The sequence below is a fragment of the Eulemur rufifrons genome, chromosome 4 (genome assembly GCF_041146395.1).
Source record: "Eulemur rufifrons isolate Redbay chromosome 4, OSU_ERuf_1, whole genome shotgun sequence".
Taxonomy (NCBI): Eukaryota; Metazoa; Chordata; class Mammalia; order Primates; family Lemuridae; genus Eulemur; species Eulemur rufifrons.
In genome coordinates, this window is record NC_090986.1 from 767,757 (window position 1) to 909,624 (window position 141,868).

Sequence of the window (141,868 nt, forward strand, 5' to 3'; positions counted from 1 at the left end):
GCAAGGGCTGGAAAATCTATTTTTTGGAATAATGGAGGAAAACCTACCTGGTCTTGCCAGAAATCTAGATATTCAGGTACAAGAAGCACGCAGAACTCCTGGGAGACTCAGTGTGCAAAGGCAATCACCATGACACATAGTTATTGGGCTGGCCAAAGTAAACACGAAAGAGCCAATTCCTCTAGCAGTAAGAAAGAAACAGCTGATAATCTATGAAAGAAAATCTATCAGACTAACTGCAGATTTCTCAGCTGAAACCATATAAGCCAAAAGGAACTGGGGACCCATCCCCAATCTTCTAAAACAGAATAATTGCCAACTTAGAATTCTTTACTCAGCAAAACTAAGCTTCATCCATGAGGGAGAAATAAAGACTTCTCCAGAAAACCAATCACTGATGGAATTTGCAAAGGCCAGACCTGCCCTGCAGGAAGTGCTAAGACCTGCATTATACACTGAACAGTGCAATAGACACCCACAAATGTAAAATCACTAAAAAGTTAAAGTCCAGAGCACTGATTCCACAATGGCTTGAGAGGTAAAACAAAACAATAAGAATTTATCCAACAGTATGAACAGAAATCTGCCCCAAATATCAATTCTCTCAATCAATATGAATGGCTCGAATTGTCCACTGAAGAGACATAGACTGGCTGAGTGCATAAAAACCACAAGCCAAGTATCTGCTGTCTCCAGGAAACTCAGCTAACCCACAAAGAAACTTTCAGATTCAAGGTCAAGTGTTGGAAAACAATCGTCCAGGCAAATGGAAACCAAAAGAAAGCTGGGGTAGCCATTCTTATATCAGATAACATAAATTTTAAAACAGCAAAAGTTCAGAAAGACAAAGATGGTCGCTATATAGTGGTGGAGGGAAAAATCCAACACGAAGACTTCACAATTCTTATTATTTATACACTCAACACAGGAGTGCCCAGATACATAAAGCAAACCCTGCTAAATAATATGATAAACAGTAATGCCATAATAACTGGGATTTCAACACCCCACTGACTCAACTAGACAAGCAGAAAATAAGCAAAGAAACAATGGATTTAAACAGAGCTCTAGAAGAAATGGGTCTAACAGACATCTACAGAATATTCTACCCAAATAAAGCTGAATATACAGTCTTCTCAACAGCTCATGGAACTTTCTTCAAAATCGAACACATCCTAGGCCACAAATCAGATCTCAAGAAATTTAAAAAAATATAAATTATACCATGTATCTTCTCAGACTACAGTGAAATAAAATTAAAGATCAATTCCAAGAGGAACACTTGCCACTTCACAAAGTCATGGAAATTAAACAATCTATTGCTGAATACTGAGTCAAGGAGGAGATCCAGATGAAAATAAAAAGATTCTTTGAACTAAATTATAACAGGGACACAAGTTATCAAAATCCGTGGGATACAGCAAAAGCATTCCTGAGGAAACTCATACCATTAAATACTCACATCCAAAAGACAGAAAGTTCACAAATCAACAAACGAATAAACTGTCTCAAGGAACTGGAAAAAGAAGAGCAAATCAATCCTAAACCTAGCAGAAGTGAAGAAATAACTAAGATCAGAGCAGAACTAGATGAAATCAAGAATAAAAGAACTATATAGAAGATTAATAAAACCAAAAGGTGGTTTTTCAAAAAGATAAACAAAATTAACAGCCCTCTTGCTAGATTGACAAGAACTAGAAAGGAAAGGACTCTAATAAGCTCAATTAGAAATGAAAAAGGAGAGGTCACTATATACATCACAAAAATACAGAACATTATATTTGAATACTATAAAAATCTATATGCCCCAAAACTACAAAATGTGGAGGAAATGGACAAATTCTTGGAAACAGACAACCTTCCTAGGCTCAATCAGGAAGACATGGAGTTCCTGAACAGACCAAGGTCAAGCAGAGAAATTGAAGCAGCAATTAAAAATCTTCCAACAAAAAAAGGTCCTGGACCAGATGGGTTCACACCTGAATTTTACCAAACCTAAAAAGAAGAACTTGTACCTATACTGCTGAAATTATTCCACAATATTGAAAAGGATGGAATCCTCTCCAACTCATTCTACAAAGCCAATATCACCTTGATACCAAAGCCAGGAAAGGAGAGAACAGCAACAGCAACAAACACAAACAAATATCCCTCATGACTGTAGATGCAAAAATCCTCAACAATATCTTAGCAAACCAAATTCAACAGCACACCAAAAAAATAATTCATCATGACCAGATGGGCTTTATCCCAGAGATGCAAGGATGGTTCAACATATGTAAATCTATAAATGCAATTCACCACATAAATAAAAGCAAGAACAAAGACCATATGATTCTCTCAATAGATGCAGAAAAGGCATTTGACAAAATTCAGCAGACTTTTATAATAAAAAATCTTAACAAAATAGGCATAGATGGGTCATACCCTAAAATTATTAAAGCTATATATGATAAGCCCACAGCCAATATCATACTGAATGGGGAAAAATGGAAAGCATTCCCACTTAGAACTGGAACCAGATAAGGTTGCCCACTATCTTCACTTCTATTCAACATAGTGCTGGAAATCCTTACCAGAGCAGTCAGACAATAGAGGGGAATTAAGGGTGTCCAAATGGGGGCAGAAGAGGTCAAACTCTCTTTCTTTGCTGACGATATGCTATTATATCTAGAAAATCCCAAGGATTTGACAAAGAGACTCCTGGAATTGATAAATGAATTCAGTAAAGTCTCAGGATACAAAATCAATGCACACAAATCAGTGGCATTCCTATATGCCCGTAACAGTCAAGCCGATATTCAAATCAAAGACACAACACTTTTCACAATAGCATCAAAGAAAATTAAATATTTAGGAATATATTTAATGCAGGAGGATAGAGACCTATATAGGAAGAACGATGAAATACTGAGAAAAGAAACTGCAGAAGATGAAAACAGATGGAAATCCCTACCATGCTCATGGATTCGCAGAATCAGTATTGTTAAAATGTTCATACTACCTAAAGTGATCTACAGAATTAATGCAATCCCTATTGAAATATCATCATCATTCTTTACCGATCTAGAAAAAATAATTCTATGCTTCATATGGAACCAGAGAAGACCTCGTATAGCCAAAGCAATCTTAAGCAAAAAGAGTAAATTGGAAGGCATCAGTCTACCAGACTTCAAGCTTTACTACAAGGCTATAGTAACCAAAACAGTGTGGTACTGGCACAGGAACAGAGATATAGACCTTTGGAACAGGACTGAGAATCCAGATATAAAACCATCCTCATATTGTCATCTAATCTTTGACAAAGCCAACAAAAGTATACACTGGGGAAAAGAATCTCTATTCAATAAATGGGTGCTGGAAAAACTGGATATCCACATGCAGAAGAATGAAACTGGATCCCCACCTTTCACCTCTCACCTCTCACAAAAATCAATTCGTGATGGATAAGAGGCTTAAACCTAAGGCGTGCAACTTAAGAATTCTAAAAGAAAATGTTGGGAAAACTCTTATAGACATTGGCCTAGGCACAGAATTTATGAAGAAGACCCCAAAACAATCAGAGTGGAAAGAGAAATAAATAAATGGGACCTGATCAAATTAAAAAGCTTCTGCACAGCCAAGGACATTATTATTAGAGCAAATAGATAACCTAGAGAGTAGGAGAAAACATTTGCATGCTACACATCCAATAAAGGGCAAATAACTAGAATCTACAAAGAACTTAAGAAAATAAACAAGAAAAAAAGCAAACAACCCCATCAAAAAGTGGACAAAGGGCATGAACGGAAACTTTTCAAAAGAAGACAGAATAATGGCCAGGAAACATATAAAAAAGTGCTCAACATCTCTAATCATTAGGGAACTGCAAATCAAAACCATAATGAAATATCACCTAACTCTAGTGAGAATTACCTTTATCAAAAAGTCCCAAAACAACAAATGCTGTCATGGAAGAGGAGAGACAGGAACACTTTTACACTGATGGTGGGACTGCAAATTAGTACAACCCCTGTGGAAAGTATTTGCAGAGACCTCAAAGAGCTAAAAATAGAAATACCATTAGATCCAGCAATCCCACTACTAGGCATCTACCCAAAGGACAAAAAAGACATTCTGTAATAAAGAAATCTGCACTCAAATGTTTATAGCAGCACAATTCACAACTGCAAAGATGTGGAAACAACCCATGTGCCCATCAGTACATGAGTGGATTAGTAAAATGTGGTATATGTATACCATGGGGTACTACTCAATTACAAAAAACAATGGTGATCTAGCACCTCTTATATTATCCTGGATAGAGCTTGAGCCCATTCTTTGAAGTGAAGTAACGCAAGAAAGGAAGAATAGGCTCCACATGTACTCGCCATCAAATTGGCACTAACTCATCAACACTAAGGTGCTCACATGGAAGTAATATTCATTGGGCTCCAGTCAGGTGGGAGGGGGTGGTGGGGGTGGGTAAACTCACACCTAATGGGTGCAGAGCACGCTGTATGGGGGAAGGGCATGCTTGTATCCCTGGTTTGGGCAAGGCAAAGGAATTATGGGTAAACAAAATGTTTGTGTCCCCATAATGTTCTGAAATTTTAAAAAATGTAAGTAAAGTGTTTCTCTGAGTTCTGTGATCCATTCTAACCAAGTATTGAACCTGAGGAGGAGGTTATGGGAACCTCCTATTTATAATCACTTGGTCAGAAGTCAGAAGGGAGGCCCAGAGTTGCAATTGGCATCTGTAGTGGGGGCAGTCTTGTGGGACTGAGCCCTTCACTTGCAGGACCTGATGGTAACTCCAGGTAGATAGTGTCAGAATTTAATTAAATTGTAGGACACCCAGTTGGTGTCCTCGGAAAACTGGAGAATTGCTCAGTGTGGAAATAAAACCATATATTTGGTGTGGGAGTGGTGTGAGAATATAGAAAAATAGTGCTTCATTTAGGACCTCAGCAAGCGTCTTGCCTGGGTTTTCCAGACCTGAAAGCTAACACTGACCCATAAGCCCCAAACCTTCTCTAGCAGAGGTACAAAGAGTGAGGAAGCAGGCAGGAGAGTGTGGGGAGGACGTGCACAAGCCCTGCGTGCCACTGAGGAACAGCCCCTGGCATACAGTGGCAAAACAGCCCCTCCTGCCTGAGGCCTGGAGGTGAACAGCACTAGCCAAAAAAGAAATCAGCAAAGCTACAAAAAGGACCAGCCAAAAACACACAGTGGCCAGAAATGTTCAGGGTTCTGTTGCTGAAGACTCATGGGTAAGTAGGTTGGTGCTCCCACTCTGCCTTTCTGAGTCCTTTGCGCCCTCACCCCTTGTTCCTTCGGAACCAAGGGGATCCCAGAGACCTCCTGACTGACAACCCTCACCCTAAAGTGTTAGCTCCCCCAAACCTTGCATTCAGGCAGTGTTAAGCTTTTTTCTGCCCAACTGTGGAAAGGTTGTGTCTGGGAAAAGCAAATGTACAGGACATGTGGGGACACCACGCCTGCACGGCCAGTGGGGCGCTCTGGCACTCTGACCGGCCCTGGCTCCTGGACCCTCACACATGGCCACTGCATTGCTGCTGAGACCCAAAATTACACACAGAACAGTCAGGAGCCTGGACTCTGCTTTCGCCACCATTTCCAGCTGTGTGGTATGACCTCAGAGGTTACTTAGCATCTCTGAGCCTTGCTCTTATCATCTGTAAAATGGGGACAATAGAGTTGTGCTATTAAACGAATTACAATGTGTAAGGTACAGAGAGCCCGGCTCAGAAGGAGTGCTTAACCACAGTGACTGTTCTGTCCTGGGGAAAGCATGGTCGTGGCTACCAGAGCTGGGAAGTGACCCAGTTCACTTGCTTTTTGCATAGGTGTGAGCCAGCCCCACCCCGCTCTGAGCCAGGCCAGGCCCTGCCGCCTTCTCTCCCCATCCCAACTACCCGGCACCACCCTCACCAGGACAGCCAAGCCTGCTGCTGCAGCTTCAGCCCCCTGGAGTCCCTGACTACACACACGACGCACTGGGCTTAACCAAGGGGAAGACTGGAGGGCTGAGAGGTGTTATGGACCAAATGTTTGTGTCCCTTACAAGTTCAAATGTTGAAGCCCTAATTTCCAATGTGTTATTTGGAGGTGGAACATTTAGGAGGCAATTAGATTGAAATGAGCCATGAAGGTGGAGCCCTCATGTTGAGATTAGTGTCTTGTAAGAAGAGGAAGAGGCTACAGCTTGCTCAGTCTCTGCCAGGAAGAGGGCCCTTGCTAGATATTGAGTCCGCTGGCACCTTGGTCCTGGACTTCCCACCCCCCCAGAACTGAAAGAAATAAATGTCTGTTAAGCTCACCTCACCCAGCCTACGGTATTTTGTTACAGCAGCCCAAACTCACTAAGACAGACATTTTGCACTATGGGGACTGGGCTGGTAACCAGGAAGGGAAAGAGCCTCACATACAGAAGCTGAAAGTTTGGGGAAGTTGGCTCTCCGTGTTTGATGCAAATTGACCATCTTGAGGACACCTCGAAACTCAGCAGGGAGTGGGGTGCGTGTGGTCCTCCCATGGCGGATGCTGGCAGCAGTGACTTGGACACCCTGCCCCTTGTTCCTCTTGGCTCTGAGCCTGGGTCTTATTAGGGAAAAAAATTATTCGTGACACTTGTTGAAGACAGAAAAGCAGACTTAGTTCAGGGGAACTACTACGACAGGGTTTTGTGGTAGAGGAGAGATAGGGCTCAATTCCAAATACAATAAGCGAAGATTTATAGCCAAAGAGCAAGGGCAGGGGTTAGTGGATGGGAAGCCACTAAAAGGAAACATAAAGGCTGGGGGAATTCTTAACAAGGTTTTTGCTGAAGGCAGGCCAGGGTGATAAGACATTGAGAGTTGAGGATGAGGAATTTGATCAGATATCAAGAGTGGGGGATTTTTCTAAACTGACCTCGCAGTTTAGCAAAACTGCTACAACTGGACTAAATGGGCCAAGGACAGAGCTCAAAGACAGAGACTCGCCAGAAAGATGATTCAGAGGAGCCTGACTCAAGTTCGATCAAAAGAGAGGGTCTTTGCAGTCTCCCCTTTTGTTTGAGGAAAGAAGAGATATTCTTCTTTCCTTTGAACAAGGCGAGCCCATGTCTCGTTTGCTGGACAGTGCTGCTGGATGGCACCAGCAGTCAGGCATTTAATGAGGGGAGTTTCTACGAAACGAAAATCAAAGGAAACAAACCACAGTTCTCAAGTCCAGAGAGCAACCAACTGAGAAGACTGCAATCCGGCCGATGCTGGCTGGAAGCATCCGCTTAGGTGGCGAGGTGAGGACAGCAGCGGCGAGCCAGTGGCTCTCCTGGTTTGCAGTGTGCGTGTCTTTGGAGATGGCACTGGGTATTCCAGTGAACTTTCTGAGTGGCCCAGATAGCAGTAGGCACAAAGGTTGTCCATCCATGGTCTGTGGGGTGGTGTCTCTGACGTTTGTATCTAGTCACCCAGCTTCAGCCTTCAGGGCTTCGGGAAAAAGGCAGTTTTAGTCCTCAGGGACTTAAAGTTAGAAGGGTGGGAAAAAAATTGGAAACGTCAGTGTGGAGAGCAGCAGCCACATATTGGAGCAAGCTAGATGGACTGAGAACCCACGGGAAGTGCTGTAGATTTCCATTCAAACATAAAATTTCTCTCTATAGTCACTCCTCCATCTTTTTGATGAAAGGTAACCAAAGTAAGGTTATTCTCGTTTACAAAATAAGTCTGGTCTCAGCCTGAGCAAGAGTGAGACCCTGTCTCTACTAAAAATAGAAAGAAATTAGCTGGACAACTAAAAATACATACAGAAAGAAAATTAAACGAGCATGGTGGCGCATGCCTGTAGTCCCAGCTACTCGGGAGGCTGAGGCAGGAGGATCGCTTGAGCCCAGGAGTTTGAGGTTGCTGTGAGCTAGGCTGATGCCACGGGACTCTAGCCTGGGCTACAGAGCCAGACTATGTTTCAAAAAAAAAAAAGTCTGGTCTCATTAGATTTGGTCTTCCTATTGACATAAGTGCAGGAAGAATAGTGGTTGATAGGACTTTGAAAGTAGATTTGCTGGAACTTTTTCATTAAGGAATCCCAGATCAGACTTTCTAAAACCTCCTGAGGCTGGAAAGCCAAGCCAAGAACTCACCAGATTTTATCTGTAACACCTACAGATTTGGATGAATTTCTTTCTTCTCAGAGTCTCCAAGGTAACCTGAGGTTCCTGGGCCTGCCATACTTTTGTGGTAAAATATACATAACTTAATATTTACCATTTTCAGTGTACAGTTAGTGGCACTAAGTACATTTGCATTGGTGCGCAATCATCACTATTATCTTCTCCATAACTTTTTCATCTTTCCAACTTAAAACTCTGTACCCGTTAAACAACTCCCCATTTTCTCCTCCCCACTAGCCCCTCACAATGGCCATTATCCTTTCTGTCTCTGTGATTTGGACTATTCTAAGTACCTCATATAAGTGGAATCATGCAGTATTGGACTTCTTGTGAATTTCTTATTTTTCTATATAATGTCCTCAAGGTTCATCCATGTTATAGTCTATGGCAGAATTTCCTTTTTAAAGTTGAATAATTTTCATTGTATTATATGTATATGCCACATTTTGTTTATTCATTTGCTTGTTGATAAACATTTAAATTCTACTTTGGATTAGTAAATCAGCAAAATTATTGATGGCAGACCCCGGAAGTGAGAGTGAACAAGTGAGAGGGAGGGAGGGGGGACAGGGTTATCACTCTCCTTGAAGTGGGGGCCAGAGCTGCATCTGAGGACGGTGGGAGAGGCACACTTCCCCCCCTCCCCCCACCGCCCCAGGTTGCCTGGTCCTGCTGGGCCACTGATCGGCACACTCTCTGGCACAATGTCTCCCTGGATGTTATGCAAACGTATTAGCATTTGGTTTGGGTGAACAGCTTAATCCAAATCCCACCCTCTTCCCTTCTCCTCCCTGAACTCCTCCGACAGGGCCTGTCAGTAGAGACCTGGAAATCAGGTAAAAAGGAGGCCAGGAAGCCCAACTGCATGGGCACCTTGGCCATGGGTTCATGCCAGAGGAGCACGGTGAGCACATCCTTGTCCAGAACTCTGCCCTCCACCCACCTTCCAGAGACGGACGACTCAGCCCAAGCCCCGGGCGTGTGGACATGGGTGCTATAGGACCCAGGCAGGGTCCCAGGTTTGCGATTCCTTACCTTTCGTCACAGCACAGCCCTTTCGGATGAACTTGGCAGACTCTAAGTGAGCCCTCCTCTAACCTGCCTGCCATCCCAGAAAGGGGCATATTCACCTCCCCTGGCCCAAAGCCACGTCCTCTTCCACCTGGGCCAGGACCCTTCCCTGGCCACATCTTCCCGGGTTGGGGGGGTGCTTCTTGGTGAGCAGCCAGTCAGGGTGCCAGTGAGAGGGGATTTTGTGGGGTGGGCCCCACTGCTCTGACCCAAGGAGGATCCCTTCTCCCTGCCTCCTATCATTTCCTCTTCTCATAAGGGTGGGATGGTCCTGGGGTGGCCACAGGGAGGAGGATGTGGGTGTATGTTGGGGGGGGTGGTCTTGGGTAAGGGGTCTAGACCTATACAAAGTCAGGCTGTGTTCTATGTGTCCCCTTTGCCTGAGTTTTATGGGCAGCTCTCCATTCTCCTGGGTCCCTGTCCTCTCTCCCCTCCCCTGTCCTGCATTCCCCACCCCCACGCTCGCCCCCATGAAGTTTCGGAGGCTCCATATTATGCTTGCAGTAGAGAGTAGGGGGAGGCCTCAACTGAAGGGACGGAGGCAGTGCTGGTATGGCTGGCGCCCCTGCCTTCGTCCTCAACTCCCCACAGCTCACACGGCACCCCCACTGTGACGCATTCAGGTCTATTTGACACCTGCGCCAAGGGCAGGGCAGGGCAGCAGTGCCAAAGGAGAGACCCAGGGCACTGCTCAGGGATGACCTCCTCCTTTGTGTGAGATGGGGGCAAGCGTGAGCACACTGGGCTCTAGGGGGCTCTCAAACACGCGGAGGGGTGTGTGGAGGGGAGGGACAGATGCAGCACAAACAGAAGAGGGCCAGGGCCAGCGACAGGCCCCAAAAGGCTGCTGGGCAGGGCCCTAACTTAGGGTGTCACCCGTCACTGGCTCAACGTCTTGCTCCTTCTAGCTCCTGGATTCTTCCTGTCTTATTCTCATTCGCTTCCCACCTCCACCAGTCCTACCTTCTGTGAACAGGCTCTGTCCTGGGAGACTATGAGGACAAGTCATCATCGCCCCAAGCTTTGTAGATAGTCCCCTTCCTTGAGCTCTGTCCCCTCCCAGCAGATGGCAAGCAGGACAGGATCCACTAGGACAGTCCTCCCCCCAGGAGAGGCTACCCTAGGACAGACTCCCCCAAGACAGGCTCTGCGGGACAGGTCTCCCCAGGACAGGCCCCCAGAATAGACTCCCCCGGGACAGACTCACCCAGCCCAGTCTCCCCCGGGACAGTCTCCCCCCTCCTCTAGGACAGGCCCCCCCAGGACAGACTCCTATAAGTTCCTCCAGTATAGGCGCCCCAAGACAGTCTCCCCCAAGACAGACTCCCCCAGGACAGTCTACCCCCGGGACAGTCTCCCCCCAGGACAGTCTCCCCCGGGACAGACTCCCCCGGGACAGACTCCTCCAGGACAGTTTCCCTCAGGGCAGGCCCCCATACACACAGCGCCCCCCCAAAACTGTACCCCCTGAGGACACCTCCCAGGAGGGGACCCCCACAGGACAGGCTCCCAAGAACATGGATGTGACCTTGCCAGGTCCTCCCTTGGAGGCATCCGGGGCAGCCTGAGGGACCGCTGTCTCCTGCCTCTGAGCAGACCGGGGCACAGGTCCAGAAGGCCCCCAGCAGGCCCAGGTGGCTGGGAGGCTGGCAGCCCCTCCTGCACTGGAAGGCATGCCCCTGCACGAGCCTGCCTCACAGGCCTGGGCGCCCTGGGGCGACCCCACCACTCACCTGTGAGAGCTGACCTGCTCACTGGCCCCTGCGTGGTGTCTGTGTGCACACCTGTGCTGTCAACTCAGCACCGGGTTAATCCAGACGTTCACTTGTTTCTGACTTCTTCTGGCCCTGTGGCGTGCCAGCATTGTCCCCAGGGGGAAGAGCTTGGCAGGTCTTCGGGAGCCAGGCAGAGCGGGACTGGCCCTGGGCTCAGGCACCTATGTGTCCTGTTTCTGCAGAGGAGCCCAGTAGTGAGAGGCCCTGCTTCCAGGCGTGCGGTGGGAGTGAGTGAAATAATTAGAACTGGAAGGGCAGGGGTGAGGCCAACCCCACAGCGGGGCCCTGGCAACACGAGGGCATCTCCCAAAAAACGATGAGGTTTCCCTGGATATTTTTTTCAAACATGAACAAAAATCAGAACTTTGTTGGGCTTTCTTCTATTGGACTTTGACAATGTTTTGCTTAGAATTTCGCATGTCCCTTAGAGCCTCTCAGGCCTCCATAAGGTCCTAGAGGCAGCGCGGGCGAGACATGGCACGAAACAGCTCTTGGCAGATATGAGCCCAAGTCCCCCACAGCCTCCCACGTGGCCTCCTGCTCCCCCTTGTTCCGGGAGCGCCGACCCCGCCCAGCTTTCCTGTGCCCAGTGCTCATTCTCCTTTCTCCAGAGAGCTTTGCATCGTTTGACATACTCCGTAGTTACGGTTTTTAATTTTCCCTCTCCTCCACTGTTCTCTCTCCCTCTCCTTTTTATTTTTCTTTTTAACCTGGAAAAAAGCAATTCTAATTGCATGGGTACATTTTTATGGTCAGAATTTTTTAAATTTTTATAGAAGTATAATTTCTATATAGTATAGTGCAGACATCTTTACTGATGACGTCAGGTGTTTATACACTTATGTGACCACCACCCAGATGAGGACATAAAACATTCTCATCGCCCCCGGAAGGTACTCCTGGAGTCTATTTTAGGTGATACCTCCAAGATATAATACCCATTAACATTTTTATCCCGATTGGCTAGTTCTGCCTGTTTTTAAACATCACATAAATGGAATAATACAGTATTATCATTTGTTTGGTTTCTTTTGCTGAACATTATGCTTGGGGACCTTTGGGCATCAGCCAGTGATAAGGGTCAGCCCAGACACCTCTTACTCTGATGGACTTCATTTATTCATTCTCTCATTCACTCATCATATTTTTATTGAACACCCTATATGTATACCCTATAATCTGGAAATTCCGCTCCTGGGTATGCACCTACAAACGAGTGCATATGTCCACAGAAGACATAGACGAGAATGTTCATAATGGCCCCAAACTCGAACCCACATACATAAACAAACTGAAGTATATTGTACACATCCCATGTCAGAGCTGAGAGCGAGTCCAGCTCTGCTTGGCTTCTGAGGACGTGCCCATCTGTGCCCCCTGTGGGGAGCGCTGGCAGGGCCACAGAATCAAAAGAAATGAAAGTGACATCTGGTGCATTCAAGTCATGGTGCATATCAACAGTTTGTTCTGTTTCGTTTGACTGCTTTTTTTCTGCTGGGTACCAATATGTGAATATCCTTCAGTTTTTCCATGTGGTTTTGAGTTTGGGGCCCTTACGAGCATCTTTTGTCCATGTCTTTGATGACCATATGCATTCATTCGTGGACACACTCAGGAGTAGAATTTCCAGATCATAGCATTTACATATATATAGCATTGGGAGATAGTGACAAACAGTTTTCCAAAGTGATTGTACCAAGTTATACACCCGCCAACACTGTGTGCAAGTTCCAGTTGCCCCACACGCTGGCCAGTACTTCCTGCTGTCAGTCTTTTAATCGTAGCCATTCTGTAATGGCTCGTGGGTAGGAAGAGGAATCTCATCGCAGTTTTAGTCTGCATCTCCTTGATGACTAATGATGATGCCTATTCACGTGCTATTGGCCGTTTGCATATCCACTTGTGGAAGTGTGAAAACTTCTTGTGGAATTTCTGTGTGTTTTATTCCCTAAGGGGTCCCAAGCATCTGGAGTAGTGCCTGGTTCACACAGGGGGTTCAATAAAAATGTGCTGAATGAGTGAAGTCCATTAGAATAAGAAGTGGAATGGCTTTTTTGGAAAGGAAGGCGGAAAAAAAGAGAATAAGAGGTGGTTGGGCCGACCCTCACCCCGAGCTGGCACTCTGCCTGTCTCTGAAGATCCCCAGCACTTTGAAGATCTGACTGGTCTGGTTACTGTGCATGAGAGGGTAGAGTTCGGAGCACTTTGGGAGGAGATTGGAAAGGGCCCGCTGAACAGCTTGGCCGGCACGTTGCTAAATACTGCCCAGCTCGAGGAACCCCTTCCTGCCGCTGGATCTCGGAGGGCAGAAAGCAGGGCTGTGTGCGAGAAGCGAGAAGCGGCTGCTTAGGCATTAGTGCATTTGCTCCCGTCACTAGCCTCCACTTTCTACCCTGGCAAGCTCTACCTCTTCTCTCCAGCCCAGCCTCGGTTGGAGTCTGTGCCACCTCACCACACCCCGGGCAACCATAAACCCTCACCACCCCGCAAAGCGTGGGACAGAGCAGGCTGACACTTCCCAGGGAGGCTACAGGAGCACAGGTCAGGGTCCTGGAAACTGGATGTGTGCGTGGAGAGCAAAATGTGCCGGGGAGTGGGAAGAGCAGGAAGCGTGGGGGTCACGTTCCAAGTCAAAGCCCAGGTGGGGAAATCTCCGTCCTGAACATCCTGATGCGCAGGAGGAAGGAGTAACAAGGACCCTTTGTGGGCAGCACAGTCTAAGAAGAGGTGAAGGAGAGAGCAAGAAGCTGCCTGAATTGGGAAAAGGAGGGGGGTGGCCCTCTGGAGGACCACGGTGGGTGCACAGTCCCACACCTCATTTTGCATTCGTCGAGGAGGCATACATTGCGCACCACTCCACGCCCATCACCCCACTAGCCATCCTAGGGAGAGAAACAAGTTCTCTGAAGTCATGCAGTTCACAGGCTGGCAGAACAGTAAAGGCATAATTTCATAACAGCAGACCTTTAGCAGAGAAGATGGCAAAGGAGACCTCCAGGAGCAGAGGGGGTTTAAAGCAAGGAGCTGCCATAGCCCAGCTTGCGTTCAGAGCCCTCACTCTAGGGCTGCCACGGCAAAGGAGGGGCCGGCGGCCGGGTGGGGAGAGCAGAGAGCCTCTCAGCTCTGCAGGTCAGGGAGGGAGGCTTAGCGACGACCCTGGGGGCTGACGTGAGAGGCCCTGGGAAAGCAGAGCTGAGGGAGCTGGGAAGCCTGGACAAGGGAACTCAGGGAAGGAGACCTCAAATCTACTCCAGGGTTTCGAGCCAAGGAAACCGGCCAAGTAAGGGCCCACTCGCCCAGGTAGGGGAGGCCAGGTGGGCGAGTCTGGCAGGTGAACAGAAGAGCACTAGATTGTGTCTGCTCCCCCCCAGAACCCAGGTGTCCCCTCTCTAGGGCCTTCTCCCTACCTGGCCCCCACTATCGAGGAGAGGGAGCTGGAAAGTTCAGAGGCAGAAGAGAGTCAGAAATACGTCTCCTTGACTCTGCCTGCATCTCTCAGACAGACTTCAGAGTCCCAGCAGGACCCGGAGCTCTGCCCTGGGGACCCCAGGGCCATGCTGAGCTTCTGTAAGTCCCCAGAGGGAGCCCGCCAGGCCAGGGCTCCCGGCTGGACTGCGCCCACTGCTCCTGCCCTCCCTCTCTCGTTTCCTGCTCCTCTGCCCCCGGCACAGGGTAACCCTGCCTTCCAAACCAATGATGGAGACATATTGCCTGACGAGTGCGTTTTGGAGAAGGTACAGGGACAGAATGTCTTGAAGTTGAAGATCTAAGTTGTGTGATTTCCACATCTATGCCTCATTCCCATTTATGCGCACATCCAACAATGGTTTCACCAAGTGTCTGCGATGGGCTGTGACTATACCAGACGGGGCCTGATCAGGGTGGGCAGGACAGACCTGGCTCCTGGCTCACAGAGCAGGTGTCTGGGCTGCTCGGCCGGCCCCTCCCCCCCAGAGACAGGAGGCAGCAGCCCTTTAAAGGGGGAGTTGATGAGCTCACGAGGGTACAGGGTAAAGGGAGGGATACCAGGGCGGTGGGTCTGGGTTGACTTCACTTGCAAATGGTAAGTGTCAGTACCTGCGTGCGCCAGGGCCACCGCGGGCATCCTAGGTTTGGTTTCTTCCATGTGAGACCAGGGCCTGCACTGGGTTGTTGTGACAGCTCCTTGAGCTCCAAAGTGCTTCTTTCTGCTGTCCTGTGCAGCGAGGGAGGGCTCTGCCCTAATGGGCCGTCTCTCCAGGGCAGAGTAGCTCCCTACAACTGCCTCCTGCTCCCAGGAACACAGTTCCAAGCACTTTTGTTTCCCAGGCGCCCCAGCTACGCATCTTCCGGTTTCTTTAGGGGACGGAACTGCTCGTGCTCTCAAATTCCGTTTTCTAGCGATACAGCTCTGCAGTTCTTAAACCCCAACCGTCACAAGGGAGCAAAAAGGAAAGAACCGAACGACTTCAGGGTGGGTCAGAATCCACCTCCCTGATTCATGGCAGGAGAGAGGGGATAAGCCCTCACTCCCATTCCTTGAAGAAAGAAGAGATGGATGAATGTGGAGAGTGGGGAAAGGCTAAATTCTGTGGTGTGTGTGTGTGTGTGTGTGTGTGTAGTAAAAGGCATCAGAGAGCCAGACACAGGTTCTCGGAAGGAGGCTAGAAAAGCAGAGGAGGCCCTCGGAGAGTGGCCCGAGACAGAGCAAAGGCAGACCGAAGGGCCAGAGAGGAGGAGCTTGGGTTGGGCGCTGCCCCCAGGCCTGGATCCTTGTGAAATGCAGAGGTTGAAGGGAAACATCACAGGAACCCCCAGAGCATCCGCCCATGCATCCCTCTGTCTGTCTGCCCACTCACTCACTTATGTGACCACCCACCTCCCCACCCATCTGTCCGTCCCCCACCCTTGTGATCCGCAGACCTGCTGAGTGCTCGCTATGAGCCAGACTCTGTGCAGAAGGGATGGATTTCTGGCTCAAGACGGAGAAGACAGCAGACTGCGGCCGTCTCACACATTCCGTGCCAGAACTGAAGGGACGAAAGCACGCTGTCGATGGTGACGGTGGCATGGGTAGGAGAGTGAGCAGCTGTACCTAAGAGGCAGGAGGGGAACAAATGATCGGTCCCCTGTGCTTTCATTTTCTGTAATGCCACTATACCATTTCTATCATAAACAAAGAGAGAAAGGTAGCCCAAATTAAATATAAATCTTGAGACTGGAGACAAGAGCACCTTCATTCACGCATTGCCTGTGTGGATACACATGAAAAATGAATACTCATTTTTTTAAAAGGGTATGGAGGTGACTCTGACCTGAAAGAGTTGAGTGAGGACCAGCCCACTCTTCCTCCCGACCGGGGACAAGCTGTAGGGGAACAGACTGTGCTAGCCAGGCAGGGCTGTCGTAGCAACGTGCTGCAGACCGGGTGGCTTACACAGCAGAAGCTGTTCTGGAGGCTGGATCCCAGACCAAGGTGTCAGTAGGTTTGGTTTCCTCCCGAGGCCTCTCGCTGAGGCCTGCAGACAGTCGCCGTCCTGCTGTGTCTCCCTCGGTCTTTGCTGTGTGCACGCACATCCAGCGCTCTGCTGTGTGTTCAGATCTCCCTTTAGAAGGACACCAGTCAGACGGGATTCGTGCCCACCCTGATGACCTCATTTTAACTTCGTTATCTCTTTAAAGGCCCTGTCTCCAGATACAGTCGCACTCTGAGATCCTGGAGGTTAAGGCTTCAACATGAATGTTGGGGAGACACAATTCAGCCCGTAGCACAGATGATAGCTTTAAAAGCAACAATAAGATCACAGCAAAACACGCTCCTTTGACAGGCTCCTAGAGGGAAGGTGTGGTGCGTCTGTCCCAGGAGCTAAGCCGAAAGACAACAGAAGCACTTCAGGAGCCAGGGGTGGAAATGCAGGCTCACAGCCCGGCAAACTCTTTAACCTTGAGGAACCTGGGCCACCTCTGGGCAATGGCTCCATGACATCTCTCTGGGGTGCGGAAACCTGGTAGCCTGCCACGCACATCTCAGAGACTGTCGACATTGTTAAATAACGTCTTACCACTCTCTCTCTGCACCCTATCCTCCCGGGCTGCGGCCAGTCGGGCACTTCTCACTGCAACATTCTGCCAAGCCCAGGGGTCTCAGGGCATCCAACGTGGGGCAGGCCCACCAGCCCGGCCCGCGTCCGGCGGAGGCGAGGGCAGGGCTTGGAGTCGACGTGCAGCCTGCGCCCGCCCTGAGTTCGGGCACTGACCCCTCAAGGGGCCTCACCGGCCAGCAGTGGGCGGGGGCAGGGGGGTGCGAGCGTGGAAGGCCCGTGGCCAATGCACCCCTAGTGGGGTGGAAGCAAACAGGCGTGCCAGGGTGCTGCACCACGGGTGCAGTGACACAGCCGCCCCGTGATAAAGCGTTAAGACCAGCCTTCCTCAGACCCCAGGCTTTTGCCCGACTGCTGTCTCCACAGCCGTGTGCCCAGGCTGGCTGGCGCTCGCCCTCCTGTTCACGCTGAACCCCGGCACCGAGGCTCAGCCAGCTCGTCGAGTGCTTCGAGGACCCGCAGTAGGAAGAGCTGCTGCAGCTCACCGGAAACCGGCTGGGGCAGGCCGCGGAAAGGAAACGGATAGCGGTGATCGGCGGGGCGTGGCCGGGCTCACCGCTGCCAGGACCCTGCGGGATGCCGGGCACCAGGTACGAGATGGGGACTTGGGCTCTAAGCAGGGAGGTGGGAGAGGGGGAGTGGATGGCACCAGAAAGCTGGGGCCGGAGACGAGGTCTGGGGCTCCAGGCTGGGTCAGAAGGGTCAGGAGAGCCGGCTGGTCTGAGGCCTTAATGGAGGAAGACCTCGGGAAGAGGCAGGAAGGGTCGGTAGAACTGGGCCTGCCAGGAGGGAAGAGGAGGGTGTGGTGTGGAGGGACGGTGGCTGGCCTCATTGAGGCCAGGAAAGGCTTATCTTTCTAGGTGACGGTCCTAGAGGCCTCCGGGCGGGCAGGTGGCAGAATAGAGACCCACAGGCTGCCTGGAGCAAAGTGGTACACGGAGCTGGGTGCCATGAGGACCCCTGTCAACCACAGGTATGGCTGAGAGAAGTGGGGGCAGGGAGGGAAGGCTGGGCGTGGGCAGTCGGCCGAGGCCGAGCAGGACAGCTGTGGGTGCCATCCTTTCCTGAAAGCCAGAGCGTCAGGATCCGTCCCAGCTCATTCTGCGGCCCGAGGCCTATCCAGGACCCTCTCCCCAGCGCTTCAGTCTACCTGACGGACGTTACCGCGCCTGCTGTGCCTGAGGATCGCAGTAGATTGTTGGGCGGGAAAGCACCTCAGAAAGTCAGAAGCAGGCTGCTAGGTTTGCTAACTGACGGGAAGATGAGTGTCCTTCCAGGGCAGGGTGGTGTCTTGTGGGAGCCCTGGGACCCAGGAAGACCACCCCAAAGGTGCGATCAGGGTTTCCGAGGATGCAGCCTGGAGGCTCAGAAATGGTGCACACAAACGTCAGGGAGGAGGAGCTGGAGGACCCTCCCCACGCACCCTTCACACCACCTCCAGGACCCGGAGTGGCAACACGTGAAGGCTTGAAGGCCACAGGGCTCGGCCAAGTGAGAGGGATCTTGGCCAGCACAGAGAGCCAGCCTGGTCTTGCATGACAAGAATGGTGGCCCGGTTCCCTCCCGGCCACACCATTGTCTGGCAGAGTGAGCAGGAGGCCTGGTGTCCCTTCTGTGGAGGGCAGCCAGAGCGGCCCCTGTGAATGGTGGGGGCAGGAAGGGACACAGAGAGCAGTCAGGGTGGCAGCTTCCCTGTCCCAGCCTAAGTAGCCTCTGACTCACCCCACAGGCTCTCCCGTGAGTTCATCAGGAAGGTTGGGCTGAACCTCCAGGAATTCTGCCCCTACAACAACCAGACTTGGGTGCTTGTCAACGGAGTACGGCAGCGCCTGGGGGCCGTGCAGGCCAACCCGGCCTGCTGGGCTACCCAGTCCGGGAGCGTGAGGTGGGGAAGACGGCAGAACAGCTCTTTGATAAGTCACTGCGGAAGGTAAGCGGAGGTAGGGAGCAGGGGGACTCTGATGTGGGCTGCCACGCTCTTTGGTGCCATCTCGGGAAAACTTCCTCAAGTTCCTCTCTGATTCCCTAAGTGGCATGGGAGGACCTCTGCCATAGAGCACAGGCCCACGCGCAGGAGGGCTCCCCAGCCCGGGCTTTGTCTGCCTCGCCCCCTCTCACGAGCCCCTCCGGCCCAGCCGCAGCTCTGCGGCCGCCTGTGCTCTCCCTCCCGCAGGTTTCCACGAGCTGCCTCTGGCATCGTCACGGCAGGTGCGGGTTTAAGGCAGAGAGTCCTGCAAACTGGACTCTGGATTCGAACGTGCTATGTGACCGTGGGCAAGATATTCACCATCTCTGTGCTCCCATTTGTATAAAATGAGCATAGTGCTGGAACCTCTCTTCCAGGTCAGTTGTAAGGATTAAGTAAGTAGATGTGTGTGGAGTCACGAGAACAATGCTACAATTATAATCACTGTCACTATAGATATCTAGTCGAGGAGGAGAAACAATGCTGGGCCCTGCCTGGAATGCCTGCCCACCTTTTTCTGTCTGGATAATGTTTACTTAGCTAGGACAGTGCCTTTATTTTCCCTGACCTCTGGCCCGGGGGCATCTCAGTGTGACCTCCAGACTCCCTGAGACAGGGGGTCCCGTGGGCGGCCCCGCCCCGCCGCCCTGCCTTCGCTGGAGAGCTGTCCTGCTGCACTCGGGCCGCCTCGCCCAGCCCTCTGTAGCCTCACTCAACAGCTCACCAGGGCCAGTCCCTCTGGCACCCACACCACTCACGATGGCCTCGGGGCCTACAGAAAGTCCCCAACGCAGGACGAGGAGGTGGATTTCCACCTCTAGGACCTCCGAGGCTTCCACTGCACATGCCCAGTATGTCCAAGAGTCGAGGGGAAGCTGCCACCACGGAGACACACCAGGCTAGTTGCAGGACAGTCTTGGAACCCAGGACTCGTATAAAGCAAGCCTGGGACACACACACAAGTAGAAGTGAGAAAATAAGGGGGCGTGAGGCATGGGGGCTGGACGGGGCAGGGCAGAGGGCACGTGCAGGCAGACAGTCACCAGCACACCCTCCCTGCCTCCTTCCTCCACGCCTAGGTGGTGGAGGAGCTGAAGAGGAGTAGCTGCAGCCAGGTGCCGGAGAAGTACGACTCCTTTTCCACCAAGGTCAGTCCTGAGACCCTGCTTCCTGCCGCTCAGGTCCCACCCTGCCACAGCCCCCCAGAAACCACAGTGGGAGTGCCCACACTACGCCACTGAACCTCAATTCCACTCGTTCAACTTATTCACGGTCTGTCTCCCTGCTGGAATATAAATCTCCCTTAGGACAGGAGATGACAGAGAGGGAGGGACAGAGGGAGGGAGGAAGAGAAGGGAGGGAGGAAGTGAAGGAAGGGAAGGAAATAAACAAAGACCGCCCAAGTCAGAGGCTATTTATGCAGAACTTGCTGTATCAAGGGGGTCAGCCACCACCACTGCATTTTGGCAGAGACTCAAAGGCAGGAAGAGGTGTGGGAAAGCCTTATGGCGGAAAACAGGGAAGGTTTCAGGCACGCCCTGATTGGAGGCTGTTGGTATGAGGAAGCTGGAGGCAGCTAACCAGAACGGGGACACCAGTGTGGTTGGTTAGAAGAGGACAGTTGTCTCTCTCTGCTTGGTCCTAAGATGGAAGCTGGGCAGAGGGCAGGTGGTGCAAACACAGGGAAGCCGATAGTCAGTCATCAGCAAAATCCTGACCACTCGAGGCTGAGTGCTGCAGAGGCTATGGTTTGGCTTCCTGGGCTTGTTGCTTTAGAGGCTGTGGGTCAAAGTCATATGTGGTCTGGCCACCATATACTCAATGTCCAGAAGGAAAGGAGGGGAAAGGAGTCATAGGAATTGGAGACCAAAATGAGCCAGAGAAGATGTCCAGTGCCCATCCCTTCCCCACCCCCACCCTTCCCACAGCACACCCTACTCGGGAGCCGCTGGACCTCTCTGAGTCCTGACTGTTCACATTAGAGGTCTTGTAGGCCAGCATGTCTCCCACACTTTCTGCTGTTCCTGTTCCTTGGACGGTGGGCCCTGTGGTCTCATCAGTCTCATCTCTGGTTTAAATAAGAATGTTTGGGCAGGCGCGGTGGCTCACACCTGTAATCCCAGCACTTTAGGAGGCCAAGGTGGGAGGTTTGCTTGAAGCCAAGAGTTTGAGACCAGCCTGGGCAACATAGCAAGACCCCATCTCTACTTAAAAAAAAAAAAAAGGAGCAAGTATGTTTGATGAAGGCCTTTTGCCCAGCCTGGTGCTGGGCCTGAGTGCCCAGCCATCCTGGTGGCCCTTTTCGGGTCTGCTTCCCAGGTGCCCGCCTCCAGGGCTGCCTGTATTGGTGACAAGGGGACCCATTGGTCCTGGACACTCCTTAGCTCCGAGTGAACCACACGGAAGCTCTCCCAGCCATCTCTGTTGTGTCCGTCCTGGTCTTGCCTGGGAGAAGGGAGCAGGAGCACAGCGCAGGCTGCAGCCATCGCCGGTGGGTGCACCAGAAGCAGAGCCTCACTGTCACTTGCTGGTGGGGTGGCCAGGACAGTAAAGTAATGGTGGGGGTTGCGGCAGGCTGAGAAGAAACCCCTGGTGCCCGGATTCCTCCCGGCTTGGCGTCACAAGGCAGATCGGAGAAGCCAGGCTGGGCCCCACACTTGCAGGTGGACATGAAGACTGGGCCTCAGTTTCCCCATCTGTAAAACAAGGGTTCTGTTATACAAGAGGAGGGCTCAGAAGAGTGCCTATAGGTGGGGAGTATAGCTGTTTTCCCCATTATTAGGACTGGGGAGAGCATTTTGAGCACTGTCTTCAGAGTCCTGTGTGCAAAGCAGCCCCCTGAAGCCCCTAGGGGCCCAGCTTAGTGGTCATCTGCCATTCCACATTGTCCCATTCTGTTCCTTGCTGTCCCCAGGTGGGAAGCAAGGGCTCTCATGTTGGCTCCCCGGACATTCTTTTTTTTATTATTTCAATAGATTGAAGGGTACAAGTATTTTTGTTACATGGATGAATTGTATAACGCTGTAGTCAGGGCTTTCAGTGTACTTTCACCTGAATAGTGTACACTGTACCTGATCGGTAGATTTTTATTCCTCCCCCCTCCCCCCTCCCCCTCTCCCGCCTTCTTGGTTTTCAGTGTGCATGCACTTCTTTATGATCACTCAGGAATGGAAGAACAAATACCACGTGTTCTCGCTTATAAGTGGGAGGTAAACGAGGGCTCCCTGGACATTCTAACCTGCCTGCTTTTTGTCCCGGCACACGGGCCCAGGAGTACCTGATCAAGGTGGGGACCTGAGCCTCGGGCGGTGCAGATGGCTGGGGACCGACTGAACACGGACGCCGGCTACCACGAGGCCTTCACTGAAACCCTGCATGGCATCATCTCCTTCCTCCAGGAGCCCTGGTGGGAAATGCAGTGGGGACGGTGGGCATGGTCGGCCAGTTGCCAGTGAGGACAGGGGTAGAAGGATGGACTAGATAAATCAGGTGAAGATCCCAAAAGCGATGGGAGTGAGGGAAGGACGAGGCGGGGATTTCAAACTCCAGTGAGCTTCGGAATCACTGGGGAAGGAGGAGTACGTGTTAAACATATATGGCTGGATCTCGCCCCCAGAGGCAGGAGATCTGGGCTGGGGCATGTCAGAAACGTGCATTTCTGACATGTTCCTGGTGATGCTGCTGCTGCCTGCCTGGGATCCCACTCTGAGAACTTCTGGCCGAGGGGTCATCCGGAAGCTGCAGATCTGCTTTGCTCTGGGCCTCGCTCGCTCTCGGTAACACACGCTGTGGCCTCAGCTCTGCTGCAGGGGTCCGTGCATGGAGCACTTTCTGTCTAATCAGTCCAGGAAGATGTCAGGGCTGCTAACCCCAGCCCCCAACCACTGAAGCCCCAACCACTGACCATGCAATCTGTGGCTGCCAAGATAAAATAAACTGGGATTTACTCTCCCTTGAGGTTCTGTGACCCGACTCAGACAGGACAGGCCACAGACATTTACAAGAGGACATGTGGGCCTGTAAGCTCTAAGAGATTTAGTTATCGGGCTGCCCAGGCCTCTTCTTCCCCTCGTTGTACCCTCCCACTTCTCCTCAGCCTTTGTGTTGGGGGCTATTCAGTTTAAATCCAAGCCAAAGGCTAAAAACATAGAGGAAGAATGGAAGGCAAGAGGCACTTAAAACAGGGTGGAGGATCTTAATGGTGCTAAGACTGCATTCTTTGAGGGTCACCCTGTCCCGGGCTCTCCCCCAGGGCATTATGGAAGGGGCTGAACATGCCCCTGAGGACGCTTTAGGTCTTTGCCAGCCCAGCGCCAGGCATCCCACGTGGAGGTGGCCACGGAGACAAGCAGGAAGGAAGGAGCTGAGATGAAGGGTCTGTACCTGACCTGAGGGGGTGCATGTTTTTGATTGTCAGCCCAATCGGCCCCCTTCCCTATCTCCGGGAGTTTCAGCCGCCCTGCCTGGTGTGCCTTCCTTTTGCCGAGTGCTTGTCGCCCTGGCACACACCGCCAGAGCAAGCCCGTTAGAGCACTCGCCTCTGTAAGGCTTGCCCGTCAACCTGCTTCGTGCTCTCTCCTTTGCCCGTTTGCTCTCAGGCTCGAGGAAATCATAGGGGGCTTTGACCCTGGGCCCGGCACGGCTCCCTCTTGCCAGGGACGGTCCAGCTCCACTCGCCAGCAGAGGAGGTGGAAACATCTGGAGACCAAGTCCACATCACCTACGGAGCGCCGACCGTCTGCAGCCCAGGGCGAGTCTGACCGCTGATTATGTGGTGGTGACCAGCACAGCCAAGGCTGCCCGGCTCCTGGTTTCCGGCCGCCCCCCTCCCCAGGCAAGAAGGATGCACTGCGTTCGGTCCACTACAGCAGTGCCACCAAAGTGATCCTGGCCTCCTACACTGTGGATGACGATGCCATGTTCTTTGCTGTCATGGACCACGCCCAGGTGGTGGTGTCATCCTGGAGGACTTGGCCGCGGTTCATGACCGCTCCAAAGAGGAACTCCGGGCCCTGTGCCCCTACTCCACGATCGAGCGCTGGAGCCAGGACCCCTGTTCCATGGGTGGCTTTGCTTTCTTCACGCCCTACCGATACGTGGACTACGCCCAGGAGCTCTGCAGGCCAGAAGGGCGGGTCCACTTTGCTGGCCAGCACACGGCCCTGCCCCACGGTTGGATTGACACGGCCGTCAAATCAGGGCTCAGGGCCGCGAGGAGCATCCAAGAGGCTATGAGCTTGGCTTTGACAAAGGATTCCAGAGACCCAAAAGCGTCTCACTCCAAAAGTGAGCTATGAGCAATTTCATGACACCTAGGAACTGGGGGGATTCCCGTCGCCTTGGTCCACCAGCAATATTGGAAACCCACTATCTCCCTTTACCTCCACCTTTGCCCAGTGATGCCAGACCAAGAGGTGCCACCTGAGGCCAAGGCATGGAGTCCCTGGAATATTTGTCCACCTTGGATTCATTAGCAATATCTCGATAACAAGAATATGCAGATAGAGTGATTAAAATAATAAAGCATTCCTTGAATTTAAGCCTATCACTAAATGTCTTGGCTGGCATCTGCCAAATTTCAGAGTTGAGTGCTGAGGACTTGGGAGGCCCTTGCCTTCCAAGGCCCTCGTCTGGAGTCTTTCACTCTCCTGTTACTCCTCGCATCTGGCCCAGCCCTGGCTGTCTTCCCCATCTCCACTCCCCCACCTCCCATGACTAGGAATTTTAGAGAAGTTGGGGACTGACTTACTTGAATGTTTTGTTCAACATCCTTTTGTTATAATGTTGGTGAGGAAAAAAAAAAATAGATTCCCAGTAGGTGTCACTGTCTGCATGGGTTTTTTTTCTGGGTACTCCAGGTTCCTCCCTCATCCCAAAGACACGCACTCTAAGGGAACTGGCCTGTCCACAGTGCCCCAGTCTGGGTGTGGTGTGTGTGTGAGTGTGCCCTGAACCAAAATTGTGGCCAGCCCGGGGCTGGTCCCCGCCTGCACCCTGAGCTGTCAGGACAGGCTCCAGCCACCCAAGACCCCGAATAAACAGGTGAATAATTATCTTACTTCGTTTTTTTAAATAATTTTTCTTAAATGTACAGGTCACATTTATTTTAATGTTTAATATTAGAAGTATGTTGGGTGTTCATTTAGAAGTTTGGTGATGTTTTTGTGAACAGCAATATGCTATAGAAAATTAACTCTTGTTTATATCAATGAGCCTATGGTAAAATTGGTTTTGTTACATGTGGTGTCACTCAAAGTCGCAGCTTCAGAGAACCTATCACCAACATTAGGTGCGGACCGACTCTTCGCAGACGGAGGCGTCTGTGTGGCAGCCACATGCTCAACGCTTCTCCACGTGCTCACAGCAGCCGCCTGTGTGTACACTGTGAAATCACTGTGTTGGGGTGAACTGATTCTCAAAGAGATCAAATAACTTGCCTGAGGTCACAAATGCTGCTCCAAAGTGGTCAAAATCTAAGCCTAACTTCAAATTCCTTTGTGTCGTCTCAGCTTAGGTGCTCTCTGTCTTATTCCTTTTTGTGTTCTGAAAGAAATAGTGATTCATTGTGGAGACATTCAGCAATGGCTATGTTGACTGTTTGAGTGTATGAAAGTTCTCAGGATGCACAGTTCAAGGGCGTGTGGTCTGCCCGCATCCCGTTGCCCAGAGCCCTGGATCTTCCTGACCTGGCGGCCTGACGGGGTGAGGAGTCAGACCGTCGGAGTCCGTACTGATGAGACCTTTCAAGCAGACAGACAATGAGATGACTGGGCAGATGGAGAGGTCTACAGAGGCCCATCATCTGACAGTGATCAGCCTGAACTCTGGCCCTAAGGGACCACTCGAGGGTGTGAGTTAATCACCCAGAGAGCCACAGGAAGAGGCCAGGTGGCTATGAAGTGAGGGGACAGTTCATCACCAAAGTCAACAAAGTGCCTTGAGGAATGCCTTCAGAACCAGCTGAGATAGTGCCATTCTCTTTAGAGCCTGAGGCTGGGATGGAGCGACAGCTGCCCGGGAGCCCTGCTCCGGCAGGGTCTGGGCTTTTGTCCTACTTGCAAGCTAAAACTGGGCCTGCCACAGTTTCATGGATACTGACAAAGAACACGAGACTTGTGAATCAGAGACAAAGGACTTATTACTCACGGCACAGCAAGGAGCATGAGCACCCCGTGCCCCCAAGTCCCAAGAGGACAACGCAGAGGGGGCCCAGGTGGACACTGGACCTGTGCCGGGCTTGCCCCGCAGCTGAAGAACACCGAGCTTAGAGAACTCACCAATTGCAGAGCAGGCAGTAGGCAAGCCTGCTTTTGTTCCAGGGGAAAGACATTACTGTATCCCTCAAGGTTGCTCGTTAAAGCACAACCCTGAGAAATGGCCCAAGCAAAGAGCAGCCAGGGCCTTGCCTTCAGGGCATAACCAGAAGAAATGCGTAGGGATATTCAGGCCACATGGGAAATTGCCTCTCCTAGCGCTGACTCACCCAGACCCCAACTATTTCCCTACAGAGGATGTTTTCTGTCCCCTTCCAACTTGCAGCCCAGCCCCACAGAGGCCAGCGTCACCCCCAGCCTGGCCCACCTCTACTCCATCTCACTGCACATATGATGTTCACATGAATTAAACAACCACCCTGACAGCGGTTCTGAAATCCGGTGAATAAGGCCCAAATCCTGCCCTTGGTGAACTTGGGTACAGGCTTCAGGACTAGGACATATGTCCAAATAAGTGTGACAAGTGACAGATGATTATGTGTGTTGGGAGTAAAATAGGAAGAATCTTGGGATACCAGAGGCGTGCTTCTTCCTGGAGTAAACCTACTGGGGTTAATGTCGCCCATCATGTAGGGAGCAGGTAATTTCTTTGAAAAAATAATCATAGGCCAGGCATGGTGGCTCACACCTGTAATCCCAGAAATTTGGGAGGCCAAAGCAGGAGGATCGCTTGAGGTCAGGAGTTTGAGACCAGCCTGGGCAACACAGTGAGATCCCTGTTGCTACAAAAAGTTTTTAAAAATTAGCCAAGCATGGTGACAGGTGTCTATAGTCCTAGCTATTCCAGAGGCTGAGGTGGGAAGATCCCTTAAGTCCAGGAGTTAAAGGCTGCCGTGAGCTATGATCATGCCAATGAACTCCAGTCTGGGCGACAGAGCAAGACCCAGTCTCTTAAAAAAAAAAAAATTACAGATTCACTGGAAGTTGCAAAGAGCGTACATGTGGGTCCCAGTGTACCCTTTGCCCAATTTCTGGCAATAGTAACATTTTACATAATTATAGTATGATAACAAAACCCAAAATGTGACACTGGTGCAGTGTTTGTGTGCAGTTCTATGTCATTTTCTCACACATGTGGATTCAGGATACAGAACTAGTCCACCAACACAGAGATCTACTCATGCCACCTGTCCCTTTATACTCCCCCACAGTCCACACCCTCAATATTCCCAAGCCCTGGCAACCACTAATACGTTTTTCATCATCATAATTTTGTCATTTATAGAATGTTATATAAGTGGAATCATACAGTATAAGACCTTTTGAGACTGACTTTCTCACTCAATATGAATACACCCTGAGGTTTATTCAAGCTGTTTTTACTGCTGAGTAGCATTCTATGGTACCGTGGTGCCACAGTTTATTTAGCCATTCGGCCATCGAGGGCCTTTGGGATGTTTCCAGGTTTTGGCTGTTACAAATATTAAATAACAGTGCTGTGAACATTTGTGTATTGGTTTTTATGTGAACATAAGTTTTCATTTCTCTGGGATAAATGCCTAGGAGTATAATTATTGGATCGTATGGTAAGTATGTGTTTAGATTTGTAAAAAATTATCATTCTCTTTCTAGAATGGCTGTGCCATTTTACATTCCCACCAGAAATGTACAAGTGATCCAGTTTCTCAGTATCCTCACCAGCATTTGACGTTATCAGTATTTTCTTATTTTAGCCATCCTTATAAGTATGTACTGATATCTCATTGTAGTTTTAATTTGTATTTCAACAATATTGAATGTCTTTTCATGTATTTCTTTGATGAAATGTCTTTGGTTCATTTTCCAGGTGGATTGTTTGATTTTTAATGTTGAACTTTGAAATTTCTCAGTGTATCCTAGATATGAGTCTTTTGTCAGATACGTGGTCTGCCCTTTCCATTCACTGAGAGAAAACAGTGTATGGTGAATCTTTAAGAAAGTATGTTTACATTTGCCTTTTATCGCTGCCTGTGTAAACCCATGTGATAGGAATCAATGGAGAAAGAACCAGGTTCCAATAAAATATTAATATTTTCGGTTTGCTTACCAAAAAAATGTGGTTTGTGAATCATTTCTGTCTATAGTTTGTCTTTTCATCCTCTTAACAATGTCTTTCACAGAACAAATTTTTAATTTTGGTGAGATCCAATTTAACAATGTTTTCTCTTATGGATCATGCTTTTGGTGACATGTCTAAGAACTCTTCACTAAGCTCAAGGTCCTGAAGATCTATCCTATGTTTTCTTTTGAAAGTTTTATAGTTTTATGTGTTACATTTAAATCTGTGATTTATTTTGAGTTAATTTCTGTGTAATCTGTGAGTAGTTTTTCAAATAAAGTGTATTATTTTTTACTAATATAAGTTTTATATACTTGTGGTAGAAAATTCAGTATATGCATGAAATTACAGGAAAGAAAATTAAAATTTTGTATAGTCCTACCACTATAGGAAATCACACAGTATGTTGATGTGTTTCCTTGCAGCTTTTCTTTTTTTCTCCTTTTATTCTTACATATGTGTAGATACTTTTCAATTCAGTTTGAAGATCAGGAAAAATTTTAAACTGAAACTTAGAAGTTAGATAAAGTTTTATTCTTTCTTCTTCTTCCTTTGGCCAGTTTTAAGGATGAAAAAACTGAGGCTTAGAAAAGATGAACAGCTTACCTGCAGCTAGAAAGGCAGCGGCAGGATAGGAACTCAGCTCCACCGGACCCTAAGCTCGCTGCTGTACTGCACGCGACGCCAGCTTGCCACTGGTTGCTTGGACACAGCGCACAGAGACAAAAACGCTTTGACCTCCCGCCTTCCCTCATTCTGGGAAGCTGGTTATAACTATTCATAACAGAGAGGGAGAGTATATGACAACACAGCCCTGGCCTGCAGGTCTAGAAAAGGTGCCCAGGGAGAAATGAATAATTTGGAAAACAACAAAAAATTAGGCTTATAGCCTCGGAATATTGCAAACATATTAGAAGGCAGAACTTAAATGTTATTTAAATGTTTTTAATTATTAAAGTAAATTAGTAATTGTTTTCCACAGCCTTCCCAATTTTAAAAAATGGGCAATGAAAATCTCTAGAATAAAAACAAAACGCAGCTATAAAAGACATTTTAGGAACAATTGGGGGAAATTTGAATGTGTACTGGCATATGATAGTGGCAATTTTCTTAGGTGTGACGTGGACTAATGTCATATCTGCAACTTTGAAATGGGTGGGGCAGGAGAATCTATACCTGTCTGTATCTATCACTTTCTTTTTTTTTTTTTTTTTCTTTTTTTTTTTATTATATATATTTTTTTCAATTTAGTTTTACAGAATCAAAGAGTCTAACAGTATATCTTGTTAGATACAGTATGTCCTCATAATGTATACATTATTTCTTGTACAATGATATGAAATAATATGGGAAATATTCATGATAAATTATTAAGTGAACAGTGCAAGTTAAAAACAATAGTTTCATATTTTTTTCCCCACCCCCCCTTTCCCGAGTCAGCACCTTCAAGTGTTACCACTCCCCAAACGGTGCGCAATGCACTCATTGTGTAGGCATACCCCCATCCCCTCCCCCACCCCCACCTCAGTCTGATGTCCAATTGGTGTCATTCCCAGATTTGTATTTAGGTGATGATCAGGGAAACCAATTTTCTGGTGAGTACATGTGATGCTTGTTTTTCCATTCTTGGGATACTTCACTTAATATAATGGGTTCCAACTCTCTCCAGGAGAACCATAGAGATGTCGTATCTTCATCATTCCTTATAGCTGAGTAATATTCCATGGTATACATATACCACAGCTTACTAATCCAATCATGTATTGATGGGCATTTGGGTTGTTTCCACATCTTTGCTATTGTGAATTGTATCTATCACTTTCGAGAGAGAGAGAGAGAGAGAGAGAGAATGGGAACAAATATTAACCAATGTTGAATCCATTGAATCTAGGTGCAGAAAACACTGGAGTTCATAGTGGCACTATTTCAATTATTTCTATTTATTTTCAAACTAAAAACGTAGATGTTGGGGTGAGGAAAAAGTACCTGACTTCCTTCCATAACAATTACCCGAGCCATTGTGAAGAGAGAAGACCCTTCCTTCCCCGCCCCTCTAGGCAACAGGCGCCATTCTGATGGCATTGGGATACCTAGGGAGACTTGAAATTCTGCGCCATAATTTTGAGACCAGGCACTTCCGGCAGCCCCAGGGCGATCTTTTGGGATCGTTTTGCGCTGCCTGCGTCGTTTTTCTTTCTTAATTAAAATATCGTGGGTAAAGGTCACTGCCTGGCACACAGCTGGCGCTCATAAGCCATTGTGAGGTTCATTTCTGGTAAGTACTCTCTGCTTTCACTGTTTTTTTTTAGTTTTCTTTTCACTTTGTTTTTATGAATTACATTGTTTCTTTAATTCACTTTTTAAAAATTTTCTTAAAATTTAGGATATTATGGGGGTACAAACATTTTGTTGACATGTAATGCGTTTGCCTCGCCCAAGCCAGGGCTATATTCTTTCTAAGTGAAAGAGAGTCATTCTGACTTTTGTATAAAAGTTTTGAAGGGACAGAAAAGTGAAAATTTTCCTTCCCTGACCGGGAATCGAACCCGGGCCGCGGCGGTGAGAGCGCCGAATCCTAACCACTAGACCACCAGGGAGGGCACAGCAACGATCCTGGCGACATGCTATAGTAAATTAGTGTCTGTGACGCATACCTCATGCGAGAACGCTATTGGACGGCTCTTCCCTGCGATGTTCGTGAGGCCGCTCTAAGCGTCTGCCTCTCCCAGTTAGGCAGCCATGACCTGTCGCAGGTAGACAAACGCAGGGCAGAGAACAGCGGCGTCAGGCAGAACCTCGTTGTGGTCGTCTTCCTGGAGAAGGGAAGAAAATACCAGCGGCCTCTGGCAAAGTTCTGGAGTTTCTTAAAAGATGGGAAATAAAAGGGACGTGTCAGAAGTGGGATTCGAACCCACGCCTCCATCTGGAGACCAGAACACCCGCAGGTAAGGAACAGTCCTTGAGTCTGGCGCCTTAGACCACTCGGCCATCCTGACACCCGGGAACCAGCTCTGCTCCCTGGCCCTGGTGCTTGCGCCCGCCCGGCCACCCGCCCGGCCACCCGCCCTTGGCAGAACCTCGCTGCCGCGTCCGGCCGCAGCCCCGGCGGCGCCGCGCCGCTCTCCCGGCCCAGGGACCGCGGGCGGGAGACAGCAAGCGCCGGCGCACAGCCGGCCGCGGCGGGGACGGGCAGGTTGAGTCGCTGGGAAGCAGCTGAGAAAAGCAGTTGAGTCGCTGGGAAGCAGATGGAGAAGCGCCTGCCGCGGAGAGAGTGGCAATGATCATTGTTGTTGTCGTTTTCCCCCCAGGAACACTTTCTTAGAAATGTCTTGCTTCATTCTCGTCATTGTTACAGGGGCCCTTCCCTCCAGGTCCACCCCGCGTGCTCCGCCAGCCGCGCCAACGCCGTCGGTCGGGGACCTGCGGGACGAGGGCGGCGGCGGCCTGTCCCGCCGCAGGGCCTGACGCGGACCTGGAGGCCGGGAGCGAAGTCCGGGCCGCGGCCCCGCGGCGGCTAACTCGGGCGCGGGGACACCGGGACTTGGTCCTGCCGAGCGCGCCGGGGCCTCCCGGGTGGCCTGTGCGTCCCCGAGGCCAGATGCCGCTCCTTCCTTCCTTCAGTCGTGGAATCGCGACCGAGTGTCCGCTGCGAACGCACGGCCAGGAGACAGAGCCGCTGCCCTGCTGAGCTGACTTGCTCGTGAGGGGACGACCGACCAGCACAAAGAAATACACAGACGGTGAGGAAAAAACAAAAGCAAGGCCATAAAACGGTGGAGGAGTTCTATTTTTTTTTTTTTTTTTTTTTGACTAGGCAGCTAAGTAAGGCCGCACTAAGGTGACTTATGCTAAAATATTTTTCAAAATCGGAAAGATATGACTCTTGCAAATATAAAATGCACATGTCTCTGGATTGTGTTCAATGATGATTAAACAAAATTATTCTGACACTTGTTAAAACAGCAAGGGAGAATTTTATTCAAACTATCTTAATGGGAGTATCGCAAAAGGGGAGAGAGAGATTGGGTTCAACTTCGACTACAACAAAGACAGCTAGGGATTTAAAGCCAAGGAGAGGGGTGTGGGTCATGGATGGAAAATTACTAAGAGGACACATCAAGGGTAGGGGATTCTTGCTAAAAGGACGCCAAGGACTTGGACAGCAAAGGTGAGAAATGAGGAACTTGATCAGACGTCAAGTGTGAAGGGATTCACACTAAACTGACCTAGCAGGACTTTTTGCTAAGACTAGGCTGGACAGGCCAGTCTGGCGGCCAAGGTGGAGGCCTCGTTAAAACAGGGATCAGAGGAGACTGACTAAAGTTTGGGCAAGGAGAGAGTCTTTGTCAATGAGTGACCTGAATGATGCGAAGGAGAATTTGAAGAGATTTTTTAAATGATCATTCGACCAAAGGAACGCTGAAAAGAGGTTGTTAACAGGTGAAAGGTTACTATCCCAGTGGTAATAAATGGTGATGTTTGAAGTTACGGTTTCTACTTTGGGGTTATCTTTTCCTTACTACAAAGAAATCAGTTGCATCCCTTGACAAATTTTATTTGTATTGCTATGAACAGAAATCCTTGGCCTTTTTCTCCAACCTGCGGGGAGTTAGCTATGATCCCTGCAAAGAGGTTTTTCTTCCGTCGGGTCTCTCAGGCAGGGGTCGTCGCAAAGGATGAAAAAATAGTAGGAAACAGAAATAAAAAAAATAATACGCAGAGCCAAAGATATAGTTTATAAAGTAAAGGTTTATGAAGATAGACAAAGGAGGGGTCTGGATGATTATATCCCTCCCGTGGAGATATAAAAAAGACTGAACTTTTTACATGGGTACTTATAGGGCAGATACTTGCTGGGGTTGCCAAGGGCAACAGGATTTACATAATAACAGGCAGTTTGGTTTAGGGTCAAAGTGTTCTAAAAGGCTACTACAGATCCTTTAACTAACTCTATCTAGGTGAACAATGAGTTACAAAATCTTCTTAGGGCAAACTTCTAAGTTTTATGATAAGGCTATTACTTTAGCAAAAAACAGAGACATCTTGGCTCCGGTGATTGTGTTCTTGGAGACAGAGACGATCTCAGAAGTCAACATGAGCTGTGCCTTGTGCTAATTACTTTAACCGCATGGTTCCGTCTGGGCCCGGCTTGAGCATTAGCGTATCTATTTGATCAGCTCTCATCTATGGTGGCCTTTGATCAGCTTCTGGCAACCTATGGCCCTAGGTGAAGCCTGTCTTATCTTTCAAAACAGGTGAGAACCAGAGGCCCAGCTTACAGCTGTCTCTTTGAAATGCAGCTGTCACTGACCAATGAGACGCCCTCCTGAAGCGAGGCAGCTTTTGAACTAACACATTTATTTTTTCTTTAAGGCAAAGCCTTATTTGACTTCTGAAATCAAATTTTGTCTCCAAAAATACAGGGGGCATTTCTATAACTCTTAGGCTCAACACCAACAGAAACCATTTCATTACTATCAGTTTTCTACAAGTTAACCTCTACCCCTACAGAGTTGTAAAATAGCCAGGTCAATAAAAGTCAGTCAAAAGTACACAGGCTGGCCAGGCATGGTGGCTCATGCCTGTAATCCTAGCACTCTGGGAGGCCAAGGCGGGTGGATCACTCGAGGTCAGGAGTTCGAGACCAGCCTGAGCAAGAGCGAGACCCTTGTCTCTACAAAAAATAAAAGAAATTATCTGGCCAACTAAAAATATGTATAGAAAAAATTAGCTGGGCATGGCGGCACATGCCTGTAGTCCCAGCAACTCGAGAGGCTGAGGCAGGAGGATCACTTAAGTCCCAGAGTTTGAGGTTGCTGTGAGCTAGGCTGATGCTACGGCACTCTAGCCCGGGCACCAGAGTGAGACTCTGTCTCCAAAAAAAAAAAGTGCACATGCCAATGGAAATAGATAATCTCTCAAAGGTCTGCTAGACAATGCCAACCACTCCACAGAAAGGACACCTAGTAATAATCTCTTTTGTCAATTTCCAAGTTTTACATTATTTTTTCTTTAATAAAATATTTTTACGCCTGTAATCCTAGCACTCTGGGAGGCTGAGGGGGGAGGATCACTCAAGGTCAGGAGTTCGAGACCACCCTGGGCAAGAGCGAGACTCCCCCTCCCCCCCATCTTTACTAAAGTAGAAAGAAATAAGCTGGACAACTAAAAATATATAGAAAAAATTAGCTGGGCATGGTGGCGCATGCCTGTGGTCCCAGCTACTGGAGAGGCTGAGGCAGAAAGATTGCTTGAGCCCAGGAGTTTGAGGCTGCTGTGAGCTAGGCTGACGCCACAGCACTCTAGCCAGGCAACAGAGCGAGACTCTGTTTCCAAAAAAAAAAAAAAAAAGAAAAGAAAAAAATCATTTTTAATTGACAAGTAATAATTGTATATATATAAATAAGGGGTACCATGTGATGTTTCAATACATATGTACATTGTGGAATGATCAAATAAGGCTAACTAACACATCCATCACATCACATACTTATTTCGTTCTGGAGAGAACACTTAAAATCCACTTGTGTATGTTCACAATCTCAGGTTAAATTACTAAAAATGGTAAGAAAAAAATAACATTTTAAGATAATACAAAAGCAATAGAAAAAAATCCACTTCTGTAGCAATTTTGAAATATATTAATACATTATTATTAACCATAGTCACCAGGCTGTGACCAGACACCAGAAATCATTCCTCCTGTCGAACAGAAATTTTATGCCCTTTGAGCAACATCTGCCCTTTCCCATCCACACCTCCCGGCTCCCAGCCTCTGATAACACCCATTCTACTCTCTATGTCTATCAGTTTGACTTTCTTAGATTCTACATATAAGTAAAATCACAAAGTATTTGTCTCTCTGTGACTGGCTTACTTCGTGTAGCATAAGGTCCTCTAGATTCATCCATGTTGTCACAAATAACAGAATTTTATTCTTTTCTAAGGCTGAATAGTATTCCATTGCATATATATGCCACATTTTTTAACCAATCATCCTTGATGGGCATTTTGGTTGTTTCTATATCTTGCTTATTGTGAATAATGCTGCAATAAACATGGGAGTGCAGACCTCTCTTTGACATACTGATTTCACTTGCTTTGGATATACACCCAGTAGTGGGATTGCTGGATCATATGGTAATTATATTTTTAGTTTTTTGAGGAATCGTCATACTGTTTTCCGTAATAGCTGTGCTAACTTACATTCTCATCAGCAGTGTGGAAGGGTTCCCTTTTCTCTGCATGCTCACCTACACTTGCTATCGTTCATTTTTTTGATCATAGCCATTCTAACAGATGGAAGGTAATATCTCATTGTGATTTTAATTTACATTTCCTTGATGATCAGTGATATTAAGTGTTTTTTTCATATATTCGTTGGCCATTGTATGTCTTCTTTTTAGAACTGTCTATTCAGGTCCTTTGCCCATTATTTAATTGGGCTATTTGTTTTCTTGTCATTGAATACTTTGAGTTCCTTTATATATTTTGGATATTAAACCCTTATCCAACATATCATTAGCAAATATTTTCTCCCAGTCTTTGAGTTGTCTCTTTTCTCTGTTATAATTGTTTCCTTGGCTGTGCAGAAGCTTCTTAGTTTGATGCAATCCTTTTTCTCTATTTTTGCTTGTAGAGTCATATCCAAGAAATTGTTACCCAGACCAATGTCCTGGAGCTTTTCCCTTATATTTTCTTATTGTAGTTTTACAGTTTCAGGTCTTAAATTTAAGTGTTTAATCAAATTTGAGTTGATTTTTGTATATAGTATGAAATAAGGGACTGATTTCACTTTTCTGCATGTGAATATACAGTTTTCCCACCACTATTTGTTGAAGAGACTGTCTTTTCCTCATTGTGTATACTTGGCACCTTTGTGGTAAATCCGTTGGCTGTAAATGTGTGGATCTATTTCTGGACTCTCTATTCTGTTCCATTGGCTGTTTGTTTTGAAGAGTGTGATTCCTCCAGCTTTATTCTTTTTGCTCAGGATTTCTTTGGCTATTCTGGGTCTTTTCAGTTCTGTACAAATTTTAGGATTGTTTATTTCTGTGAAAAATGTTATTGAAATTTTGATAGGGATTGCATTAATCTGTAGATTGCTTTGGGTAGGATGGCCATTTTAATAATAGTAATTCTTCCAATCCACGAACGTGGAATATCTCTCCATTTCCTTGTGTCGTCTTCAGTTTCTTTTATCAATGTTTTGTAGTTTTCAGGGTAGAGATCTTTCACCTGCTTGGTTAAATTTATTCCTAAGTATTTTATTTTTCTGTAGCTATTGTAAATTAGATTGTTTTCTTGATTTGTTTTCCAGATAGTTCACTGTTACTGTATAGCAATGCTACTGATTTTGTTTTTTTGTACTTCTAAGCGGTACATTTTATCATTGTAGGATTTATTTTAAAGACATTCTCAATGGTTTTTGTTTTTTATTGCAAGACAACCTCTCAGTTTTTATTTAAGTTTCATTGATTTCAACAAGTAAAAAATACAGACCCATTTGAATTCCATCAATAGGATGCAATCAGTAAGAAAAGCTCAGAGCCTTTCAAGTCCTAATGGAGAAATATGAAACTAAAAAAATTAGCATTAACAGAATCACCAAGGGGTGCTACTGATTTTTGTATGTTGATTTTGTATCCTCTAATTTTATTGAATTTGTTTATTAGTTTTTTGTTGTAGTCCTTAGTGTTTTCTGTATATAAGATCATGTCATCTGCAAACAGGGACAATTTAACTTCTTCCTTTCCAATTTGGATGCCTTTTGCTTCCTTCACGTACTAGGACTTCCAGTACTATGTTGAATAGAAGTGATGGGAATGGGTGTCTGTGTGTTGTTCCTATCTTAGGGGAAAAGCTATCAACTTTTCACTGTGAGTATGCTGATGGATTCGCCATATAACCTTTATTGTGTCAAGGTACATTCTTTCTATGCCTAATTTGGTGAGAGTGCTTATCATGAAAGGTGGTTGAATTTTTTCAAATGCTTTTTCTGTATCTGTTGAGACTATTATATGGTTTTTGTCCTTCATTCTGTTAATGTGGTGTAGCACATTTATATATGGGTGTATGTTAAATCATCCTTGCATTCCAGGGATAAATCCTACTTGAATATGATGAATGATCTATTTAATGTGCTTTGAGTTCTGTTTGCTAGTATTTTGTTGAGGATTTTTGCATCTATGATAACAGGGATATTGGCCTGGGATTTCCTTTTTTTGTAGTGTCTTTTTCTGAATTTTGTATAATTATGGCTTCATAAAATGAATTTCGGGCCAGGTGCAGTGGCTCATGCCTTTAATCCTAGCACTTTGGGAGGCTGAGGTGGAAGGATTGCTTGAGGCCAGGAGTTTTGAGATCAGCCTGAGCAAGAGTAAGACCCCATCTCTACAAAAGATTGAAAATTCAGCTGGGTGTGGTGGCACATGCCTGTAGTCCCAGCTACTTGACAGGTTGAGGCAAGAGGATCACTCGAGCCCAGGAGTTTGAGGTTGCTGTGAGCTATGATGATGCCACCACACTCCAGCCCAGGAGAAAGAGCAAAACCCTATCTCAAAAAATAAATAAATAAAATAAAAAATAAAATAAATTTGGAAGTATTTCCTATTCAATTTTTGGGAAGAGTTTGAGAAGCAGTGGTATTCTTTAAATGTTTGGTAGAGGCTGGGTATGGTAGTTTACACTTGTAATCCCAGAAATTTGGGAGGCTGAGGCGGGAAGATCACTTCAGGCCAGGAGTTCAAGACCCGCCTGGGCAACACAGCAAAACATCATCTCTACAAAAGATTTTTAAAAATAAATAAATATTTGGTAGAATTCAGCAACGAGGCCCTTGGGCCCTGGGCTTTTCTTTGATTAATTTCTTTTTATTATTGATTCAATCTTATTCATTATTGTCTATTTAGATTTTTTTCCCCCTGAGGCACCTGATATCAGATGTTTAGATTTTCTCTTTCTTCATGATTCAGTGTTGGTAGGTTGTATGTGTGTAGGAATTTGTCAACTTCTAGGTTACCAATTTGTTGGTGTATAATTGTTCATAGCACTCTAATATGATCCTTTGTATTTCTGTGGTATCAGTTGTATTTCTTTTTCATTTCTGATTTAATTTATTTGCATTTTGGTTTTTTTTTCCCTTATTGTAGTTAAAGGTTTGTCAATTTTGTTAATCTATTCAAAACATCTCAGTTTTTTTTATCTTTATTGTTTTTCTAGTCTCTATTTCATTTATCTCTCCTCTAATCTTTGTTATTTCTTTCTTTTTACTAACTTTGGGCTTAGGTTGTTGTTCTTCTTCTAGTTCACTGAAGTTTACATTAGATTGTTTAAGATCTTTCTTCTGTTTTGATGTAGGTATCCATTGCTATACGATTCCTTCTTACAACTGCTTTTGCTGCATCCCCAAAGTTATTATTATTATTTTTTTAATAAACTTAGGGTAGTAGGATAGTGGGACAAAATTCTTTTGTTGTTTCGTTTTTGAGACAGGGCCTCACTCTGTTGCCAGGGCTAGAGTGCCAGGGCGTCACCATAGGTCACTGCAACCTCCAATTCCTGGGCTCAAGCAATTGTCCTGCCTCAGCCTCCTAAGTAGCTGGCACTACAGATGTGCACCACCATAGCCAGGTAATTTTTAAATTTTTTGTAGAGATGGGATCTTGCTATGTTGCCCAATCTGGTCTTGAACTCCTGGCCGCAAGCAATCCTCCCCTCTCATCCTCCCAAAGTGCTGGGATTATAGCTATGAGCCACCATGCCTAGCTATTCCCAAAGTTGTGTTTCCATTTTCTTTTGTCTCCAGATATTTTTAAATTTTCTTTATTGACTCATTATTTGTTTAGGAGCATGTTGTTTAATTTCCATGTATTTGTGAATTTTCTGAAGTTCCTCCTGGTATGGATTTCTGCTTTTATACCATTGTCATCAGAGAAGATACTGGATATGATTTCAATGGTTTTTTTTTTTTTTTTTTTTTTGAGACAGAGTCTCACTTTGTTGCCCAGGCTAGAGTGAGTGCCGTGGCGTCAGCCTAGCTCACAGCAACCTCAAACTCCTGGGCTCAAGCGATCCTCCTGCCTCAGCCTCCCGAGTAGCTGGGACTACTATGCCCGGCCACTATGCCCGGCTAATTTTTTTTCTATATATATTTTTAGTTGTCCATATAATTTCTTTCTATTTTTAGTAGAGACGGGGTCTCGCTCTTGCTCAGGCTGGTCTCGAACTCCTGACCTTGAGCGATCCACCCGCCTCGGCCTCCCAGAGTACTAGGATTACAGGCGTGAGCCACCGCGCCCGGCCTTTTTTTTTTTTTTGAGACAAGGTCTCACTCTGTTGCTGAGGCTGGATTGCAGTGGCATGATCATAGCTCACTGCAGCCTTGCTTTATTTTTTAAATTTCTTTGTAGAGGCAGGGCCTCACTATGTTGCCCAGGCTGGTCTCCAACTCCTGGCCTCAAGTGATCCTCCTGCCTCAGCCTCTCAAAGTGCTGGGAGTACAGGCATGAGCTACTGCACCCAGCCTTATTTTGTGGCCTAACGTGATCTATCTTGGAGAATATTCCATGTGCATTTAAGAAGTATTAACATGTATTCTACTGCTGTTGGGTGGAATACTCTATATATGTCTATTAGGTCCATTTGGTCTAGAATTTAGTTTAAGTCTAATGTTTCCTTATTGATTTTATGTTTGGATGATCTTTCCATTGCTTAAAGTGGGGTATTGAAGTCCCGTACTATTATTGTATTGCACCCTATCTCTCCCTTCAGATCTATTAATATTTGCTTTATACATTTAGGTTTTCCAAAGTTGGGTGATATATGTACAATTATTATATCCTCTTGCTGAATTGACCCCTTATCATTATATCGTTATATATCTTATCTTTTTTTACAATTTTGACTTAAAGTTCATTTTATCTGATATAAAGTATGGCCACTTCTGCTCTTCTTTGGTTTCTACTTGCATGGAATATTTTTCTATCCTTTTACTTTTGGTCTATGTGTGTCCTTACAGGTGAAGTGAGTCCCTTGTTGGCAATATATAGGTGAGTCTTTTTTAAAAAAATCCATTTAGCCACTCACGTCTTTTGATTGGAAAATTTAATCTATTCACATTCAAGGTAATTATTGGTAGGTAAGGACTGACTACTGCCATGTTGTTAATTGTTTTCAGGTTGTTCTGTAGATCCTTTGATTCTTCTTTCCTCTGTTTCTTTCTTCCTTTGTGATTGATATGCTTTGATTTTTTTACTTTTAATTTTTTGTATACCCACTATAGGTTTTTGCTTTGTGGTTATCATGAAGCTTACAAAAACATCTTATAACATGCCATTTTAAGCTGATAACAACTTAACTTTGATCACAAAACAAAAAAAAATTTACACTCTTATTCTAATACATGGCAACTGCACATTGGAAGAAGCAGGTACTTAGTCCAGTCTTTGCAGACTGGCTTTGTCTAGAAATGCCCTTCACCAATCAGCCCATCCAGGAATTATAGTATGGTCCATGGGCGGGCTTGTTGCTGGAGTCCTTGGGCTGGCTGATCTGATGCCTAGGTGAACAGGTGGGCTGGTCTCGAGACTAGATCCATTGGAGTGGAGCTATTGATTGGTTCTGCTGGGCTGACCCAATCACATGTCTATCTTTATGCCAGTACCCTCTCTTCTGATGACTTTTGTTGTAGCTTTGTTGTAAGTTTTGAAATCAGGAAGTGTATGCCCTCCAACTTTGTTCTTTTTCTTCAGGATTATTCCAGCTATTCAGGGGCCCTTATGAATTTGATTAATTTGAGGACTGACTTTTCCATTTCTGAAAAAAAAGGTGGGGGGGGGCATTGGAATTTTGATAAAGATTACATTGAATCTGTACATCACTTTGGGTACTAGTGATTGACTCTTAACAATATTAAGCCTTCCAGTCCATGAACATGGAAATACATCTTTAATTTCTTTCAGCAATGTTTTACAGTTTTCAATGCATAAGGCTTTCAGTTTCTTGGTTAAGTTTATGCCCAGGTATTTTATTATTCTTTGGAGTACTATTGTAAATGGAACTGTTTCCTTAATTTCCTTTTTGGATTGTTCATTGCTGTTATATAGAAACAACTGAATTTTGTGTGTAGATATTATACCCTGAAATTTTGCTAAACTCATTTATTAGCTTTAGTAATAAATGTGTGTGCAATCTTTGGGATTTTTCTACATGTAGGATTATGTCATCTGTGAACAGAGTTTTAATTCTTCCTTTCCAGTTGGATGACTTTTATTTCTTTTTCTTGACTATCTTATTTGTTTTGGCTAGCATTTCCAGTAAAATTTTGAATAGCCGTACTGAAAGTGAGCAGCCTTGTCTTGTTCCTGATCTTAGAGGGAAAGCTTTCACTGTTTCCCCACGGAGTATGATGTTAGCTGTGGGCTTTTCATGAATGCCCTTTATCATGTTGAGGAAAGTTCACTCATAATGTTTTAAATATATAAGAGAAAATACACAGGATTACAAAGGAAACTATGTTGAAAATTATCAAAATATTAAAAGAATAGGTGATATAGTAATATGTAAACTTATTTATTAACATATTAAATAAGATATAGAAGCAGTTCTAATAACCATTTTGAATTAGCAATGAATACAAATGACATTCTGAAATATCTGCAACAACTGTAATGTGATAAGAAAATATCTGTGATTTTTATTCATGACTGTAGGTTGGTCTTGCTAATGCTACTATGGGTTGCTGCCTTAATGGAAGGAAATACTCAATTTCAGCTAGAGATTAGTGAAGAAAAAGACAAATTATTTCTCAACCAAATTCATGGGTCCCTGAATTCTATCCACTGGGATCCTGGATTAAGAACCCCTGAAGACCAGAGAAAATTGATGATAGAGAACATGGATGTGGCTGGGGTGGGGCAGGGGACAGTTGTGTCCAGCGAAGAGTTGGCCTTAGACGGGAGACAGTGCGTCCACAAGGACAGCAGCAAGAGCTTCTTGGAGGGAGCAAGGAGAATGAGGGTATGTGCTAAGGGGTGACTTCAACGATGGAGCTTGGATTGGAAGCTGGGTAAGAGGTGGGGAGGACAGAGGTGGAGTAGATCAGTGACAAGGTGACAGACTGGAATCCCAGTGGGATCAAAAGTGGACCAGAGGAAGTGAACTAGAAAGACAAGCAATGTTAGTCAGAAAGCAAAAACCTTGAAACAACTAGAATACTCTGAGAGGTGCTGAAATGTTGCCAGGTAGCAAGAAGACACAGTTTTTAGGATTGCCTGGGCAGGACTCCCTGGGCAAAACTGGACAAAACTTTAAACTGCTGACGTGATGTTTTATATTCCAGATTCATTCTTTAGTTTTAAAAAATATTTTAACTTTTAAATTTAAAAAGCTTTTAAATCCAGTAAAATAGTTCATGCATATAGTAAAATTTGCACTTAGCAGTTCACTCTTTGTTTCACTGCTTTGGTTTTCAAGCAAGTGGCTATGGGGAATTTGTAGAATGACATAATTTAACTAACTCAAATTGATTCTCCATCTTTACAATCACTGTGCTATCATTTATTTTGAATCTACTGTTTAAACACCAGCATATGTGGTACCTTAGGCTATGGAAATGTGAACTGTCTCTAAAGTGAGCACACATATGGAGTGAGTTGACTTCCAGAGTGAACATGTGTAGCTGAGTGGGCCTGTGTCCAAGGCTGACTCAGTACAGGGAGTTCTCCAAATTGACTTCCATGGAGAATATGCTATTTATTAAAGGATAAATAATTAAGGCTGTGCTAATTGAAGCATATAGATATTGAGATGACTCAGCATAACTCTACAATTGTTTAAAACTTAGACCAATTGTACACATCTTGTTGATTTGTGAAAAATCATCTTCATTATCCTACTTCCATCTTGGCCATCTCTCAGGAGGCTAGCAGGCCTTCTAGAACTTCAGCTCCAGAGGCTCTGCCCCCACCGTTGCTCGTAGGCAGGTTGTATCTAGTTGTGATATGGTTCTGCAGGGTCTGCCTGTCCTGTCCTAATTGCTTCTCACCCTGGCTCTGGTCCTAGTGCCACTGGCCTGCCTTCTTGGTGTTTCACCTCCTGGAAGTAGTTGTGTATATATGGGCTAAAAATGCTCTTGGACTTGTATTAGGGGATCTTCTGACTGCATTGTAGGGAGTTGGGTTGCGCGGAGAGGATAGCCTGGGCAGGACAAGAAGTAGGGGTGGGCTGAGGAGGAAGTGGTACCAGGATAGGACAGGCCAGGAGTCATGGGGTAAAGGAGGGAACAATGATGAGGAGGAAGACTTGGAACAGGGTCATCTGACTTGAATTTAGAGGGGTATTTTCTTGTTGCTCTTGGACCTTTTCCCCTGTCTCTTCAGTGCCACGGGAACCTTCCCTTAAGCCTCCTAGTGGTTTCTCCACTCTGCTTCGCCTTTCCCCTCTCCTGCCCTCCAGAAATATACTCTCCCCAGGGCAGTGAGAAACCTCCAAGATAAACTTACAGAGCTTTGATAGGTCAGCAAGGCCCAGACCCCCAGCTAGTGGCAGCCTTGGAGAGCCTGGGGGACTCACAAACCGTCACATCGGCCACTTTCCTAGGCCCAAATATATAATATGATGCTGGTTAGGGAGGACTCAGGAGGTGTAGATGCTCTGGTTAGAGAAAGAGAGGAGTCTAAAAGCCTCCCACAGTGCTCTGCCATCCCTCCTTCTCTCTCCATCTTGAATTGTAGTGGTGCACGTGGCAGGGTAAGCGGCATTTCCTCTAAGCCTGCGGTCCCCAGCCACCCTGGCCATCCGCAGACAACCCGCACGGAACCAGGGCCGCACAGCAGGAGGTGGGCGGCAGGCCAGTGCGTGAAGCCCACCTGCACCCACAGCCGCTCTCCACTGCTCCTGTCACCGCCTGAGCCCCGCCCCCACCAGGTCAGCGGGCGTCAGACCCTCACAGGAGCGCGAACCCCACCGCAAACTGCGCATGGGGCCGGGGCGCAGTGGCTCATGCCTGTAATCCTAGCACTCTGGGAGGCCGAGGTGGGCGGATCGTTTGAGCTCAGGAGTTCAAGACCAGCCTGAGCAAGAGCGAGACCCCACCTCTACTAAAAAAATAGAAAGAAATTATATGGACAGCTAAAAATATATATAGAAAAAATTAGCCGGGCATGGTGGCGCATGCCTGTAGTCCCAGCTACTCGGGAGGCTGAGACAGGAGGATCGCTTGAGCCCAGGAGTTTGAGGTTGCTGTGAGCTAGGCTGACGCCACGGCACTCACTCTAGCCTGGGCAACAGAGTGAGACTCTGTCTCAAAAAAAAAAAAAAAAAAAAAAAAAAACTGCGCATGGGAGGGATCCAGGTTCCGGCTCCCATGAGAATCCAATGCCTGATGATCCCAGAAGGAGCGGAGGCAGCGAGTGGCCCCCCGCCCCCGCCCCAGTCCCTGTCCCTGGAAAAACTGTCTTCCATGAAACCTGTCCCTGCTGTCAAAAAGGCTGGAGACCACCCCTCTAAGCCACTCCCCATGACCACCCCCATTTCACTGTTCATTCTGCTGTCATCCCCTTAAAGCCCTCCAAAGTAATATAACTTTATAAAAGTCTCGGTGAAAATGTGAAACACTTCACTTCTCTCCAACAAATTCATCATATGCCCCTCACTTAAACACAATCCATTCCTCTCTTGCCACCAAGCAGCTTTCGGATCTTCTTTTTCCCAGCGTCTACCCAGACGCCAGTTTTCTGTTTTCTAGTCTGAAATCACTGTCTTCAGAAACCAAGACATCAGTTAATAAACTTGAAATGCTGGGTGTTGTAGTCATCTTAATTCTGAGGGCTCATCTTCACCTCAACAGGCGCAGTAGCAGACTTGGGTTTTCCCATGGAGAGGGCCGAGGGGCAGGCACGTGCGGGTATCACGTTGAGTGTTTTCACAGCCCGGGGAGAAGGCCGGCATACCCAGAGGCAGGCCATACAACAAAAGCTCTACCCAGCTCATGTCTTCAGCAATCAAATACTTTTCTCAATTTATTTTGCTGCTGGTGCTGTTAGAAGGCTACTCTTTTCCTTGCGTCCCAGGCCTTCTAGATAAACAGGGCCATGATAGAGAGACTGATGGGGACCATTTTTACACACAGCTATAGCAAGCTCCAAGGTTCTCAGAGGAGATGCTTTGTGATCAAATCCTGTCCATTTAGCTCTCAGGGTAGAGTATCTTTCCTTAGTGTTTGACCTGAGAGAAAAGGGGTGGTGTGGCGAGCCTCTGCAGGAGCTCCTGGAAAGCCAGACTGGAAGCCCCAGGGCTGCCATGCTGAGGCTTCAACTCGAGACCCGAATGTAGCAGACTGAATCTCTGCTCAGGGCTCCAGATGGACTGTTTTTTTTTTTTTTTTTTTTTTTTGAGACAGAGTCTCACTCTGTTGCCCAGGCTAGAGTGAGTGCCGTGGCGTCAGCCTAGCTCACAGCAACCTCAAACTCCTGAGCTCAAGGGATCCTCCTGTCTCAGCCTCCCGAGTAGCTGGGACTACAGGCATCCACCACCATGCCCGGCTAATTTTTTCTATATATATTTTTAGCTGTCCATATAATTTCTTTCTATTTTTTTTTTAGTAGAGATGGGGTCTCGCTCTTGCTCAGGCTGGTCTTGAACTCCTGAGCTCAAACGATCCGCCCACCTCGGCCTCCCAGAGTGCTAGGATTACAGGCGCGAGCCACTGCGCCCGGCCCAGATGGACTGTTTAGCCACAAACTGTTTTCAGTGCTCCTGGAGAGAGTGAACTGAAGACAGACAATGGGGAAGAGGAGGGGAAAAATTCTCTAGTTCCAACCAGGTTTCCCAGTTCTCATTGGCGGAAGGAGCTTCCCTTCTCGCCAGCTGAATGAGCCGTCTGGGGAGGGCAAGATCTAGCAGGTCCTGGTAGGTAAAAGCAAGAGAGAACTTGAGAACAACCCAAATGTAATCTGGCGAATTGACTAAACAGACCAGAAGGGGAATGCAACAATAAGGAAAATGGTCTTTAGAATGTTGGCAGCTCACAAATTCTTTTGCGTTAGAAGCTCGGTGATAGAAAATGGCAGAAGAGGAACAGCTGGATCCATTTTGGGCCCACATGTAAATCTTTCTAGGTACGGAGGAGAGGAGAGGAGAGGGGAGGGGAGGGGAGGGGAAGGGAAGGGAGGGGAGGAGAGAGGAGAGGAGGCAAGGGAGAGGGAAGATGAAAAATGAAGGAGAGAAAAAGGGAGCAAGAATATGCAATGAGAGAGCCACAGAGAAGGGAAGACAGAAATAAAACAGAGAGAAGAAACAAGTAGTAAACGGAGAGAGTAAGAAATAAGAACAGAGATGAGAGCAAAGAATAAACACAGAAAGCAGAGCAGAATTAGGCGCGTGCAGAGGGAGGATTTTCTTACCCTGGCAAGACGCTGCCGCCGCAACACTGTCGACTGCACGTCTCTCGGCTGCCGGTTCCCTCCTCCTCCCCAGCCGGCGGCTGCGGGACAGAGCGCGACCCGCAGCCCACGCCTGCCCGCCCGCAGCCCACGCCTCCCCGCCCGCGCGGCCGCTGGGCACAGGCCCTGCCCGCTAGACTAGACGGGAGGACTCACGCCAATACTTGGGGCCTAGACTGAAGGTGTCTGGTGGGGGAGGGGTCTGGGAACTTGGGGCACAAACTGCTGGGGCGCTGCCCCTTCTCCCGCTGGGAATACATCTCAGGATCCGGCATCAGTGGCTGGTTCAAACTCTAGCAATTTGCCTCCTCCCTCCTTTTGCCAGCGGAGTGCAGGTGGGTTTTCCCTTGGGTGTGATTAAATTTGGCTATGCCAAACTAGATTCGGCAGGAGATTTAGGGTGCCATGTGTAGTCCAGGAAAAATGTTATGGAGGTAAATATAATGTCCTCCACGTGGACCCCTACGCCTGCCTAGTTATTCGAGTTCATGATAGGGAGACTTGGGAACTTGACGTGTGAAAAGAAATAGCAATTTCCGTAGGCTGCTGCGCAGCTTAACAGTGCCAAAGGCTCCAGATTGCGCTTGAGCTACAGATAGCTCAAATTTAATCTCAGCCTTTGTAAGGGGATGCTAAAATGGAATTCAAGGTCTCAGATTGCACTGAGGTCACTAAGGGAAGAGAACAAAGTATTTATGGAGAACTGCTCACATGCCAAACAAGTTAGCACTCCTCTGCAGGACTTACAAAGGAGGGGGCTAGTGACTGTTTTTCAGATTTGGCTCATTCCCACAATGATGCAAGAAATTGAAGAGAGCAAAAGAAGATTTTTTTATTTTTTTTTTTGAAAAGCATTATTGAGGAGCTGGCCATTGGAAGTAATTTAATTGTATTATTTTGAACAGGACCAAACTTCAAGAACTAAGAATGTTCTTGGCTCTCAAAGTGAGTAAACGATTTTTTGTTATCTAAGAGTAACCAAGAACTATGGGACCTACTTGTGATTTCATGGAAGGGACAGAGGAACTAGGATTTTCCAGCAGTCCCCAATGTTTTTGGCACCAGGGACTGGTTTCATGGAAGACAATTTTTCCACAGATGGGGGTGGTGGTGGGTGTGGGTGTGGTAGTGGAGCTCTGTGGCCCAGACCCTAACAATCCTGCTTTTTTTTGGTTTTAGTATTGGTGTTGGCTATAAAACACATTGGTGGTGCTTTAGACAAAAGTTTTAATGGGTCTATCGATTAGACAGAGTATCAATGTTAATTTTATTTTGATGGTTGCAGTGTGAATATGTAAGAGTGTTTTGTTTTGTTTGTTTGGCTTCTGTTTTTTGAGACAGGGTCTAGCTCTCTAGCCCAGGCTGGAGTGCAGTGGCTCATGATAGTGCACTCACTGCAAGCTTGAACTCCTGGGCTCAAATGATCCTCCCACCTCAGCCTCCTGAGTAGCTACGTGGGACTATAGGCGCACACCAGTATGCCCAGCTAGGTTTTTTGTTTTTTTTTTTTAATAGACATGGGGTCTTGCTATGTTGCCCAGGCTGGTCTCAAACTGGCCCCAAGCTATCCTCCCACCTTGCCCTCCCAAAGTGCTGAGATTGCAAGCATAATCCATCATGTTCAGCCAAGAGCATTTTTTTTTTAAATGAAAATAGACATTGAGATATTTAGGTGTAATGAAGCATCATTTCTGCAATTTACTCTCAAATGACTCAGAAAAACAATACATATATAGAGTATAAGTATTAGAGTGGGAAAACGATAAGGCAGATGGAGTAAACTGTTAACATTTAGGTAATGTGGCTGAAGGTTATTCATGTATATTTGTGCTATCCTAACTTTTCTTTAAATATGAAACTATTTCAAAATAATTCTATTTTTTTTCTTGAGACAGCATCTCATTCTGTTGCCCAGGCTACTAGAGTGCAGTAGCATCAACATAGCTCACAGCAACCTTAAACTCTGGGCTAAAACGATCCTCCTGCCTCAGCCTCAGGAGTAGCTGGGACTACAGGTACACACCACCGCTAGGCTAATTTTTCTTTTTTTTTGTAGAGATGGGGTCTCACTCTTGCTCAGGATGGTCTCAAACTCCTGACCTCAAGTGATCCTCCTGCCTCTGCCTCCCAAAGTTTTAGGATTACAGGAGTAAGCCACCCTGCCTGGCCTTAAAATAATTTTAAAAAAGAAAAGAAAATAGGAACAAGTCCATGGTTGCTTGGAAAATCACTGGGATTCCAAGTTATTCTTATCTTCTTGCAAAATCTGTACTGTATTCACTCCAGCCCACTAACTGGGGGTGGGACAATATTGATTCTCAGCTTTTGGTTCTCTATGCCGTCATCATATTTATTCAACCTATATTTATGGTACACATATTGTGCAAGTAACAGCAATGAATGGAAAAGCAACATCCCTTTTTTTTTTTTTTTTTGAGATAGAGTCTCACTCTGTTGCCTGGGCTAGAGTGCCGTGGGGTCAGCTTAGCTCACAGCAACCTCACACTCCGGGGCTTAAACATCCTCCCACCTGGGCCTCCTTAAGTACTAGGATTACAGGCATGAGCCACCGAGGCCGGCCTGAACATCCCTATTCTTATAAGCTTCCACTCCAGTTGTAGAAGCAAAGAAAAACAAACAAACAAACAAAAACCCCATAAAAAATAAAAACAAAATGACAGGAATAACAAAGAAAAACATGGCAAGAAGATAGAGATGTCATAGGCGGCTATTAGTCTAACTGGGGTTCAAAAAAAGCATCTCAAAAGGTGATGCTTAAACTGAATCCTAATTGACAAATAAGCCAATTGAGGGAAAGTCTGGACAAACTTCCCCTTCCAGCCAGAGCAGCAGCAAGTCCACAGGCCTTGTGACAGAACCAAGCTTGGCTACACTTAGAGCAGACAGGCCCCTGTGGCTTGAGTGGATGAAGGTGAGGCAGGATAGGCAGGTACAAGACACATCACACTGGGCCTTGTAGAGTTCTTCTGGCAGAGTTAGGAAGCAAGTGGAAAACTTCAAGCAGGGGAGCAACATGATCTGAATTGATTTTTTAAAAATCACTCTGAATGCTCTGTATAGAATACAGTCCAATACCCTGATTAATTCCTTGTTCATCTCTGAGATTCAGTTTCTGCATCTCGAGAATGAAAGGGTTGGAGGAGCTGGAGCCTCCTCTCCCTGACAGTACCAACATGACAGAATGTTATAATTACTTTGAATCTGAAGGAGTCCTCCCTGGGTACTGGCCCCATTTATTCCCTGCTGTGCCCATACTCCTCTGCTCTTTAGATAATTTGATCTCCCTGGTTGGGCTCCCCTTCAGGTCCAATGAGGAAGTAGGTGCAGGCTGCCCAGGATCTGCCACTGGCTAGTGTTTGGGATAAAGGAAGGCAGTAATCGATGGAAGTTCAAAGTGCAGCTGGCTTCCTGACCCACAGGCAGCTTTATTCCAAGTCATCTGGAGCAGAGTCCCTCCATCGTTCACTGCAAGCTTAATCGGGAAATTCCTCGTGATTCCCGCATAAAAAAAACGATGTCTTGGTAATGTTAGCCAATTATACAAGAAGAGGAAAAATTAGGAAAACCAGAGTCTCAATATAGGCAGATGCGCTGTCTCAAGGAACAGGGAAAAGAAGTACTAAGTTCTTGTGATGAGATTATTCAGTATACGAAGAGAGAGAATTCTCCCAACAAATTAACAACAAATCCTGCTTTATATGCTACCTAACTCTAGTGATACTTCTCAAAGAGTAGTTACCACCAAATCATAATGATACCCCCTCTTTTCTTTACATTCGAAACTATTTCAAAGTAATTTTTTAAAAAGAAAAGAAAATAGGGACAAGTCCACAGTTGCTTGGAAAATCACTGGGATTTCAAGTCATTCTTATCTTCTTGCAAAATATGTACTGTATTTACTCCAACCCAGTAACTGAGGTGCGATAATATTGGTTCTCAGCTTTTGCTGCCTTCATTATATTTAAACAACATACGTGTCCCATGGTTCAATTCGCTAGCCTCTTTTCTATCTATACTTAGTCCCTAGATGAACTCATTCAAGAGATGGTTTAGAAATAATTATAAATATTACACTATAAAACTTCCACTTCTAGAAAGACGAAATAGACATATTTTGCTCTTCTCTATAAGTACAACTAAAAACCCTATGCATATATGTTAAAAAAAAAAAAGCAAACAAAAAAAAATCTCATATTTTCACCTCTGAGAGGTGGAGAGAAGGTAGACTGGCCAAGGACAGCAGGACCCAAGGAACAATATGGTGGTTAGGTTAGTCCCATGGGTTTTCTTTTTGCCTCAAATATTCCAGATTTGGAGCTGAAGAAGCCAGCAAATGCGAAATTCCAATGAGCACAGACAGTAAATAAATAATCAAAAAAATAACAGCCACCTCTCTATATAAAGTACGAGGAAAGTGTCAACCTACCAAGACAGAAAACTTTTAGACAACAAACACTCTACTATAGTCAAATATAACAGGAAAAGCAAAACAAAACTATGGTCTCACCCACTCACACAAGGAAATGTTAAGTGGAAATCTTAGACTTGTACCCTCATAAGTCTTTAATGAGGTATCTCAGAACTTCTGCTGTGGTAGTGTTACCTACTGGGGTTCTTAAGCTCCCAAGCAACAGAAATCTACATGAAGCCAAGAATTTTCCCAGACAAGGTTTTATTGGGGCTTATGCTATAGCACAAAGGAGACCATGCAGGAGTTAAAAGAGCATCATTACAAGTGCGGGCTGGCACAGTAAGAAATCATGTTAGCACATACATCCCATGATCAAAAAAAGGCAGATAAGCCCATCCTGGGGCAAGGAGTTTAGTAGTATAATGAAGCAAGTGGTCATAATCAGTTATTTTCCTGGTCTTGTGTGCATGTGGATGGTATGGTTGACTGCCTTAGGTAAGATTTATGATGAAAAGTTGCTTATCTTAGCTTCTTCAAATAGCTTAGCTTCTTGCTGGGTGGTGCAAGGTCTTGTGGTTAGCAGGCATGAAAATATGTTAGTGGAGTTGGGGCCAAGTCCTGTCCCTACTCTGTCTCGGTAGAGTCAGAGAAGGCCAAGTATGGTCCAATATTGTTGGAATAGTAACGTCAAACCTTGCTGCTAATTCACACATAGGTTGAGATGGATTCACTTCCACTACAGCTTTAAGCTCATCATCATCCACCTTGGTCTCAGGTAGCCCACGTGGCTCATTTTCAAGATTAAAATCACCAGAACTTATCAAACCACCGAAGTACTGTGCAGTTCATTAGCCACATCCTTCCCAAACACTTCGTTGATATTTCCAGTTGTCTGTGCAGCATTGGTTCTATGACAGAACTCATATACGAAAATAACATGAATTTTTTGACTTATCCACGTTTCACAAAAATTGCTCTAAAAAAATGTGAAAGATAATCACAAGCCAAAACATGCATTTGAAAGACTGAGGATGTACCTTCACAATAAAAATAAAACAAAAAGTGTCAAAGTGAAATGTCAGAGATATCAACCATCAAACTTAATACTTAAGGAAATCAGACATTTCAGACTTAATAACCTCTATATTCCTGAGCCTTCATCTGTGCTGGCTGGTGATAAGTCACCTATCCTCAACCATTCCTACGGTCTCAGTGGAAACCATGTGGGAAGACCTGACTTCCACCCCCACCTGGCAGTAATGAACTGTCCCTCCCACCCCTGTTTAGTGGTGTCTGTGGATGCCTAGTGTGAAGATTTTCACCCTGGTAGAGTGGTGTCAAAGAAGCCAGTTCAATCACAACATGTAAATAAGATCCAGAGATTCCTAACACAATACAATATAACAAATATCCAGGTTTAAACAGAAAATCACTTGTTATACAAAGATCATGGAAGACCTCAAACCGAATGAAAAAAGACAATTGATAGGCGCCAAAACCAAGATAACAGAGATGTTAGCATTAGCTGACAAAGACTTTAAAGCAGCCAAGGCCAAATGCTTCAATGAGCAATTACTTCCATAAACAAACAGTAGCCACAGCAAAGTCAGATAAGGAATATAAAGTCTCAGCAAAAATAACAGATATAAAGAAGGACCAAATGGAATCTTAGAACTGAAAAATATAGTAACTATAACACCATCAAAAAACTTTTAAGATAGGCCAAATAGCTCCTGCCCTACTAGGTTTCTTTGGTCCTAAAGCACCAGCTGCCTTTGCCATGACATCAACTCTTACCATCCCGTCACCTCAGCCTCCCCCAGCGTAATGACCAGGTCCCATATGGCTACTGTTGCACCCCTGTCAGAGAGCCACTGCAGCTACAATTCCAAGTCCTCCCTGAGAAGCCCAGAGTCTTGCTGGTTGCCCTCAAAGCTAACCCAAGGGCTGAGTAACCTTGAGTTCTGCTCTTTTGATGTAAAAGTTATACCTTCGTTAATGAGTAAGGTATGTGGAACAAGGTGGAGGATCTTCCTTCCTACCTTACACTAGTCAGACAAGTACCTTGAGTACTTGGTACCACAAATAAAGAGGAACATGGACAGGACATGCTGGGCTCATCCTAATGGTGGTTCATGTTTGGACACCATGTCGTTTGGGATGTTTAGGCTGCAGAGGAGAAGGCTGGGCAAGTCAACAATTATCATATACCAACAACACACAAATAGCTCCCTAAAATGATTTCAGGGAATAATGAGCGCTATGAAGAAAACATAATAGGGCACAGTGGGTAGAAAATGGCTGAGGAAAGGGACCTTTCTGTGTGGGTGATCTTAGAGCTGAGGTTTACATGATGAGAAGGAAGCAACCAAGGGAAAAGCTGGGGGGGGGGGGTGAGTGCTCCAGAGAGAAAGGAACTCCCTCCAGCATGCCTGACACACAGAGGAAATAGCAAAAAGGTGGGAAGGGCTACGACAGAGTAGACAAAGGAGGGAAAGGTAGGGGAAGATGCCAGAGAAGCAGCCAAGGGCCAGATCACATAGGGCCTTGAGGCCATGGTAAGGGTTTTGAATTGCACTAGAGACCACCAAAAGGTTTTAAGCAAGAAATTTGTTCTTTGCGGTCACTTTCCCTACTTTGTGAGGGTAGAAGGTAAAGTAGGAGGCAGATCTTTTAGGAAGATGTGGCCACAGACCAGGTGAGACATGATGGTATGCCAGGCTAAAACAAGGTCCTGGAAAAGAATCCATGCCCTAAACCCTGGAGCCTGTGAAGAAGATTACCTCATACAGCAAACACTTTGCAGATGTAATTGTTTTAGGATGTTGAGATGAGGAAATTATTTGGATTATTCGAGTGGACTCTTAGATGTAGTCAATAGCATCCTCGTAAGAGAAGCAAGGGGAGATCTGACACAGAAGAGAAGGAGGCAATGTGACCACAGAGACAAAGATTGAAGTGATGTGGCCACAAGGCAGGGAATGCCAGCAACCACTAGAAGCAGCCAGAAGAAACAAGAAAAGGATTCTTCCCTAGAACACTTACAGGGCGTGTGGCCCTGCCCACACCTTGATACTGGACTTCTGGCTTCTAGAACTGTGAGAGAATAAATTTTTCCTGTTTTCAGCCACCAAGTTTGTGGTGATTTGTTACGCCAACCACTGAAAATAAATACAGGTGGCTTTGAGTAGGGTTTTAGCTGTGGAAGGGTCAGAAGTGAATGGAGTCAAGATATATTTTTGGAGATAACACCAACAGCACTTACTGATGTATGTGGTTTGGGTGTCACAAAAGGAAAAGAGTTAAGGCTGATTCCCAGGATTTTGTTCTGAGCAAATGGGTGGACGATGACATTGTTTTCTGAGATGGGAGAGGGGGCAGGCATTATTAAGCGTTATATGTTTGCCATAGTCATGTTTGAAAAAATATCACCTAGCATGTGTCAGTGCTGTCTATATGCCACGCACTATCAGTTCTGTACATGTATTAAGTGTATTAACTCAGTTAACCATGGAAATATAGCCGAGCGGTTTTATGTGTGTGTGTGTGTGTGTGTGTGTGTATCTGGAGCTGAAAGAGGGCTAGGCTGGAAATATAAAGCTGGGAGCCGTAAGTGTACTTAAAGCCATGGAACTCGATTAGACCACCCAAGAAGAGAACATATGCAGAAGAGAGATACTTGGTCCAGATCCTGAGCCAGAGTACACTTCATCCTTTGGTCCTGCATCCTCCTGTCCGGAACGGGAGGATTCAAAAAACGAAAGAAGCCAGCGAGGAGGGAGGAAAACCAGGAGCTAGTGAAGTCACAGAAGTCAGACTGGGGGGAAAATGTGTGTCGAGCCATAAGGATGAGGAGGAAGAGATCTACATACTCACAAGCTGTTTAGGGAAGAGAAGCAGGGAGAACCAACCACTGCATTTAGCAACATCGCGGTCGCAAGCGCCATTGCAGCAGCCTGGGGAAGAGGAAAGCTCCATCGCAGCCATTTGAAGAGAAGAGAATGAGAAGAGAGAAGGGGCCCACAGAGAACCTAGGCAACTTTTCGGAGGAATTTTGATGCCCATAGAGACTAAAGGCCACAGCAGGTGGGGCCTGTGCGGCACACCGAAGGCTCTGGCCGGCTTTTGAGGAGGCTGACGCTGCGGTACGTTTGCTTGCAAGTGAGGGGGAGTCAAAAGTGAGTGCAAACTGGGAACTGAGGAGGGAACGTCCCTGGACAGGCTGGAGGGGCTGGGGTGGGCGCACGGGATGGCCGGCTTGACCTTGCCTTCCCTCCAGGCCTCCGGTTTCAAAAACAATCCAACCACAACTCCCCGCGGCGCCGCGACACCCGTGGGCACCACGCGCGGAGGAACCACGCTTCCCGGCAGGCGTTGCGCGCCCGGCCACTGCGCAAGCGCGAGCCTTCGGCGCCAACTCCCCCTCCCCTGGGCCCGGGCCCCAGTTCCGGGCTGGAGCTACCGACGCGGAAGGGGACGGTTTCTTCTTAAAAGAGAAACGGCGGAGGCGCGCGCGAGGTGGGCCCGGTCCTCCCGCCGCTCTCCGGGCCTGTGCGCGAGCCCGGGGAGGCGCAGGCGCAGTCAGGGCGAGGGCGGGTGGGGGCGCGCAGGTAAGGCCGTGGCAGTGTAGGCCGGGGCTGGGGGTGTGTCGGGGCCGGGCGTCTGGACGGCTTGAGAGCTGCCGTGGGGATTGGTCGGTTCTGTGCATTGTGAGTGTTACGTGGGTCGGCCCAAGATGGGGTGGCGGGCACCCTGAGACCTCTGCCCCGACCCCACCCCCGCAGGACCCAACTATGAAGAGCACCCCCAGTTGCACGCCGGGGACACGTTCCCTCCTTTCCCTATAAACCGGTGAAGGCCGATGCCCTCTTCAAGATGAAGTGTCTGTGTCCCCACCCCAGTTGAAATTTCCCCACGAAAGTCTCACACCCCTTCCTTGGGCTGGAGGGCCCAGGCCTTTGTTCTGACTTTGATTCTTTCCACCTGCCTCCCACCTGACGACCTGTGTACGCGCTGAGCTTACACACCTTGTAATATGAGGAGGGGCGGTTTGGCCCCGTACTTACTGCTGCTATTAAAATAGTTTAGTCCTGCCCCAATTCACTGATGAGAAAACTGAGGCCCTAGAGGCGGGTGGAGCCCAGGTCTCGGACCCCACAGTTCTGGGGGTTCTGATGACATGCATGTCTCTCCCACCTTCCAGGCCCTGATGCACATGGCTTCCTCCCCGGCAGCAGACTTGTCCCTTAGGCGGAGGGAGAAGCGGCGGCAGCTGGATGCGCGCCGCAGCAAGTGCCGCATCCGCCTGGGCGGCCATATGGAGCAGTGGTGCCTTCTCAAGGAGCGGCTGGGCTTCTCCCTGCACTCGCAGCTGGCCAAGTTCCTGTTGGACCGGTTAGGGGTCCGGGAGGGGGCGCTGGGGAGGGCACCCAGGCGGCAGCCCTTAGGTCCCTCTCCAGGGCCAAGTGCTGCTGCAGCTCCTTTCTCACTTCAGCAGGAGGGAGGGCCTATGTGGTTTGTGGCCTCCCAGGGTCCTACTCCCCTTTTCGTGGTCCAAGCGAATAGGGTGCTATTAGGGCTGGCCCTTCACATGTGTGAGTGCCCAGGGCAGAGGGTGGTGGCCACCTGGGCCCTGACCTGACCTGCCTCTTCTTCTGCTGGCAGATACACTTCTTCAGGCTGCATCCTCTGTGCAGGTAGGCAGGGGATGGCTGAGGCTAGGAGCCTCGGAGTGGGTTGGATCAAGGGGCGCCCTGAGTGAGTTTGGGAATGGAGGGGTGAGTTGGGGAGCCCAGAGTAGTTTTATGAGGGCAGCCTGTAGGGAAGGAAGCAATATATCAGGACCTCGGGCGGGGGTCTGGGCTTTTAAGAATAATAAAGGACTAGGGCTAAATTGCCCAGGAGTTTGGAGGGTCAGGGCTGTTGGGTATGGTTTTTCAGGGTGAGAGGAGGAGGCCTCCCAGGTCAGCCTGAGTGCTTCCCCCACCCTTCCAGGTCCTGAGCCTTTGCCCCCCAACGGTCTGCAGTATCTGGTGCTCTTGTCTCATGCCCACAGCCGAGAGTGCAGCCGGGTACCTGGACTTCGGGGGCCTGGGGGCGAAGATGGGGGGCTTGTGTGGGAGTGCTCAGCAGGCCACACCTTCTCCTGGGGACCCTCTTTGAGCCCTACACCTACAGAGGCACCCAAGCCAGCCCCCCTTCCACATACTGCTGGGAGAAGTTGGTACCCAGAGGCCAGGAATGGCCAGGAGCCTGCAGGTAGGCTGGGGAAAAGAAGGTTGTGGGAAAAAGGGAGGAAAAAGATTTCCTATTTTCTGTAGCTCAGAGCCGTGCTCTCTAAAAATGATCCTTTCTCAATGGAAAAACTCTATGTTGACAAGGAAATATATCCTCAAATACATTGTTACGTCTAAAAAACAAAACAGAATAGGGTGTATGGTATGCTATCATTGGTGGAAAATGAAAATAAGAGGGAAAAGAATATATATTTGTATGTACTTGTGAATGTATCTAAAAGATCTCTGAAAGGGCACATAGGAAACCAGGTTGCCTGTGGGAAGAACTCGGTGGTAGGGGGACAGTATTAGAAAGGAGACTTTTCACTGTATACTTTTTATACTTCTATTTTTTGAACCATTCGACTGTATCATCTCTGAAATAAAACACCCTCTTCCATTCCAGTAGCCTTTGCTCCCCTCCCCCCCTCCTTTTTAAGAGCGTCCTATCACTGTAGACCTTAGAACTCTACCTGTCCTCATCCCTTGAGCCCAGAGTTCCTTCCCCTTTGACCCTGCCTGTGCCAACAGGTTTGGAATCTGAGCATAATGAGAGGACTCAAGAGGCCAGGTTGCCCAGGTGAGGATGCAGGTAGGAGGGACAGGGTGGACCTGCATGGATAGTGGGGGTGAGGGAGTAGGACCTCAGGCTTGGCTTCTTTGGGCCTGCAGGGGGGTGGGACCCCCACCAGAGACCTTCCCACCCCCAGGAGAGGAAGAGGGTGAGGAAGAAGAGGACGATGAGGATGAAGAGGAGATGCTCAGTGATGCCAGCTTATGGACCTACAGCTCCTCTCCAGATGAGCAAGTTGGGGTTGAGGGAGGGTGCTGAGCAGAGCCAGAGAGGGAGGAGGTGGCTGGCCTGGCAGTTCAGAGCTTTGCAGACTGGAGGGATGGGTTAGTTGGTGGGGAAGGCAGGGTTGGTTTGGGGGAAGGTGGAAAGAACTGCATGCAGGCTTTGAACTGAGGGGGCGGCAGGGGTGAGGTGGGGGGGGCGGGGGGCGGAGACTGAAGGCTGAAAGCAGGTATGAGTGCAGAGATGGGTGGGGGTGGGGTTGTTCCAAGTTTGGGATCTTTTCAGGTTAGCAGCTGCGGTTGCGCTGGGGGCTGGCTGGGTGCCCGGAGAGATAATGCCCTCCTCCTCTTTGTTTTCCTTTCAGCAGTGAACCAGATGTCCCTAGACCACCCCCTTCCCCTGTCACCCACACACCTAAGGAGGGGGAGACACCGCCAGCCCCTGCAGCTCTCTCCACTCCTCTTGCTGGGCCGTCCTTGTCAGCATCCTCACTGGGCTCCAGGGCTCTTCTGGCTGTGGCAGTGGAGGGACAGCCGGAGCTCATGGGGACGTCTCGAGCAGCCCAGCAGACTGAGCTCTTGGCCAGGTAACCTGAGGCTGAGCCAGAGGGGGCTGGCGCTCCCTGGGATGTGGCCCTCCCTCAAGGCCCTCTGCTCCCTCTTTGCTGCCTGTAGCACTGGGAGTCAGGCCCAGTCTGCTCCAACTGCAGCCTGGGATGAGGACACTGCACAGATCGGCTCCAAGAGAATTAGGTAGGACTTGGGGACATGGGACTCCGGGGGGCGGGGCAAGAGGAGAGAGGCAGAGGAGCATAGACCAGAGTCATTCTGCTCCTCTCCATTGTTGTCCCCAGGAAAGCTGCCAAGAGAGAGCTGATGCCCTGTGACTTCCCTGGCTGTGGAAGGATCTTCTCCAACCGGCAGTATTTGAATGTGAGGGGCACAGGGTGGGGCCTGCGTAGCTGCTGGGGTAGGGGAGGGGGCCGACAGAGAAGCTGAGGAAAAGGAGCCTAAGGCATGGCGGGGGCTCAGAGCCAGGCAGAGGAGTTAGGGTGGACGTGCAGAGCTTTCCTGTAATAAATAACCATTAAACCAGACGACTGGTAGTTGAGGCAGGGAAACAAGCCTCAGGCGCACAGAGCCACTGCCTGCTACTGCTTGTTGCATGGACCCTCTGAGGACCACACAGAGATGATAGTGGCGTTCATCAGGCTCCCATGGGGTGCTAATGACAATTCTAGGCACTCAACATGTATTAAGTCTCTTGATCCTCACAGCACCCCTATGGAGTAGGTGCTGATACCATTCCCACTTTGCAGATAGGGAAACTTAGGCACACAGAAAGGTTAAGTGTTGCCCAAGGCTCCTCAGCTAGTGTGTGGCAGTGCTAGGGTTCTGAACCTGGTGGCCTGGCTCCAGAGTCCGCGCTCGGGCCGCCTCACCATGCCCGCTTGAGTGGGTAGTCTAAGAGCAGGAAGGCCTGGGAGACGGTCCAGTCCCCAGCCTCACTGCATGAGACATTGGAGGCATAGAGCGGGAAGGGCCCAAGCCTCCCAGTCAGCCGGAGCCCTTGGCAGGGCAAGTCCTGAGGCTGGGCAGGGCCACAGACCAGAGGGATGGGGAGGTGCGAGGGGACAGCACAGGGGCAGGGCCTCTGCAGAAAGTGACATAGAAAGGGATCAAGTCCTGGAAGCTCTGGGCTGAGAAGAGCATTTGGCAGGGGCAAATCGAACATACTGGAGGAGACTGAAGCAGCCCCCCCGAGATCTAACTATGGACAAACGGGATTATGAAAAAGGGGACAGCCCATGCAATTGAGTGAACCAGGATAGCAAATTAAGTTAAATAAAAAGAAATAAATACTTCTGCATTAGGGAATTAAGATTAAAGAACCTGTTACCTTAAAAAAAAAATGTATTCCAGGTTGAGAGCCTGTGTGTGTGTGTGTGTGTGTGTGTGTGTGTGTTTTTCCAAAGCAGATTGAAAAGAATCATATATGTATATGTGTGTGTGTATATATATAAATGGTACCCATAGTGAGCTATTAGTAAAAAGTAGATAGTCTGGGAGGTACTGTTGTATATTAATACTGACACCAAAAAGGATAATCACAGACACCCAAACTACTTTCCCCTCTCGGGCAGACAGTTAATCCTTGGGCACGTGAACCAGGAGTGTCACCCAGAGTGGCACTCTGCACAGGGAACACTGTGGGACATGGCAGGGTGAGGGTGTGACAGGGAGGTGAGATGATGGAAGTCCAGAGCAGAAAAGGGTGAGGGCAGAGCTCAGCGGTCAGGACGGGCTGGGCGTGGTGCCCCCGGTGTAGGTGAGGACCTGGGCCAGGGCGACATGAGTGGGCCGTGGCAGGGAGAACTGCTGGGGCCCCGGGGACAGGGTGGGGGCAGAGGAGCCTGCCTGCCGGGTCAGCTTCGTCGGTCTCCGGGGGAGGCAGCTATGCTTTTGCCTCTTCTCTCCCTGCCACCCATTTCCCCCACTAGCACCACAAGAAGTACCAGCACATCCACCAGAAGTCCTTCTCTTGCCCAGAGCCGGGCTGCGGGAAATCTTTCAACTTTAAGAAACACTTGAAGGAGCACACGAAGCTGCACAGTGGTGAGTGGCAGAATTCCCCCTCCCTCCGAGGGGCTCAGCACCTCCTCCTCCGTGGATTTCTTCACATTTCCCTCCGTGGGATTCTTCGCCGCCTCCTCTCTGGGGCCCTTCACTCTCCCTGTGTGGGTCCTGCCACCTCCCCCTCTGTGGGTTCCATCACCTCCTCCTCTCTGGGGCCCCTCACCTCCCTCTGAGGGATGACTCACTCACTCGTCCGACATTCCCTGCGTTTTGAGCCCTGCCCCTGAGACCGTTGTAGCAGCTGGCTGCAGCGGTGAACAAAGCAGGCAGCCTAACCCTTGTGCGACGTCCACTCTGGCGATACAGGGCTGGGAAGAGGTGTGGAGTCGGGACAGGAAGCGAGCGTGAGGGCGGAGTTGCTGCTGTAGACAGAGGAGACGGTTTGAGCAAAGACCCAAGTGAAGTGAGGGACGGAGACCTGTACCCTACAGTTTTCGGGCAGCACATGTGGGAGAGCCCTGAGGTGGCATCTGCGTAGCGTGTTCCAGGAACAGGCCAGGAGGTGAGGAAGGAAGGAAGAGAGGTGACACAGGTGGTGGGGACCTCCGAGACCACTGGCAGGATGGCTTGGCTCCTGCTCCGAGTGAGATGGGCATCACCACAGGGTCCTGAGCAGCAGAGGGACGTGGCTGCTGTGAAAGAACAGGGCGATCGCAGACGGACAGAGCCAGGGGCTCAGCTGCGAGGAGACTGCAGAGATGCGCACGCAGGCGGTGACGGCAGCCTGGATTTGCTGGGAGCAGTCGGGTCAGGGAGAAGCGGCTGGAGGCTTCCATGTGTGCAAATGGAGCCAGGAGGCCGGCATCTGGCCACGCACGCTGGGGTGGGCAGGGAGGAGTCGGGGGACCCGGAGGATTCTAGCCTGAGCAGCTGGGCAGAGGATGATGGGGTTTCCTGAAAATAAGGGGGAAGCGGGCTTGGGAAGAGGGAAATTTGATTTGAGACATGCTAATTAGAAATCCCAGGAGGTTGGAATCTGGAATCGGAGCAGGGGAGATGTCAGGCAAAAATGTAAATGTGTGTGTCGTGAGCATACGGGTGTTACTTGGCGCCATGGGGCTGGAGTGTCCCTAGCAGAGGGAGTGAGGGCAGGTAGAGAAGAGGTCTGAGTGCAGCACACCCACCATTGAGGGCAGCCCAGGTGGGCGGTGAGGAAGGCAAAGAGTAGCTGAGGAACAAAGGGCGGAAGGTACTCCAGGGGGAGGGAGGAACCGTGCCAGTACCATAGGCCAATTAAGGTGAGAATGAGAACAGGCCACCAAATGTGGCAGTGGGGAAGCCATCTATGACCTGATGACAGGATGGCACAGACGAGGTACAGTCGAACCATGGGGGTGACAGCCAGAAATGGAGTGAGTTCAAGACAGAGTGGAGCTGAGGAAATGGAGACAGTAAGTCTGGACAGTTCTTTGTGGGGTTTTGCTGTGAAGATGAGCAGAGAAATGGGGTCTTGGCTGGAAGCCTGTGGGTTTGGGGCACAGAGGTGGGACTGATTCCGTACAGAGGGAAGGCTTGCTGATGCCGGGGTGGGACGGGGCACCTCAATTGAAATGGGGTGGTTCTTAAGGGGCATGGTGGAGGGCAGCCCCAGGAGAGCAGTTTGAGTATTTACGTGTGTAGGCGCAGATGCAAGTTGCCTAGTGGATTTGGTGGGCACAGGATGTGGGTGTTCTCTTCTGGTTTGTTCTGTCTTCTTGGTGACTTAAAAATGAGAGCGTTGCTGAGTGAGGATGGTGGGCTGGGGTTGTTGGAGGCCAGTGAAAAGGGAAGGTGGTATGCAATGTCTTCTGGATTCTAGAAAGTCGAAGAATGAACTGACCGTGAAAACGCAGATGCAGAGGAAGCCGTTGAAACTTGTGGTTGTAGATGAAAGGAGAGGCCAGGGGCAGTTTGTACCCCTCCAGCACACGGGCAGGCCTGGAGCAAGACCAAGGGTTGTGTTTATCCCGAGTTGGGCTTTAACCAAGCAGCTGCAACTGAGGGAGAGAGAGGGGCAGGCAGACGGGTAGTGTGCGTGAAGGAAAGCCACAGAGACAGCCTTGGAAATGGAGCCGAGTGGGGACGGCGGGCAGGGAAAGCAGTGGGACCAGTGGACTGGCCCTGGGATTATCATAGCAGGACAAGGTAGGACGCCCTGGCTGGAACCAGAATCCTTGAACTTGCAGTTTCCGAGGTGGTGCTGTGCTTGGGTGTGACCTGGGAGTGGTGGCTGAGGGTGGTGGGGATGAGGTCAGCGAAGCCAGGGAACAAAGGGCCGGAGGGCTGAGCGACCACAGGAGTGGCAGACAGGAGTGGAGGGCCTGGGGCCAGAGCTGTGTGGATGGACGGGAGTAATGGGGACCAAGGGACGAGAGGCTGCAGGTGTGAGAGTGTGTGTGGGGGGGGCGCCTGCTGGCAGGGTCTTCAGAGAGGTGGTGGCGGCGGAGGTATGAAGGGCACCATGAGAAGCGAAGACACCCTCTCTACTGCAGGCCCTGAGGTGTGCTGGTGTAGGAGAAACACCACAGCAGCCGTAAGAGCTGCTGGTGCTGCAGTGACCGCAGGCAACAGGCTGTTGCTGCTGTTGGAACTGGTAGAGGGGGCAGGTTCAGGGGAAGAGGAGAGGGCATTGGCTGCCTGCAGACAGAGAGTTCCAGAGGCCACCGATGGGGGCTGGGACGGTGGAATAGGCAGGACGGAATGGGTGCTGATTCCAGGTGCCAGGGACTGTCCTTGGGCTTCATTCTTAATTCCTGTCCCTGACTTCTGCGCGGCTGTGCCCGGTGCCTTCGGTCCACACATAAGGACCCAGCTCTCCATTCCTTGTGTCTCCCACGGCAGAGAAGCAGCCTAGAGACTCAGATGCGGGAGGTGTCCCTCCACTGGGAGTTCAGTGGTTTGGCCGGGGTTGGGGGTGACGATAATGAAGTCTTTTGGCTGGGTATCACATTCTGCGTTCACATCCCAACTGTCATGACCCTGTCAGGTGAAGGAAGTCCAGACAGGCTCCATGATTTGGACAACGACTAATTAGAACCCGGGCCTCCCGACAGCTAGTACCGGTGCACTCCTGTGGCGGAGAGTGGGTGGGTGGGCGGAGGAGGGCCACAGGCTGGGGATGGGTACAGGAGTGTCCTTCATGTGCCTGCAGACACCCGGGACTACATCTGTGAGTTCTGCGCCCGGTCTTTCCGCACTAGCAGCAACCTTGTCATCCACAGGCGCATCCACACTGGAGAGAAACCCCTGCAGTGAGTGTGGGAGAGGGGGCGAGGGCCAGGGGCCAGGGGCCAGGGGCCAGAGGCCAGAGGGGAGGTAGTGGGGTGTGGCAGCCAGGCAGGCAGGACACCCAGGCAGTGGGAAGCAGAAGGAACTCCTGGGGAGGTCAAGATGGGCCGAGGCCTCTTCCTTCCCTCCTCTGTCCCTGGCTCCAGGTGTGAAATATGCGGGTTCACCTGCCGCCAGAAGGCCTCCCTGAACTGGCACCGGCGCAAGCATGCAGAGACCGTGGCTGCCTTGCGCTTCCCCTGTGAGTTCTGCGGCAAGCGCTTTGAGAAGCCAGACAGTGTTGCAGCCCACCGTAGCAAAAGTCACCCGGCCCTGCTCCCAGCCCCACAAGAGTCACCCAGTGGCGGCCCTCTGGAGCCTTGTCCCAGCATCTCTGCCCCGGAGCCCAAGGGGTCCAGGCCCTCTCTATCTCCTCAGGCTGCAACCCTGCTCCCTCAGCAATGAGCTCTTCTGTGGCTTTGGCTTTGGGGAGCCAGACCCCAGGGACAGAAAAGGAGCAAGGAGAGAGCCCAGATGCCTGGTCCCCTGGAACTAGGGTGATGGGGAGTACAGGCTGGGGGCAAGACTGGGATCTAGGGGAGCTGGGCTACTTTAGTCTTCCCAAAGGACAGAATAAACAGAGTATTTCACGTGGGCATGTGTGGGCAGAGCAAGTATTTTGGCACCTGAAGTGCAGGAATCTTGGATCTCTTTGAAAGCAGGCTCCGCTAGAATGTGCTAGAATGCAGCATAGGTGCAGGCCCTGTTCCTCTCTGGAGGCCCTCACCTGCTCTGACCCTGAGGGCCCAATTTCTTTCCAGGCTCACTTAGGTACTTCACAGCCCTTTCCTGTGGAGTAGGACTCCCCCCCCCCCACATTCAAGTAGAGCAGGCTGTGACAGTCTGGAGAGTCCTGGGTCACCCAGGCAGACAGGCTGGAGCAGGAATGCTTACCCTAAGCCATCTTGTACTTGGCCATTAATTGAAGAAACCAAACGTGTCAGCCCTGAAGTCTTGCCTTCTAGTATAGAATCTAGAGGTCCTACATGCGAGATCACTGAGCTACCTTGGGAAGGGACGAGAGACCTTGGAACTGTGACAGGATCTGGCTCTTGAATCCCTCCCAAAGTCTGTGGAGACAGCAGCCTTAGACTTGACAAAGGGAGTTCTTAGCATCCAGAACCCAAACAACTCTTTATTTCACCAGCCTTAAGCAAAAAGGTGGTTGGCCAGTTCCAGGGGGATTTTCCATCCTGCCCACTCCCCCGTGTGGAATCTGTTTCCCAAGGGCTCCAAGCTAGGTTTGGAGACATTCTGATGCTCCATTTGGTAGTGCCTAGCTCTGTGGACATGTGGTTTTGGCCTGGGTCTCAGGGCAAATGTCCCCAACCTGGCTGCAGAACAGTGTCCTGAGAGGCCCCCTGATCTGCCCTGGGGACAGATGAATGGCCGTGCTGAGGGAGCTGTCCACCTTCACATGGGCAGGCCCCCTCTGCCAGGAGCAGGCAGCTCCCTGCCTGATAACCTCCCACCCCTACACCTACGTCCCTCAGAAGCAGAGGGAGAAGGCAGCAGAAAGGTTGCCGGTGGAACCAGGAGGCAAGATGACCACAGGACCAGCCGACCTGTGACTGGCCAAATCAGTGATCGTTATCTTAGGGGACAGGACAGTGAAAGTACTGGGGAAGAAGCACAGGAGAGGTGCAGGCTGGGATAAGGAGATGGGACAAGAGAACACAGAACACAGGCAGGGAAACAGCAAAGAAAACACTAGAGATGGCGTAGCAGTGACGGGACATACCAATACCTGGGCTGTCTCGCACACAGGGAGTCTGAGGGGTCCCCAACTACCTGCACCTACACTCGGGAGGGAGAGAAGCCAGGCCGGACGATGCAAGCACTGAGGATGGGACAAGGGCTGACAGGGAAGGTGTAGAGGCAGGGCAGGTGAAGGGCTAGCAACAGAAGCTGGAAAAGCAGCAGGTCACAACTGTCCTTTCCCAAACTTCCATCTGCGAGTTGCGCCCCCCACCCCCGTCCCTGTGGCACGATGTGGGTGTTTGCCTGACCCCCTTCAGAGAAGCCCCTCAGCAAGTCTCTCTCAACTGGGACATAAAGAGCCCTGGCTTTTCCTGTACAGCCGGCCCGGCGAAGACGAGGGCAGCCCCTGCTGCGGCCCGGGTGGCGGCGGCAGCGGTGCGGGCGCGTGTGTGGGCCCGCTGATGTTGCGACAGCGAGCGGCTGTGGCTGAAGCACTTGCCGCACTCGGCACACTCCGCCGGCCGCTCGCCCAGGTGCGTCTTGCGATGTAGTGCGAGCTTGGAGGCGACGCTGAAGGCCTTGCCACACTCGGGGCATTTGTGTGGCTTGTGGCCAGCATGGTTGCGCCGATGCACGTTGAGGTTGGACACGCACGTGAACCGCTTGCCGCACAGTTCGCAGCGGTAGGGCTTCTCGCCCGTGTGCGTGCGCCGGTGCTTGGTGAGGTCCGAGCGGTCGCTGAAGCGGCGGCCGCACTCGGGGCACGGGAAGGGCTTCTCCCCAGTGTGGATGCGCTGGTGCACCACCAGGTCGGAGCGCTGCCCGAAGCCCTTGCCACAGGTGGCGCACGCATGCGGCCGCTCGCCCTGGTGGCTGCGCCGGTGGCGCAGTAATGTGGAACTCTCGCTGAAGCAGCGCCCGCAGTCGCCGCATGCATAGGGCTTCTCTCCCGTGTGCGTACGCTGGTGGCGCACCAGCGTGGCACTCTCCAAGAAGCCCTTGCCGCACTCTGGACACTTGAAGGGCTTCTCCCCCGAGTGCGTCTGCAGATGTCGCGTTAGCGTAGAGCTCTTGCCGAAGCTCTTGCCGCACACGCCACACTGGTGCGTGTCCGGGGCACGGGGTAGCCGGGGCGCGGGGCTGTGGGCCCCGTGGACGCGTGCGTGACTCCGCAGCCCCGCGCCGCTGCGGAAGGCCCGGGGGCAGTGCGTGCCGCGGTGGGGCGGGCCGGCGGGGGCGGGGGCCGTCCCCGGCGCGTGCGCCCGCGCCTGGTGGAAGGCCAGCGCGCTCTGTCGGAAGGCACGGGCGCACAGCGGGCAGCGGCGGGGCCGTTCGGGCGGGTGGCGGTGGCGCCGGTGCACTAGCAGTGCCGGGAGGTGCGGGAAGCGGCGGCCGCAGACGCGGCAGGGGCGGGCGCGGCTGCGCCGGTGGGCGCCCACGTGCAGGTCCAGGCGGCCGCTGTGGCGGAAGCTCTGGCCGCACTCGCCGCAGATGTAGAGGGTCTGGCCTGCGTGCGTGCGCCTGTGCGCCTGGAGGTCGGCAGCCCGCGCGCAGCGCTCGCCGCACTCCAGGCAGTGGACGCCGCCGTCGCTGCCGTGGGCACGCTCGTGCCGCAGCAGCACCGAGCTGTAGCGGAAACTCTTGCCACACTCGCTGCACGCGTAAGGCCTCCCTGACGTAACCGCGCCCGGTGCGGAGAACATGGTGACGGCTCACAGGGAAGGGTGCCACTCACACTTGGGGGTCCACCTCCTCCCACTGCGGCTAATTTTTACTTTTCTTAAAGCCTGGAAAGGGAAAGGTAACAGACAAAAGGGAGAGGCCCTGAAAACTGGTGTGTGGTTTCCAGGATTTCTTCTCTCTGAGGCAGGCGTTACAGCTGTTCCAGAGGCGGCTGTGGCCCGGTTCACCCTGCCCCGCGAGCCTGTGGGGAGAAGGTCGCCGTGAGCCCCAGCAACAGCTGCACAGCTCTGTCTGAGGGAAGGAAGGGGAAGTGAGTTCCCTATTTCCTGTAACTAACTCAAGTAGTCCATCTCTGGATTCCCTTCTCCAAGACGAAGCAAACGATAGGAGTCCCAGAAATAGACAGCGGGTGTCCTTGTACTTACTACCTGGAAGGGCAGGGGCACGGACTGCAGGGGTCCTGGAGAACAGGCAGAATGGATCCAGAAGGCGAGCTTACATGCAGCCTGGCAAACATCAACACTGCTGGGGAGGGAAGGGAGTGCCCAGCCTGGTTTCTGGCCTTGGACTGGGGATCCCACCTGGGGATACATTAGGAAATGACCAAGGAGGGATGGGCCAATGAGAAGACGCCTCTGGGCTTAGACCATACAGATGCCACCTTCTGACTCCCAAGTTTCCTGAGTCGTCATTGCAAACCCAGCCAGGCTTGGGCTAGATGATGAAAAGGGTGATGCGATGAAGCACAGCCAGGCCGAGGAGCAGCAGTCTGGGCAAAAGGCTCAGACCATGGTGTTACCAAAGGGCCGGGGCCCCGGCAAACGAAGATATCTGAAAAACCCCAAAATACTGTTCCTTGGCTTTGGACAACACCCGATAAACGACTACCCCACACCAGACCCCACACCAGTACACAGCCCCAAGGTTGAGAAAGCAACTCAAGACCCATTTGATGAATTATCAAAAGCCGTTCAACTTTACATAATGCACAAAAAAAATATTATCTAAAGTTGCTAGCAATATCCAAGAATTGCTTTTCACACGTTTGGGAAAGGCTAGGGATAAGGAAGGGGCATCCTTTCTAATTCTCAGGGTATCCAAATTGTGAACATTCTGCATATTTTCTTCACTGCTCCAGCCCCAAGGATCTGAGTATCTGGACTAGCAGAGAAACTCCTTTATGAAGACCAGACCTACTCTGCTATCTTGTTTATCTCAAGTAGCATCCTTGAATCCTTCTGACCAGTGACTCCAGGCAGCTGACTGGGAGCAGGGTCAGCCTTTGTAGTATGTGCATAGAACCTCGAATGCCCTCTAGTTAAGAGTAAAAATATCGCTGCCCTCCTCATCTGTCTGGCCTCACCAGTGACTACTTCCCTCAAGGCCCATGGATCTGTCCCCAGCCCAATTCAGTGAGTGGGACAGTGGAGATCAGATGCAGTTTTAGTTCAGTAGAGCCCCTGTCAACTAACAGATCGGGGAGAGGAAGCAAGCAAAATGGTCAGCAGTCATTTTCTTATTAGCAGATGAATATTCATCATAAATACTCAAAACTTTAGTTATAAAATACCCCGTAGTTGGGCTCCTCATCTTTTGGATGCAAATGGGGACGAGTGGAAAAAGCCCTGAAAACAGCCAACCTGTGGGAGTGGGCTCCGGAGCTCCCGCCGTCCTCCGCGCTGGGCAAGCAGGGCCTGCGCAGGGTCCTTCCCCTGTGCCTCTGTGACAGGATGCGCTGTGTCCTGGAGGATGAAGGAAGAGGGCAACTGTGAATTTCTTTATTTTATTTTTTTCTAGAGACAGTCTCACTTTCTTGCCCAGGCTGGAGTGCAATAGTGTGAATCACAGCTCACTGCAGCCTCAAAATCCTGGGCTCCTCCTGCATCAGCTTCCTAAAGTGCTGAGATTACAGGTGTGAGCCACTCTGCCCGGCCAGAAAATGGGAATTTCAGCTGAGTAGGACAGAAATAGGGAGAGAGAGAGAGAAGTATTTCCTGGAGGAGGGTGTCTCTTAAGGGACATTTTCAAATGTAAAAAAAACTAAACTAGGGAGTATAGTATCATAAATCACTCACTCACTATTTTGCCATTCGTGTTTCATCTGTGATACCACTCCATTTTTTTTTTTTTTGTCTAGAGTATTTTAAATCGCAGACATCTTATTCAAAGAGGATGATTTTTAAACAAGATCTGCAAGCAGGGGCAGGAGCCCTTCTGCAGACTCAAGAGCAGATTTTAGAGGGAGTGCCTTGGTTCCTCCAGATGGAACCTTCAACCCAGACACTCGGGCTGCTGATTCCAGCTGGACATCAGTTCACAAGAGTGCTTGTCCTTATGAGAACAAAACCTTTCCTGGAGACTCAGTGGCTGATCCCAACTGCCAGAGAAAGTAAAGCTTAGTCCCCAGTGAGTGTTCCACCTCCTCTGGGGGTGCCTGGAGACCATGTTTCTGGGCGCTCACCCTCCCACAGGCCACTGTGTCCCAGGGCATATGCCCAAGGAAGGTAAGACAAATGCACAAACACCAGCATACACACACAAATGGCACATAAACGAAGATACCATTTCCTCCCATTATGGATGGGGTAAGCGAGACAGACTTAGGATGCAGGTTTGGTGCTTGAATGGCAGGCTGGGCCCTTCAAGTCTCTCTTCTCTACCTCACCCCATGCTGGAGCTTGCCCTGGAGGCAAAAAGGTTCTGTGCTTGAGGTGGACACATGAAAGAAAAAGTATTACGGGCCAAAAAACAATGATTTCTAGGCTGTCTTAACCACTCTCCTGATTTAATGTGAGTTTTGAAGTTGTTGTACCACCAACTTTATTTTACTTTGGAAGAAATAAAAAGTGCAGTTAAAGCTTGGAAAGAATGAAGGCAACAATGATGTGAATTAGCGAAAATCCTAACCGTTGAAGTACCTTTCACACACTTAATGCTTACAAATACTGTATATATATCTAATAAAAACAAGTACTAAGTAAGGTAAGCTAATGGGAAAATTAACATTTAAAATAGATTCAAGATAAACTTCTGAGTTTCATATATCACTTTATTTCATACCATATCTAATTGGTCACAAATTATAAATCAGGAGTGTTAGAATTAATCAGGATTTAGAACACTTATTAACAATCTACTGTGAGAGATTTTTCTTCTGAGTTGCATTCTTGAGTCAGAATAAAGATTTTTCTTCCCTGGTAATCTATTCTGCCATGCCAGCATTTCTGGGGTGGGATGAGAGACCCCGGAAAGTCGTGATTCACGAGAAGCAAGTGGTCGTCTTACAATTCCTCCGTCCTGAAGCCAGAGTCTGGGCAGCGGGGAATGGTGCCACAGGGAACGCTCAGAACTGTGCTGTCTACTGCGGCAGCCGAGACCCACAAGTGGCAACTGAACCCTTGAAACCTGGCTGGTCCTGGCTGGTCCAAATTAAGATGTGTTGTGAGGGTTAATACACTCCCCATTTCAAAGACTTAGTATTAAAAAAGAATGTAAAATATCTCATTAATATTTACTGTTGATTATATGTTGAAATGATAATATTTTGGATATATTAGGTTAAATAAAATATTAAAATAAATATTACCCACTTTTTAAGAAAATTTTAAGATTACAAATGTGGTTCATATTTTATTTCTATTGGATAGTGCTTGTCCAAATAGCCTTTCCAAATTCTGGAATAATATACAGAGGGAGGCTGGCCCACCTGACAGCCCCTGGAGGGCTTTGGTTGGGAAAAGGTCGCTCACCCTCCCTGACCCTTTGAGCCTTAGTAAACAGGCAGGAGACCCTTCCTTGCATTTCCCAAGACCCCAGCCCCTAGCCACCCCCTCCAGAGGAGTCTACCTGCTCTTTTGGAAAGTGGATGTCTGTACGGCCCATCTGCACCTGGTTGGGACTTGGGGTTGTGACTTATGCCACACCTTCTCTCACTGCTACTCTGTGGGTGGAACCGTCCCAGTTGTTACTCGCATCAACACGTGACAATTCTGACATGTTTGTATGTGCATCCCCCTTTCATCCTCCTAGTGGTCCTTTAAGGGGGGGTGTTATCGTTTACCCCCACGTGACCTGAGTTTCCTGGGCAGGTTGTCCAGAGTCATCCAGCACAAGCGCGCAGCTGGGTCTGAGGACAGGAGGAGGCAGCAAGCTGGTGGCCTATGTCTCACTCCCCCAGGGCAGCCCCCACCCCTTCCCAGAGGCCCGAGCTGGCCTGCAGCAGCTCACTGGGCAACAGGGGCAGGCCTGGCTGTGTGGCTCGGTGGGAAGTGTTGAGCAGCCAGGGTCCAAGGGGGACGAATGCTGGCCCCAGGGACCACTGCTTGGGGCCCCATGGATTAGTCTGTGTGCACTGTGTCAATCTTGGGGCCCTGGCCCAGGAAATGGAACTATCTCCATTAGAAGAGTGGGCAGGAACTGGGGGTAGCTGTACCAGGAGGGGTGATTCTTCTGCTGCCTTCTCCTTGAATCCTTACCCCTTGAGAGCTGAGTGATGCTCTTGTCTCCAGAATTCTGTGTCACCCCAAGACACCCTGAAATCCAGACCAGATAGAAACAAGTTATCTACTCCCCACTCTGGGCGGGTGTGGAGTAGAAAAGTTTCCCTGGCCCTCAGGAGCCTGCTCTGGGGCCTTTCCCCTTCCAAGTCCTTCCCCCGAGAAAGCTCTTCCCCCTTCACTCAGGACTCTTCTCAAATAATGGTGTCTCTAAAAGGCTCCCCCTACCACCCTCCATGTCCCCCTCTCACCCCATTACTCAGCTTTATTCTGAATCAATCCGTGAAAGTAACAGGAAATAGGCCAGATGTGGTGGCTCACCCCTGTAATCTGAGCACTCTGGGAGGCCAAGGCAGGAGGATCTCAGGAATTCAGGACCAGCCTGAGCAGGAGTGAGATCCCTTCTATACTAAAAGTAGAAAAAATTAGCTGGGCACGGTGGTACGCACTTACAGTCCCAGCCACTCAGGAGGCTGAGGCAGGAGGATCGCTTGAGCCCAGAGTTTGATGTTGCAGTGAGCTATGATGACACCACTGTACTCTAGCCCAGGCAATAGAGCGAGATTCTGTCTTAAAAAAGACAGAATCTAAAAAAAAAAAAAAAAAGTAACAGGAAACACTGATTCCCATGTACTCCGGAAAGATTTAAGCCCTATTCTAGGAGGTAAGGATGGGGAATGGAATTCAAAGCACCAGAATAAACACTCCTTGCTTTCTTCTCCCCAATAGCAGAAACAAGGTCCAGTACTTCAAAAGAAGTTGCTTCCTCCAGCTTCAGATCCAGTCTGACATGTTTAAGGAGCTGGTGGAAATAGGCCAGCTCGCTCCCACCCCATGGGCCCAAGTCTGATCATGATTCAAATACATTCTTTTGGAAGTTTTGGTTTCACAAGTATTTTCCTGTGAAGTATGGAAAAGGCATGGATGTAGGCAGGGAGAGAACATACATGGAGCTTATCCTCTGTCCTTTTGACACATGGGTAAAACTGAGTGGCTAGAGCATTCCAGATCAGGGATAAAAGGGACGTTAGGGTCTTTTGCACCCTCCCTGGGCCTAGCAAGGAGTTGGACACACATAGGTACTCAATGCCTTTTTTTCCTAACTGACCACTCATTCATCAGTCATACACAATGCATTTCTAAAATGGCATATTAAGTCTGGAATCCAATTCTCCCAAACGTAAGGTTCCTGGAAGAGGGGCCACTCTCTATAGTCACCTTATCTTCCATAGCTCTACCTACTGCATAAACTGCAAATACTCTGCTTTGCTTTACAGAGTCAAACTGCCATCTGTTTAGAGGAACCAGAGAGGCAAGCATCCAAATTCTGGTTCCTCCCATCACTAGCTGTCTGACCTTGGACAGGAGACTGAGGGTGTCCTGTTGCCTGGGAAAACTCTAGTAAAGGAAGCTGTTACATAATATATATGTTTCATATGAAAAGAGAGAAGGTCAAAATATTGGTAAGTCTAAGAACTGCGGTTGTGCAGTGCTTCAGATTTACTCTCCTCAGGACAATCCTTCTTTAGGGCGACTCAGGGGCCTCACTCCTGTCCCCAACTCCCAGCATACTATACTGTCTGCAAGCCCTTTTCCCTCCTTACGCGGCACGGGTCTTCCGCAGCCCCACTTCCACGACTGCGAGCTGTGAGAGTCAGGGGAAGTCGAGTACTCGTTGTAATACTTGGTGCCTGGTACCGACTCCTCGCGGATGCCTAACATCGCACCTGGACAGGTCGACCTCCAGGCGCGCTTCCCCCGCAGCGCAGCCAATCCTGGAGCGCCTCGGCCAGCGAGCGGGAGGAGCTGCCGGGCAGACTCCCGTGGGCTACCCCTTCTCCCGCCGGGGGCCCACCCCGTCCTTCGCCCGTGGCGCCAGCCACCTAGCGGGCAAGCAGGACACCAAAACCGTGGTGGGAAGTGGGGGACATGGAACGCCGACGAAGCCCAGTGCCTGGCGCTGCCTTTGTATCCGGCCCAGCGTCTTGGAGCTGCCAGCCCCGAAGGTCACCCGGGGAGGACCAGCGAGGACAGGCGGAGGGCAAGGCCTGGGAGGAGCGCGCCGCGCGGCCGCCGCCGCGTCCCGGCCAATCGCTCGCTCCGCCGCGTCTTCCCGTCACGCGCTGTCCGGGCTGCGTTCCCGACCGCAGCAGACGGTCGCCAGCGGCGCGGGGACAGCCTGGCCCCAGTTCAGGACCGCTGTCCTACGCCACCCTGGCCCTCCCGGCCCTTCGGTCCCCTCACCGGTCGCCGACTGGCTCCTCTGATACTTCGCGGTTGCCGCTCAGCGGCCCGCCGACCCCGCCTCCGGGCCGCGGGACTGCGGCGGGGAAGGAGGAAAGAGCTGGAGGCGCGCGCGTATCCTCGGGCGGCGGGTCCCGCTCCCGTGCCGCTCGCCCCGCGCGCTGCGGGCAGGCTGGGCGGCGCGGCAGCACGCCACCCGCCCCGCCCTCAGGCCGCGGCTGGAATTCCGGAAAGGGGGAGAGGCCAGCAGCGAGGGCCAGGGAGCCTGCAGTCCCGCCTCTTGCCCGAGCCAGGGCCCCGCCCTCCTCGCAGGGTTAGCCAATCCCTGGCTGCTCCTTCGTCCGCTGCCCACCCCTGAGCCTCGTCCTGCCCAATCAGAGGGAAGGGCGCCGAGCCCGCCGGCCACCTCGCCGCCAGCCCCGGGATCTGCGGAGGGCGGTTTATGGCCTGATCCCCGCTGCTCGCGCGCGCCGCGGGATCGCGGACCGACGCACGCTCGAGCGCTGCCTGCGCGGTCAGTGGTGTCCAGCGCGCAGCGGGCCGCGGGGGCCAGCTCCCAACCGCTCCCAGTTGTAAGCTAGTGACTTCTTACGGTGAGGCCAGACTTATACCTATTATCTACCTTAATCCTCACCAGAACCCTGCCAGGGGACATTTTTTCCAAATTTCAGATGCGGAGCCCACAAGTTAATGACCCAAGGTTGCACTGCCAGGGACGGGGAACTCCTGGTCTGCTTGCCAGCTGCCTCTCCCAGAGCTTGGTGGCTGAGCTCCCTGTCCAAATGTTGACTTTTGTGTCGTCTTCCACTGGGAGTGCTACTAGTGGTGTTTTCTGGAAATGCCTTTGGGAGCTTGACCAAATGCAGTAGCCCTCTATCATGAGAACAGACGCCCAAGCGTGGCCCTCAAGGTCCTTCATTTTACTTGCTCTAATCTTCTTTTTGAGGTCATTTAGTACCATTCATCCTGTTATACATCTAGAGCTCTGCTCAGGGGTCCTCTAAATCAGTGTATACTTACACCTGCCATGCTTGGCCTGGAAAACTCCTTCTGTTTTAATTCCACCAATTTGTAAAAGCTTAGTGAAATGCCATCTCCATAAACCTATTTTGGAATGCCCCTCTCCATCCTCAGTCCTGAGGATACATCCATGCTGCAATGCAACCAACCCCCTACACGTTGTGGTGTTATAGTTGGATGAACACTGTTCCCCCATAGTTTATGGGTCAGGCCGTGTCCTATTTGGGAACATCCTCTGAAGCATGAGCAGAGGGCGTGCACACCACAGATGCTCAATGAGTGTTTGCTAACTTGCATATGACAACATGGCACAAGGAGGACAAGGTCTGGCATCAGCAGGCAAAGAAACTGAAAAAGAAGACACAGGATTCAGGCCTGGGGTGATGAGGGACCGAACTAGGAAGGGATAGAAGTGAGAGATGTGGAAAAAGAAAATATGCCTGAAGTAAAGTATATTTTTTAATTTAATTAATTTTTTTTTTTGAGACAGAGTCTCATTCTGTTGCCCAGGCTAGAGTGAGTGCCGTGGCGTCAGCCTAGCTCACAGCAACCTCAAACTCCTGAGCTCAAGCGATCCTCCTGTCTCAGCCTCCCAAGTAGCTGGGACTACAGGCATGCACCACCATGCCCGGCTAATTTTTTCTATATATATTTTTAGCTGTCCATATAATTTCTTTCTATTTTTAGTAGAGATGGGGTCTCGCTCTTGCTCAGGCTGGTCTTGAACTCCTGAGCTCAAACGATCCGCCCACCTCGGCCTCCCAGAGTGCTAGGATTACAGGCGTGAGCCACTGCGCCCGGCCTTATTTTTTAAAAAATTATAAAGTACCATACATAAATAAGGTAGTGTTATGTAGCAGATGACTAGTTGAGGATAATTCCAAAGTAGATCAGGACAGAGAAATAGATTACTTCAGACATTTCTGGACTCATTGCTCAGTATTGCTGTCATGTTTTTAAGGAACACTGCTACACTTGGCTAATTCCAGAGGCATGACTAGGATGGTGATAAACAGATCACATAATTGAAGGGGCTGGGGATATTTATCCTGGAAAAGAGAAATCTTTTTTTGTGTACATAGTGATTGTACACAAATTTTGACAAACTGTCATGTCAAAGAGGGCTAGATTAGATGACCTTCTATTCTAGAGAAGCATTCAAATAATGGGGGAAATATACAGGAAGGTGGATTTTTGTTTCCTATGTTATGGGAGTTATCACAGTGGGGGATGATAATAATTGGAACATGAATACTGAGTGTACGAGCAAAAGGTGAAGTATGAAGTTATGTGTGTACTTGTCAACTAGAAAATACCAGCTCCTGGGCCAAGCTCAAGCCTGTAATCCTAGCACTTTGGGGGGCTGAGGTGGGATGACTGCGTGAGCCCAGGCGTTTGAGATTGCAGTGAGCTACGACGCCACTGCCCTCATGACCAGGCAAGAGAGCAAGACCCTATCTCAAAATAAATAAATAAAATAGAAATAAAAATTTAAAAAATATATATCTCAGATCCAGATCCAAATGGTTTTATTTCCATACAAATCTACATCAATAAATGACAACTCCTAATGTGGTTCTAAACATTCAAAATATTTATGAAGGTCTACTATGTACCAGGTAGTGTCAGGAATATAGCTATGGACTTCAAGATGAATCTCCCTAAAGTAAAGCTCTGATTGTCATATTCCTGCTCAAGAACTGTCAAAAGTTTGTATTTACTGACAAATGAAGTTTACTGTCCTGGTGTAATATCCAAGAACTTCTTCCACCTTTTGCAACCTCCCTTTCCAGTCTGTTCTCTCCAATTCCCCAAACAGGTGGGGAATTTCTCTCAGCCTGGAATACATTCCTTTTATTCCCCCACTTCTCCTTTTCTGCCAAAGTCCTACATATGCCTCAGATCTCTGTTCAAAAGCCACCCCATCCTCAAAGTGAAAATTATATCTTTCTGAAGACCACTAGAATTGTAGAATAATATGCATATTTATTTCCCCTTCTAAATTGTAAGCTTGAGGGCAAGGTCGGTGTCTGAGTGCACATTTCTGAATACTTGCTATGTATAAAAAAATGGGCTGAGTGCTGGAGAAAAAATGGAGACTGAGTTCTTTGAGGACATGCTGAGGGAGGGCAGATCCCAATAGACCCTGGCATCCCATCATGTGCAAAGTATAAAGTGGTATAAAGGTAGAAGGAGAAGAATAGGATAATTTTGCCATGGGTTATCAGAAACTTCATTGACTCAAGACGTAGCCAAGATTTTGCATCGGTGTCTGTGGATAGAAGTAACAATGATTTACATACACACACACACACACACACACACACCCACCCATCCCCTGAGGACCTTTCTGCCAATACAGGAGACAAGATTGGGTTGGACAGAGGGATTAGATGAACAGGAAAGGAGTGGGCAAGCTCTCAATCCAGACTGAGGATAGAATAAATAAAGGAGCCTCAGAATCCTGTGGAGGATGTGGAGTAGGGTAGGGCAAGAGTTCTAGGAAGTGGAGGGGGCAGAGGTGTTGAAAGAGGTTCCTCAAAAAAGTTTGGACTGAAGTTACGAATCCATCCTTTCCACAAGCTTTGATTAAGGTCTGAGTCTGTACCTGGCTGAGTAATGGGAACACAGAGATGAACAGAACTTCACATGTGCATCACGTGCCTTGACAGTACAGTAGAGGCATCTTTCCCACATCCAGGAGTGTGGGCTTCCCTCCGTGGGCAGGGGAGGACCCATGGTGCATCACGGTTTGTAAAGACTGAAGTTAGAGGTGAATAAGTGAAGCTTGGGACATTTCCAAGAGGCTGCAGGTAGATGAGAAGGGGCTGAGGGCAGGACCCTAGAGCACCAGTCTTCAAAAACAGGCAGGTACAGAAAGGGCAACTGATAGAGCTTTGGGGAGGAGAAGAGTCACAATGGGGTCAAGGTTTTAAATCCCATGTGAGGAACTGGCAGGCAGTGTCCATACTAGAGTAAGTCAAATAGTATCAAGGCTGTTGGTAGTAGTCAGTAGTTTATGAAGAGAGACAGAGACAGAAAGGAGGGGAGGAAAAAGTTGAAGGCATGCAGAACAGGCACACAGCACATGCTTTACATTGCAGTTGAGGGGCAAGTGAAAGGCAAGTATTAGGGCTAAGGGTATAGATCACTATTGCAAATTCTTTGTTTGAAATGTGAGCCCAGTGGTTATTTTCAAAACGTTGAAAATCAGGCTGGGTGAGGTGACTCACACCTGTGATCCCAGCACTTTGGGAGGCTGAGGCAGATCAGCCTGGGCCACAGAGTGAGACTCTGTCATAAAAAAAAAAAAAGGTTGAATATCAGATTTGGAAGGATTGCTGTGTTACTAGTGGTATAAGGACTGGAAAACTGTTTCAATTTCATTCATCTTGCTCTTATATTACTAAATACAATGTTTTCCATTCTTCAAATATTCTAATTTCAGTTCCATATATAACAAAAATATTGGCCTCTAGAGCAGGAGTCCCTGACCTTTTTGGCACCAGGGACCGGTTTCACGGAACACAATTTTTCCATGGTTGGGAAGCTGGGGATGGTTTTGGGATGATTCAAGTGCATTATATTTATTGTGCACTTTATTTCTATTATTACATTATAATATATAATGAAATAATTATACAACTCACCATAATGTAGAGTCAGTGGGACCCTGAGCTTGTTTTCCTGCAACTAGACGTCCCATCTGGGGGATGATGGGAGACAGTGACACCAGAAGTGTGTTGCTCATGTCCAGTCCACGCCGTAATCTCGTTTTGGTTGCTGTCACTGCAGAAAACCCTGCTTCACAAAGACAGGGTGTTGGAAATGGAAGCAGGCTTTTGGGCGCTTTTGCGGCAATCTCAGGCTATTCCACCTTGACTTTAATCCAGAACATATGAAGATGTGAAGTTGTCTCAAACATACTTTTAAGGCCACCGTCATTTGAGATCTTAAGCAGTGGATCCTAACACAGACAAAGTCAATTCACCTGGCGTATGCACAAATGAGTCATGGATCCGTTCCTTCCCAGTTCGGGGGTCTTTTGTGGTTGGGGAGTAGTGCTCAAACTCTTTTGAAAGCTGAGATAGGTGATCATGCACCAGCTGGGAGAAAGAAGGCCCTGGCTCAGTCTCTTCCAAAATCTCTGCTAATGTTTGAAACATGTCAAAAATCCCAATGTTCACTCGTCACCCCCATAATTCCAGTTTAGCTTTCAATGCAGCCATTTTGTCTGCCAACCTGAACACAGTTGTCATTCTCCCCTGAAGTGACAGATTGAGTTTGTTGAGCAGGTTGAGTATGTCACACAAGCAAGTTTTGCGACCCATTCCGTGTCACTGAATTGTGCTGCCAGAGGTAACTGGTTTTGTAAAAAAAAACCTCTGGAGCAGCTCTTATAACTCAGAAACTCTGGCCAGTGATCTACCTTTAGAAAGCCTCTCACTTCTGTGTAGAAGAGAAGATATGTGTGCTCTGTGTCCATCTCCTCACAGAGCTGCGTGAACAGACATGAGTTACGGGCATGTACTTTAATGTGGTTGATAATTTTAATCACATCCTGCAAAACATTGTTTAGTTCAGCTGACATTTTTCAGCTAGCCAGCATTTGTCTATTGATGACACAGTGCACAGACTCACAAGCGACCTCCTTGACCTAAGTAGTGACACCAGAAAGCTGTCTAGTCATGGCACCGCTCCATCTGGACATATACCGACATAAAACGACCAAAGCAGTTTTCCTGATATGGAATCATTCAAAGACTTGAATAGCTCTGTAGCTGCGGTGTTGGTTGGCAACAAAAGCGCACACAACATATCCTCCTGGACATCCTCCTGAAAAATGTATCACACAAAAACAAGCATTGTTGCCTTGTTGTCAACATCAGTAGACTCATCAACCTGGATTACATACCATGGTGACTTATTAATCCTAACAATTGTGCCTCAATATCCTCTGCTATTTCATGAATGCATCTAGTTACGGTGTTGGCTAAAAGAGGAACATGCTCCACCTTTTGAACTGCAGCCTCTCCTGAAAGTTCATGGCAAATGTCCGTAGCAGCAGGCAGGATCAACTCTTCCCCAATATTAAAGGGCTCCTTAGCTTTAGCAATGCAGTTAGCTACTAAGAATGACGTTCTCAATGCAGACACGCTTGATGAAGTGGCGGCCTTCAGTAACTGCTGCTTGTTCTTCATGTTCATGTCTTTTTTTTTTTTTTCTTTTGAAAAACTCCAAAGGTTTGTCTTTTAATGCAGGGTGTTTGGTCTCCATGTGGCGAAGCGGTTTTGAAGGTGCTATGGCTTCGCTGGATAGCCGGTCACCACATATTATACAAAGTGGGCTTGGATTTGCGAATCACCTGCTGCCCTGAACCTGTAATTTAAGTAGGACTCTTGGTATATTCTTTTAAATGCAGCTTCCATTTTGTTGGCAGTCTTAGAGTCTTCTGCTGTCTCCTCATTGGGTCTTTCCCCCTTTTCAAAGAAGCTCTCCAGAGACGTTTGTTTTTGCACTAATTTTGCTAGGGTTAGCTTGTAGGCTTCCAAAACTGTGACTGAGACAAGTTCACAGGGCAGGAAAGAGGCACAGACAGAAGTGGTAAATAAAATAATGGGACAGACTAACACAAACTAAATAACACAGACTAAAATAAGTGTCAGATTCTGACTTAAAGCCTGTCACCAGATGCAGCTTAATTGTCACTTGCCACTCACTGACAGAGTTTTGATATGAGTTTGCAAGCAACTGATTTACCATGGTCTCTGTGCAGTCAAACCTCTCTGCTAATGATAATCTATACTTGCAGCTGCTCCCCAGCGCTAGCATCACCCCCCCCCAGCTCCACCTCAGAGCATCAGGCATTAGATTCTCATAAGGCCCGGTGAACTAAAATAAAATCTGAAGGCCCACCCCGCCCACCAGCCGACTGAATGGACCCCCTCTTGGCCAAGGGAATATCCTGAAACTAAATTGCCTGCCATGAGGGAGGTCAGACATGCCTCATCATGCCCCCTCCCTTCTTGGGGACATCCTTTGTAACCCATTAACAAGCCTAAGGGTATGCAAGACACACCTGCAGGTCCTCAATTTACACAACAGATATATGCTCAGTGGCTTGTCTCTGGTTAACAGCTCCTTATCTTAAAACATTCCAAGCCTTTAGGTAAAGCTTCATGTCTTCAACCAATTACAAGTCAAAGAATCTTTAAACCAACTTAAAACCTGTAAGCCCCCCCCCTCCCCCCCCCCCCGTCAAGATGGCCCACCTTTTCGGACCTATGAGTCCCTCGTATTGATTTATGACTTTACCTGTAACCCCTGTCTCCCTGAAATATATAAAACCAAACTGTAACCCAGCCACAGCGAGTCCACTTGCTCAAGGCTCCTTGGGCATGGCTCTGGGTCATGGTCCTCAAATTTGGCTCAGAATAAATCTCTTTAAAATTATTTTACACAGCGTGGATTTTTTTTCTGTTGACAGAGCTCACAAGCTAGATCCCTCGCATGTGCAGTTTACAGTAGGGTTCACGCTCCTCTGAGAATCTAAGGCTGCCGCCGATCTGACGGCATCAGGCAGTGATGTGAGTGATGGGGAGGTGGCTGTAAATAGAGATGAAGCTCCGCTCATTCACCTCCTGCTGTGCGGCCCAGTTCCTAATAGGCCTCCAACTGGTACCAGTCCTCAGTCCAGGCGTTGGGGACCACAGCTCTAGAGCACAATACCTTCTAGTGCTTCCCCAAATAACTCCACTGATGTCAACTGACATATTTTTCCAATAGTGGAAAGAACCAAGTACAGAAAAGTGACTCTAACAGTTTAGAATAATGAGAATAGAAAAGGCTGTGTTGATTAAATCCCGAATTGCAGATTTTCTTTCTTAAGGAATGAGGGTTTTTTTTTTTTTTTTTTTTTTTTGAGACAGAGTCTCACTCTGTTGCCCAGGCTAGAGTGAGTGCCGTGGCATCAGCCTAGCTCACAGCAACCTCAAACTCCTGGGCTCAAGCAATCCTCCTGTCTCAGCCTCCCGAGTAGCTGGGACTGCAGGCATGCACCACCATGCCCGGCTAATTTTTTCTCTATATAGTTTTAGCTGTCCATATAATTTCTTTCTATTTTTAGTAGAGATGGGGTCTCGCTCTTGCTCAGGCTGGAGGAATGAGGGTTTTTATTAATTTCAAGTTGCAAACATATCATAAAGCCAGATCAAAATGGATTTTAGGAAAGAGAAAAACAAGTGAAAACTTACAAATTGCACCAATAACATATATTAATTTTAATGCCTTGACACAGAGGATTTAATGTCTTTTAAATTTATTTAAATAGTAATTTTAATAAAAAATGATTGGGGCCGGGCGTGGTGGCTCACGCCTGTAATCCTAGCACTCTGGGAGGCTGAGGTAGCGGATCGTTTGAGCTCAGGAGTTCGAGACCAGCCTGAGCAAGAGCAAGACCCCATCTCTACTAAAAATATAAAAGAAATTATATGGACAGCTAAAATATATATATAGAAAAAATTAGCCGGGCATGGTGGTGCATGCCTGTAGTCCCAGCTACTCGGGAGGCTGAGACAGGAGGATCACTTGAGCCCAGGAGTTTGAGGTTGCTGTGAGCTAGGCTTACGCTACGGCACTCACTCTAGCCTGGGCAACAGAGACTCTGTCTCAAAAAAAAAAAAAAAAAAAAATGATTGGAATTTGGGCTGCTTACAGTCTGGTTAACTTCAAGGTCTCAGGCACTGATGCCATCAAAGACTGCTACTTTTCTTTCCTTTTTTTTTTTAAAACAGTCTCATTCACCCGGGTGGAGTAGAGTGGTGTCAGTCTAGCTCACTGCAACCTCAAACTCCTGGGCTCAAGTGATCCTCCCAACTCAGCCTTCCAAGCTGCTGGGACTACAGGCATGTGCCACCATGCCAGACTAATTTTCCTTATTTTTTGTAGAGATGGGGTCTTGCTGTGTTGCCCAGGCTGGTTTTGAACTCCTGGCCTCAAGCAATCATCCCTCCTCAGGCTCCCAAAGTGCTATGATTACAAGCATGAGCCACCGCGTCTGGCCTAACAGGATTTTTAAAAATATAGTTTTATGGTGGTATAATTGACATACAAAATTGTATATTGAAATGTACAATTTGACACGTTCTGACATGCATATATACACCCAGGAAATCCTCACTACAATCAAGATAGAGAACAGCTCCACTATACACAAGTTTCCTCATGCCATTTTATAATCCCTTCCACCCTCCCCCAGGCAACCACTCATCTGCTTTGTGTCACTACATATCAGTCAACTAATGTTTAATCAGCAACTGATGGTGGTGTGAGTGATGGTAGGAAAACAGTTAAAGAACACAAAAAGGCAGTTTCTATTATTAGAAAAAGAAACCAAAAAAAGTAGTTTTTAACGATGAAGGCAATTTAGGGTACTTATATGAGGAAACTAAAAGTTACATGTAAAAACTTATAAAAAATTATTTAACTAAGGAATGGAGTTGATTTGTGACATTACATAGTAATTGATGGTGTTAACATCTTTTTATGGCTTTCATATTTTCATATTTCATTCATTTAGTCAATAGGGGTTGGTTGGTTTTCTATCTGTGCCAGGTACTAGGAGGGGGTACAGTTGTGGCAGGATCATTTAGACCTGTACCGTCCAATACATTAGTCGCTACTCATATATGACTATTTACACTTAAAGATTTAGTTCCTCAGTCACACTAGCCATATTTTAAGTGCCCAAGAGCTATACATGGCTAGTGGCTACCATTTTGGACAGGGAACATATAGAAATTTCCATCCTTGCTGAAGGTGCTATTGAACTGAGCTGATTTAGAAGACTCCTGAGGTACGTTGTCTCTGATGCAAGTGAGAGGGTCTAAACTGAAGCAGTGGCGATGAGACGGAGAGGAGGGATCTCTAAGATACTTACTGTGATGAAAAGAGGTTGGGGAGGGGGAAGGCATTTACACCTAGGTTTCTCCCTAGAGTAAGTGGGTGGATCGTAGAACCATTTACCAACATAGTAAATGTCAAAGGAGGAGGATTTGGGAAAAGGGGATGAAATCGGATTTGGACCCATGAGAGGAAACACTGAGGCCAGCTGTGCCTGGGAGGCTGCTGGATCTCACAGTGTGATCTGCTGGGAGTCTGTGCAGACAGAGCTCCAAGGAAGCAGCAGTGTCCACGCATAGAGGCTGGAGCCGCGCACTTGGGAAAGGGCACTCGGGGAAAGTAGGCAGCATGAAATAGTCAGAAGCTAACATCAAGCCCTGGGGCACACTGACAGCACGTGGTTTTCAAACTGTGGGTGGGCTGTAAAATCAACAAAAGAGGTCTCCACCAGCATTAAAAAATAGTATAAAAAATATTAATATGCTGTGCATACAATTTGGGTAAAGATCTTTCCCTGAAACTTTTTAATGAATATATTTACACACATATGTATATTAGGTTACAAGGTATGACATATATCTGGGTTGTGTTACAATGTTTGAATGTCACCAGTTTATAAAATGAGCATCACAGACTACAAGCTACATGGGAACTGGGACAGTGTCCTTTTTCTCATCATCACTTGAAATTCTGGCACATAATAGACACCTAGTAAAGTCATACTGCATACGGGAATGGATCAACAGGCCAGAGAAGTTAGAGGAAACCGGGGACAAGAAAGAAGAGAGAAATGACCCAGTGGTCAGACGTCAATGATTTGGCAATATTGAGAGCATAGATGATCTTATCTCTGCAATATCTATGGAGCGGCAGCAGCAAAAGACAGACTGCAGAGGTAAATGGTAGGTGAGGAAGTGGATATAAGGCAAATGACAGTGGAGACTGATAGGCATTTGTTTGTTTTGTATTGAAGATGTGAAAGTTCAACATGTACCCAGAAGACATTACATAGGAAAGACAGGCTATTTAAATGTGCCAATAATGGAACCACTAGCCACATATAGCTTTTAAAACTAAAATTAAATATAGTTCCTTAATCACACTAGCTCAATGGCCACATGTGGCTAGAGACTACCATACTGCACAGAGGTGATACAAAACATTTCCTTCATTGTAGAAAGGTCTGTTGCACAGTGGTACTCTAGAAAAAAGTTTTAGTTCATCATGCTTATGCTGGCTTCATGAAAACAAGCCTAAGCTAAATCAATGCACAGTACCCCTCAACCCCGTTCTATCTGAAACATTATCCAAACCCAGCAGAAACATTCTTGGGGGATTGTATTACAGCCTACACGTGATAGAATCACATTTGGTCTCAGTGGGTTACAGTTAATCTTGGGAGAGCCCAGTAGAGACTTAAAAGGGCTGCTGAACCTCAAGATGTGATCTAGGGATCTGGGCACTACATGTACTCATGATGTTTTCCCACCAAATCCAACAAAGGTCTGTGTCAAGTAGAAGCAGCTTGTGACCGTGAAGGATTGCACAAAGAGAAGGATCTGCGGGATGGGTTACAAGATAATGATAGGTACTGGAGTAGGAATAGGAAAGGTTGGAGAATTCTTTATTTCATTTTATTGTTTTTTATTTCAGTCTCCATAGAACTGTCAAAATTGCCAGTGCCAACTATATTTCAAGTCATCGTGGCAAGGTATTGGGAAAAGTTTTCAATTAGCCATAATCGTGCCTCCGATAAACCTCATTTACTACAATACTGCTATGGCACAAAGCTGGGGTTGGAGAATTCAGGCTAGAAGACATTGGGTAAAATGGGGTTATTACAGTGAAATTCTGGTTCTACAAAATTAAAGAGACTATCCAAGATGAAAGCAGATTCGGTAAGAGAAAAAAATAAAAGTGACTGGTGGAGAACAAATAAATAATGTTTAAGACTTCTATATTTAATTTTCATGGTTTGTGTATGGCACTTTAATAACAAAAAAGAAAGTGGTTTAAGACTGAGGCATTATCATCCATCAGAGCTGTCCAATTAGACAAAGTCGCTTAAGGTCCCACTAACTTAAATGAGAAAAGTTACTTTCAGAATTTTAAAAATAAGATTTCCAATTATATGGAAAAAAAAATCTGTCTTTTAAATCACTTTTTTTAAAGGCTATATTTGGCTCTACTCAATTTTTTGTGTTTTTTTTTTTTTTTTTTTTGGGAAAGGGTCTCACTCTGTCACTTAGGCTGGAGTGCAGTGGTATGATCATAGCACACTGCAACCTCAAACTCATCGGCCCAAGTGATATTCCCACCTCAGCTTCTTGAGTAGCTAGGACCTCAGACGTGTGCCACCATGCCTGGCTAATTTTTTAAAAGTTTTTGTAGAGATGGGGTCTCATTATGTTGCCTAGGTTACCCTCGAATGGGCTCAAGGGATCCTCCTGCCCTGACCTCCCAAGTAGCTGGGACTGCAGGTGTGCACCACCACACTTGGATAAGTTCTTTATTTTTTACAGAGACAGGGAGTCACTATGTTGCCTGGGCTGGTCTTGAACTCCTGGCCTCAACCAATCCTCCTGCAGTGGCCTCCCAAAGTGCTGGGATTACAGGCATGAGCCACCTTGCAGGCCTCATTTTTTTTTTTTTTTTAAGTGGTTGTTCATCGGATAAGGGTATGGCAGGGGAATGAGAACTGCCAAACTCTTGGCACATAACAACTCCATCCAAAACTCTGCACTAGGAGACAACCGAACTGTAGCATGCCTTCTACCAGCAAAAGGTCATGTCCCTATTATTCCCACCTGCACCCCCCAACACACACATTAAAATGCCTGTCCGAGAAAGCTCAATGCTGCCAAAACTTAGTTTGCTCCAGCCAACACCTGACGATAGGCTCCTGACCTCTGTTTCTTAAGAGCATTTACTAAGTACTTACAATTATGAATTCCTCCTTGATCCCTTTAAGATGTACATGGGCCTCTATCTCCCGGACTCAGTGGCAGAATAGCACATTATCTTAGATAACTGCCAGCTAGCAGACATCTCTGGCCTAATCTCATTTACCCTAACCAATCCTATGTAAGTTTTCACTTCTCTGACTCTACTGAGCCCCATTCACTTTCTCACCCTCATTCTTCCTTTAAAATGCCCAATCACCTCTAAACAAATGGAATGGAGCTCAGCTCTTTCCTTGACTGTGATTACTGAATAAAATCCGTTTTTACCGTTTTATTAAAGTCCCTCTGTGCTTACCACAGGATGCAAAGAGAACAGGGAGAATTCAGTCCTTTCGCCTTCTCCAGCCCCAGTGCAAACCCTGAGTAGCCCCTGAGTAAGTTTGGCCTTTTGTAAAAACAAAACATCCCAGCCCCCGCCCCCCCGCCGCTTAGGCCTAGGCCCCCCGACGCCTGGAGGTGACAGCCAAGTCGCTGGCTCACTGAGTTAGGTAACGATAAACACACCGAGTGCACGAGTGTACTGAGTTAAAGCTAAGTCCTGATTGGTATTCACAGTGCAAATGGTGACCTCACTGAAACGATGCTCAGGGCGACAGGTCCTGGTTTAGGAGAGGTAGCGCCGCGGCCACAGCCTTCAAGGAGAGGGATCTACCCATCGAAGCTGTCCGCTTACATGCTGTTCTCAGGGTCCAGCTGGCTTCACTGGAGTGAGAAAAGTCGCTTCTGGGACTCTACCTTGCGTCTCAAAGGCGGAATCCACCACGTACCCAGCTCCTGCGGCCCTACAGTCCGCAAGCTCACTTCCGGTGCCGTGCCCACCTCCGCGGGCGAGGCCGGAAGTGCCTTTCCGGCAGCCGGCAGGGCGGCTCCGTACAGCAGGATGGTAGTGCTCTCTCTCAGGCCATTATCCGATCTCATTTCATTCCTAGCGTTTCTCTACTCACTGGGAACGCAAGATTGTCATCGTCCTCCCTAGCTTTTCTCAGTAGCATATGCTCATGTTTCACTTTCACTCATCCTTGGTGGAGGATGGGCTGGAGCCAACGTAACGCGAGCCTGAGCACTGTGGGGCACCATTTTGTACGGAAACTGAAGGCCGGGCGGGGCGCGGAATCCCGGCGCGAGAGCGCGTGGGAGGGAAGTGTTGTGATCTCGTGAGGTAATTCCGCTTCCGCTGGGCAGGGTGGCTTTTGGTTGGACCGGCTTGTTGCGGGGAGGGAGGGGGAAGATTGTTTGCAATCTAGGAGCTCCGCGTACGGGAAGGTAAACTGAGGTAAGGCTGTGAAGGGTCTTTTGCACCTGTCTGTGTAGGATGGCTAGGGGCAGAGTCCTTGGGGTTGCAGAAAAGTGTAGGGCTGGGAACGCGAGGCTTAGACTGTCCATAGGGTTGGCGAGAGAGGAGGTGGGGCGGGGCTGGGGGTTACAAGGTGAATTGCAAAGCCGGGTGGGAGTGGAGTGGAGTGGGCCAGAAAGAAAGGGGGATGGAGGAAAGGCTAGGGGCGCGGAGGGAACTCTAGAAAGCTCTGGGTTGGGAGGGCTTGGGACGAGAGGAGCTGGAACGGGGGAGAGAGTAGAATCTAAAGTCCTTGAAGGCTGAGAAAAGTTGAGGTGGGGACTGGTCAGAATGCAGGGGTGGGGGATGAGAGTGGAGTCCTTGGGAGGCTGAAGGGTTGGAAGGGGCCGGTGGCTGAGGTTCTGATGCTGACATGACCGTATACTTGGCCATTGTTTCCTCCGCAGCTCTCCAGGGACGCTCGTTCCGCAGCCTCTGCTCGGGCCCAGCCTACTCTCTACAGCCGCCACCACGGCCTGGAGGCGCCTGCTTCCACCCTCCCGAATGGTGCTCCTCTTTGCAGGCCTCGGCCCAGGGTCCAGGCTGCCTTTGCCCTCTGCCCCGGAGCCGTTGCCCTGGGTCTCTCTTGTTGGATTCCCCGTGGCTGTCAGGGAAGAACTTTTGTACAGGCGAGGTTTTAGCTCTAGGGACCCCACTGACAACTTGAATCTCAGCCTCTAAACGAGTTTGAGGTTCTCCCTGTGCCCTCTTTTTCTGCCTTTTGAGAAGAGAAACCCTCTTGCCATCCAGAGCCCAGGAAGCCCTCAAGCTGGGGCCCTGGTCCCAGCATGTCAGTCCTCTCTTGTGCATAGGAGTCTGCCCGCTCCCAGTCAACATGGCTGAGCTCAGACAGGTTCCAGGGGGCCGGGAGACCCCACAAGGTGAGCTGCGGCCTGAGGTTGTAGAGGATGAAGTCCCGAGGAGCCCAGTTGCAGAGGAGCCTGGAGGAGGTGGAGGCAACAGTGAAGCCAAATTGTCTCCAAGAGAGGAGGAAGAACTGGATCCCAGAATACAGGTGAGAAGACTGAGTGGGGGTGGAGAAGAGGCACCCAGATCCCAGCTTTCTTTCTTCCTCGTGTACTGGGGCAGGAAGGGAAAACAAGTGTGTCAGCAAATCATTGCAGTTGAGTGTGATAAGTGCCAAGAGAGTTGTGTGTTTAAAGTGCCCATGGAATGCAGAGAAAGACCTGGCCTGAGTACCTGGGATGTGTTGCTTGAAAGCTTCCCTGAAGAAGTGAAGCGCCAGATTGGCCGTAGGTGCAGGAGGCCCACTTTAGGTCAGTGGAGGGTAGAAATGTTGTGCTGCTTTCCAAATAAGCAGAGGGGCTGCTAGCTTTGTGAGTAGGAGGTCAGAGGAGGTGACTTTGAGATTGGGAGACAGTTTGGATTCTGAGTAAGGGAATCTTTTCTCCTTTCTCACCTTTTTAGCAGTTCCTCCCACGGTTGTTTACTCCTGTTAGCAGTGTGACTTTCAAGTGTTAGAAATGCACAGCAGCTTTAGGCCTGTAAAGAAATCCCGGATGTTCAAGGATTTGTATAGTTTAGTTGTGGTCAGTTCTGAATAATACACTGCTCTCAGGATGGTGGGTCTGCTAAAGAAAACGGAAGAGCGGTTTATTGCCTTGAAGTATTTACAGCCTGGTTAGTAGGACAGGCAGATTTTTGTTTAGGAGACCTTGGAGCAGTGAGTGAGGAAGACCGTCACCATGTGGAAGAGTACTTGGCCGGTCAAAGCTGGGTTGCAGTGTTTCAGGGCAGTGGCCAAGAAGGGCTTCCTGGGGAAGCTGCTTGGGTAGGTGACGGCCAGGAAGCTACTGTGTGTTTGGGGCCTGAGTCTGCCATTTGCTTTGGTCACATCTCCAAGACTGATGTTGTGGTTGTGACTCACCATGCCTCTGTAGGCGAGCAAGCGCATCCCAGGGCTCAAATTCCTAGGCTTCTCTGTCAACAAATCTTTATTGGATTACCCCAGTGAGTTGGGAGGAAATCAAAGCCAGTCCAAGCATCGTTCCATCCCTCTTTGTGAGGATTCCCAGGATGTGTGTGCGGGGGGGCTCCTCTTCAACTGTGTCCATGCTTATAGTGGAGCAGTGGTGAGCTATTCGTTTTTGGCATGAGTCAGTAATTTATTTCTGCTCTGCCTCACAGGCATTGCATTGAAAACAGCCAATTTCTTCTGCTAATTCTACAGATTTATTGTCCACTGAGGAAATAACTTGTAGTAAAAAAAAAAAAAAAACCTTGGGCTGAGATTCAAGCAACTTCCAGCCCCAAGATTTGTGATTTTTTATTATGGAAGTTAACTTCTCTGAGCCTCACTTTCTTCATCTGTGAAGTGAGCAGTTGGTCTAGGTGATTTATTTGCACAACTCATTCTCACTCTGCTCTGACACAGGTTTACAATTCTTTTCTTTCACAAACTCTTGCTTATTCCTTGCTGAAAGTGTGTAGGTAGCACTTTAGGGAAAAGCTCTCTCTCTGTTACTTGGGAAGGAGGGGTGTAGGCACTTCATACACTTCCTGCAGCCTTCCTTGCCCTGCTCAGAGGAGGTTTCTCCAGAGAAGAATCCACTATGGTTTCTTGGCTCGGCCTTTCCTGCTCCTGTGTATTTTTCCAACATCCACATAGGCAAAGGCAGTAGTATAAAGAGTCATTCTTGCACTGCACTGTCCAATAATGTAGCCACTAGCTGCATGTGTCTACTTAAATACAATTGATTAAAATTAAAAATGCAGTTCTCCAAGTGCTGTACTGACAATGCAGAAATAGAATTCTGTCATCACAGACGGTTCTATCAGACAAGTTCTGTGAGGGTCAGAGTATGCTGAGGAGGTGTAAGATTCACTTCACCTCCAGTGAACTTGTAGTGTCACTGGTGCAAGAAGGGTAAACCAGACCCTAGTCTCTTGCTAAACTGTGTGGCACATTGTGGAATGCTGGGGTTGCCTGGGGGAAGTTTGTGTCATGGCCTTGCTCATTTGATGGCACAGGTGTGGTGTGGCTGGCGACTGCTCCAGCCTCACCAGGGAGTTAGTGTCGTCTCACCGTGTGGGAGGGGCGTCCTCGTGGGAGGGGCACTCTTCACGGAGCAGGCCCGTGGCATTTTGCCCTTCTGTGTTTGGGCTTCTCTCCTGGATGAGAAGGAGATTGGGCGTGTCATTTTTTTTCCCTTTAGGGTAGCGTGCATCGCCATGCTCAGCTAGGTCCTTTTCAGTGCTCACGGTGCACCACGCCGCATTGCTCTGATGACGTGCTTCGGTGCTTTCAGTGGGTGCTCGTTTCTCTGGATTCTCAGTGCGGTTACTGGGATTCCACCACAGATCTGTTAAAGCCAGCTGGGCGTGGTGACTCACGCCTGTAACCCTCGCACTCCAGAGGCCGAGGCAGGAACATCGCTTGAGGTCAGGAGTTTGAGACCAGCCTGAGAAAGAGCAAGACCTCATCGCTACAAAAAATAGGAAAATTAACTGGCAGTGGTGGCACACTCCTGTAGTCTCAGCTGCCCGGGAGGCTAAGGCAGGAGGATCCCTTGAGCCCAGGAGTTTGAGGTTGCACAGAGCTATGATGACGCCACTGCACTCTACCTGGGGTAACAGCAAGACTCCGTCTAAAAAAAAAAAAAAAACCTCTACCCAGGAGCTTTAAAAACACCCTTTCCTGAACCTCTCCAGACACGTGGATTCTCTCAATCTGGGTGGGGTGAGATGTGATTCTAACACACAGCTAAGGCTGAATTCACTGGGCCAGGGGCCCTGTTTGGTATTTTCTGAAGCCTCAGAAACGGCTGCCTGGAGGGTGAGGCTCTCTCTGATGTGGGACTGGGGTTCCTTGGCAGGCAGGCAGCTCATGCTCCTTGTCTGGTGGGCTTCTTCTGGAAGTTGGAAGGAGGCCAGCTGGCACCAACCTGGGGTGTGCTGTCCTCCAGAGAAGGCCACTGGCTGTGTCTCCATGTCATGACCTCAGTGGAGTTCTCCAGATCTCTAGGCTGATCCTCAGCTTGCCTGCTTTTCTTTTTTTAATTAATTAATTATTTTTGAGACAGGGTGTCTTGTCCAGGCTGGAGTGCAGTGGCATGATCATAGCTCACTGCAGCCTCAAACTCCTGGGCTCAAGCGATCCTCCTGCCTCAGCCTCCCCAGTGGCTGGGACTATAGGCATGGGTCACCACACCTAGCTAAATTTTTTTTTTTTTACTTTTTGTAGAGACAGGATCTCACTATGTTGCCCAGGCTGGTTTCAAATTCCTGTGCTCAAGTGATCCTCCCACCTCACCCTCCCAAAGTACTGGGATTCCAGGCATGAGCCACCGCACCCAGCTTGGTCCTCAGCTTTCTAAGAGAGGGTCCCATGGAGAGATGGAGGGAAAGAGGGAAGGAGGGGTTGTGCTAGATGGGCCTGTGTCTACGCTATGACCTTTTCTAGCCTCCTTTGTGATGGTGCATTCCGTCCTCAGATATGTGGACACGATCACTTATCTGCTTCTTTCCATACTCTCAGGGTAACTTTGTAGCTTCCATGTCCTCACCTGAAGGTGTGGGTTTAGCTGTCACAGGAGGGTCGTCATCCTGGCCCACTGACTGACCACTAGCCTGACTCTTTGGGTGGCCCACGGGAGGTGGATTGGGAGCATCCACAGCCTGAGTGCCTGTGCCTTTGACTCAGTGTCCTGGCATCTTGGGAATGTGCCCGGTGTGCTCGGGGAAGGTCACCCTCCCCGCTGGCTGCTGGCTCACTGATGGATGATACATGCTGACTCAGACTTTGTCTTGCCCAAATTCCATTTCAGCTGAGTGCCAGGAGTCTCTGGTGGAGCAGGCCAAGTGGAATGTAACTGACTGCCCAAAACAGGGCCCTGGGTCCTTGGTGGCTTCCCGCTCAGCCTTGCCCTGGGTGTGCCCCAGCCTGGCTGTCCCCTCTGCCTCCCATGCTTACCCTGCCCTCCAGGCTGCTCTGCTCCCCAGGTATCTCCTTGTCCTGTTAGAGCATTTTGACTCCAAGGGGCAGGCCTCAGCAGCAGATGGCATTTTAATTGCTGGAGTTGCTATTGAGATGTGAGTTTCCATATAGAAAGACAATGCCTGCTCCCACCACTTGTGAGTAGCAAGAGCCCTTCTCATCCTTTTTCCAGTGGGGATGACTTAACACTCAGCCATTCCCTTCTTTGATTATCTTGTCGGGGCCGGGAGTTGGGAGCTGGGAGCACTCTGGGCCATGGAACTTGGTGGGGATGCAGTCTTAGACCTTCGTTTGCCTGTGTGAATGACACAGGTTAGCCTTTACCCAGCTCCTCTCCCCTGGAATTAATGTTTATAACTTTCCCGAGTCCCAGCCCTTTCCTACCCGGGCTGTGGTTTTCCTAGGTCAGCACTCGTTTCTTTCCCCAGGTGTCCTTCCAGGGATGACCTCAGTCCCAGGAAGGTGGTCACAGTGGCAGGAAAGTGAGCTCAAAAGTCAGGTCCTGGATCCAGACCCTACGCTGTCACTAATTCTTACTGCCTCATTGTTTCCTCTCTGTCAAATGCAAAGGAAATATTCCCCCAGCAGGAGCTGCTGAAAAGACTGGTCACCTCCTCTTCCAGATAGCCTGAGACCCCCTGTGGGCCAAGCCCAGCTACAGGAAGCCTGGCCCATAGGGAAGGAGGTGGCCTCTCATCCTAACAGGAATTGCCTTCTGGGGCCCTTTAGGGATCCCAGAAGCTGATGGTGAGGCCCCTGTTAGGAAGGCACTGTGAAACCTGGTTCTGTGTTGCCGGTGGTGTCGGCACTGCCCCCGGGCAAAGGACTCCTCTGGGGCCCTCTGAGCTGTATTGGCTGCCTGTGGTTCTAGAGAGGTTTGTTGTTTCGTGGACACTGGGTTGTGTGACTAATCATGTTCCCCATAGGCACCAACTTCTAGACCCACCCTGTCGAGTGTGGGAGTCAAATGCTACTAAGTTGAGATTTGTCCTAAGGGTCAAGTACATGTGGATTTCCAAGATTTAGTTTTAAAAACAGTAAAAGTCTGGTTAATATTATTATTTATGTTGATTACATGCTGAAGTGATAATATTTTGGATAGATTGGGTTAAATGAAATATAGTATTATAATTTCAGGCATTGCTTTTAAAAATGTGGCTGCTGGAAAATTAAAAATTCCATGTGTGGCTCATGTTATATTTCTGTTGGGCAGCTCTGTGCAAGAAAGTTTAGAGCCAAATTTGTGGCCTTCCTGAGGCAGGGTCTACACTGCTGTAGGCTTGCACATTTCCATGTCCTTGTTTCTGGTTCCTTTGTAAGTTTCTACCTTTGCACTCTTCCTTTTATTGTGATTAACACATCTGACTGGTTCCCTGTGTTCTCACCTGCTGACCCAGATCTTTTCAGGATCAAGGCAGGGAGTCGGGGGAGTATAGAAGTAAAAGGACTAAAAGGGAGATCATGCGTGGCAGCCTGACCCTTCACCCGGGTGCCGGCAGGGCCAAGTGAGGTGAGCAGGAGCCGGCGTCACAGCGTCATGAACAGGGAAGTGACGGCAGTGTTGCTGCCATGGACAGTTACGTCTGGGCAGCAGGCAGATGCTGAGCCAGGTCTCTGTGCTGTCCGGAGACTGCAGGGTTGGTGCAGGTGGACGCTGGTCTGAGCACCAGGTATTTCCTTGATGCAGAACGGCACTGCTGCTCAGGAACGTCCCCATCTTGCCAGGGGCTCCAGGAACTTGTGTGTCTCCTCCAGCAGGGAAGGATGACTTGAGGCCAACACACTTCCCAGCTCTCTGCCACCCCATGGAAAGCCCTGGGATGGTTTCATTGCTTCTTTCTCCAGCCTGGGGCCAGTGAGATACGGAAACCAGCATCTCTGGAGGCTTCTCCCCAGGACTGTCCCTCCCACTCACAGGATCTACTGTGTGGGGATCTGGGTCACCATCACCGATTGCCCAAGCAGGCCAAGAGGCTTCTCAGAACCTGCAGTCTTCCCTGATCTTGACCTTGATCGTCCACCTAGCCCTTGTGATTCTGCGTCCTGCGTTTCCCTGGGATCTGCCCTCTCCCACCTGGAATACTGCGGACAGCTGCTGCTTTCATCTCCCCCGCCCTTCCAGGCTTCCCTTACATTGCTCAGATCTGCCTTCCTAAACCACAGACTAAGTGGCACCAAGCTCTGAGGGACCGTTTTGCCACAGGAACAGGCCTGGTGTCTCCCCGCCTGGTGCCCCAGCCCCACTGGTTTCCTTACCTGCCAACTTACCTGCCCGGGGCACCTGCTCCCTTTTGGTCCCCTGGCTCCCTCCCCTTCACTGGCACTTTTGTGTCTATCAAGTCCCAGCCGGGGAGCAAGTGTTCTGGTCATCCTGCCCTGACCTGTGCCCCAGGTAGGTGACCCTGCCCCCGGAGGGCACCCATGCCCACCTCTCACAAGGCTCCACATACTGTCCGGGGCCTGTTGCTTACTTGCTGGGCTTCCTCAGCAGCTGTGAGCTGCCACCTCTGTGTGTCCTGAATTCTAAGGTTCACGGTACTGAGGGGTGATGAGCGTGCCGTGAACGTGTGCTGAGTGAGTGGCCCTGCCCTGGCCCAGGCAGCTGTCCTCTCCCGACGGAGACAGCCCTCAGGCCCGAGCAGACTCGCCCACTGGAGGAAGTGGTGTGATCTGACGGGGAAGGCGAGGGTTCACCGCCACTGGCTGTGTGCATATTAGTGTTGCATTCTCTGAACCTCAATTCCCACATCCTTAAAATCGGGGTTTTACTACCCAATACAAAGTAAAGTGAGGATCACATGAGATTGTGTATATTAGGTTTCTGATATACAAGGAAGCATTTGACAGTCTCCTCCTCCATTTCTTTCCTGTCCTGAGTATCTCACCTCCTTTCCCTGGGCAGCTGGGGCTTCCTCTGTCTGTGCATCGCTTCCGCCCTGCACGTTCACTCTAGGCTCCTTCCCGTCTCCTCCCCCCGCCCCCCCACTAACTCACCGCTCCTCTCTGAGGCAGGAGGAGCTGGAGCACCTGAATCAGGCCAGTGAGGAGATCAACCAGGTGGAGCTGCAGCTGGATGTGAGTATCCTGCTTTGCCTCACACCCTTGGGCTGGGCCTGGGGGTATCTCCGTCTGTCCTTTTCTCAAATTGAGACAGTGGCGGGGGGAGGGGCGTGCTTGAGGAACACGAGGGGCTGGGACCCACACGTGTGCCTTTCCTCTGCCCCGTCCCTTTGCCAGGAGGCCAGGACCACCTATCGGAGGATCCTTCAGGAGTCAGCAAGGAAGCTCAACACACAGGGCTCTCACCTGGGGAGCTGCATCGAGAAGGCCCGGCCCTACTATGAGGCTCGGCGGCTGGCTAAGGAGGTATGGCTGGCCAAGCTGCGTTCACGGAAGGCTGCACCAGAGCCTGGCCCTGGACTCTTCTGTCGCTGTGTGGAGTGGGAGACAAAGCACCAGACCTCAGGGCAGAGAACTGGGCCAGACCTGGCTGCTCTGAACTCGCTCTGTGGGCTGAGAAAGTTCCTTTACCCCCATAGGCCCCAGGCTCATGGCGGGAGTTTGGGGCTGTGCTCCGGAAAGCCCAGTTGATGCCTGCTGATGTTTAAGTGTTCTTCTGGTGTAAGGAACCAGGCTTTAGGGTGTGTCGGATTTGTCAGCTCTACTGTCTTACCATTTTCATCTTCTCTCATTTCTTCTTTCTCTTACTTCTCTTCCCTTCGATTCACGTCTCTTTTATCTGCATCTTTTCTTAGTTAACCACCAGCTCCCGACCCCAGCCATTTTCTTTACACAAGTAATGGGTGTTAACATTGGAAGACTGTAATAAAAAGAAAACCAAAATTGCCCACAATCCTACCATGCAGGTTCCTACCATTCAGGCTTTTTTTGTACCTGGGATTTGTTTTAATCCAGTATGGTGGGGTGCTAGACTTGGGGACAACTACCTTGAAAGAAGAGTTATTCCCAAGAGGAGGGGCAATGCCATGCAGGGCCACACTGGGGAGCAACCAGGGTCAGTCAAGGGGCAGAAGAAGTGAAGGAGAGAGCATATCCCAGAATCTTCATGTGTTGTTTGTGGAAAGAAATGGTTGAGGCAGGGTAGGCAAGTTTAGGTAAGTTTAGGATTGGATAGGGGTGGTCTCCAGTTGTCTAGTTCCCTGGTTCGGGGATGATGTGGGGCAGGGGCTTACTGGCTTGGTGTGTGAATTAGATAATGGAGGTATCTGGGCATCCGGGGTTTGGATTGGTTGACTCGCATGTGAAGGTCACACTTACGGGGGAGTTTCTTACCTCCCGGAATTAGCTAGCCCTGGGAGGAGCAGGCTCTCTTTGGCCAGCAAGGCCCTCCAAGATGTCAAAGCGACATAAAAAATAGAAAATAAAAAATATGACTGATACAGCACAGATGAACATGTATTTAAAAAAAAAAAAAATGGGCGTTTATTGTCCCAAAATGGGATTATACAATATGTGCTATTTTTGTTCTTTTGTTTTACTTGGCATTATGACATGGTTCCATATCAATACATGTACATCCATGCCATCATTTTAAAGGACTGATTAATATTTTCTTATGTTAGATGTACTTATTCATTTAAGCAGTGTCCTGTAACTGAAGTTAGGTTTGTGTTTAGTCTTTTGCTTGTTCCGTATGGCTGTGAGGAGTGTCTCTGAGCACGTGTCTGAGTATTTCCTTCAGCTTTCCCACTGGGTGTGGAATTGATGGTCTCAGGGTCATATTTTCTGTGACACCCTGTCCATGTCACTAACTTTCCAACTAAAATGGTTCAGATTTTCCTTTGTTCTCCCTGGGGCAAAAGGCCAGCAGCCTTTGAGAGTGCTGAATTTCACACACCCACCCTCCACTGGCAGTATCATTCTTTTAAATATTTATTTGTACATTTATTTATTTTCCTCCATACCCTTATGAAATATTCTTTATAGGATGTTGCTTCCTTGGCGTTAATCCTGAGCACAGTTGGGGAAATGGAGCTGGCGTTGCAAGTGGGCCCCTTTCCGCTCGTCCTCACACCGGTCTCCATGGGCAGCGGGAGGCCCTTCGGCCCGCACTGACGCCCTCTCCCCCGCAGGCCCAGCAGGAGACGCAGAAGGCAGCGCTGCGGTACGAGCGGGCGGTGAGCATGCACAATGCTGCGCGGGAGATGGTGTTCGTGGCCGAGCAGGGTGTCATGGCTGACAAGAACCGGTTGGACCCCACGTGGCAGGAGATGCTCAATCATGCCACCTGCAAGGTGAGCTGGGCGGTGCTGGCAGGTCCCCTTTGCTGATTCTTGTACTTCTTCTTTTACTGTCTCTTCATTGCCTCACCTTTTTGCTCCCCCCCCCCCCGTTCTGTTTTGTCCAGCTTTCTGCCCGGTGTGGCCCCCAGTGCTTCCCACATTCCGTTTCCCTCCGACTTAGAATGTCATCCTGGGCTCTTCTCAAACCTTTGCCTCCAGGCGTGAGCCCAGCCCAAACAGTGGGTCCCTGGAGGGTACCCTGGGATTCACCATTTACAGTTGTTATGTTGTGTGACTCCTCGCTTCTGTTTTCAGAATGTTTTCCCTTCCCTGCTTTCGAGCTCTGCCAGTGTACCTTGATTTTTGAAGTATAATTTGTGTATCATTTCCCAGCTCCTGAAAGGGGACTGGGGGATGGGAGGGTCCCTGGCAATGGCTCAGTCTGCCACTTTCAGCTTGAACAGGGCAGGTGTCAGCTCCCGGCGGGGGGAGGTCGTGTCTTGGGATTCTTTGTGTGTCCCTCACCCAGAACAGGCTCTCTGCTTCTGCTCCGGAGCTCGTGCAGATGCGAGCTCGGAGCGCTGGAGCAGGGTGCCGACGCTGCGGAGCAGCCCAGAGCGTCCCAGCGCAGGAGCAGGTGAGGCCTCCAGACGCCTCGTCTACCAGGACGGGCGCGACCGTGCGGCACCCCGGGGGCGGAAGCGCACGCCTTGGCCTGCACCGTGCGCTTGTGAGGGGTGGAAACCCAGGGAACCCCGTACACAGCTGTGGCTCCCCACGGGGGCTCCTCCTGTCCCTGGCCCCTAGCTGCTGGCACCAAGGGCTCCCCCGGGACAGTGGCCACTGCAGATGTGATGTGCTCATAGACAGACATTCCCGTGATGCTCGTAAGTGGCTGAGAGGGCTCCAGCGCCCCTTTCCTGGCAGCAGCAAAACTGAGTGGCAGGTGGTACAGGTGACGATAGGCAAGAGCATGGGCAAGAGGTGGCTGCAGAGGCACGTGTGTGAGACATGGTCCTCAAAGGCCAGGAGGTCAGGCAGCAGGTCCAAAAGAGAGGGAAGAAGCTCTCTTGAGGCTCACTGACCCACTGTTCCTGAGTGTCTTGGGCTCTGCACATGGCGGGGTTTGCAGGGGATGCTTCTGTAAAGCGTCTTCCAGGGCAGCTCTCAGATTGGCAGCCTGGGGCAAATGCCAGGGACTGCACTGTGGGGCCTGCCTCAGTGATGTGTGACCCCCTTGGCCAGGTGAACGAGGCAGAGGAAGAGCGGCTTCGAGGAGAGCGGGAACATCAGCGGGTGACACGGCTGTGCCAACAGGCGGAGGCTCGGGTCCAATCCCTGCAGAAGACCCTCCGGCGGGCCATTGGCAAGAGCCGCCCCTACTTTGAGCTCAAGGCTCAGTTCAGCCAGATCTTGGAGGTAGCTGAGTGGGTGAGAGGGAAGAATGGGCAGGTGGGGGTGTAGGAGGGGCAGGCAGGGAACGTGAGGGCAGGTAGAGGGACGCTGGGCTGCTTGTCTGGGCTGCCCTGGTGGGGTGGGCAGGGCAGGGCCTCCACCGGGCCAGCCAGTGGTGGGGACGTGTGGCCCTGCAGGAGTGGGAGGCAGGGCTGGGGGCTGGTGCTGGCAGAGAACATAGTTGAAGAAGGGCCATAAACAAGAGAAAACGTGAGAACGGAGGAAACCAGGGATGGGGAGAAGAGCCAGCCAGATGGTAAGAAGGAACAATGGGGAGAGGAGGAGGAGGAGCTGGTGGAGATGAAGTCCTGGGAGGAAGGCCCTGGAAGGTGGGACTCAAGCCAAGAGCCGGGCAGGATTGCTGGGAAGAACAGCCAGAGGGGTGGCGGGGCTACCCGGTGTTGCCGGTCTGCGGTGGGTGCTGGGCGCAGCCAGCCGGGACTGTGGGAGGCGAGGCCCTGGACCTCAACGCAGAGTGCCGCGTAAGGCGGGGACACGCCCTGGATCACCCTGTTCTGTCTTGCCCTCCGCAGGAGCACAAGGCCAAGGTGACAGAACTGGAGCAGCAAGTAGCCCAGGCCAAGACCCGCTACTCCGTTGCCCTGCGGAACCTGGAGCAGATCAGCGAGCAGATCCATGCGCGGCGCCGGGGCCTGCCTCCGCACCCCCCAGGCCCGCGGCGCTCCTCCCCCGTGGGCGCTGAAGCAGGACCCGAGGACACAGAGGATGGGGACAGCGGGATTGAAGGGGCCGAGGGCGGGGGGCTGGAAGAGGGCAGCAGCCTGGGGCCTGGCCTCGCCCCCGACACGGACACGCTGAGCCTGCTGAGCCTGCGCACTGTGGCCTCCGACCTGCAGAAGTGCGACTCGGTGGAGCACTTACGCGGCCTCTCGGACCACGCCAGTCTGGACGGCCAAGAGTTGGGACCCCGGAGTGGGGGACGCCGGGGCAGCGACGGTGGGGTCCGTGGCGGTCGCCACCAGCGCAGCATCAGCCTGTAGCCCCGTGGCCACAGCTCCTGGATTGACTCTTCCCCACGGGCTGATCAGGGCCCCACAGGCTTCTCACCCCGTCTTCTCGGGGGCCCTGTCTCCCCTGAGGTCCCCTTCTCCAGTGCTTCCCTGGGAGAGGTTAGCTGTGTGTGCGCCCTGTGTCTGCGCGCCTTTCTCACGGCCCCCCTCCCCTCCCCTCCCCGCCCCTCCCCTCCCCTCCCCGCTCAGAAGGCAGCTCTCTTCGCCTTCCCCGTTCAGAAGGCTTGTTCTCCGGCGCTCCGTCTCCCGCCCCTGCAGGCCCCTCCGTCCGTGGGGTATGGACCCTTTGCTGTCCTCTTTCTATCTGGCCCTCTCCGTCCGTCTGTTTGGCTTTTCCCCTCAGGGAACCTGGTCTAGAAGGCACAGGGAAGCTCATGAGAGAAAATGAGCGCCTAGCCTGCGTGGAGGGACGGCGCCCCTCCTGTTGGCCCCCAGCCCCCTCTGGAGGCGCCCTAGGTACGCCGCCGCGCTCTGGCGCCCTCACCTGGCCTGCTCTGGCTTGCGGGTGTGCAACCTGTGAGATGTCCTGGGTGCCTCCGGAGGACACTGCCCTTCCCTGCGGCACTCCCCGTCACCACCACACTCTGCTGTGTGTGTCCCGAAGCGGAACTTGCAGGACGCTGGTGTTGGGGAGAGAAACCCCACCGCGTTGTCAACACAGGGACCATCACCAACTCCAGACTGGCTCCTGTGGGCATGGCGTTTCCCCAGCTGGGCTGGGTCCTTAACATTGCCTAGGTGCTAGCGGGTCCCTAACAGGGTCCATGCTGGGGGTGAAGATGTGATGAGGTCCTGAAGGCTTAGGCCCCTGTCATTCCCTTACACTCTTGCTACTGAGTTACGTTTACTTTTTCTGGATGGAGGATGCTGAGCCGAATCTTGGCGCCCTCCTGCAGGGTGGGGTTGGGGAATTTGGTGCTCTTTTGCTCTCCCTTGCTCTTCCCCACACCAAACAATGCCTACTCCAGGATACTTTGGCGAGTGCTCAAGCTCGGCCCCAAGCCTCTTAGCTTCCTCTGGTGCAGGGAGCTGTCCAGCTGCCTGGCGGTGCTGCCAGGCTGCGTGTAGGGAAGCCACACCAGACCTGGGTGCCTTGCAAAAGTTGGTTCTTCCTCTCGTCCCAGCCCTGGAGAGCAGAGAGCTCTTGCCTAGCTAGGCCTGCGTCCCACTGCCAGCAACGACTAGAGGAGTGAACCTCTGTGCTCTGCACAGGTGTCTAGCCGGGGGGCGTGGTCACAATGAGAACCTCTGGGTTTGAGGTGGCCACGGGTGGAGACCGGAAAGGGAGGGAAGGACGACATGGGTGTGTGTGTGTGTGTGTGTGCATGTGCCAGTGTGTGTGGGGAAAGGGTCTGCCCTGGTTTTATTTAAATAAAGTAGTTTATGTAACAACATTCACTGTCCCTGTTGGAGGAAAGAAGAGAAAGGTGTGAGGATGAGGCAGGGGTCCTGACGGAAGAGCAGGGCAAGGCGGGGGCTCTTTAAATAGGGTGATCAGGGGAGGGAGCCAGGCCATGTGCTCCTGGGGTGTGGCGAGGCCACGTGGCCGGGTGCTCATGCTCAGGGCCAACGTGGACAGGCTGGGAGGAGTCTGGGCCCCATGCAGCCGTGGTGTGCGAGACGATGGGTGCCAGAGGGGCTGCAGGGGGGAGTCGATGCTGTTGGAGCCAGGAGCCGAGCGTGCCAGAGGGCTAAGGATCCTGATGTGTCTGATGGGAGCTTGAAGGAAGAGGAGGGACAAAAGACGGGATGCTGGATTTATCAAGTAAGCATACCGGGTGTCCACTGAAATTTCAGACAATGATTTTTGTCCTCTGTAGTGTTTAGCACATAAGAGTTACCTGTTGTGTATCAGAAATTAAAATGTGGATAAAAGGCAGCTTCCAAGTCAGGGCTTGGCCAGGCGGGGGCTGGGAGGGGTTTTGGTGCCTTTGGCCCCACAGGCGGGGACGGGGAGTGCCTTCCCTAACCTGGCCGGAGATGACAAAATACTTCCTTTATTACCAGAAAAGCTGCCGTGAGAATGTATGACTCATGTTTTTGGGCAAGTGGGCTTTAAGAACATTTTTAAAAATTGTATATATTTAAGATGTACAAAATGATGTTTTGATATACATAATGAAATCGTTACTGTAGTCAAGAAATTAGCATACCCATCTTTTTGCATAGGTACCTCCCCCCTTTTTTGTGGTAAGAGCACCCAAAGTCTCACTTAGCAAGTTTCCAGTATTTAATATCATAACGACTGTAACATTGTAGTGATGGTGAGTGGGCTTTCTGAGATGACACCGCGGTGCTGCGCTTCCCTACCCGGCCCATGGCAGGTGGGACCTGGAAGGCTCCTGGGACGGAGCGGCCCTAGGAAAGAAGGGCTGGACTGTGCACATGGCTTCTCCTTGCACAGCCACCCCCGGGCAGCGCAGGCTTGGGGAGAGACCAGGAGGGTTGGAGCTAGTGGAAGAAAACAGAAGCCACCGCAAACGTGGGCTCCCTCGCACCTCGCAACGCTGGCTTGTACTCACCCCGTGACCTCACGTACCAGGGGGCGCACACCCACTGAATCCTCACAACCTTATGGGGTAGGCAGCACTATGATTCTCTTTCCGCAGATGGGAAATGAGCCTGCCCCAGCTTCTCACAGAAGGGAGTGGGCGAGGGTGAGCAAGGGTCGGGGGAGGGAAGAGCAGGGCAAGGTGGGGGCTCTTTAAATGGGGTGGTCAGGGGAAGGGCGGCAGAGGGCCAGATGGAGTGAGCCAGGCTCTGTGCTCTTGGGGTGGTGCGAGGCCAGGCCACGTGGCTGGGTGTCCTTAATGCCCCCGGCCAGGAACTACGAGTCTGGAGTCCACTCCTCCGCTCTTGTGCCCTTGAGCGGAGGAGCTCCCAGGAACAGGAGATGAGACAGTGGAGGGAGTGGATGTAGTCACCTAGGAAGTTTTGCTGGCAAGAGAAACATCACTTCTCAGCTCCTTTTCCCAGCAAAGAGGGTCTCAAAGGATTTTTTTGTTTAAGGTGAGCAAGAGATGGTCAAGGTGTGGGAGATGTGGGACTTCATCCCCCATTCCCATGCCATGACATGTCACACTGGCTGGCTGAGTTCTTTTGCACACTCCCCAAGTGAGGGGGGCTGGGGCCTCAGTCTCCCAGACAGCTGGCACGTGCCTTGCACCTAGTGGATACTCAGTAAAGGTGCTTTTGCTTCTCACCTCTCTCCCCAGCCCCAGCCTACACCAGGTGGCTTTATCGGTACAGCGATTAGGTCAGGATCTGGCAACGCACAGTCCCGGGATCATATCTCCACGCCTCTAGGGGAGTTCTTGCATTTCTCTACACTTCATTTTTATGCCCTCTACAACGAGACAATGCAGATTTGCACGGCATGCTGTGTATCAGTGGCTCTTAGTCACAGTGGTTCTTGTTGGTACTTCTCTGCCACTTTGGGTTGCTTAACCCAAGGAGGCCTCATCCCATCTTGTGCTGGACACGGAGACTCTATAAAAGGTTGTGTTTTCCTCCTCGTCTGGATGTGATTTTGAGAAGCCTAACGACTTAAACCACCGGCCTTTTAAAAATTATCAGTTTTTGAATTTTTAATTGCCTTGCTGTAAGCATACATGTTTATGGCTGTGGAATCAACCTGCTTTCTGTAGACGCTGTTACTCAGCCGGGCCACAGAGGGGGAGGTGGCCTGGAGCTGTCAGAGTCTAGCTCTATCAGCAGGGGGCAGCAGCCACCGTAAGGCAGGCGGAGTGCCTTCTGCGTCCCCAAGCACTGTGTGCGCGGCTCCAGGCCTTCGAGGTCGGCCTCATCCACACTTTAGGGAGGAGCCTGAGAAACTGCTCATGGAGGGGTGGCGGAGTGTGTACCCCAGAATCGAGCTCCGTCTGTCCTCTCACAGGCCTCAGAATCGCCCCACTGTGTGCAAAAGCTGGCCCGAGTCTGCGCTGCAGCTCGTCCTCTGAGATCAGATGTTCCCTGCCTGTCGCTGCACCCGTTGTCGGAGCTCACCTCCTTTGCCTCCCCAGTGGCCCCTTCCTCCCCCTGCTGCAGCCTCCTGGATCCCGCACCCATGCCTGCCCACCGTTCCTGAGCCTCAGGCTGCACCACTCTACTCCTGCCGTGGGACAGGGGACCAGAGGACCATTTCACTGGCTGGAGAATGAAACTTTTGGCTGGTGAAATGGCCAATAAATTTCCTTAGGTTATTAAGAAATCTTCACCAGGATCTTTCAGCCTATAAAACACTGGTAGGGCTTGTGAGGAACATCACGAACTGAAATGCCATCGCCAGGTCTTCCAGGTAAGGAATGCAGTGTGCACAGGTAACGAGCAGGGCGGTGACAAGTGGGAGGCTGGAGAGGGCTGCAGTCAAGGAGGGATCTGGGAGGGCAGGAAAGAGAACGGGGGCATCCAGCAGGAGACTGCCTGTGAAGCTCTGCACCAGCCCTCGGTCGCAGGCTGCAGAGGTGGCGGCAGGAACTCCTCCTCCCCTGTCCTGGGGGCCCCTGACTCCCAGTCCTCCCACTCTTCTTCCAAAATCTGACCTGAGCTTTTTCAGCCAGGGCCTCAGCTCACTCATCTTGGTGTTCTCAGGGCCTGGGATGTGGCACTTTTCACCAAACGTCTGTTCACTGACTTCTGCTTGTGCTTCCCCTGCCACAAGTTCTTTCCTTTCTCAGTCTGTTGAACTTCTGCCTGTGGTTGGAGGCCCAGCTCATAGGGACTTTTCTTTTTCTTTTTTTGAGACATAGTCTTGCTCTGTTGCCCCAGCTAGAGTGCCGTGGCTTCAGCCTAGCTCACAGCAACCTCAAACTCCTGGGCTCAAGTGATCCTCCTGCCTCAACCTCCCAGGTAGCTGGCACTATAGGCATGCGCCACCATGCCTGGCTAATATGGACTTTTGGGCAAAGGTCTTTCTGGTTCTCTAGCTGTCTATCCCAGTCTGAATTAATCCCCATCATCCCGAAGTTGCCTATGTCTCTTTTTGGCTTACTGAAGAACTGACACAATGTCATAGACATATGTCTCCTGTTGGTCCTACGCCCCCAGAAGAAGGGCTAGGTGTCATCCCTGACTCCATCTCACTCAACACATAACAGTACAATAGACACGTGTACCGGGACCATTCATGACATCTGGCCCAAATCAGTGCAGTGAAGTGTGACAGAGGGCAGGTGTAACCTGGGACTGTGGCAGGTGATCTAGGACATACGGTCACCCTCCTTTTAGATACTCAGTAAACACTGGTGGATTTGAGAGCTCAGCTGTTGAAAGCACTGACTCCACTGTCCAGAGGGTTGTCCTTGGCCTGCCCCTGCCACGAGGGGCTGTGTGCACAGGGACAGGCCACTCAGCTCCGCCGGGCCTCAGTGTTCCGATTTGCAGGAGGAGCAGCTGGGCTCGGCAGCTGACCTCTTGGTTGTCTACAGCCCTAAAATGATACAGCTGGCGGTGGAGGTTGGGCTGTGTAAGGAGTTTTGGTGGGTGGTGTGAGATGGTGCAAGTGTTTGCAGAGAGGATTAGGAGCTGGAGTATGAGAATTGCGGTGAGTCTAGGGCAGGCAGGGTCCAGGCCAGGAGCAGTGGAGGGCGGCTGGATGGTTCTGCTTTGGGTGCGAGGTGCTGACCGTCCGCTATGGCCAATGAACTCAGAGTGTGGGGGCGGTGGCTTCTCCTTTCCCAGAACAGGCAGGTGGCTTTCAGCACACAGTGCAGATAAACTAGCTGATTTAGTCAAACATAGCTGGGAGGAAGGGGATGTGTCACAGTGAGTTTCTTCCCACTTAGAAAAGAGGAACATTCTAGTTCTAGGGTGGAGTGGAGGAGCAGGCCATGGAGTTCGGAAGAGAAGGCAGACGCCTTCCTCAGCTGCTGCCTCATTGCACATGTTTCCAGTCCCCCTGTCCTTCACCCGCTCTCCTTCTGACTTCTGTCATAACACAGAGAAGGCAGGGTTCCCGCCACACCCGACACAAGGGTGTCTCCGCTGTGTCAGAGCTGCCAGCTGCCGGCTCTGGAGGGGAAGCGGGAATTTCTGGAGGGGAAGCGGGAATTCCTGCAGGGCAGGGGGCGGCTCTCGGAGCTGTGAGTTCCCAGGGCTCCCGCAGTTCAGGGGAGAAGAAGAGGCTGGTGACCGTCCCCTCCCCTCCTTCCAACCTCAGTGTTGCTGCTGTGGGTTCAGCCTCCCACTGACTTTGCAGAGAGCGACCAGGAGCCTGCCTGCCCTTGTACCCAGGAATGGATGAAGGTTTCTGTTCTCACTCATGTCTGACCTTTCTTCAGCTGACCTTTGCCCCGTTTACCTTGATCCCCTCTTTCACTTGACAGGATTTCAGAAGCCTCCGATCACAGTCCCCTCCCTCTCCCTCACATGTTTGCATTTAGTAGTAGGGACCATGGGTGCTCGGCCTTAGGACGGTCTCTTAGAAGGAAGGGAGCTACGTTTATCATTGCACCAACAAAACCAAACTCAAGTTTAAAAAAAATCCAACCACATATTTAGTTCATTTGCCACCCTGGATATGCTTTTTATTTTTTTCTGAATTTTTTCTTTTTCAAATATATATTTTAAAGACACATCCAGAGAGAATGTGACAGAGGAAAAAGGCAGAATCAGAAAGACAGGCAGATTGATTTGGAAGCATAAATGGAGGAGTGAGAGGAAAACCCAGCAGCTAGAGAAACCAGAAGAATCAGATGCTGGGCTCAGTGGCTCACGCCTGTAATCCAGGCACTTTGGGAGGCTAAGTCTGGAGTACTACTTGAGGCCAAGAGTCTGAGACCAGTCTGGGCAATGTAGTGAGACCCTATCTCTGCAAAAAGTTAAAAAAAAATTAGCTGGTGTGGTGGCGCGTGCCTGTAGTCCTACCTACTCAGAAGGCTGAGGTGGGAGGATGCTTTGAGCCCAGGAGTCTGAGGCTGCGGTGAGCCATGATCAGGCCAGTGCATTCCAGCCTGGGTGACAGAGTGAGACCATGTTCCTGGGGGAAAAAAAAGAGAAAGTGATGAAGTGGTGAAAGTGGAGCAGCAGGGAGGAAAAGGGACATGAAGGTATCTGCACTCAGCTGGAGGGCGGGACCTGGGAGATAAGAAGAGGGACCTATGTGCAGGTGACTGAGCTGGCAGCACAAATGGTGCCCAGAAGTACCTGGGCTCTGACTGAGCTCAAGCGGGAGCTGCAGCTCTCCCCCACCTTGACCTGTCTCAAGGTTCTTAGGTGTGGGGCCGATACTGGCGCTGCCTGAATTCTTCAGCCATCTTGCCGGCCAGAGGTTCATGGCTCTAACATCAGGGAAATCACCGATCTTGTTTCAGATGTCCCCCCCCCCCCCGCCCCCCGCTGTTGGTGCCAAACAGTGGTATCCAATAATAGGAAGCAAGGCCCTGTGAGTGGACTCAAGACACAGGCAGAGACTGTGGACGGCACAGGGGAAAGCGATTGCCTTCCTAGGAGATCCTCGAATTCCTCCTTGGAAATAGTCACCCTGTGTATCAGGTGGAAGAGGACCAAGGGGCGGGCTGCCTTAGGACATGCCTGTGGGCCTCCCAGCAGCTCCTCCCCATTAATTCCATGGGGATTTGCGTGCCTGGAGCCCAGTCAAACCTAAGCAAGCCACTCTCTAATCAAAACAGTTTTCCTAAGGACTCGTGGGTTGTGAGAGATGTATGCTTCCATGTGGAATATGCTGTTTGGATTACAGACATCACAAGCCCACAGTGCACACCCCACCCCAGCGTCATCTTTGCGTGGCTCAGTGGGGAGGCTCCATCCAGAGACTCCAGCCCAGAGAGGGCCCTTCTTGAACTCTGGTTCCTAAAATGTATTCTTGAACAATCTAAGATCGGCAGCATAAACATCACCTGGAACTTGTTAGAAACGCAAATGTTCAGCCCCCCACCCACCCACTTCTCCCCAGACACACCGCGTTAGAAATTCTAGGGCTGGGCCCTGGCGTCTGTTTAGCCAGCGCTGGGGGGATTCCGTTGTATACTGGCGTTTGAGAAGCACGTCTTCCAGGTGAGGGAGAGGGACGCGGCACACAGCACACTTCCCTTCCGAGACTTATCACTTCACTGACCTTTCATCTCCCAAGCAAGTCACCTGGCTAACTTCGAAGGGGTGGGTCAAAGTGCGCCTCTGCCCTGTGTCCTGGAAGGTGGGGCCTGGGATATGTTTGGCCATAGACGGGGAAAAAACTGTGGCCGTGAACCTTCCCAAAACAGGTGACACACAAGCTAGAGTTTGCCCTTTCTGTTTTCAGAATGTGTGTCTAAGAAATAGGGGCTTTTGGACATAAGCACGTGCCATCATCACACCAGATGAAATTAACAGTAATTTCCTGGTGTCACGGATCAGGCCCAATTAACATTGCCCCCGTCACCTCACCAACGGACTCTAGTACAGTGGGCAGTCTCTAGGCCCCAAAGACGCCCTCTGCATTGCCCAGGGAGTCAGGTGGGTTCAGTCTGTGCCTTTGAGGCTACCATTTTCATGAGTCACATCGGGACGTGATTGACATGCAGTTTCTGATTTAGCAGGCGGGGGCGGGGCCCGAGCCCCTCTGTGCCTGCGCTCTGGTGGTTGGGCCACACTGGGCGTGGTGAGGCCTCAAGCCCTCTCCAGAGTGCCGCTACAGCGTACACGACACAGTCCACTTTCAAGGAGGTCCCACCGGCCTGTGCACTATACTACCTGGTGTGTGTTATTAAAAAGAGGCAGACCTGGAGAATAAATTAATCTTAGGTTTGTTCCTCCAAAAATTATATTCTTATTTAGAAGAAGCCTAAAATTTTGCAAAGTAAATGGATATATTAATGAAATTCTTGGAACCATATTGCTTCATTAAACAAGTAAACAAACAAAAATCCTACAAACCTATAGAAATCTGCTGTTATAAGATCCCGATCCTAGGAGACTTCTGATTCCAGCTCTTGACATGTAAAGAGCTTGGAAGTTGTCACTTGTGTCCTTATGCCAAGAAAAAGTTGGACAAATTGAAAATCAATAACTTTTCTATGACCCATCAGAGACCTGAGTTTTGGATCAAACTGCCACTCCCAAATCCAGTGAGACAGACAAATCTAGAAGGCATAGCTGAGATCTGCCAACCTAGAAGCACTGGAGCCATGAACTGGTAAGAATACTTAAATGGTAATTTTGACAAATTGCTGATGGCTAAGTGTGGGCCGCTGTGGACTGGAGGGAGAAACTCCTGGGGCTGTGGTGTTAAGGCCCCCACACCTGTGGGTTTTATTTCCAGGAACCCTACCAGGTTCTTAGGGAGAGGATCCAAGAAAGTTTCCCTTCCGGCTCTGGCAGCAGGAGGGGCAGAGTGATTACTGTGAAGCACGCCCAGAACACGTTCCGTAATAGCCTCCTCTCCAGGAAAAAGACATTGCCAGCACTTAGCACATAGCACATCGAGGTGAAGAGCGTTTCTCCCACTCCAGGGCCCTCTTGCCTTCCTGTCTCACCTAAGCGGTTGAGGGTTGAAGCTATAAAAGAAGTATTTGTGAAGGTCACAGACCCACTGAAGGACTGAAATTTAATGGGAAGATTATAGAATGTTCCTCCTCCTCTCACCTCAGCGCTACACCACCAGGGCCCCAGCATAGTAACAGTAGATTATAGTCGAACGAGACGCAGCGCGCAGACTCTGAAAAGGAGTCTGACCAGGGAAGCCCAAAGTCAACAGAGGACACAAAACCAAGGAAACCAGCGGGATTGGAAGCCTCTACTATCTTTAAATGCAGAAGGCATTAAACGAAGCCCAGATATTAGCCAGATTAAAACAAATCCTCATACTAAAAGCCTGTTTATCTCAGTTCCTATTACTGAATAAAAAATTTTCAGCTTTCTTCAAAATATCACAAGCCACACCTATAGGCAAGAAAAACACAGTCTATGGAGACAAAATTAGCACCCAAACCAGACTCCTATGTTGAACTCATCAGGGAATTTTAAATAACTATAATTAATATGTTAAGGGCTCTAATGCAAAATGTAGACAGCATTCAAAAATGGATGAGTACTGCAAGCAGAAAGAGGGAAACTCTAAGAATAAAAAGGAAATACTACAGGATGTCCCAAACATCGCCATACATAGGGAAAATGAGAAATTGTAGCTAAATGTACCTTTATTTAGAAAATATTCATTAGAAAATTTTATAATATTTTCCTTTGTATAGAGACTTTTGGGACACGCTGTAGAAATCAAAAGCTTTGTAACAAATGAAAAACGGCTCACCGGTAGTCTTGACATAGCTAAGGAAATGTGATCTTGAAGGTAGGTCAATAGGAATTTTCCAAGTTGAAATGAAAAAAAAGAAAATTGAAAAAACACTCAGAGCACCCAAGAACTGTGGGACAATAGAAAAAGGTGTAACATATGCATAACTGGAATACCAGAAAAAGAAGAAAGAAGCCAAGCAAATATTTGAGGTAATAACAGCCTAGAGCTTTCCAAACTTAACAGCAGATGCCAAATTATGAATCCAAGAATCTCGGAGAATATAAAGCAGAATAAATACCCAAAATAACTATTTCTGGCAACATATTCAAATTGTACAAAAGCAAAGAAGATAAAATCTTAAACAAAGACAGAAAACAAAAGAAAACCAAACCTCCCCCTTGTCTGTCGAGGAACAAGCGTAAGCATCACACGAGAGTTCTCATCGGGAGCCACTCAAGTAAAGAGAGTGGGACAAAATATTTAAAGCTTTGAAAGAAAAATCTCCTAGAACTCTATGTTAACAAAATTATTTTTCACTTCAAAAGTGAAGGAGAAATGAAGACTTTCTCAGACAAAAACAGGAGATTCATCACCAGCAGAACTTTCGTACAAGAACTGAGAAGGAAAATGATATAGGATAGGATAACCCAGATCTACATAAAGAAAGAACACTGTAGGAGCAATAAATGAAACTAAAAGAATATTTTATTTCATAATTGATCTTAAAGAGAATCATTTGTTTAAAGTGATAAGACTAACAATGTATTAGATAATTGAGGATATGAATAACTGTGTTATAAAATACCTGCACTACACAGGAAGAGGGATAGTGTTATTTGAAGGTGGACTTGGATTGGATTAAAATGTATATTATGTATTCTATGGCATCAACTAAATTTTTTAAAGAAAGTATAACTGTTATGCTAAAAGAGGACACAAAATGAAATCATTTCAAATGCTCAGAGCCAGAAAGGGCATAACAAGAAGCCTTTGGTAATGAGTAGAAAAAATTTACCAACAAGGTTGATATTAATCTAACTATATCAATAATCACTTTAAATGTAAATAATCTCAATATACCAATTAAAAGACACAAATTATCTTTAAGATAAAAAGAAACAAGACTCAAGTATGTGTAGTCTACAATAAGCCTCCTTTTATTTTTAACAAGTGAAAAGCATATACATTTATTTGTTTTACATGACACAGGAGCAAGAAGCCTACTTTAAATATAAAGATTATAATAGGTTAAAAGTTAAGGGATGGAGAAAGATATAGTATGTTAATCAAAGAAAATCTGAGGTATTACATTAATTTCACACAAAGGAGAATTCAAAAGAATAAAAATTATCAAGGATAAAGAAGGGTACTACATAATGAAAATGGGGTCAGTTCTCAAAGAAGTCATAACAGTCTTAAACATGCATGCACCTAATAATATAGTGTCAAAATATGTGAAACAAAAACTGATAGAACTAAAAGAAGAAATAGACAAATCCACTATTACAGTTGGAGACTTCAACACTTTCTGTCAGTAACTGATAAATCAGAAGGCAGAAAATCAGCAAGGATATAGTTGTCCTAAATAGCACTGTCAGCCAACTGGATCTAATTGACATTTATAGGATAAGCCATCTGGCATCTCAAGCTTCCGTGTAATATTTACAAAAAGAGAGCATATTCCGGGTCATAAAGAATAGCCTGCCAGCAATTCTACCACTGGGTATATATCCAAAAATATTGAAAGTAGGATCTTGAGATATTTGTACATCTGTTTTCAAACAGCACTATTCATAATAGCCAAGAGGTGGAAGTACCCCAAGTGTCAACTGACAGATGAATAGATAGACAAAATATGATATATACATGCAATGGAATATTATTTAGCCTTTGAAAAGGAAAGAAATCTTGACATATGCTAAAATATGAACTAACCTTGAGGACGTTATGATAAGTGAAATAAGCCAGTCACAAAAGGATAAATACTGTATGATTACACCTATTTGAGGTATCTAGAGTAGTCAAGTTTATGAAAATGGAAAGTAAAGAAAAGCTAATGGTGCCTATCTGGTGGTCCAGCGCTGGTATTATCCACGACAGCTTCATGAAACCTGGTCAATCAATTGCAGCGGATGTCTACTGCACCCAATTGGATGAAATGATGAGTATACTTGTGATTAAGCAGCCCAGACTGGTCAATAGAGACAGGCCAATCCTCACGTCGCAAAAAACAACATTGCTCAAACTGCAGAAGCTGGACTTGGAAACTCTCTGTCATCCACCGTATTCACCAGACCTCGCACCAACTGACTACCACTTCTTCCAGGCTTTGGACCCCTTCTTGCAAGGAAAAATATTCAATTCTCAACAAGCTGTGGGAAATGCCTTTTGCGATGCCACTCGCTATCCAGGCTTCTTCGCTGCTGGTACAAACAAGCTACCGCTAAGATGGCAAAACTGTGTCGATAGTTTAGGCGCATACTTTGATTAACTGTACTGGTTCTTGTTTGAGATATAATAAACTAAACTTTTGATTAAAAAAAAGAAAATGGAAAGTAGAGTGGTGGTGGCTAGGGGATGGGGAGAGGAAATGGGGAGTTGTTGTTTAATAGGTATAAATTTTCTGTTTTGCAGGATAAAAAAGTTTTGGAGATTGGTTGCACAACAATGTAAATATTATTAACAAACCTGAACTGTATGCCTAAAAATGGTTAAGATGGTAAATTTTATTTTATGCACTTTTTTACTCCAATACAAAAGGCACTTTAACAAATTTAGAAGAAAAGAAGTCATGAAAACTATGTTTTCTAACTACAATGGGATTAAACTAGAAATAAATAACAGAAAGCTTGAAAATCCTGATATATACGTGGAAATGAAACAAAACAGCAGAAGAAAAGGAATAATAAAAATTAGAGCAGAAATCAATGAAATTAAAAACAGGAAACAATAGAGAAAAACCAAAGCTGGTTCTTTGAAAAGATCAGTAAAATTGATAAACCAGGCTAACCAAGGAAAAAGGGAGAGGAGACAAATTACCAATGTTATAAATGAAAGATTGTTTATCTAATCATATCATTAATGGTCACTTGGACACTAAGATGACAATGAAAAGATAATACGTGCTACTCCATGCTCACAAATTGGATAATTTTGATGAAACAACTAATTCATTGAAAGATAGAAATTGCCCAAACTCACAAAAGAGAAATAGATCAGCTGAATAGTCCTACCTATTAAAGAAGTTAAATCATTAATTATTAACCTTCCAAAATAGAAACCACTAGGCCCAGATGGTTTCACTGGTAAATTCTACCAAACATTTAAGGAAGAATTGATACCAGTTCTCCACATTCTCTTCCAGAAATCACAAGAAGTGGGAACACTTCCTAACACATTCTATGAGTCAGCATTATCTTAATACAAAAACCAGATAAAGACATCACAAGAAAGAAAAACAATGGGCAAATATCGCTCATGAACACAGATGCAAAAATCATCAAAAAACAATTAGCAAATCAAAGCCACCAATGTATAAAAATAATTATACACCACAACTAAGTGGAACTTATTCTAGGTACGCAAGGCTGATTCAACATTCTAAATTAATCAATATAATTTACCACAACGACAGACTAAAGAAGAAAAGCAATATGATCATATTAATTGATGCAGAAAAAATTTGACAAAATTTGACACCCATTCACAATAAAAAACTCAACAAATTAGAAATAGAATAGGACTTTTTCAGTTTGATAAAGAATAGCTACAGGAAACTTCCAGCTAACATCATAAGTAATAAGGATAAAAACTGGATGCTCCTCCGAGCCTAGGAAGAAAGCAGGTATTTCTTCTCTTACCACTCCTATTCAACACTGTACTGAAAATTCTAGGTAGTGCAATCACACAAGGAAAATAAATAAAAATTTACAGATTAGACAGAAAATATAAAACTCTATTTGCAGAAGATTTTCTATGTAGAAAATCTCAAAGAATTGACAAACAAAAAACAATTCATGAAACTTTGAAAAAGGAGCAAAGGCAATTCAATGGAGAAAGAATAATGTTCAACAGATGATGCTGGACAAATTGAACATCTATATATGAAAAACTGAACCTAGACAAAGACACTACACTTGGCATGAACGTTAACACAGAACAGACATAAGTGTGAAATGCAGAACTATAAAGCTTCTTGGAGAAAACATAGGAGAAAATCCACATGACTTTGGGTTTGATGATGTGTTTTTCAATATAATACCAATATTTTACTGGTAATATCCATGAAAGAAAAAAATTAGTAAGTTGGATTTATTAAAGTTAAAAACCTTTGCTCTGCTAAAGATATTGTTCAGAAAATGGAAAGACAACACACAGTTGGGAAAAAAATTGAAAAACAGATATCTGATAAACAACTTGTATGCAAAATATACAAAGAACTCTTACAACTCAATGAGAAAACAACCCAGTTTAAAATGGGCAAACAATCTGAACAGACACTTCAGCAAAAAAGATACACAGATGGCAAATAAGAATATGAACAGGTGCTCAATATCATATATCTTTAGAGAATGGCAAATTGAAACAACAATGAATACTATAATACTATACTTATAAAAATGGAAATAACTGATAAAACTAACTGCTGGAAAGTATGCAGAGCAAAAGGAACTCTCATTCATTGGTGGTGGGAACGCAAAATAGTACAACCACTTTCGAAGACAATTTGGCACTCTTTTGTGAAACTAAACATAATCTTACCATGTAATCCAGCAATCACACTCCTAGGTATTTACCCAACTGATTTGAAATTTTTTATTCTCTCAAAAAGCTTCATGTGAATTTTTGTAGAGGATTTATTCATAATCACCAATAATGGAAGCAAGCAATATGTCCTTCAATAGGTGATAAACAAACTGTATTGCATTCACAGTGGCATCCAATGGATTAACTATTTATTCAGTAATAAAAAGAAATGTAATATCAAGTCATGGAAATAAGTGTAAGAATCTTAAATGTATATTTAAGTGAAAGAATCTTAAATGTATATTTAGTGAAAGAAACTAGTCAGAAAAAGCTACATAATATATTGTTTCAATGATATGACATTCTGGAAAAGGCACAACTTTAAAGACCTTAAACAGATAGTAGTTGCCGTGGGTTCCAGGGGAGAAAGTGAAGGCTGAATAGGTGAGGCACAGGGAATTTTTAGGGCCCAGTAAAATTTTTGTGTGATATGTAATGGTGAATACAGAACATTAAGCATTTGCCAAATCCCATCGAATTTTATAGTACAAAGAATAACCTTAATGTCTGCAAACCTCACCAACGCAGTCAGGAGAAGGGGACTACTCAATGAGAGCTTCCTCCCACGTTGTTTCTGCAGCAGCCATTCCAGTAGCTGTCACAAAACAAGGAACTGAGAAGTCTCAGGCCTGCTAGTGCAGAAAACTCCTCGTGGTATTTCAGTAACATTTTCCAACTTCAACCGAGTAAAGGTAAAGAAAATCTGAGGGTCAAGCTGTTGCAGGGCAACCAGCATAAACATCTGCAAAGAGGCCCCCAAAACTATTGTTTTTTAAATTTGTAATAATTTTCCAAAGTCCAAAATATGTAGGATGGGCTGACATGCTGGAAACACAGTGAAAAGGGACTTTGTTGAACTTGTATGTGTAGATCTATGTTTTCCAATAAATTTAGGAAGTTTTCAATCATTATTCCTTTGAATATTTTTTGCTGCTTCTTTATCTCTCTTCTCTTCTCCTGGTACTTCCATTATGTGTCTGTCACGGTGTGCGTGTGTGCTTAACGGTGTCCCACATTTCTCTGTTCCTCCGTTCATTTTCCTTCATCCTTTATTCCGTCTGACCTTCAGATCGTGAAATCTCTGTCAGTCTATCTTCAAGTTTGTTAATTTTTTCTTCTGCAAGTTCCAGTATACTGTCGAACTCCTCTACCAAACTTTTCACTTCAATTATTGTGCTTTTCAACTCCAGAATTTATATTCAGTTCTTTTTTACAACTTCTATATATTGATAAGGTAATTTGAAAGACTTCATTAAATCTGACATCCGGTCACTTGTGACGATTAATTTTATGTGTCAACTTAGCTAGGTCATTGGACCCAGATATTTTGTCAAACATTACATCATTCTAGATATTTCTGTGAAATTACATTTTAGATGAAGTTAATACTTATTTTGTTTTATTTTTATTTAAACAGATTTAGGGGGTACAAGTTTTTATTGTTGTTGTTACCTGGATGAATTGCATAGTGGAGAAGTCTAGGCTGTCACCTGAATAGTGTACCTTATACCCGGTAGGCAATATTTTTTGCACACCCCCTGTACCCTCTCCCTTCTGAGTCTCCAGTGTCCACGACATCACTCTATATGACTGTGTGCATCCATTGCTTCGCTCCCACTTATAAGTGAGAACATATGGTATTTGTCTTTTTGTTCCTGGGTTATTTCACTTAGAATAATGGCCTCTCGTTCCATCCAAGCTCCTGCAAAAGACATTATTTCATTCTTTTTGATGGCTGAGTAATATTCCATGGTGTGTGTGTGTGTGTGTGTGTGTCTGTGTGTGTATGCCATCCAGAAAGTATCCAGCCATGTAAGACGAAAAATGGTATTAACAATGGCTGGATATTTTCCAGACAGCCCTCATATACCACATTTTCTATATCCACAAGATTAATATTTTCTGCAGACTAAATAAGGCAGACTACCTTTCATGATGTCAGTGGGCCTCATCAAATTAGTGGAAAGCCTTAACAGAAAAAGACTAACCTCTCTGGAAGAAGGGAGAAGTCTGCCAGCAGACTACCTTTGGACTCATACTGCAACTCTTCCCTGGGCCCCCAGCCTGCCAGCCTACCCTGCACATTTTGGACTTGCCAAGCCTCCACAATTGCATGAGCCAATTGCTTAAAATAAATCTCTCTCTCTCTCTCTCCTGGACAATATTGACTAATATATCATTTACACAGGCAGTTTCTGTTGCCTGCCTTTCTTTGGTTTATGAGCCATACTTTCCTGTTTCTTTGCATTTCCCAGAACTTCTGTTGGAAACTGGACATTTCAGATAATATACTGTAGCACCTCCCCAAGGGGGCTTGTTGTTATTTGCCTGCTTACTTGTGCAGTGATTGGCTGGATTATTTTCATGAAGTCTATTCTCCCACCAACACCCCCATCCTTACCCACCTGCTACAGCGGGAAGCCTCTAACGCTTCTCCTCGGGGGACACAACTTTGGTATGCTCGCAGTCACCTGGGTGACACCCCTACTTTAGGGGAGACTGTAGTGGTTTTGGCCTATGTCTTTCTGACTGTCTTTTCCTGACCTTACTCAGATATTAAGCTCCCTAATTGCAGGCTGATTACTCAATTGTTTTTAATGATGCTCTGGGCATAAATAAATTGCCTTATGGACATATCTAATCAAATTCAGGCTCCTTTGAAGGGATAGTTTCCAAAGTCAGTGTGTGAAATTCATTCTCTCTCCAGGAGGGCTCTGTGCGCCTGTCTCTTTTCTTGTTTCTCTGTGGCAAACTAGTGGGCCTACAGTTTAGCATATATTTCTGTCTTAGCTTGGGACGCTGTAATAAAATACTATAGCCTGGAGGGCTTATTAAAAACATAAATTTACTTTTTATAATTCTGGAGACTGGAAGTCCAAGATCAGGATGCCAGCATGGCTGGGTTCTGGTGAGAGCCGTCTTCAGGTTGTAGACTGCTGACTTTTCATTGTGTCTTCGCAGGGTAGAAAGAGGGCATGCGTGTTCTCTGGGGTCCCTTTCATAAGGGCACTAATCCCGTTCATGAGGGCTCCATCCTCATGACCTAATCACCTCCCAGAGGCCCCACCTTCTAAAACCATCACATTGGGGGTTAGGATTTCAACATACAAATTCTGGAGGGACACACGCATTCCACCCACAGCAATCTCCAATGACTCTTTCCAATCGCTTCTCAATTGCCTTTCACCACCAACTCCACTGTTTTTCCACCACTGTTTTTAGAGCACATTTAGACATGAACATCCACACTCTGTTATAAATGAAGTTGGTTCCTTTGGGGAGAAAGTTGGAGCTTTCTGTTCTATGGCCTGCTTTTCCCCTGGGGAAAAATCTCTGAGCTCCGGCTCTGGTGCTGGGGTGGAGACAATGGCATGCTTCTCCTGAGTGACAGTCGCTTCAGGAGCTGAGCACTCAGCAGAATGGTGGGCAGCAGCCGCAGAGCTTCTCAGGTTGCCCCTCCTGGCGTGGAACTGCTGCCTACAAGCTGGGGCAATGGGGACTGGGGACCCAGTACTTTCATTATTTGCAGACTTTTCAAGGTACAGCCTCTATTCCATGAGTGGGGTCTGTGAGGAGGAAGGGGGCCCTTACATTGCAGCCATATTGACCTGGAGTTTATTATCCTCGATGAGAAGAGGCTGGGGCAGGATGAGACATGCTGACCTCCTGCTCCTTTTAGGAAGTATGGAAGTTGTCAGAATCATAATGGAGTCACTCGTGTTAAAAACCCTGACAATCAAAGCTAAAGAAGGCCATGAAAGGAGGGTTCTCATGCACGAATACCTGATAACAACTGTCACAAAAGACCCTGCAAAAACCACAACTTTGCACAAAGGCTATTGCAAGCTGACACAAAAATATACTCTTGCGAGGACATCTGCCCAGCAATTGCCTGTCCAAACTTGGACTGGCACCATCCTTGTTATTGATCCTTGTAGCCAAGGATAATTACCTCAAAACAATTATTTAAGCCTCCTCTTGTTTCCTTTAAAAACCTCTGTCTTCCTTTACCTCCGTGAACATATTCACAGCTTACCATGGCAGGCACATTCTCATTGCAATGTCTACTGAACAAACATTATTTTTTTTTGAGAGCTTCCTGCTGTGCTAGTTATTTAGGCGGACAGAAGAGAGTCCTCCGACTGGCCCCAGGCAGGAGAGGAGCCTGGTTTGCAAAGGCTGGAGTGGAGCTTCTGTCTCAGTCAGCTGGGCAGAGGAGCAGAGAGCATGGATCCTGGTTGTCCTGGCAGGTCGCCGGGATGATGGCTGTCCTGGGGGAACAGAGTTACCTTCAGGGGTCCTTTGTGGACTCGAGGAGCGATCGGCATGTTTCTGAGCCCTTCTGACGTGTCTGCCGTTTTTGCTGATGTATTCGCTATTCCAGGGCCCACTGTCTCTTCACACAGTTCGCCCCAGAACCTCCTGTGGTTACGCGGGTCACAGGACAACAATTAGGTGTTCGGCATCCTAAACTTTCGACTGTGTTGCACAGAACAGACGCCCTCTACTTTTGCATGTCTAGCACGTCGTCAGTCTGGCTAAGAGCAGGTGTCTGGCCACTGGTGGGAGTGGTGGGAGACAGTTATGGGGTCCCTTACAGCAGCAGTCCCCAGACTTTTTGGCACCAGGGATGGGTTTCATGGAAGACAATCTTTCCATGGATCAGAGTAGGGGAGAGAGCAGGACACGGGCTGCGGGGGGCGGGAGCTCAGGCGGTGACAGGAGCGATGGGAGCCAGCTGTAAATAGGCTTCCTCACCCGCCGCTCACCTCCTGCTGTGCGCCCCCACCCCTCCGCACCCCTGCCCCAGAGCTCTGCAGCCAGGTCCCTAACAGGCCAGGACCTGTACGGGTCCGTGGCCCGGGGTTGGGGACCACAGGCTTATGGGCTCAGAGGAAGAGGGCCATGATGCAGTGGTGACGCAGTGACGTGCTTGTTCACCCAGCTCACATCAGTCAGTCTGCCCTATTGCTGTAAAAACTCATGACCTATTGAAAGCTACTGCCAAGTAGATGTTACTAACGCCCACTGGTATCTGGTCTTGTGTCCTTCTGGGAGCTTCACTTCCAGCCCGCTTTGCAATGAAGCTGGGCCAGTGTGACAAGTTGAGACCAATGGACTGAGAGGGGCAGTGACATCTGCCTGTTCAAGGGCAAAATGTAGACTCAGAAGGGATGTGAGATGTCCCTCCTGGGAAGATATGAGGCCTCTTGTTCCAGAAGAGTCAGCTGTAGTACGGGTCTCCATCCAGAAGGGACCCTCAGTGACACTGTGGAACAGACTCCCCAACTCAAGTCCCCATAGCGGCTCATTGGATATGTACTTTGAGGAAGAAATAAGTATTTGTTAAGCCAATACAATTTTTTTATGATTAACAGTTTACTATAGAGGATGCAGCCCAGTGAAGCAGAGGTACGGGGAGAGGGAAGTAGCAGGGAAGGTGGGGGGATTCCTGGGGAACAGCTGTGAGTAGAGAAATACCACATCTTTTATGTTCTGCAAGAGCACCAGCTGCAGACCAAGACCCTTCCATTATGACTTGGATGACGCTCTTTTGTCACCTATCACAGGGCCAGACAGACTCTGCAAATTCACATTTCTGCCTCGTAAACAATTAGTTGAGCAGTTTTATCTTCAGTGGTCAGAGCAAAGTATGTGTTAACCAAACTTTCCCTAAGTTTCTCTCCCTCTCCCAGGCCCCTGAACTCTGACCCCCACACAGCCTGCGCCAACTACAAGCCTCCCTGTGGCTCCAAGAGCCGGCTAAGTCTGATTTGCCGCCGGCATCCTTCCCTCCCCAGCCACATTCTTACTAACTGTGTTTGCTCTTCCCCGTGGACGACGCCCTTGCCTGCCTAACTGCTGCGATGTCTGCAGATTTTATAGTTGGTGCTTTTACTCTATGGAAATAGTCTTTTAGAATAAAGTGACTTTCAACCTAAATTTGAATTCTTTTTGTTTGAAAATGTCTAGAATCAGCCCGAGGACAATAACAGTTACACCCCCAGAAAGGTCATCACAGCCCCACCTCCACCCCAAGCCCGCCCACAGCCGCCTGTGGGCCCAGCTTTAGCCTCGTCCTTCCTTGGGGGGTGTGAACAGACTGGGACCCCGGGAGGGAGGCTCCCAGGAAGGACTGACGGGCCTTCAGTGACCTCCTTTTGCTGGATCAGGATTGACCTTTGCTTGGAGTCTCTGAGCCCAGGTCTCTGCTTCCCAGTCGTGGTTATTCACTTAGTTTTAAATAAGAAAGCAGCCAGTGTTTGAAGAATCCAGCAAAATCACCGAAATTGAGTGTTTATGTTTATAGAAGGGAAGAAAATGATAAGGCACTTACATTTCACATCTCAACAGGAAGAGCAAGAGTATCTATCCCTTTCAGACAATAAGTATGTCACTTAATTATGGTTTCTATAACAAATCATTTACTAAACAATTCATCATGTGTGAACACTTTTAGTAACTGCCAAGTCCTATCCCATAAAATATAGCTATAAACACTCCCATCCAGATAACGGGTTATAAAAGAGTCATCCACTGTCAAAAATTCTCCACCCTGCATAAGACAGGAACTGATGTTTTGGTGAATATTTGTAATCGACCAACTTATCTACCACACTTTCTTGTGGAAATGTATTGATTTTTCTGCAGCCATAATGATAAAGATATTTTCCCCATTTCTTCTCCCCTCTAGTATTACCAAAGGTAAGTTCTGGGATTCTGTTTGAAATCACCCCCAAATAGAACAAAGCTCAGAAGCTTACAACACTCACTCTAGAGAAGAAAAAGGTAAATAAGCATTTTCAACAAATGGAAAATAAAACTAGATTCTTTGTTTCCTGAACGCCACCTTTCTTGCCTCATTGGAAATAGTTTATTATCTTTCAAGTTCTACTGATAAAATACACTTGACAGGTAATGAATAAATCTTTTGAAGGTGACAAATCCAGGAAGGGAGGGTGCTGGCTGCAGCGCAGACACGTGTGACTCAAGTGTCAAGTCAGGCCATCCTATCGCTCGGGACATTGGCCCAGCCCCATCCTGCTCACTGAAGGGTTAAATAACTGCCACCAGGAGCCAGTGCTCTGCCTGTGTGTCCCCGAAGTGCAGACTGCGTTGCAGGTTCCTGCACTGCCTCGCTGGGGTGGGTTGTTTTCTGTCCTGTGGGAAGCTGCCTCCTCCATTCACAAGGGCGAAAGAATCCAAAGGGCCAGAGTCACTTGCGCCCTTTCACCTCAATACCAGCATCCTGGCCCTTGGGCTTCAATGTGTCTCCAAGGACGGAAGCTCAGGTTGGGGAAAGGAAACCTTAATGTCCCAGAAAGTTAGCTTTTCAGATGAAGGTAGAGCAGGTGATTCGTCTCAGCACCAGGGCTCCCAGCTGCCCCCCAGGCTGTCCTCTGAGAGAGGGCCCAGGGCTGACAGTCACTAGACACCCCGGGAGACACGGCTGCTGTGGACATCGTGGGTCATCCCCAGACAGTTGGGAAACCAGGACCAGGAAAAGACAGGAGGGTGGCTGAGGACACGTCACCCTGTAAAGGTTCCAAAGGGGAACCTCAACCTAAAGATAACCTGGTAAGGCGTGTGTGCCTGCTAGGAAAGATAAAAGGAGGAGCACAAAGATTTTTTACAGGGACATATCAGGTGATTACTCCCTGCTTTCCTCTCATGTGAAATGTTCAGAAACAGAAAACAAATATTTTTAAAACAGCCAGCCACCCACAGCTCTGTGAAAAAAATGACCAACAGTTAAAATACTGTGTGTTAGAAAAATGAATAAAGGACAAACAGTTGGTAATGTTACGAGTTGGAGGGCAGCAGTAGGCATTTGGAAATGTGGGGAAGGAACTGGAAAGTTAGAATTTCCACCAGGCCCTGGAACAGTTAGGCTGCGCGAACTGGGTTTGTGTCTTGGATTTGAGACTCTCCTTGCCATCCCTTTGGAAAACGCAAAGAAAACCAGCCCCTGTGGGGACTGTTAACATAATAATTAAATAGACTGAGGTGGCCGTAGTGCCTTGGGTTCCTACTTCAGAAAATCCTAATTCTAGCTCAAATGCATTTTCTGTAACTTACAACTGAGAGGAAAACAAAAGTTAGGCAAACAACTACAAACTGCCAGTAAAGCTCGGATGCCATACCGGAAGATCGCCACGTGGATAGTCCAAATAAAGTGACTGCATAACTGTACCCAATTAACAAATTCGGTTGGCGTCCTCGTGCACCTTAGAAATGCCTTTCCTTCAAGCCCCCCCAGTGGCCCCAAGACCACAAAGCATGGCCGGAGGCTTTTACATTCACAAATTACCATTTGCTCAAATAAACTCTTTTATGTTTTCACTCTTCCTCCGTTTAATTTTTAATAGGAGAAAGGAGGGGCTGGGGACCTCAGGGACCCCAGTTCCTCCCATGCATGAACCCCGCACCCTGAGTGGGGATCCTCCCGATGGCCTCCCTTTGTCACCGCACAAACTAGGGAAAACACGGGGGCTGTGGGCGCAGAGCAGAAAGGGCGGGCTCCGGGCGGAGGCCAAAGTAAACCGGCAGGGACAGTACAGGACCCCGAAGGTCCCAGCTGCCCGCTCAGCCCCATCCTGTGGCCAGAGGGGACTGAGGGCCCAGGTGAGCCAGTGGCGAACTTCCGTCTCGCTCTCGAGACTCCACAGCTAACCCGGAGGCCGGGGTCCCCCACAGCCACCTCCTGCCGGCTCCAACCAGCCCCGTCCTCCTCTCAGGACACCTGGGCCCCGCACTCACCATTTCCCCGGCTTCCGTGGTGTCCCGGTGTCCTCCCATGGGTCTCCCAGTACCTGCAGGTCACCGGGTGACACAGGCTGCAGCAGAGACTCCTGGGCCTCCCTGGAGATGGAACAGTGGAGGGAGGACTCCAGTGCGGTGCTCGGCGCAAGAGACAAAGAAGCCAGAACAATGTTGAGGAGACTTTGTCGCCACAGCATAACCTAACCTATCCTAAATAAGGTAAGGCTATTAAAAGAGAGGAGCAGGAATAAGCTTATGTTTATCTTGGGGGTTTTATTAGGCCAGGGGTTAGCAAACTTTTTCTTAAAGGACGGCACAGCGAATATTTTAAGCATGTGGCCTGGCCTGTCTCTGCTGAAGCCAGTCAGCTCTGCAGTTTACAGGCGAAAAGCAGCTATAGACAATAAGAAAACATGTGAGTGTGTCTGTGTTCCAATAAAGCTTTATTCACAAAAACAGGCACCAGCGGCGGGGCGTGGTTTGCTGACCCCTGTGTTAGGTGGTTGTGGTCCTCCTCTGGGCTCTCCGTTCGGATAGTTCTCACCCCAGACTGCATGCGAATTTCTGGGGAAGATTTAAAAATAAGATGCTAGGGCCCCTCTCCTGGCAGGCTAGACCAGAATCCCTGAGGGTAAACTGGGCGTGGACATATGTTTAAAGATCCCCAGATGATGGTGATTTACGGTGAGCACCAACACTGCAGCTGGGGCTCCAGCTAACTCCTAAACACTCCGACTCAGATCAGTTGTGCCGGGGACATGTCTTGGAGACATCTGATCCTCCTAAACACATGGCTTCAGTAAACTAATTATTCTAAGATAAGAGGGAGTGCAGCTTGTTTGGAAAAGGCTGTCTAAACCTGCCTTTCAGGTTTGAGAACTCAACATAAACCTTTGCCCTTTGGCTGCTCTTCAGCTGGAAGAGGCCTGCTCCACCTGAACGCCCTTCATAGATCCCTGTCACGCCCCGCCCCGTGTGGTCCAGCCCTTGGGTCGGCAGAGGCACCAGGGCCACACCGAGATGCAGTCCCTTTTTGGCTTTCCCTGTCTTGAGCTGATGTCCATAGCGTGGCAGCAAGACGAGTATTCGCCAAGACACTCAGCCAAACAGTCCCCTTCTCTTGATTTCTCTGTGTCTGGCAAGGCACGAATGTTCACTCAGACTCTCAAGCTCCGAGCTTTGAATCAATCCTTCCCTGGGATTTTCTGCTGATTTTCTTGCAGCTGTCTCCCTGATTTATACTGTTCACTTCAAAGCCTAAGTCGGAGTTGCCAAGACAGTCTCAGCCGAAATAACAGGTATATCTGACAAAAATGTATAGATGGAAAAAAATCCATCATGTTAGAAGTGGTTCTATTTTCTATTAAATTGTTTAACTTTTTAAAAATAGTTTTTCATTTTTGAAATTTGTGCCCAAAATAAATGAAAGGGTTATTTACACAAACACAGATGTCACTTAATTTGTTTGATTCTTTGGTCCATATATAACTAATGTAAGTCACACGATCATATCCACACCTAATTTTGACAAAGGAATTGAACAGCCTATTGAGAAAGGTTTAATTCATCTGGAACAACAGTATTCTTGCTGGAAAAATATAATGTCAGGAGATACATAAGGAAATGCTAGGTGGTGCATTTTCCCCTGAGAACCACATCCAACGTTGAGTGTCTTCACTGGAAGATGATCTCTCCCAGACGAACAAGCTCAGAGCACCTAGAATTCAGGATGGTGCAATTTTAAAAGGAAACCTCTGGAGTGAATCCATACTCAAGGCTTTAGAGGAAAAACCGATGACCATGTGAACCTCTAAACTATCCTTCTGCAACGAAACTCCAATGTTTATTCCAGCATTTATTATGTTTTAAAATTAAAAAGATAGAATTAGATGAAATCTAAAAATTCTTCATTTATGAAGACTGAGTTTATTGATAGAGCTGAAGAACGTTCCTTCCTTGAGAGACCACATTGGCCAATAAAGAAAAAAGATTCGAGGACAACACCTGCAAATGGTGTGCTTAATAGAAAAATCTTCATCAGTGACGTTCACAGTTTTGGTGTTTCTCTTGTTCGGCTTTTAAGACTGCAATACAGACTCCAGGCTTCCCGGATTAGCCCAACACCTGGCCACAGTCACCTGGGGGAAGGTGGTCCCCCAGCCCCACCTGCTTATCCGGGCCAGAGTCTTGCCAGCGCTTGCTGCCCTGTGTGTGCCCAGCCGCTGTGTCTCCTCTTTCCCAGGCTGCTGTCCTGCTCAAGAACCCACCGGTGACCATGTTAAGTTGATTTAATATCCAGTTAATATTTATTTAATTTAATGTTAATTGGATGCTAAGTTAATAATTAAATGTATGTCAATGATTAACATTAATATTAATAAACTCAGTTATGAAAAAGTTTCTTAGTTAAGAAAAATAATAGTTTTTTTCTTAAACATTTTTTATGCCTTGCCTGCTTTTTAAAAACCCTCTTGATGGATAAAGATTATTATAAAGATACATGTTAGTTAAAACAAAAACTCAAGAGTGTAGATGTATATAAACAAAAAGTAGACGTTACCTTCTGCTCTAGCAGCTTCGAGGTCCTATTGTTGGCCTCAGCTGGAACGTTCTGTGGTGTCACTTTCCTGGGAAAACAGCTGCCCCCAAGCTGTGGGGAGATGGTTTAGGGTAGTTGCTCTGTGTATGAGCTGTAGACCCCCCATCTGGGTTCAAACCCCCACCCCTCCTGCTACTAGCTCTCCCAACTTGGGTATGTTATTTCAGCTCTCTGTGCCTCAATTTCTTTATCTTTAAAATGATAATGATATCTCCCTCACATTGCTGTGAGGATTTTTTTTTTTGTAGAAACAGGGTCTTGATATGTTGTCCAGGCTGTTCTCAAATTCCTGGGCTCAAGCAATCTTTCCACGCCAGCCTCCCAATGTGCTGGGATTACAGGCATGAGCCACTGTGCCCAGCCTGCTAAGAGGATGAAATGATTTTGTGGGCCTGGTAAATCTTGGCTATTACTGTTACTATTTTGTATCTTTCTGCCTATCACAGGTCCTTGAGTCAAGGAAGAAGGGGACATTAAAGTTCAAGAATATGAACTACCTAAGAGGAATACCAACAAGCAAAACAGTGCTGTTCAGAGGTGCGGATGGGGCACTTTCATACAGGAATGAACGTCTCCTGGAGGAGAGTGGAGCTGGCCGCTTGGACAGGCACCTGCAAGGACAGAGTGGAACTGAGAGGAGGAACTGGAGCATAGAGACTAGGAGACCCAGGAGCTTATGCTACTATTGTGGGTTGAATTGTATCCTCCAAGAAAAGACATGTTAACTCCTAACCCCTGGTGCCTCAGAATGTGACCTTGTTTGGAAATAGGGTCATTGCCGATGTTGTTGGCTAACATGAGGTCGTACTGGAATAGGGTGGACCCCAGTGCAATGTGGCCGGCGTCCTTGTAAGAGGAGAGAGACACGCAAGGAAGAGCCCCATGGGAAGATGGAGGCAGACATTGGAGTGACGCGTCTACAAGCCGAGGAACGCCGAGGACTGCGGACAGGCCCCAGTAGCTAGGAGAGAGGCCCGGGACAGATTCTTCCCCAGAGACTCCAGAAGGAGCCAGCCTTGCCAACACTTTGATTTTAGACTTCTAGTCCTCAGAACTGTGAGAGAACACGTTGCTGTTGAGACATCCAGTTGGCGGTACTTTGTAAACTCTGGGAAACTAAGACAGTTACTGTCTTAGTTCAAGTTGCTATAACAAGGCATTATAGACTGGATGGCCAGGGAGTAAGAAATGCATTGCTCACAGCTGTGGAGACTGGAAGTCCGGGCTCAGGATGCCGGCATGGGCAGGGCCAGTGAGGGCCTCTGTGGGTTGCAGACTGTCGACCCCTCATGTGTCTTCGCGGTGGAAAGAGAGGGCGGGAGATGTGTGGGGTCCCCTTTGTTAGGGCACTAATCCCGTTCATGAGGGCTCCACCCTCTCCCTCCTAATGCCCAGCACATGGGTTGGTGTTTCCACGTACAGATTTTGGGGGGACACAGACGGTCGGTCCATTGCAGTTACCTTCATAGTCTGAGCGCAGGCTGCCTTCCTGCTCCTCACCGTCACACTTTCACCAGCCTGTCCAAACTGGCTCTTCGCAGCCTCCCTACAGACTTTTTCACCTATTTTATTTTCAGTCCCCTCAGAGAGCACACAACATTTTATTTTTTACTTCTAAGCTTATTCCCTTGCCTGAAAAACTTTCGTATCTCCAGCCTAACTTTCGAGTCGCAATTTAGTCCCCTCCCCCACCCTAACCTGGCCCCTTATATGCTTGTATGAGAGCCAGAAAGCACTTCATAGTCCTGTGGGTGGGGAATAGCGCTTTGAAGCTGGTGATGAGAAGCATCAGGGAGAACATTTTCTCTCCCTCGCTCATCTCCCTTCAGAGCCCCGTGGCCCTGGGTCCTATCTCCAGAGTCTGGGCCCCCGGTGGGTTGTCTCAGCGGATAGCCCGGTTGGAGCTATCTGACATCACGCACCAGAATCCTGCCTCCCCAGGGCCCCCACCTGCTCAGGCTGCTGTGAGTGTCGGCAGTGTCGCACACGGTGCCGCCTGTCCAGCTCGCCAGCCCTGCTCCCCGTCCCGGGCCCCCTGCGGCACCCTCCTGGCTCTGACTGCTCCGCACAATGTGCAGGAGGCCCCTGGTGCGCCGGCGCTGCTGCCCTGGGCCCCACGGAGCAGCCCGGAATGGAGTCGCTCACGCTGAAGTTCCACCGTACTAAACCGCTTTTCCGATCTTCCAAGAAATGAACAGAGAAAGAAAGACGGCGGCCAAACTCGCAAACATTGCAGTTTCAGCTGGCATGATAAGGACGTCCCCTCTGCTTCAGCCTTCGTAAGGAAAGTAACTTTGAAACGACCGATCTGCCTTTTGTTCTCTGTCCTGCTTTCCTCAGCCCCTTTCTGACTACAAAGCCAAGCTCCTCTGCTCAGCTCGTGGGAACATTCAGTCTTTTTTATAGAACGGGGTGCTGCCTGACCTCAGAGAAAAGCCAACTAAGATCTTTGTATTGCAATTTTGTCTTTTGACGCCCCCCAGTTTCTTAGCTAAGCAAATGCTGGCCTCAGGGTGACCCACGACTGGCCCCAAGCTGTGGCTGTTCAGTCTCCGCCCCTTGGGCGCAGCCAGACAGCTGGGACTTGGGTTTGGGATCCCGAATCCCAGCGTTTTGCTTGGTCTGGCAACGTCACACTAACCGCTGTCTCTTCCTTTTCCTTGCAGCCTCCTGGAAGGGGGACTTCCACAGCCCCGCAGCCTGTGGCCCCGCCTGAACCGCAGCTCTCTCCCAAGTCTCAGGCCGGACGGCCCTCGCACACCAGTGCTTCCGGGTCACGAGCTCCGCAGAAGTGACAGGCGGGGGCGCTGCGGTGGCAGCAGCCACAGCAGCTAGGACTTACTCGGAGCAGTCATGCCGGCTACCGTGCAGGCGCTGAGAGCTGCCGCTCTCGGCATGTCGGCTCCAGAGCCTGTGTCAGAGCACTGCGAGCCAGGTCCTACCGGAGCACGGGAGACACTGGCAGGCTCCCGAGGGCCCTGGCGCTGAGCGCGGCGGCGCGGGCGCCTTCCCCTAGCTGGTCTCTGCCGTGGGCGCCACTCCACGCCCAGCCCGCGTCTCTCTCCTCCAGGCTCTTCCGTGGCTCCCTGTGCTTTGACCCAAGTCATTTTCCACCCATTGACACGTCCAGGAAGCATGGGATTTTGCCCGTGTGTAGATGGGGCCATAAACAGGTGCAGAGTGTGTTTACCGAGTCTCCATTTCCTCCTCCACCTTCGCATGACACAGATCTGTCCTTGAAAGACACGCAAAGACCATCTGTCCCTTGTCAACGTGGGGCAGAGCCCTCAGACACTCCAGCAGGCCCTGTTATCCTGGGGGGCGGCCTGCCAGGGGCTGTGAAAGTGGGGGTGATCCCAGGCCAGAGGGCGGACGACTTGACACCTCACAGGTCTCCATCTCTTTGGCCCGTGTCCATCCACTTGCCATCAGGGTAGGCAGCAGTAGCACCCGCCAAGGATGCAGTGACGAGGGAGCAGCTTTTCCCTTGTCCTGCATTCCCGTCCTTTCTGCCCTTCTCTTTAGAATGAGAATGGGAGGTGACATCCTTCACTATCCTAACTTTCCTCGCAAGAAACTCCCTTCAGAACAAAATCCTCTCCCATCAGCCCCCGGGGCGTCGGGCCATGGGAACGCCCCTCCACGGATGCACGCGCCTGCGCAGTTGTGCGCTGCCCTGGCCTTTCCGCTGTTTCCACGCTTGGTCTGTGTCCTACAGCTTGAGATTTTGGAGGGCAGAAACATATCTTCCACTTTCTTTTCAGTTCAAACTCATTTCCCTTTTATTAAAGTCCAAGTTACCATTGCATGTTTTGGTATTCAATAAAGGAAAACTTGTTCAAATAAAATAATAGGTTATTTGTATTTCCACATGATTTTTTTGGTTTGCTTTTTACATCTATTTTTCTCTCTCTGTTTTTTTTTTTTTTTTTTCGGTCCCTACACTTTCTGGGACAAAGTGATTGTTTACAGTCAAGCAGCAATGCCAGTAAGTCCTTGGGAAGCCCACCCATGGGGTTTACACTTTGTCAAGGTCAGTTCCTCTGGAGTGCAGACTCCCAATCCACTTAAAGTTGGTCTAGGTTCTTGGATGACATAGGGGTAGATTTCCCAGTGAGGTCCTGCTTTGCCCTTAGCAACCCCTAGGATTCAAACTGTGCTAGCAAAGTCACTTAACCCTCTGCATGGGTGCAAACAACACCAGTGATTTTGGGTTCTGGAACCACATTATAGCCAATAAGTGTGTTCCCCCCTTTACACATCCCTTTACATGATTCCCAAGCATCTGTACTGGCTTGTTGAGGTGTGTCACTGAGTGAACATCAGGCTCCTCAGCTGTCTCTTGCGACCCAGGACAGCAGCAGCAAGCTGACTAGATAGCGGCAGTGGGGCTGGGGCCGGGCGGGGTGCACAGGCCCTGAGGGCCGCAGGGCGCCATGGCTCTGGCACAGGTGGAGAGCAGCGCCCGGCATCGCGGCCTGACGGTGCACAGGCTAAGGCTGGAGCAAAGCCAGGTGTGAGCCTGTGGACTGTTCTGGAGCGTGTGAGGGCCTGAGTCCTGCACGGATGCACGACGGGCTGAATATCTTCTATTTTTGCACTAGGTATGATAGACGTTTTAGCATGGAACCTTCATGGATTTTTGCCAGCAGTGCAGATAGCGAGTGAGAGACCAGAGCTGTGTTGTCCTGTGTATCAGTCAGAATAGGCTTGGTGATGCTGCTATATATAACAAGCAGCCCTGAGGTGCCAGAAGTTACAACATCAAAGATTTACTTCTTGCTTACACTACCTGAGTCAGCTGCATTCCTGCTCTGTGCCATCTTAACCTAGGACCCAGCTGATGGAGAAGACTCTGTATGAAGAATCGCTAGTTATCACAGTGGAACGAAAAGAGAGCATGGCAAACCACACAGGAGCCATAGTCCTGAAGGCCTCTGCTGCCAAGAAACACACATCCCTTCTCACGTTTCGGTGATCGGAGCCAGTCATTCGATGCAGACTGGCGTCAGTGAGGCAGGAAAGTTTCATCTGCCCCAGGGAAGGCCAGCGAGTCTCTGAATGCTGCAGTAGGACATCCTCCCAGCCCCGCTGCCATGCAACAGCAAGCCCTTGCCCACTCCTCTCAAAACTGGGGAGGTGGGACAGCAGCCAGGGCAGTGCCAGACCCTCGGAGGCTCTCTGGATGCTGGCAGTTGGCAGGGGCAATAGGTGATGGAAGAAATTGGGAAACCCAGGTCAACTCTCGTTCAGCTTCCGCCAAATTTTACATCTTCTCTGGGCCTCAGATTCCTCATCTGAAAAAGAGGGGATTGGATTAGACAATCGCTAAGGTTGGTGCCAGCTGAAGCTGATTACAAGTGCGTGGACAATACAGATCCATTAGGACAAGGACTCATAGCATGTGTGCCAAGATAGAGAATGAGAAATTCCAGAAACTTATGCCATGCCCTCATGAGCACATGACTTGGGGGGTCCCTGCCCCCAGATCCTACAATCTTGACCTGTCTCTATGCCCCAGCTTATACTTCCCCCAGCTTGCTGTGCCCTCTTCTTTCTTCTCGGCTTCCTCAAAACCTGTTTTTATTCCTCCTCAGTTCCTTCAGCAGGGAGAATGTCTTAGGATTTTCTGCGCTCTTATCTTATCTTCCCAAAGGTTATGTCTTGTCTTTGGCATCCTTCCTTGAGCCTCCCACCCTACTTCTTCCCCACCTCTTACCATATCTTCCACATTAGTAAAGCACTGACTATTATTTGCATATGTTACCTCATCTGGTTCTCATAACATGACCATAAGGAAGATATTATTTTCCCCATGACAGCATCTACCTCCTAGCTTTTCTGCCAATCCAGTGAAATGTCAAATGTTTAGTGTACACAGTAAGTGATCAATAAGCAGTAGCAGCTACTATAATTTTTGTTACTGACAATGAAACCGAGATCAGAAAGGCTAACACGCACATGCTGTGCAGTTGGTAAGTGGGGCTGAGTTTGAATCCATATGAGTGGTCATGAAGTATTTCCGTTTCTTTCCTTTCCTGGGCATATGTTGGATTGGACTTCCTCACCCTCCACGTACAGCAAAATGACTTTGACAGATGTCTGTTACTTTTCAGTGGGAGCTTTAGAAGCCAGTGGCTCACAACCTCCTCCTGGTGCTGCAGCTGTGCAAGGGGACTCTCGAGTGAAGGCAAAGCCCTGGCGGCAGGAGACGCTGAGTCATGGGGACGAGCAAGCCCCCGGCCAGCGCCTGCCAGGTGTGGAGCATGAGGGAGAAACAGACGTTGCCGTGTTAGGCCACTGGAACCGGGGAGTGGCTGTCGTCACCTAACCCATTTGAATACACTCTGAGACACGCTTATACAAGAATGGACACATCCCTTTGGGGCTGTGTAATAAATATAGACCCCTCTACTCACCAATCAGGTCTGATGGCTGCTGTCTTTTTATCTATCTATGTGTTTATTCAGAAACAGCATCTCGCTATGTTGCCCAGGCTGTTCTGGAACTCCTGGGCTCAAGGGACCCTCCCACCTCGATTTCCAGCATGGCTGGGATTGCAGGTCTGTGCCACGGTGTCAGCATGCTCCCTGTTTATTCCAGTCAGAACTGATCTTTCCATTAACCCAACCCTTCAGCAATCAGCTAGTAATTCTGAACAGGGAGGTATAATCGCCTTGGGAGTATTTAGGTAGTTTATGGGTGTGTTTAGGATTGTTACAATTATTGTTAGTGGCAGTGGTAGTTTGTGCCATTTCATGGTCACGGAACAGGGATGCTAGACATCTTGCAGCTTTGGGGACAGTCCTGAACAACAAAAACATTCTCACTCATTCTCAGTGACTCTGAATGTCCAGGTGGACACTCATGTCAGTCAGAAGTTTATAATTGGTTCCAGCTCTCCAGCGATGGTGGCACCCAGAACGGTAACGTGAAGGTTGATGGTGGAAGATGCTGCCCAGTTGTGCCAGAGTCGAAACGGTGATGACCGTGCGCCCTGTCGCGCCTGGTCGGGAAGAACCTCCCCAGCCGGATGAAGGGGGAGTGGTCCACGGAGCTGTCTGCCGCCTTGTGCGAGCTGACAGGCCACAGCCCGCAGTTCCGCAGAGAGGGCAAGTGTGCAAGTGTGGCTTCACGTCCAAGGCAGAGGCCAAATGGCAGTGAGCCATTCCAACAAGAGTTTTATTGCCACCTCCTGGAGCACAGTAGAGCTCTGCAAGTCATTTGGGGACCCAGCAAAGCCCCGAGCCTGGAGCAAATATGCCCGGAAACCAAGCAGCCTCCAAACGACTCCATTGCTATAGAAATTAAGAAAGATGACAAGAAGAAAAAGGTGGCAAGGGAACTGGAGAAGCTGAGATGTCACGAGGAGTAATAGAAGGGGGCCCAGGTTATAGAAATGCCTGCGGTGCAGGGAAGAGAGGCTTCTCAGAGGCTGTGTCCCCTGGCCTGCGTCTCGGTGTTGAGAACGTCGCCAACAGGCCCTACCTCTCAGGGGGCTGGTTTCTGGGACCTGACCGTGAGTCACACACAGGGACCTCGCAGCCCAGCCACTGGCCTGCCTTTGCCCCGGGAAGTTGTGCACAGCTGTGCCGACGCCAAGCCCCACCGAGCGCCACGTCACCGGTGCCTTCCCACAGAGCGATCTCAAGGGCCCCTGCCCTCTCCTTCCGCATACTGCCTAGTGCCAGGGCAGGTCCTTTCACCTGTCCCTCCCTGCCCCGCCCTCTTCACATTGTTCTGGAAGCTTCCTCAGATCCCTGACTCCCTCTTGCACCAGGACAACAAGAGCTGTGGGGATTCAGCCAGCCCCCCGGGGCCCTGGATTTTCTTAGGCTCCCAAGGAAGGAGAGCAGGAGGGAGTAGACTGAGCTCTTAAAGTTTCCCCCTTCCTCTCTGTGAAGCTCTCCTGTTCTCTGTGCCAGTCTCAAGGGAGGGGGCAGTGCAGTTTTTTCTCCCCACGACCAAGACCCTCACCTCCAGGAAAAGGGCTCAGAGCTGCCGGGGCAGAACCTGAAAAGCTGCCAGCAGCTGATAACAGCCTTTGCTGTCAGTTTCAGCGCTGAGAGCCAGGGAGGGGCTGGGGGCCACAGTGAGTTCTGCAGCCTGATTATAATAGGGCCCTGTGTGGCAATGCGTGACTGGGGAAAAAAATTATAATTATTGGGATCTAGAACCTCACTCAGTTTTACATATAAAATACAAAGCACTTGAGGGCACGGCTTTTGGACTGAATTTTCCAAGAATGCAACTATCACATATACAGGGAGAAGATTTAATTTTTTTGCTCCAAACTTAACTAAGAGCCATTCACTTTGGAAAATGCCATCATCCACAGCAATGTCATTCATGGTCATTTGAGAGATCAAGTCATCACACCTGCCGCAATCAGCCTTTATTGCTCTCAGATTTGTTAGGACTCTATGTACATAAACAGCTATGCTATATTTAGTCCTTATTTCAAAATGCCATGTATAATACCACTCCTAAATCAATCTCTTAAATCCAGTCATCTTTTCTCTTTGCTATTCTTCTACTTTAGTAAGTGTCCGAGCACTTCCGTACTGAAACACTCATATTTTATCATATCTTTGTAACATTTGTCCATTATATAAAAAATGTTCAGGGCATTGATCTGTTTAAATTTATAATGTCTGTAGGTGGATGATGCTACCTGTGAATTGCATTTCCAGACAGTCAAGAGGTGTTGCACAATGTCGTTAGCATGGGAGGCTTTGGGCTGGAGTGAGTTATGAACTATAAATCCAGGTCCCTTATTGTTTTACAGGTGTGTCCTGAGGCCTGCTAAGCACAGAGGAGGTGAGGTAGCACTTCTGGGCAGGCGCCGATGTTCTGCTGACAGAAGAGGACATGGAAGGTCAGAGAAAGCACATGGTCAGCACGGCAGCAGTGAAATGTGTGCCTTCCCCGGCCTCCTCTGTCCTGCCTCCTTCACGCCGCCTCTTCTGCTCAGCCTCCTGTACTCTGCTGCCCGCTGTGAAGGCGTGAGAGTCCACGGACAGCGCGTGGACCACGGGCAAACTGCAGAGCTCCAATAGCGCGAGCATTGTGGTATTCATGCATTTATCATTACAGGAAGCTTTGTCATCCGCTCGACAATGTTTGCCTCCTGCTCCCCACTGCCAAAGCCAGAGGGGATGCCACATCATTCTCTCCTGTCATCGCCATCGTGAGGCACATGCTAAACTGTTCCCCTGCTGCGTGGCTCTCCACAGCTCACAAAGCACCAAGACGGACTCACAGAGTCCAGCTTGCTCTGCACGAGCCTCCAGCAAAGGGTGTCCTGCTGTCCTCACAGTGCAGCCGCCTGGCCGCGTGGGGCTGTGTGTGTCCCAGGCATCGTCAGGGGCCCGGGCCACGAACGGGGACCCTCCGCCTCTCAGGTGCCGGGCTGTCCCTGTGTCTCAGGTGTGTCCACCCTGCGAGAGCACTGCCGTGTGCTGACCTGGGTCAGTCTCACCTGGAGCTGGAAGGGGGGAGCCTCTCCTCCTGGAAGCTCCAAGCCCGAGGTCCATAGTGACAGGTGAAGGGGTCACATGAGAAAGTCCCTCAGAGTACAATATGATGTTTCCATATGGGGATACATTGTGGAATGACTAAATCAAGCTAATTAACATATCCATTGTCTCATACAATTATCTTACCTAGTGATTTAAAACCTACTTTTAGTAATTTTCATGTATACAGTACATTGTTATTAACTATGGTCACCATGTTGTACAATAGATCTTCTGAACTTATTCCTTATTTGTCAATTAAAAAAAAGTTCCTTCCATTCAAGAGGCAAGAAGGATTATTGGAAGAGGGAGGAATTTGAGATGACCCCTGGGTTTCTGCCTGGCCGGCTGGCAGGAGCATGATACCATACCTACAGCGGGAGGGGCACGGGGAAATAAACGCGCTTGAGGAACAGGGGGAGAGGGGGTGAGCGGATGTGGCGTCCTCCCGAGCTTCAGTGACCTGTCAGCGTCCTGGGGAAGCCGGAGTGACAGGAATGGCTCTCGGGAGAGAGAGGCCAGGGCGCAGGCACAGCCCTGGGGAAGGGGTGACTTCGAGTCTCCTTCAGCGTGAGGGGCGGCTGCTCAGCTTTGGTTTTTCAGCCATTTATTACAGGTTGCTTTGGACAGTTCTCATAGCTTGCTGCAAACCAGAAGAAAACACCGTGGTTAAGAGGACCGCCCTGGGAGAAGGCTCGGTGTTCTGGGCTGTGTCCCTGTGTGTGGTTCGTGTGACGTTGATTTTTTCCAGGTTGTAGGTGTGAAAATCCAACGGACAGCGGCGCTATCCAAGAGTGGCTGTGAGAGCTGGCAGCCCCCCACCGCCGCAGCTCCCCCCCCCGCAGTCCCCCCCACCGCCGCAGCTCCCCCCCTGCAGTCCCCCACCCCCCCACCGCCGCAGCTCCCCCCCCCGCAGTCCCCCACCCCCCCGCCGCCGCAGCTCCCCCCCCCGCAGTCCCCCACCCCCCTGCCACCGCAGCTCCCCCCCCCGCAGTCCTCCACCCCCCACCCCCCACCGCCGCAGCTCCCCCCCCGCAGTCCCCCAACCCCCCGCCGCCGCAGCTCCCCCCCCGCAGTCCCCCAACCCCCCGCCGCCGCAGCTCCCCCCCCCCCGCAGTCCCCCAACCCCCCGCCGCCGCAGCTCCCCCCCCGCAGTCCCCCAACCCCCCACCGCCGCAGCTCCCCCCACCGCAGTCCCCCACCCCCCCACCGCCGCAGCTCCCCCCCCGCAGTCCCCCACCCCCCCGCCGCCGCAGCTCCCCCCCCGCAGTCCCCCACCCCCCCGCCGCCGCAGCTCCCCCCCCGCAGTCCCCCACCCCCCCGCCGCCGCAGCTCCCCCCCGCAGTCCCCCACCCCCCCGCCGCCGCAGCTCCCCCCCCCGCAGTCCCCCACCCCCCCGCCGCCGCAGCTCCCCCCCCGCAGTCCCCCACCCCCCAACCGCCGCAGCTCCCCCCCGCAGCCCCCCACCCCCCACCGCCGCAGCTCCCCCCCCGCAGCCCCCCACCCCCCACCGCCGCAGCTCCCCCCCCCGCAGCCCCCCACCCCCCACCGCCGCAGCTCCCCCCCCCGCAGCCCCCCACCCCCCACCGCCGCAGCTCCCCCCCCGCAGCCCCCCACCCCCCACCACCGCAGCTCCCCCCCCGCAGCCCCCCCCCACCGCCGCAGCTCCTCCCCCCCCGCAGCCCCCCACCCCCCACCGCCGCAGCTCCGGGCTGAGGAGGTGGTGTTTCACCCCCGGGAGCCATAACGGACGCGAGGCGGCTGCCCTGCCAGGAATGCCTACAACAGGTGGCTTTCGGGGCACAGCAACTCCATTATAAAGGGACAGGGGGATGCGATTAATTACTGGCCTGCCCTCTGCTTGCCCTCGGCATTGGCTGCAAGCCCATGACATCCATAGGGAAAAGGGGGGCGGCGCGGATTCAGAATCCTGGATTTCGAGTCCGGCTCTGCCCCTTCGCAGCTTCCGGACTCTGAAGCCAGCGCTGCGCTTCCTCAGAGGGGCCGCCTTCATGCCTTTGTGCCTCTGCAAGGAGACGTCTAGAGGGGACGACAGCCTGCGTCTGTTTGCAGTTGTTTCCGCAGTAGAGTCGGCAAGGAGATGGGGCTGCCGCTGCAGACACCTCTCCAAGTGGAGAGACGGGGAGAGAATCGGGCTTTTTCTTCCGTCTCACCTTGAGCGTCCCAGCCGCGCCTCCCGCCAGCCAGGCCTCGGGGAAGCTGGCAGGCGAAGGTCCGGGAAATGTGGGCTGCAGGAACACACGGTCTTTTGCAGCAGGGCGCGTGGAAGTGAGGAGTGGATCTTGGCAAGCAGGCTCTCGAGGACGAGTGTCCCAATCCGTTGGTTTGGGGCCGTGTGTCGCCAAAGGACCTGCTGGAATTAGAACTGGCAACTGGGTGGCAGCGACCCCATGCAGGAGACGGAGAGGTTTCTGCCTGCGGAGACACCACCCCACACAGCTGACAGTTCGGGCAGACGGGGCCAAGGGATTCGGTAAACATACGCAACAGCAGGAAGGCTGTGGGGAGATGAACCGTGAATGCCACCACTAATCCCAGACTGCCAGAGTCCTCCAGCCCAGACACCTGTTGAAGTTTGAGAGTTTTAGGAAAACTAAAAGGAATTGGACTTCCACATATGTTGTGATAACTTTTTTTACATAAAGACTTATTTATTTTTTATTGAGACAGGGTCTTGCTATGTTGCCCAGGCTGGCCTCAAACTACAGGGCTCAGGGATCCTCCTTCCCCAGCCTCCCAAGTAGCTGGGCCTATAGGAGCATGCCACCACACGTGGCCAAACACTGATTTTTGGTTTTTTTTTAGAATAGTTTTAGTTTTGTGGAAAAATTGAGAGGAAGGTACAGAGGTTTCCCATATACTTCCTACCCCTACATACGCATCTCCTCCCCCCTTGTCAATACCCCCTGGTACCTTCGTTATAATTGGTGAACCTACTTTGAACACTGTTACCACCCGAGTGTAATTAGAAGTCCATAGCGTACTTTAGGGTTCAGTACTTTAGGGTTCACTCTTGGTGTTTCGCATTCCACGGTTTGAATAAATGCACAACACGTATCTAACATTATAGTATCATACGTTACATCTCTGACTCTTTCGTTAAATTATCAGCTCCTTAAGGGCTGTGCATTCTTACCCCTGGGGCTCCCGACATGTGTTCTGAGTGAGGAACACAATTTCAGGCCTTGTGCACCGTCTCCCCAGGCAGCGGGACTGGGAGGGCTGTCGGGATTATTGGGATAACCACTTCGTTTCATAAATGAGGAGTCTGAGGCCCAGACCCAGTGGGAGTTCCAAGGCCATACAAGTGAGTCAAAGCCTGACTGAGTCCAGGGTAAGCGTCTTTTTCACGTTTTCTAGAGTGCCTGGACATCACCGGAGCACAGGCCACAGGCAGCTGCTGAGTGACGTCCAGGGTGTGGGGTCCTGGATGTTGACATGGCGGAGAACAGCCTGGTCTTCCTCACGTCACCCCTTTGTGTGGGAGATGGGGGACTGTCCTAGTCACCCTGAGTGGAGGGCTGGGGGTGGGCAGGAGTCACCCCCACCTCCAGGTGTTCAGGCCAAACCTACAGCAGCGATAAAAGGGGCATTCTCGAGACTGAGCGCACTGTGGCCAGGCCCGGAGCGAGACTGGCTTTCTGAGGCCATTGCTGGCTCCTGCCCGGCTCCCTGCCCTTTGAACTCCGACTCTACCCCTCCTTCTTCTGCCCCAGGAAGAGCACATCTTTGAGAAGTTGCCAAGTGGGGTTTAAAGTTAGTGTTGAGGAGGAGGGACAGTACCTGGGACCCGTGAACCTCTCCCTACTCACTCCGCCTAGAGAGAGAAACGAAACCAGTGTTCCACCCTGCCACCCACCCAGGGAAGGGCTGGCTGGTTCCGGGACTCTCTCCACCCAGCCATAAAAGCCACTGCGTGGTGTGGTCCTAGCATGGGCAAGCCTCCCCCACCCCATCTGCGTCCTTTAGCCCTCCGGAACCTTCCTTCCTCTTGACCTTTCTGTCTTCCTGAGAAGGAAAAAGTACAGTTGTGTATGGCCCCTGACACCTCCGAGGGTGCCATTCTGTCATGCCCGGGGCCTCACACAAGCTACTTCACAGTCATTTCCCTGCCCTTAATGACATCAAACAATTGACCTTCCTACCGTCGTGAGCCATCAGTGATCCTCTACGTATCAGCAGGCAGCTTTAATAAATTACATTTCCCCAAAGATATAAACACCTCTAAATATTTCATTAGGGTCCCAAGCCAAATATATAACTCGTTAACCTTCTTAGTGCACAGAGAAGACACACGCGGTTTTGCTCGACTCCAAAGTCCGCCAGCGTGTGGACACAGCCCCACTTGGAAAGCCCCAGCGTCAGGGACTGACCGCGGCTTCCCTTCTCTGTCTTCCTTTCAGTCCTCTTTTTCTTAGGGTTTGCCTTCACTGGGTCTCCGGAGTTTCGCTTTTCATTGCTCCCTAATCTTACCAGAACTTTTAAAGCAGAAACAGCATCCTGCCAGCCACAACCATGAGGTCCGGGTGGCTGAGCCGGTACCCCTTACTGGGTTCCGATGTAGGTGTGGCCCCAGGTGATGCCAAGCTACCCCAAAGCCCCCTTTCCTTTGGTGATCTACACTAGACACTTACGTAAGATTTTAGTTTCTTTGTAGTA

At 49.1% G+C, this 141,868-nt stretch overlaps 3 protein-coding genes and 3 non-coding genes across 17 annotated transcripts; 2 read left to right on the top strand and 4 right to left on the bottom strand.

Annotated features, from left to right (window-relative positions):
• Positions 1-30,884: 30,884 nt before the first annotated feature.
• TRNAE-CUC (transfer RNA glutamic acid (anticodon CUC)) lies at positions 30,885-30,956 on the bottom strand. Its single transcript has one exon. It is a non-coding gene; the product is annotated as a tRNA-Glu (tRNA).
• Positions 30,957-31,123: 167 nt separating this feature from the next.
• On the top strand, positions 31,124-90,231 carry ZNF692 (zinc finger protein 692). 12 transcript variants are annotated; one of them, XM_069467538.1, is made up of 13 exons: positions 31,124-31,304; positions 31,981-32,099; positions 56,438-56,628; positions 56,899-56,930; positions 57,229-57,492; positions 58,041-58,089; positions 58,182-58,313; positions 58,670-58,891; positions 58,980-59,057; positions 59,159-59,237; positions 60,806-60,920; positions 64,072-64,171; positions 64,355-64,654. In XM_069467538.1, exons 3-13 carry the CDS (start codon positions 56,444-56,446, stop codon positions 64,650-64,652), a joined length of 1,554 nt encoding a protein of 517 aa, XP_069323639.1. In that variant the 5' UTR covers positions 31,124-31,304; positions 31,981-32,099; positions 56,438-56,443; the 3' UTR covers positions 64,653-64,654. The 12 variants fall into 12 exon arrangements, 11 of the variants coding, with proteins under 11 accessions (XP_069323639.1, XP_069323640.1, XP_069323641.1 ...); XR_011233479.1 differs by lacking the exon at positions 31,124-31,304 and adding an exon at positions 90,187-90,231 and having other exon boundaries at positions 31,887-32,099; positions 64,355-64,848; XM_069467539.1 differs by lacking the exon at positions 31,981-32,099.
• On the bottom strand, positions 31,250-31,355 carry TRNAL-CAA (transfer RNA leucine (anticodon CAA)). Its single transcript has 2 exons — positions 31,318-31,355; positions 31,250-31,295 (listed from the first exon to the last, which is right to left on the bottom strand). It is a non-coding gene; the product is annotated as a tRNA-Leu (tRNA).
• Positions 66,264-67,877, bottom strand: ZNF672 (zinc finger protein 672). Its single transcript, XM_069467549.1, has one exon. The coding sequence runs from the start codon at positions 67,649-67,651 to the stop codon at positions 66,275-66,277; it is 1,377 nt and encodes a 458-aa protein (XP_069323650.1). The 5' UTR covers positions 67,652-67,877; the 3' UTR covers positions 66,264-66,274.
• LOC138383046 (U4 spliceosomal RNA) lies at positions 85,945-86,084 on the bottom strand. The gene has a single exon (XR_011233505.1). It is a non-coding gene; the product is annotated as a U4 spliceosomal RNA (small nuclear RNA).
• Positions 88,449-101,441, top strand: SH3BP5L (SH3 binding domain protein 5 like). Its single transcript, XM_069467550.1, has 7 exons — positions 88,449-88,528; positions 88,996-89,603; positions 96,558-96,620; positions 96,783-96,911; positions 98,639-98,800; positions 100,034-100,207; positions 100,777-101,441. The coding sequence occupies exons 2-7, from the start codon at positions 89,424-89,426 to the stop codon at positions 101,242-101,244; spliced, it is 1,176 nt and encodes a 391-aa protein (XP_069323651.1). The 5' UTR covers positions 88,449-88,528; positions 88,996-89,423; the 3' UTR covers positions 101,245-101,441.
• Positions 101,442-141,868: the final 40,427 nt, after the last annotated feature.

What these genes read in the sequence shown, in the direction of transcription:
- ZNF692 (XM_069467538.1), top strand. Translation starts at nt 56,444, where the DNA reads ATGCACATGGCTTCCTCCCCGGCAGCAGACTTGTCCCTTAGGCGGAGG. An exon ending in ATCGGCTCCAAGAGAATTAG is followed by an intron (nt 59,058 to 59,158) that starts GTAGGACTTGGG and finishes TGTTGTCCCCAG; the next exon opens with GAAAGCTGCCAAGAGAGAGC. An exon ending in CCAACCGGCAGTATTTGAAT is followed by an intron (nt 59,238 to 60,805) that starts GTGAGGGGCACA and finishes TTCCCCCACTAG; the next exon opens with CACCACAAGAAGTACCAGCA.
- ZNF672 (XM_069467549.1), bottom strand. Translation starts at nt 67,651, where the DNA reads ATGTTCTCCGCACCGGGCGCGGTTACGTCAGGGAGGCCTTACGCGTGC.
- SH3BP5L (XM_069467550.1), top strand. Translation starts at nt 89,424, where the DNA reads ATGGCTGAGCTCAGACAGGTTCCAGGGGGCCGGGAGACCCCACAAGGT. An exon ending in AGGTGGAGCTGCAGCTGGAT is followed by an intron (nt 96,621 to 96,782) that starts GTGAGTATCCTG and finishes TCCCTTTGCCAG; the next exon opens with GAGGCCAGGACCACCTATCG. An exon ending in AGTTCAGCCAGATCTTGGAG is followed by an intron (nt 100,208 to 100,776) that starts GTAGCTGAGTGG and finishes TGCCCTCCGCAG; the next exon opens with GAGCACAAGGCCAAGGTGAC.